We start from the raw sequence: 118,917 nt of genomic DNA, 5'->3' as shown, positions 1-118,917 counted from the left end.
TTGTGACGTTTTCATGGTACCTGAATATGTGACCTGACCTGAATCAGGTCAACTAGGATTGACTTTAATGGATGGATGCATCTTCCTCAAATGCCTTGTTTGCTTAAGAAATGCGTTGTAAACATATTTCCATGTTCAATTTGATAAGATTTTAACATTTAATGCAGTAAAACCGAATGCCTCCTACTGAAATTGCAATTAAATGCAGTTCAATACAAATCCACTTTTTAATTGTGACTGACGCCCAAACTGGCTGTGCGCGAACGTAATGCTCTTAACGAGGCCTTAAACAGTTTGGGGTTTAGGGGAGTTAAGAGGAGAGTCTCCCCTCCACACGTCGCCCGCTGCACTTTTCAATCCGTCACGAGCCGTCTGGAGCGCCTCCTTTGTCTCCTCGCGCTGTTAGACGCACGCCATCTGGTCTCTGTTATTATAGGCGGCTTTAAATTTAGAGCTGCTCCCTTTCGCCCACTGTTTAGTCTGTCCACTAACTGCCTATAATTACTCTCTGGGAAAAAAAGGGGGATACAAGTTGTTGTTTTGTTGTTGTTTTTTTTGCGTTAACTTTTAACCCAAACTTATTTTTTTTTTTACATAACGGTGTTCGGTTGTCCAGTGACGTCATCGTCCCAGTAAGAGTCCCGTCTTGGGAAAGAAATCAAACTGGAAGATGCTTTCCACTGTGGACCGCTTCAAACTGCGCTCGAACTTTCCGCCCGCAACACTTCACCTCATGTGAAAGTGTGTTTGCGGAACGATGCTGCGGAGAAGAGTCGAGTATGAAAACCATGAAAACGTGGATTCAGGAGCCGAAACAGCCGAGTGAGTTTTCAAGCTCCGTTAGCTCGGGTGCTAACGCGAGTTAGCCAACTTCGCTTTTCTCCCACAATGGAAGTTAATTTTGCTCCAGGGAGTCAGTAAATAGAAGGAGCTGGCATGTCAAGTCAAGAGCGTAGCTGTTGTTTAAACGAGTTGCCTGTTTAGTGTGTGTGTGTTGTTGTTATTTTACCCGCTCGTTTTGACCGTTTCTAGTGTTTTCTCGTTTAATTGGCATTTTAAGCTCGCGCTCGCTAACAACAGACAGTGTGTTGTCATGGCGACCGCAGGAGAAGAAGGGCAGCTTTCCAAACCAGCGACCGCAAGATGGAGACAGATTTTTGTCTTTCCTCCACGACAACAATCATCCATGTGCTTTGTACTTTGTGGCTTTTTTTTTTTTCCAGGTCCGATTGCAGCAGGATGTCCTCATCTGGCAGTGAGTATTCCTTCACGCTAATAAATGAGGCTCTGCAGTGTGGGAGCAACTATGGAAGTGATTCGCCTTGATGCAACACAAACAAACATGTTCTAGTACAGGGTCATTGGTTTACTTTCTTTTTTTTTTTAATGTAGGGCATAATCAATTCTACATTACAGTCAGGGTACAAATCATATCCACTTGTCCCCCTATTTTACATATATATGGTAGGGGGATCAAGAAAGCAAAAGGGAAGGGAAATACAAATTAACTCTACAAATTGGGAGATACAAAGTGCCAGAGTGGCTTTGGGGTTCCATGTTAAGTCATCAGTGAGGTTATATGGTTTCAACAAAATCTTGTCTTCATATATTTTACCTGTTTCGTCCACTTGTTGCTGAATTTATTGTTTTGAAGATGAAGTATAAAGGTTATACTTTCCATCCTACACATTAGTGTGGTCCAAAATATAGGCAAAAAAAAAAGTTACTAATATTTATTTTGCCTTTCTGATAATATGTGTGACATTTCAGCGTAATATCTTCAGATCACCACTCATGATGTTATATCTACTTTCACATAATTTGCCCACTTCGGGAGCACCATAAAAGGTTTCCAGTTGCTGACAGATGTGTTCTGTAATTAAATACGACCCAGAATTCATAGCAATTTGATTACTAAAGTATGGATTTCGATAGAGTAAGAAAATTAAATTCATAGACAATAAAGGAGTGTTGTACACGGAACTGAACAATCTGCAGTGTATTTCCCAAGTAAGCTGTTGCATAAGTAAAATCTATTAGAGAACAGTACCAAAATATGTGCCTGGAGTCAGCCTCCCAAGCTCCCGCACCATCTCCACCAGGGAGCAACACAAGATGTAAAATGCATTTTACAAGGGCTTTGTAGAACATGGTGAGGATATAGCCTTGTCTAATTTGCCTTGTTAGGCATCAATAATCATTGATATTATTGGGTCATTAATCTGTCATTCTTGTTTTGGCCAATGGAGTCAAACTCACATACAGCAACATTTGAATTTCAATGGGCTGGACCAGTAACATGATAACATAACTATCTATGATCAATTTTCTCCTAATTATAGTACAAAGGAGTACAATAATGATAGATTTTTAATACGCTTTTGACAATGCATTTTTACAACCGACATTTTCCATTGACTATGGTACCTGCCACAGTGTTTGTCTTCAGACTGACTGTTTCTGCAGCCTTCAGCAGGCATGTTTTCACTGACAGGCTAATGTATTTCATCCAGCTGCAATTGGCTGTTCAGTTCTGTGGTCATCGTCTTGTATTTACATCTGCTTATATTACTAAAACCGAGCTCCCAACAGTGGAAAGTTAGACATAGCAGTTGCTTAATTTGTACACAGGAATGTCAGCCTGGAGCCACTTTAACATGAAATATTACAATATGATGTTAATCATTGCTTTTGTACATCATCTCTTACGGAAGTCCTGCTAGACTTGATGGATTGAGGGGAAAACCCATAAGAGAGTCCAGCTGACTGGGATTTCCATGACAATTGCAGAACAACAGAAATTTGTGGAAAATAACTGCAAGAAGCAGCTGTAGGATGCAATATGTCATGCCTTGCTGTCTGGTCTGGAGTGCTCAAGACCATGCCACCCAATAATGATGAAATCTTAATATAAAAACATGAATTAGAACAATTTCATTATTCATTCAGGGTACTTTTTTCTGTTCATGAAGCACAATATTGTTTTCAACAAGTCTGCTTATTAAAGAAATATATATATATACAAATTCAACATAAGCATCCAAAATAATAAAGAGCTGAACAAAATACAACTCAGCTCAATCCATGTATCAGTCAGCGAGATGAATTCAACATGTGAGCGATCAAAGCTTATAGCAAGGTCATATTTATTTTTGATCATCGGTCGTCAAAAGCTTCACGTTAGAAGCTGCCAAACTGCAGCATATTATTTAGACTTTGGTGAGTGGAGCTCCAGACACAAGATGAGATTACGCAGCTTTATAAAGCTTGATGTTGTGGTGATTCCATATCAGCCGTCATCCAGAAGAAAATGCTTTTCTGAAGTTCTCATAAGTGCAACATTTTTTGTTGTGAAAACTTTTTGAAGTGAAACCCTAATCAGAGTCCACTCTTGAATTTTGTTTTTGATGTAATGCAAGAAAGCTGATTTTATTGTGTATATGTCTTATTAGGGTCTTTTGCACTTTCCTGTGTGAAATATCTCTCAACAACTTGTCTTGTTGCTGCAGTTGAGCTTGTGACGAGGCGGGTGAGGCAGCAGCAACCCCTGCTGATTAACTTGCATCTGCTTGCGAACCCTGGAGACTCGCTGCTGTTGCAACACACCCTGGATCGCCTGCTGCGCTGGCTTTGCCCCAGCCTCCGCATCTTCCACGTCTCGGAGCGCGCCTCCCCGCTCAGAAGTTACAAACGCGCCTGTCCTGTGGCAGGTAAATGAACAAGAGCCTATACTGGGTGTGCATTCACTTTATTTTGTCTTACGGTTACTAACATTGCCAGTATTTCTCTGTCAAGTGTTTATAATCTTATGTCCACACTGTGTTTTCTTGTATATGTGTATGAAATCAAGGCATGTTTACAGAAATCAAATACTTTACTTGAACTGCTGTAAACATGTCATCCCAGAGCGAGTTCCTGCTGGAGTTGTATCTGTTTTTATTCAGAGTTGATTGGGAATAAATCTGTGCCAAAACTTCCAGGCTACCCGTCTGTGGCCATCACTTTCTTTCTCCACGAGGCCTACGGAGAGGAGCGAATCCTCAAAGTGCTGGACTTCTTCCAGCACCCTCCGTGGCAGTACCACCACACCGAGAGCTGCGGCAGCAGGACCGGAGGGATCCACATCACCTCCGGCAGCTCGCCGTCGGGCGCCCTGCTCAGGCCCTACCTGCTGCCCAGCAGGGACTTCTACAGTCTGGGTGCAGGAATGCCCGTGTGGGGGGTGAGACCGGTGCACTGCGGGGGGGAGATCCTGCGCGTGACGCTGTACAGCGGGTACGACAACTACGAGGACAGCGTGCGGCTCTACGAGACCGTGCTGCAGCGGCAGGCGGAGGAACAGAAGGCGGGTTTCTGCTGGTTCACTCTACACTCGGGTGAGGCTTCACATCAGGGCTTCAATCTTGTATTCGCTCTTTTGAATTTCTGGATTTTTTTTAAGAAATCCGGAATCAAGTATATTTACTCGTCAGTATGACATTTTTTTTTAATTGCACTGAAGACAGAGTAGATTCTGGATGAACCAGCTGGAAATTAGCTTTGAAATCGAAGATATTACATGATGTACATTTTGAAAATCAATGATCTCATTATCTTCAGGCAGAAACATGAGAAAAGAGATAATGCCTGGACGTTCATCCAGTCATTCATTGGCATTTCTCCAAAATGTTCTTAAACATTCTCCTCCTCGGCCTGTTGCTGCTCTCCTTCCTCCCGGCTCAGAGCCTGGACTCTGCCTCCAGCTGGCGTTGAAGCAGCTGTCTCCAGGGGTTCGGGTGGAGCCGTGCAGCTCTGCCGTGCTGCAGTTCAGCGTGGAAGAAATCGGCCAGCTGGTCCCATTACTGCCGAACCCCTGTACCCCCATCAGCAATTCACGCTGGCAGACAGAAGACCTGGACGGAAACAAAGTTCTCTTCCAGGTAAGCGCAGCATTACGTCTCTTTGAATTTATCCTCTCACCAAAACACCTTTTTGTCAATCTCACCCTTGATTGATTTGTGCAACAGAAGATGAGAGAGGAGAAGCTTCTGTTTGATTTATGCAGGACTACATTTTAAAGTTTGTCATCTCTCAGCGGCGCTGTCACAGCAAACCTTCAATTACCTCACACAGTCACAGAGCCACAGCTTTGTTTTTCTTGCTATTGACAGGATTTGTCAAACAGAAAACGTTGTCACATCACCTGGCAGGAGTTCTGCGTCGAACAATCGCTTTGATTTGGTGGTAAAAACAACATCTATTTGACAGATAAAACACATTCCTGTTTTATGTGTTTAACAAAATGGCAATAACCTGGAATAAATCAGTGAATCGCAGTCGTCTGTTTATTCACAGGTTTGTCACTTGTTGTGGCGAGAAAAACAAAACTTGAGCTGATGAATTAAAAGTTAGAATGAATGTAACTTTACGCAACAGGAACATTTTGTTAAGAAAGTGGAAGTTAATTATATTGTTGTACTTTTTCTTCCTCTTAATTGAGAAATATCTGTTCATGAAGAACAATATCTTATAAGAGCAACTGAAAGAATTTTAATGACTGATTTCTACACTATTCTTCAGCAAACAGTGCTGACAACTCAGCTCGTGTCTCACAGCAACATAACTCCAGAATCTCAAAATCAAAGTATCTTAAGCTGTTAACATAACAGATCATTTAGAATTGATTATCTATGTGACGTGTTCCTCAAAAGTCTTGGAAGGAACCGGATTAGTACATTAAAGAGTGAACATGTTTTTTACGTGTCCTTGGACTTTCGTGATATTAAAGTCAAGCAGACATGTGGTTTCTGTTTGCTGCAGAATGAATTCAGAGCTGTCAGAACTGCCAGATGTCCCATGCGTGTATGTTAATGCTGTCCAAGTTGCTTAAGTAAAGCTCTGAACTCCTGTTTAAAATCATAATCCCGCCCCTCCTGTCCTTCTGCGGCGCAGGTGAAAACCCCGGCTCAGCCTCAGCGACCTCTGACCTGCGCTTTCCCCCTGACCTGCCCGAGCGTCTCCCCCCGAGGAGTCCAGCTCCGGATCCCGGGGCAGGGCCACAGCCTGTCGCCCTGCAGCTTCACCACCCCCCCACCGTGGCCGACACACAGGCAAGGTAAGAACGGAAAGCAACAAGGGAGGGACGCCGCCATCGGCTGAATTGAATGATTCATCAGTCAACCCAACTTATTTAGGAGTCATGACTCAACACGGCTCACAGTCTGGTCTTTTACGTGTGTTTGCCCCCAGGCCTCAGGCCGCGCAGCGACCCCGTCCTGGAGAAGCTCCATGTGGGAGTAGAGAGTCTGGGCTCAGGGAGCTGCTGCAGCACTCCGCCCGGCAGCTCCTGCTACTCATCCCAGCGCAGCAGCCCCGCCCCCCTCTCCACCTCCAACCACCCCGACTCTCCTCTGCGCCCCTCCGTCGCCCGCTCTCTCTCACGCCTCCTCCTGGAGGAGGCCGAGGAGGAGGCTGAGACCAACGTCGACACGGGAGCGGCCGTCCCGCCTCGCTCGGACGCGGCGGTCAAAACAATCACACGCTCCTCTTCAGTGGACCTTCTCATGAGCGTTCGCTCGGAGAGACCCGCAGCCGTCGGGGCTTCAGCCGTCGAGGAACTGGCCAAGGAGCTGAGTGAATGTCTGCCGCGGACTTACACACTCCTCCAGGGGTCTTCTGGGAAATGGGGAAATCCTGCTGGTGGCCCAGACGCAGCCAGGGAGAAGTGCAGCAGCAGGACTGTGGCAGCAGGACAGAGTCCCTCCAGCGCAGAGAGCAGGACTCCTGCTGTGCTGCCGTTAGCTCGGACCAACACCGAGGAGCTGGTCGACGAGTTCTTCATCTGATCCTCTAAGAATCAATCTGTGGTGACCATCACAGTGACCACGCTGACCCGTCTAACTCAAAGCTCTGAAAGAGGGCTGGAGTCCTGCAGGACGCGACTGTTGAGCATCGCTGTGGAATTCAAAGGAAACCAAAGTACTGCAGCAGGCGACACTTTCCACATACCGCTCCAAACCCCTCACATGGTTTCACATTCGTTTCCACAATGTCAGGAAACGGATGAACTGTCCACAAGCCGACCAGGAGGCCAGAGTGAAGTGAGAGCGTGCAGAGAACAGTGTTGAATGTGTGAATGACTTTTAATTTTATTTAGTTTCACCTAATGATTCGTGCAGCTGTTGTGTTAAAATGTAGCTCAGTGAAAAGAAAGTAACTTAAGAGTGTCCTGTTGTAGTGGTGCTCAGATCGCTCGGCCAGGTGAGTCCGTGTGTCTGGTACGGCTCTGAAAGCAGGATTTATTTTGTAAAAGTCTTGTGTTTTTAGTGATGTGCACATGGGCGGCCAAATTGCTGGACCGAAAACAACGGAACTTTTTCTTAAAGACAGCTACAGTATTTTTTGAGAGATTCACCACTAATATATCCTGAGACCTCAGAAAAACCGTGGCTGTCATGCGTCTGTAATCTGAGGGATTAGCGGACGACTAACTGAAGTGAAAACTTAACAAGCTCGTCATTAATCACTCCAACAGATGGTCGGAAACTTCTTTGCACGTTACTAATGACCGTCGTTGCTGCTTCAATGCATAAGTTAATACACTCTGCAAAGGAAATAATAATAATAATAATAATAATGATACCAAACAGCAGGAAACACTTAGTTTTGTTGTTTTTGTTTTTTTGTGGGCTCTGTGGTTGAGCAAGGCAGCTCTGAATCCAGTGTTTAACTGTTTACTGTAAATGGGATTTACTGGAATATGTTCAGTCAGGAAGCATCAAACATGACGTCCAGTGTGTGAAATGATCAGAGTATTGATGAATAAAGTCATAAAAGATCTTTGTTCTTAACACATTATGAACATGTGTGTTTCTTTAGAGTTAGTAGTACTGAAAAGAAAAGAATAACTTGATTACCTGCATACAGTATCTGAAGTAATACACATTCACAGACTATCAAAAAGAAAATAGTGCGTGTGCTTCACAATGTTTCTACTGAATCCTTTTACAACCTATCATCGCAACGTCAGTTTGTTCCGGGAATGTTTAGCACCCGTGTTGCTCGTCTCCTCCTGCAGATGTTCTCAACACACCAGCTTCACATAAACAACGATCCACTCGGCGGGCTCACAGCTCCCCCTGCTGGTCAGAGGATGCTGTTGCTCTGTCGAGCGCCGCTGCAGCCAGTCCAGCTCAGGTCTGTGGCCCACTGGCCCTCTCTGGTGACCCGAACCTTCACCGGGTCGAACCTCCAGAACCGCTGCTCTCTGAACAGGTAGAGGCGTCCGTCCGGACGGGTCAGCGCTCCGTTGGTGCCCTGCGGCACGCCGGTCCAGTCCGTCAGCTTGCGGGGGTAGTAGGGCACCTGGCGCAGGGTCTTGAGGTCCAGCACGGAGTAGCGCGAGCCCTTGAAGACGACCATGTGACCCAGCGGGGCGTAGTAGAAGGCACAGTCGGGGTGATGCGGCAGCCCCATCTCGCTGCTCTTCCTGGGGAAGCCGGCGTCCAACGAGTCACCTGCGTAGCGCCAAACCCTCTTCCCTGGATGACACGAGGAGAGACGGGTTCTTTTAACGCCTGCATTTCTAATCACCACAGATTTTAACAACTCAGAGTCATAGCTGTGGGGGATTAAAAAGCAAAATTAAGTCAAGGTTTTTTTAAGGAAAAGTGTCCTCCAAGCCGGAGGGGTTTCGAAAAAGTCGTAACCATCAGGTGTGGTTCTTTTAGTACCATCACAACTTCTGCCAGTGGGTCCACATGAAACCTGCTCCGTCCAGGCACATACTGGCAGTGGAACCGTGGCTAAAGAGATGAGGTGTGAGGTGGAGGCCTGGGGCTCAAGAGAAAAGAGGCCAAGGCCCCGTTTACACAATGAAAACGAGTGTAACCGCAAAATTCTTTTCACTTCTGTGGGGTCTGTTTACACCACAGCACTGCTCAGATCCACTGCAACCGCGGCTTTTTCATACCAACGTTCCACATTGGAACTTTTAGCCACGATGCCACCAGGGGAAGGGCCGGGGCGGGTTTTCATGCATCCCCACTGATAAAAGTTGGGGATGGTATTGAAGGAACCCTACCCAACAGTTCCATTTTTCATAACCCCTCTGTTGGAATACATCGGTAGGGTTCCATAGCTGCCCAGCCTCATGTGGGAAGTTTTGTTTAGGTGAGGAGACAATTTCAAATTGTGAGCAGAAATCCTGGCTGCAGCCTTACAACTCCGCCCAAAAAATGTGTAAAATTGAAGTAAAAATGGAAATGTTGAAAATGAATTGAAAATCTTGAATTTGATGCTTGGAACACGTTCTAAAAGTTGGGACAAGGCAATGGTCACCGTTCCACGTGTGTCGGCTGCTCCAATGCAAAGTCCCTTAGTCTCTTCTAACGTCTCATGGGTTTATGATATTTGCAAATTACTGCATTATGTTATATTTACATTTGGCCCACCGTCACAGCTTTTTGGAATCAGGGTTAAAAATGTAAAAAAAAAAAAAAAAGGCTTTAATAACAATCCCACTTCAATAATTACATTTAACCACATGGAGCTTTAAGGCACCGCTCAGCTCTGCTTCACGAGACATTTGCCGCTCGGAGATTGGAAAATATTTTCTCAGTTAATATGCAGCAAACTCTACTTATCTCAAAAGAAAGATGGCAGGCTCTTCACAAACCGCACTTGTAAGAGCAGGAAATCATTTATTCAGCGTCAGCGGGGAAACAGCATTTTATATGAAAGTGTTTTGCATTGGCTGATTTCAAGCGGCTCATCAGTCATTAAGACGGAGAGAAAAATTACAGCTGAAGCTTTAAATAGCTTCTTCCTCATTAAAACTCCAAAATAGGCTCCCGTGTGCTTTCTAACAGACACGTGAAGTTGGGGGGAGTGAGGGAATGTCTTTAAAAGGAAGTGTGATGAAGCTCGGTGGAGCAGGACCTTTGAAAAAATACCACTTGGAGTCGAGCGGCGAGAAGGCGGCAGCTTCGATGGCTGGGGGGAGGTCAGGCCAGCGCTGACGGAGGAGCAGCGGGCCGGTCACGCTGCCGGCAGCCGACACCGTCCAGTACACACTGCCCCGAAACACCAGCACCGTGGCATTGTGGTCTGGAAACACACACACACACACACACACACACACACACACACACACACACACACACGTTTTCTTTCTGCTCCCTTGTCCTTCATGGGTGCCATCTATGTTTGGAGCTCACCTATAGTGATGGCATCAAAGACGCCGCGGCAGTAGAGCGGCTGTCCCGGCATCTCGTCCATCTCGTCCCTGCTTTGAAGCTCAGTGAACTCCCACTCCTGGAGCGCGGCGTGTAAAACCTCACCCGGCAGCCTCACGGGACGCTCGCCTAACGGCTTCCCTGAACACAAGAACAGAGCAAGCGAAAGACGTGCAGAATGAGGGTGATAGATAGAGACATATACATAACTATATTGACATGATTTCTTATCCAAGCAGGAGTTCTTTTCTAAGTGAACAACATGGGGACAAGAAGCAGACAGAAACGGTGGCGAGCGCTTCTACAAATGTGCCTTCGGTGAATGTTAACTTTTAAATTGTCCCTGACAGGAAGTAGCTGGGCTGGCGTGTGCGGACGGACAGCACACAGGACATAAACACAAGGCTTTAGGTCACAATGAAACCCTTCCACCAAGTCTTTGTTATGTTGTTCACCACACAAACTAGAGTCCACTTATTGTCCCGCTCTGCTCGCACACGTCATCAAAAGCACCAGGAAGACGCGCCAACGAGTAAAGGACACCACCGATATGATTACAGCCATTTAGTTTGCAAGGAGCTGAACAAACATTTGTGCAGGAGGTGGATAAAATCAGCACACCCAAGAACAGGAGGAAGACTGCAGGATAAACACACACACACACATACACACACACACACACACACACAGAGAGCTCTGCGTAGGCAGCACTGTGAGATAAGTGTTGGTTGTCTGACTTCACTGAAACACGTTCAGAAAAAGTAGAAGAACACAGAAACATAGAAAAGCCACCGTGAAGAGATACAAAATAAGAGTTGTGAGGCATAAGTCAGAGAGTGGTTCGTATTGTAATCTTTGTTTTGGGTGATGTGAAGTATGTCCACGGTGACAAATCTTATCGATTGCAAATAAAGGAACATTTTGAAACACGTGATGAACGGTTCTCAATACAAAAAATGTTGGTACTTTCCCTCGTCCCATATAGTGCTGTGAGATGATGATGTTGCATCCAATAAAAACTTCACAGAATGAGGAAAATAACTTGTTTCGCACTGTAAATCTGCTTTTTTTTTTTTTTTTTAAACAATATTGAGTTCAATCTCCTGTAACACAAGTGTAGATTTATCATAACCCTGCAATATTTTCATTTTACAGTGAAGACAACCGAGGTTGGAGCTCTTGATAATTACTAACTAAAAGACAAACTGCTAAAACTTTGAGAGAAATAGAGCTGAATTTAGGACAAACGAGGCACTACACTAAAAGAAAATTGACATAGTGCACCTTTAAAGACTTGATCTTATAAAACACCTTGTAAGAAGGAAAGGCAAATCTATTTATGGAGCGCCATTCAAACAAACACGGGGCAATTCACATTGCTTTATAAAGACATTAAAGAAATACAGAAAGGCTTTACAAAGAAATACATTAAAGCAAGTAATGAAGAATCTTAACCTCCAGACCATCTACTCTGAGACCACGTCGGTCCTTCAATCCATTTTCAATTGAGAGAAGAAGTTGAAACTAAATATGTGAGTGTTTCCTGAACCAAGTTACACACTCCGCTCTGCAGAAACGTTTTTATGTCAGCGAGCGATCAGAGGTCAGGATCCGTGGAGGCTTACATATTCAACCTGCCTCGCATGAGCTTCCTATCAGGGCACAATGCAAACGCTGGGAACTGTTCACACACACACGCACGCACGCACGCACGCACGCACGCACGCACGCACGCACGCACGCACGCACGCACGCACGCACGCACGCACGCACGCACACACACACACACACACACACACACACACACACACACACACACACACACACACAGCTCCTGCCTGCAGCTTGTGTCTGTGAGCAGATGCAGTGCCTCAGCAGTCCTGTCAGTTGCTGTTCTTGTCTGCGTCCGTCTCTGGAGCGGCCTGACATTTACGTGGGAGCAGCTGCAGTCTGGCTAGAAGAAATTACAGCCAGCGGGTAGAAATCAGGCTGATAAGCAGGCGGCTGCTCAGTTAAACTCCACCTGGGAGCCGACTGAGGAATCCTGGTGAAGCAATAACAACACGCAGACCCGACTCCTCCTAAAGACGGAGAAGACGAGACTCCCGAGATCGTCCCTCAAGAGAAGCGAAGCAAATACAGCTCAAGACCGTTTAGAAACTAATCATCTGCTCTAATTGCTGCTCATTAGCAGCAGTTGATTCAATATATGGTAGAATTATAACTCAAAGTGGCATTAAATGCTGCAGGTACTGAGTTGAAATAAATGATAAGGGCTGTTTTGAGGCACAGGTTGTTTCACATCTAAAATCCAGTGAGTAAGGGAGGCTTGCAAATACAAAGAGGCTGAGAAAAAAAAATATATATATATATATTTCCAGAGGCAGAACAGGTGAGACTCCTCAGATTCAGGGCAGAAAAGGGAGGCGTCTGCACTAAACCTGCTCGTAACCTTCTGCTGAGCCGAGGTTCAAGTTCAGAGTGGAATCATGTAAATGAGTGTGAGGCTGTCCTGCAGCCATGCAAACATTCCTGCACAGCAGCAGCAGGTCACAGCAGAGGGACGGCTTCATGTGTTCACAATGGGGGGGGGTCACTGGGGGTCACAGTTGACGATATTAAAGTTTGCAAACGCCAGCGGTTATAAAATACTTAAATTTATTTCAATAAAGATATCTCTACAGCTCTGTGTAGTTGTAATTCAATTCATAACCGTCTTTAAGGGATTCACCTTCTTCATTGATTTGTTACGTTTAGCGTGTAATCTTGACTTGTTTTATCTCAACGTCACTACATTTTCCTTACAATACAGTTTCATGACAAGGTTTTGTTTTTTTGTGTGAAAAAAAAAGAAGAAAAAAGATTGTAATATCCACCTCAGTTCGAAGCTTCAGCTTTTATCATCGACGTTTTAGTACTTGCTGTCGCCATGAGAAAATTTCCATTTATTGTCCTAAATTGGTCCAATAAATATTTACTATTTGGATGCACAATTATTCTGCCACACTGAGTTAAAAAAAAAAAAAAAAAAAAAAGAAAGTTTTCCCTTTGTGGTATTTAAACTGTTTCTGATGTCTGTCCAAAAACAAAATGCTTGAAGAAGGAGGAGAAGAAGAATTTCCAACGGCAGATTTTGAAAAACCCTCCCAACCCTCCTTCAAAATAAAGTGCCTTTGAGCAAAATGAAGGCTCATGTCGAGAGATCATGTTCACATCTCCTGCAGCTGCTCTTTCCCCTCCCAGCAAGAAGCTGGTGAGATTGGACACAAACTGTGTGGTGAGTGGAGTGTGCACCATCTCCCTCCGTGTGTCTGTCATCAGAACCATAATCTACTGACTGACAGTCCATAAAACCAACAAAAAAAAAAAGTCTTCCTAACCACTTGATGAGATTTCATTTTTTCCTATTGCAGATTTCAAAAAGCACAAAATGACTGAGGAACACGCCGTTGTGCAACTTGAGTGGAATCAGTTCAGAAGGTGTGCGAAGCGCCACATGTGGAAACCTGCCTCACGCATGCCGGGAGTGACAACACGCTCCCGGTAAACAGAAGCTATTAACCCCGTCATACACACAGTCAGACGGGACGCTCCCACACCAGCAATCTGTCACAGCAGAGCTGGCAGCACTGTAAACACCGTCTGCAGCACCGACACCCTGAACAATAATAATAATAATAATAATAATAATCCTCAAAACAAGCCGGCGTGGTATTTTGGACGCCCGCGCCGCCTCGGCTGCCCCCAGTTTAAACTCCCTGCTCCCAGAGGCCGAGGCAGATAAACTCAAGCCAAACACAAAGAGAGGATGTTGTTTCAACTCCATGGGAGGACGATTACATGTTGCTCCTGTGTTTGGGAAGAATACAGAGAAACGGCTGCTTCAGTCAAGATGTGACTTTTAATTCACGCTCATGACTGTGAGCTGCATCACACCATCTCAACTTTTTTTAAACTCTCTGTATCCAAGAGATAGAATCTCATTGTAAAGATACGGTAGATATTTAAATGTACACATAGTTTTTCATTTTGATTAGGTTTTTCTGATAACTCCTGGGATCGTGTGGCTCCAGAATGCAGACCGCCGGCCTACAGCTCATGTACTTTAAGTAGTATTTTGAAATGTACGTAAAGTCGTAAAGTCTATGGATAATATGAACTTGACAAGCATCATTTCATCCATGATGTCATTTGTTTCTTGTTGCTATTAAAAAAGCTCCCGACTGGAAAATGCGGTGACTTTATGAGTTCTCAGCCGCTATCATCACCCCGGGCTTTGCTGCTCCTCATGTTCTGACTGTGCGCCTGCAGCTGGTGCCCTTCTGGCCCGTTTACAGCTCGCTGCCACGACACCCGATTCAACGGGCATGACGCTACGAGCCTCGATCTGTTTCCTCTACCAAAGAGCAAATTTAGAGCAATCAGCAGTTTCCTGCAGTTACTTTGGCTCTCCAGTCATGTTTCATTCCAATCTGCTGCTCCGTGTCCCATCTGTACCCAGGTCCCCCCCCCCCCCCCCGAGGACAGACACTGAGACGTCTGTCATCTGCTCCCCCAGAGCTTTAACTTTTCTTTTCGCAACCCGGGAAAAGTAGTAAAAACTATCTGAGTGCAGCGAAGGTGCTACAGTCAGCACGGCCTGCTTTTAGAGCTGCAAACAAGCTGCTTGACAAAGAAACCCTGTGCGCTCTGAGGCTGGGAAGGTTTGCAGGACATCCTCTTGACTAGAAGTCAAAGTCGAAAAAAGCTGCTCGCGGTAGACGTCACTTCTCACCGTACAGCTGCTGCACCGCCATGATGTCGTCCCAGCTCAGGACCAGACTGCGGCCCAGCTTCCTGTAGTACGGCGACATGAGGGCGTGACGCACCGGCGAGTGCTCCAGCCCCAGCGTGTGTCCCACCTCGTGGGCGGTCACCATGAACAGGTTGTGGCCCTTGTGTCCGTTCAGCGTCCACCGCTCCGCCATGTCGAAGTGCGCTTCGCCCCGGCGGGGCAGGAAGGCGTGAGCCAGAGTTCCTCCTGCAGGTCACAGAGGAAACGTTTGACTCAACATCAAGCACAACCTTGATAAGAAGAAACCTGAAACCATAATCAAGCTTCATGAAGCTGAGGGTTCACCTCTTTTTATAGCTTCCATGTTTGTTTTAGAGAGAGAAGTTAAAGTGTAGAATTCTATCCATCGTGGGACCGATTTACAATTTATTATTATTATTTGCTATCAGAATTAGTTTTCATTAGTTGTCCCAATCCTAATTTATACTGATTACCGGTACTATTTCTTAAAGATGTGGACCGCCCACAAAGTTTTTAAAGTATATCGGTTTGAATTTTTCCACTATTGCAGACTTGGCGTTGCCTTTAATTTTATTATGTCATATTCTGTTACTGTTTTCTTTCATACGAGTTCCATGTGGATGCTACAAATGCATATAGAATATTTTTACTGGTCTTTGCGTCCACTGATTCTATTTCTCCTTTTCCCCATAACTGAAGTTTAAAAGTGTTCTTCGATGTGCGGCTATGAGTGTGTAAGTTAAATGAATGTGTGTGTTACGTATGTGTCAGAAAAAAAATCAATGCTCAGAAATGTCTTATAGCTTTTCTGTAAGTGACGCCAGCAGTAAAGCAAATCTAAAACATAATCCAGTGGTGAGTGATATTAGCGTTAATCGATTGTGTGAATCGAAGCTTTTACAGAAATCAGACGCCCTGATTAAATCTGACCTGGTCCGTCGAAGGCGTTGCTGGCCCCGTCGTTGTGATCGCCCTCGTAGAAGGCCAGCCGGATGTCGGCGGGGCCCTCGGGGGCCTCCTGGAAGACCAGAGCCGACACATTGCTCCACAGCTGGAAGGCAGCGCGCACCGCCAGCCGCACCGGGCCGGCAGACAGGTGCTGAGGCCAGTTCACTATCTGGTAGGTCAGATGGCGTTTGTACCACTTCTCAGCTGGGGAGCGCAGACACAGAGACACCGGGACATGAGACACCGGAGGGGAAGATCGCAGCCTTCGTCTTCATCACAAACCTCCGGACAATGCAGCCACAGACTGAACTGACGAGTCACCAGATTCCTCACAGGGATTTCGTGAATATATTTTCAGCTTTTACTTTGTTGAATTTGACACGATTGTCAACTAGGAGGTTCTCCAGTCAACGCAGTTTGTCTCGACTTGCAGTAAAGACATTTAACGTCATGTATTAAATAGTCCGGCGAGTTTTTTCCTGAGACTTGACATTTAGAAAAATGGGAAAACTTCAGGTCGCCGCGGCCTTTTGTCGCAAAAATCGAATCAGCTTCTTCCTAGAGAGTTAACATGAGCTCCAACTCTGGGGGGGTAACGCTGTGTCGAGAAGGTTGAGGCAGACATTCGTACACCCAGAAAACAAAACACCTCCGGTCTCTTCTCCCCGGCGGCGCCATCGCCAGGCACAGGCAGAATGAAAACACTTTCACTTTGTCACACAGAAAGAGACACAGATGATAAGTAGCCCAGTATTGTGGCCCTCGTCTGGATGAAGTGAAGGTTAAATGCTGCATATTGAACCACGACAATTTTCTCAATTTGTACGCTCATTCAAATATTAGAGCAGCTCTTCTACACACTTCTAGTGTTGTTTATGTAAGTTTTCTTTGCTCCTGTCACTGTTCACTGGTGGCTGCTTAAAAAACAAACCAAAAAAACAGTCAGGTCTTAGAAGCAGAGGTGCTCAAACCGTCTCACATGAACCCCCCTCAGACAACAATTCCCCACGACCCCCACTCCATATTAAAAAACCGCCCTAAAGTGCATCGTTTTTCAAGACATAACTGACAATATTCATAAGTGTTTCTCATCGTGTAGTTCATGTTTTGTCCGAGTCACATCTCAGCAGCCAGAGTTTAGTTTAGTTTACATTTATAAAGAAGACATGATGAAAACGTTCAGGCTCTTTTAGAGACGCAATCATTTGGGTCTTGTGCTTTTAGTTCCTGTCAACAGTAACGTTCCAAGTCCATAATTTGGTTCCATAAGATGATGTTTTTTCCTTTCCGTTTTCTTTCACCTTTCATGGAAGTCATGACTTCATGTTCGGGGGTATATATCGACTTCAGTCTGGTGTTTACACACTCGAAGCTTCCTTCCAGCAGTTATTAATATCATCTATTTAGCTCCTGTGTTGTAAACCAGGGGATGGCAGACCTCCACGTTCAGACATCATCCTTTGGATTGAAGCCCCTTTGAATGAAGAGCCTGAGCTGAAATGATAGGATGTTTAACAATGTCAGCTTACAGCTGGGTAAACTAACAAGCGCTCGGAGTACACGCTCAACTAAACAATTTACTTCAACACGTGTCTGCGGTTTCCTTGCTTAGGTATAATTACACGTGTGGCAAACTTCAAACTCTCACATTTGCTCGGGGTCGACGGGGAACAAGGATTCAGATTCAGCCACGCTTTGATTTACAAGACTCTGATTTGTTGTCGTGGGGAGAAGATTACAGCGTGGCAGCGTGAGCAGACACACACAGGCTTTAGTTCAACCAGTCCACTACGAGCAGACAAAGAGTCTGAGGAAGCAATCATTAGATTATCTGAACCTTTAAGGTGAGACGGCTGCAGGGTCTGGACCATCACTTTAACTGTCCTGGTCCAGGGTGAACAGACGCCGATGGACGCTTTGAAGACTTGAACATGTGGAGTCCAATCGTCTGCACTTCCGGCAAAATCACAGCAACGACCAACTCCTTTCATTTAATAGTCGTATTAAAATGCTGAATCACAGACAATGTATATGGACTTCTTATAACTGAAATATGAACAACAAATACTTTATAATTGGTAGGTGGACTTCACCTCAATATTTCACTGCTTCAACAGTCTAAAAGCTCTTCATATCACATGATCTGTCACATTCACACATTCACACATCACACACGCAAACTGCTCGCTCACCACCAAGTCAACATGGGCTTCATGTTATTCCCACAGACGTCTCAACACACGACAAGGTGAGGTGGGGATCGAACCAACCAAGCTCTGGATCGTACCAACCGAGCCAACAAGTTTATTCTATTGATATGAAGAATACATTTCAAGTTGCATCAACTAATACCGACACACATTTACATTTTTCTTTTGAACATGGAAAAACAACAAGTAAAAAAAAATACTAAAAGTAGTTACAACTTATATAGCAGCACCACCAGGTTAATTTTACTGTCAGTATAAATCTTTGTAATGATCCAGTTTGTGTCCAGAAATGCTTTTGGTTGCTCTTGAATGAACGGGCAACCAGGGCAACTCAGGTAAAACCTTTTTTTTTTTTTTACATTTTAAACCTGTAATATCTGATTTATCAGCCATAACGTCACCCTGCAGATGAGCATCAACACAGCCTTTTTGGGTTTAAACATACTTCCAGAAATGATGCATCACTATAGAGTGGCAATATAAATCAAGCGCAGTTACATTGTCAAAATATTTTAACACGAGCCGAATGTGAGTGGGAGGTCTGTAGGCATGCCAGCATTACACATTATCGCTCAGTCATACAGCTTTGTTGTGACCGAGGCAGCCGGGCTTGAGAATTTAAACCTTTCGGCCACTTTGGGCTTAAAATGTGACTTATTCCATGTTATTTGGACTCCATTTAATAACTCGCGGAGACGATGGGAGCGATACGCAAGGCGTATGTACTACATACTGTGAATTGCTGCGAGACCTCAACAGCACCCTGGAGACGGGCAAATATCTGGATATCTGGAGTCATTAAGACATGGGTTTGGCAATGTGTGTGTGTGTCTGGGTGAGTAAACACACAAATAGAAGTTGTGCTTCGGCCGCAGCTCGAGTGTTATACAAACACTTTGTTCGGGGTTTTAGCTCCACAGGGAGAGTAGAAGCATGTTGAGGGTTTCTCAAGCAACACAACTATAAGGGAGAAACATACCTAAGTATTTAAAATCTTAGACATTAAGCTACAATAATGTATGTCTGGTATTGCTGTCCTCTAGAAGCCAGATGTTTACATGGTTTGGTATTTCATTAACTTCTCAGTATGACCAAAAAAACGACCTGCAAGACACATAAGCACTTTTCCCAATCCGGGCTCCATTTTTCATTCCCAGAAGTGCATTTATTCAACATAATAACACATAATACACATAGAGGTCTCGTTCGCAGCAGCGCTCCGGCGCCTTCTCCCCATCCCAGACCACCGCGGCGTAAGAGGTCCCCCGAGGACGGCCGAGAAGCCAGGAAGTTCGATACACAAGACATTCCAAGACTTCCCTTATGGAAGCAATTAACATGATGCCCCTCTATAGCGGCGGTGCAGCGGGGGCGGGTTATCGCCAACATTAGGAGGAGGCTCAGATCATCTGATAGCCAAGTTATTGTTTGCGGAGGTGCAGGGAGATTTTGTTTGTTGCTGGTGTTAAGAAAGGCTGTGTGACACACACACACACACACACACACACACACACACACACACACACACACACACACACACACACACACACACACACACACACACATACACATACACATACACACACACGCAACTGCATAAGAAAACTCCGTCTGTAAAGCTCACCAACACAGGGAAAAGAATTACTTGTTCACAACATTCAAGGTCAAAAGACAAGATTAGTTTTGTCTATTATTGTATAAAACTACCATAAATTGTCCCTTGTTGCCTATCTTGAATGAACATTTCAGCATTTTTGCTTTCCCAAAGAAAACCTGAGAGAAATTCAGCATTTATCCCTTTTTGGCTGGTTGACAGTGTTTGTGTGCGTCAAGCTTTTTGTGTGATATAAATGAATAACAAAACATGTCACATTACTTTTGTGGCTTGTCTTCTGCAGGTCATCATGCTTTTACTGCGGAAATGTCCAGAGCCTTCGTCCATTTTGAGGAGCGAAGGGATCGGGTCCAACACGACGCGACCATAATTAGAAAAGAGAAGAATCCATGATGGAGGGGTTTCTTCAAGCACCTTGCCAAGTACTTTCAAAGCATGGCGTCTATGCCGGGATCGGCTTCAACATTCAGGGCTATTTTGGGAGTAAAAGAGGACCTACATAATATCTGGTCATAATGTTATGGCTGATGAGTGTAACTGATGACAGGTTTCTGAATAAATCCTGGATCATGGAAAGAAGATGATCTGTCCCGGGGGGGAGTTTTGCGTGCCTGATGTTCCAGGTCTCCATGGATAAACAAAAAGAAGAGCGTCAGCAGTAGAATCAAATAGAAAACAGATGATTAATCCCATGACAAAATTCTTTAATAGCTCCCAGCTCAAGTTCTGACAAACTACCTCTTGAATGAATCTATTGGCAAACTGCTGTTATTGTGTAAAGCGACAATGGATCGTCTGTTGTTGCCTATCTTGAATGACGCCAGGCGAATGTCAGTCCGTGTCAGTAAACATCAGTGTGACCCACAATCGGATTCCACCACAAGTCAAGGTGCTGCCTTCATTTTCCAGGTAGCGGTGAGAGAAGAGGCACTAAACAAAATCACATCACACCACAAGCAGAGAGGGTGAATAAAGCCGGCAGCCCATCTGACTCATCTCAGTGTTACTGTGGCCGCGGGCGCCGTCAAGGACAAACAGCTTAAACATTAAGTTGAACTCATGGCTGGCCTGGGTAACAGGTTTGCCAGCTGGAGACAAAAAATGGTTAAGTATACTGGTGAAACCATTTTGTGTGTTTTCAAAATTATTATGAAGCGTTAAGGTGGGTATCCTGTAAACAAGGAGAGCTGTATATGGCCCAGACCCTGGACCACAGGTCAGGAACTGGCGACAAGAAGCCACTGTAAGCACTCTAGAATCCATTAAAAGCCCAATAAAACCCACTAAAGGCACTTGACAAAAGTAGGAAAACACAAGCAGACTCCCATCACTCATAGTCAAACATGCAGGCAATCATTGTGTCATTGCACTGATCCCTTATCAAGCTTTTTGTGAATCTGAAGTGATTTTCTGTGTTGAGTGTGGTGATGGCTGTTCGGTAGAAACTGCTCTTGAATCTGATTGTCAGAGTGGAAACCTGTCTGGTTGCTCTGACGTTGAGATAGTCAAACTTTTATTTAACATCTGGGCGTTACGACAAAGTTTGTTATATTCAATATCGGGTCAAGTCTTTCGGTCATCTCTGGTACCTGTATCCTTTACAATAAATAAACTTTTCTCTTGTACGAAGCTAAAAAAAAAAAGACCAACATTGGATTTTGGGCTCAAATATCTCCCACCAGTAGTGTCCACAATGTATTGATGTCCTTCTGCCGCACCATTCCTGTGTCTAGTGAATGTGTCATGATGTAGAAACCTTGATTACAAGTGATTCATTACAATCAATGAGACTTGCAGGATCAAGGCCCTCGAGGACGAGGACTGGACGTCACATTCTTACCCCCCCTAAAATGCCCTCTGATATCAACTTTCTGTACGTGTTTACCGTTTTTTTTTTTTTTTTTTTGCCCTTCATCGCCTCCGTAACAGCATCGGCATTTACAGTCAAGGAGCCACAGCTCCAGGCAAACAATGTATTTACAAAACTGCAGGTTTACACATCAAATACAGGCCCGGCACAGAGGAATCAGTCATCCTGCAAAATGCATGTTTTGTCCCGACTGAATCACACAGACTAGAAGTCTGAAAAAAAAAAGAAAAAGAAAACCCCTCCTAATAAGCATTCTTCAAGCCACAAGCGGAAACACATCTGCTGCTGCTGGAAAACAAAGCATAGCAATGTCTGTGTTGAAGACCGTGGTTACACAGCAGCACAATCCCAAGCCGATCACATTTAGGTTTACGTTTAGAAATGGCTTTATTATGCAGCCACATCTGGAAAGATGTCTGACCAGAGGGTGTCAAAATAATGATGACGCGAGTCTGACTCCTCCGTAACGAGGCCGAGTTGCTCTCTTGCACGTGAACGAGCGAAGGTCCACTGAAACACCGAGTCTCGCGGCTCAACCAGCAAGACATGCGGCCTCTGAGGTGGGAGGCGAGTTTGGCAAACGAGGTAATCCAGTCAGTCAGTTTCGGGATGTGTTTAGCCGAAGGAGCACGTCAGGTACCGACATGAAGAGGCAACGGCAAACATCGGGCCGCTGCCGCCGCCGCCGCCACCGCCGCATTCCCCGAACATGAACCAACCTCGTCAGTGACAGGCAGGAATGCAGAGGCTTCACACATCGTGAGGCTGCAGGCGGGAGAGAGAGAGGGAGAGAGAGAGAGAGAGAGAGAGAGAGAGAGAGAGAGAGAGAGAGAGAGAGACTATACCATGCTGCTGCTCCTCAGATATTAAGGAGATGGGAAGATGGCAGCACTGAGAGTTTTGAAAGGAACAGCTACAGTGGGACTGAAGTTTGAATGACCTTCCATTGCCGTGTTTCTCACTTAAAATGTATTTAAACCGTTTTCAGTTTCAACATTTTTCAGCTGAAAAGTTTCAAAAAATAAAAAATAAAAATAGGCAGAAGAGAGCCTGGACCTTCCCTTTCTTAAAAAAAAACGGATAGCTGCCCTCCACACCGATACATTCCATGTGGAACCCCTCAGATATTTCCGATGAGGATTTCGTCATCAGTTAGAGCCCCCCCTCCCCAACACTGACATGACATTTATGCCATTATTTAGAGCAAAATAAGGGTGTGAATGTGAACTCATCTGTTAATGAACCGAACAAAGCAGCAACGCACCAGAAATACCTGAGATCAAAACTCGGCTACCTGTGGCTCCTCAGCTCCTCCGTAGCGGCCCCGTGAAGCTTTCAGAAAATGTAACGTAAATGAACCTTTGTTTTCATTTCTTACTCTTTTAACACTCCACACTGAAACATTGTGAAAACGCCTCTTTTAGTCCTAAAGGTTGCAGACCCCCTGCCTTAGATAGAGGAGATAATCCATGTGACCTCCACTAAAATAAACACAAATACTCATTAACTTGCAGTCATGTAGTTTCATCAACCAAGAGTAAATCCTCAGGAAGAGGAATTCCTAATTGTTTCTGACATGTTTTCAATCCGGAGACCAATCGTCACCCTCCTCAGGAACTCTCGGAGACGTTTTGAAGTGCACCCAGAGCTGGGGAAACACTTTGTTGTGCTCGATTCAAGGAATTCTGCAGAAAACTTTCCAGCTGCACCTCTAACAACCCTTAAACACTTTAAATCGCTTTAGCCCCTTCAGACTGCAAAGCTCCATCGCTAATGAGTGCCTCTCTGCTCTGTGTATAACAACAGCAAACTGCAGCAAAAAAAAAAAAAAAAAAAAAAAAAGCCCCTTTGTTATTCGCCGAGAGTCTTTAGGTAATAGGCCGATGATAGCGCTGGTCTAAATGTGGGATTACACAGTATGTTTCTAAAGGAAACGGCTCAGAGAGAAACTGGCCGGGGGGATGCTGGTGCTCCTGTGCTCTTCAATCCTTCTATCAACTGAACAACTATCCAGAGGGTTGAAGGGTGTTTCTGAATGCAGACGCTGCGGACATCAAAAGGTTTGGAAGTTTCGACCCAGTCAGACGAATGGAAATGACACGTGTGCTTGTGTAATTGCGGTTCAAGCTCATTTATCCCGACGCGTGCTCCATCAGCTTTAATTACAGCCCTCGGCACTATTCGGTGCTTTGGTCTAGAAAGGTGGACCCTCCCAGGTAACAATTGGAAACAACACACCCCCAGCATGCAAGGCAGGGCGACACCAGCATCCCCGAGGAAGAAGTCAACGAAAGCAGACCTGCACACGTCACTGATAGTACCTGATGCAGCCGATCGCCTCCTGCGGTTGGCCAACCGACCGTTTCCGGTGAAGATGACGTGAACTCTCTGAGCCCAGATCTGCTGGCTGCCTTCATCCGACACCCCACAGCGCGGCTCCGCCATCTGTCGCAGGGTGGCGCCGTCCAGCTCGCCTGTGACGGGCAACCGGGACAGCCACTGGAATTCGCTGTGGACACAGGAAATGGATGCAAGTGCTCTTCCTGCACGGAGATATTGTGATTCCACCAACTCAGTGCGACACCAAGGACTCAAACACTTATAGAAAGGCGGACGAGTCATTATTCTACTGAACATAACAGGATTTGTCACGCGAAGTTGCACCGGTGGTGTCAGGTCTGGTTCGAGGACACGCAGTAGATGGCCCACAGGGTGCGGCGCTTCAAATTCCTGGATGGTTCAGAGAGGGTTCAGGAGAGGTTTCCCAGGGCAGAGGCATAGGTGTGTGTTTTACTGCCCCACACTGAGGTTCAGCCCTCAGGCTGGTCCCGCACTGAGCTCACCCTTCCCCCTGATGGACACACTCAATGCAACCGGCAAACTGGGCCGATCCCAGTGGAGTCTACCACATTTGAGACCTGGTGATAATGGGGCTGCGAGCATCGCCCAGTAAGTGCTGTCACAGGTGAAGGACATACCGTACGGCCTCCTGCACTTCAACTGCATTGTGGACGTGGTGATCCTGATGGAGATAGCCATATTTCTCCAGAAAGTCCTGCGACAGCAAACATGCTTATTAATACATTGTTTGAAAAACCAAAATCTTACATAATAAAAAAAAAAAAAGGGGGGGGGGGGGGGGGTTGTTTTTATGCATTTAGTTCGCCTCCCATACACAAATACATTTTGATGCATTCTTTAAAACTTTTGATTTTAGTTATATTTCTCATGAGAAAAGAATCTTGTAAATCCCCCAGAGGTGCAAACCTCGTAAAAGTGTAGAGAAATTTTCCCTTCACAATATAGCTATCTGTAGGTTCTCCTGTTGGCATGCAGACCACCCATAAGACAGTGAAACCCCCCTCAGGTGTTTGTAAATTTATAGTTGTATAGGAAGAATTTTATGTACACATGCAAGTTCAGCTCTGAGGATGCACATTTAAATTCTTTTTTTTTTTTTTTTTTTAAAGATCCAACAGGGTCCATAACAGATGTTTTACAACTCAAATTGACTGCAGCTTAATATTAAAATCTACCGCAATCACAGTACTTGGTCTGTAGCTCGGTGCGTGTTCAGACGACTGCGGGCACGGCGATGATTACAGATGTGATGAAGCTGGGACGGGAATTGAAATAGAAGGGATGACAGACAACACTTGTGAAAATAAGAATATAGAGAAGTTGTTCCATTGTCCCATTACAGACAGTGAAAATGCCAGGAGGCTCTGTTTTATGTGAGGAAACAGCCTGATGATATATGGCCTCCTGGCTTTGAGGAGGAGACTGTGGAGCCTGTGGGTGAGTGAGGAGACACAGCTGGCAGCCTGAACTGCTGCTGTCCAGACCACAGATGAGGAAATCCAGAAAACACCCAAAGACGCACGAAGCTTTTTAGGTTTTAAAGTAGACTTGAATGTCTCTTTTTGCAGCTGACATGTACATTTTACTGTGTTACACTGAGACCTTAATATACTGCATACTGAGAATATATACCATCAGCTTTTGCTCCAACTTTGAGGAAAGAAAGAAAACAAAATCTCCTTTAACTTGTCTAAATGTGTAGAATTTAACATATTTGGGCAAAAGAGCCACTTTAGAATGTGAATACATTTGCCACTTCTGTTTATCTAATGTAAATAAAAACATTTTTGTCAAAAAAAAAAACAGCAGACAGTATCCTGACAGCAGACACCAAGTAGATTAGCTTTAAGTGAGCAGTAGAACGAAGCATATGGAAGATGGTTTCTGTAATTATTTTATGTTTAGTTTTAAACGCACCAAATGTTTGGAAGAAGCTTTTTGAAAACTGGGAGAGGTCCTGGACTCGTTCTCAGTGAAGGTGGCATCGTATCGTTAATTATTCTTACGGTTTAGTTTCTCTCCAAACCTTCAGTTTGATGCATGCGGCTGAGGGTAGTGGGTAGAGGGAGGTCGTTGGTTCGATTCCCAAACTGCCCATATGTAAACGCGCTCTTGAGCAAGACCGAGGCACGCCGTGGATGTAAATAACGTAAAGCAGCTTTAAAGTTACCTCCAATATTTTAAACCGCTTCGCAAAAAACCCCTTCGGAAAGTTGCAAAAATCTGAATTTACGGCGCTAAGCAGTATTTATTGCTTCCACCTCCGCCCGCTGCCTTTAGAAGCTGCGGATTTAACCGCTTTGCAGCCGCTTCAAGAGCGTCAGGTCCTGCCACAATAACTTCTCCGGTACCTCGGGTTCCAGGACCGGCGGAGGTCGCGCGGCAGTCCGCGCGCACAGCAGCGCGCTCGCGGTGAGGAACCAGGAGGCTCTCATGTCGCCCACAAGCCGCTCCGCAGGTCGGCGGCTCCCGTCAGTCACCGTCCCCGTCAGCACGCAGCGGGTCGCACGGAGCGTCGCCGCTCCACGGCACCTGACTCGACTCTCATGCTGGACTCCCGTCGCTGCGGATCTCCTGACATCTCCATCCCGGTGGAGTGACGGAGGCTCCAGCAGCGGGAGAGAGGGGGAGGGAGGAGGAGGAGGAGGAGGAGGAGGAGGAAGGCCGGCACCGCCCCCTCAGTGTGACCGCCTGAGCAGGAGCAGGAGCATCACAGCTCCAGTTTTATATTGGTGTGTGACAGGAAGTGTAAAAACTCACAACACAAAGACCAGTTCATCTTTGAGGGGGAAAAAATAAATCAATCCAAGTAAAACATTTTATTTCGTTGATACAAAACAATGGTACGAAGTCTACCTCACAAAGCATTTTGCAGCTAGATTCTGAGAGGAAATTAAAAGATGTACAAGGAAATGAACAAAGAAAACAAAAACAATTTGACAACATGCCAACCAGTCCAGAGCTTCCTTCACGTTGGCCGCCCGACACTCGCAGTAATACTTCACGACGCATCGGCTGCAACAACAAGCAGACAAGCCTGAACTACCCCGAGCTCCCAAACTACTTCCTCCGTGGCCACCGAGAAGGCTGGAATGGCTTCCTGGTGCACAACGCTCAGTATGGTCGCTCTCTCCTGTCGTCTCTGCGGTCACCTCTGAGGAAGGAAAGACAAAGACGTCCGTTACACCGGGACAGCATTCACCACTGACATTGAACCAACCATCGTCGTCTGACAAATGGAGGCGAGACGTGACGTCCCGCTCGACTCCACACAGCCGTCTGCATGCTAAATCTCTAAATGGATCATATAACATGTTCCGTTAGTGGCCTCGCTTATTAATGTGAAAGTTTCACCTTCACCAAAACGCAATAAATAAGTTTACCATCAAGGTGAACTGAAGCTGCATGTGGATAGTGAAGCGGGAGGCTTTAGAGGATTTGCTTCACTGTGAAATTCAGCCAACTTGCAAAGCTTGTTTTGTTTCACTTCAGACAAAATGTAATTCAACAAGCAGCACAGATTTGATGTCCTACAGATAAAGTATTGGACCATATGAGACAGGATTTCTGCAGGGTTCAACTTGAATCCAGTGACCAACACCTAGAGGAGTGATACAAATCACAAGTGCTGCTCGATGTTCATTCTAAAATAACTAGTATTCAATTTAAATCTTTATTAAGAAGCTCTTGCTGAAATTTAACTCAATTCAACAACAATTAAAACCAAGAACAATCATGATTTTATGCTTTTTAAAAAAAAAAAAAACATGAATCAAACAATTATGATTGTTTTCCTCCACCCCTCATATATTGATTACTGTAATTATATTGCTGCTCTGTACACTTCAGGGCAGTTTTCAGAGCCAACATGCAATTGACATTTCAATCAGAATCCGCCCTCTTGTGGTCATGAGATGAAACAGAAAAATAGTGGAGCAAAAAATGAAAACGTCAACCAACCTTCCTCCCATTTTGTAGCCACCTCCAAAACCTCCGCGGTCTCCACCACCGCCTCCGTAGCCTCCGCGGTCTCCACCACGGAAACCTCCACGGCCCCTGAAGCCGCCGCCGCCGCCTCTGTCACCACCGCCGAAACCACCCCGGCCTCCGCGATCTGCTAAAGGCACCGTCACAACTACGTCGTCAGCATTTTAAGTACGACGACTCACCCTGAACAGGGACCATTTATTAATCACAATAAAAACAAAACCCCCTCCTGCACTCACCACCTCCAAATCCTGCATCTCCTGGTTTAGGGGCGCCGCACTTGTTACACTCCTGCCGCCGTGCAAAGTTCATGTTGCCGCATGAGCTGATGAGAGAAAGCAGATGGAGTTTTACACAAACAAATCAACCCATGATAAAAAACATTTTCAGTTGTGTATCAATACAAGTGAAAATGTGTGCGTGTGTCTCACCTGTTAGGACAAGGCCAGTCTCCTCCCTTGATGTCAAAGCTGGGTCCTCCACCACGACCCCTGAAACCTGCCAACAGCAGAGTCCGAAACAGAATGCAAACATCAGCGACGAGACCTCCACCTTCATAAAGTGGAGAATTCCAGCTCAGTAGTGAGACCCACCTCCTCGTCCCCCTCTTCCTCCTCCTCCTCCTCCTCCTCCTCCTCCTCCCCCCCCTCCTCCTCCTCTCTGTGTGAATTCAGCTCTGCGAGTAGCAAATGACACTTTGATGGGTTTTCCATTGAACTCCTTTCCTGCAATTGGAAACACGTCTGTGAATTATGTTCTACTATTAACGCCACAAGAAGCCTTCTTAAGTTTGTGCAAATGTGATTTATTTAAATGTTTCGAAAACAAAAACCCGGTCATGGGCGATGTTGGTACAGATCAATTAGAACGAAAGCTTCGTCGCTGCTCTTACCATCAAACCAATCAATAGCAGCTTTGGCTGAGGGCGGGTCGTCAAAGGACACTGTGGCTTCTCCTTTAGGTCGACCAGTGGCCTTGTCAGAATAGATGTTGATCATCGGCTGGCCGGTCTTTTTATTGACCTGCAGAGACCAAAACAAACACAAACTGTTCATCTGCCGGGGCAGAGAACCCTCAACTGCGTTCTACAAGCTTAATGACGACGGGCAGAATGAGCACCTTGATGATGCCAATCTGTTTGAAGTAATCTCCGACTTCCTGCACTGTGGCATCCTCTCCGAGCCCCTGCACAAATATGGTGTTGTTGTCAGAGTTGTCCTGTTCTCCAGCTGTGCAAGAGACAAAAGCAGGGACAATGTCAGGATTATCTCATGGCGTCCCTTGAGCTGCACAACCCCCCCCACATTTAATCACGGCAGTGTTCTCACCTGGTTCATCCCTTGAGTCGTAGTCTCGAGAGCCTAGAAAACAGATGAGAGGATGGAGGACAACATTTAAATAGGGGCCTTTAGAAACTGCCCGTAAAGTTTCACACAGAATCAATAACTTCGTCCCTACCAATACGTAATGATGAAAGGAAACTTTAACCCAAGTCCTTGTTTACAGCTCTTTGCTGGGTGTTTTTCGTACCGTTGCATCACATACCAACACCGTGCAACAAGAACAGAATTGTTCTGTTTTGGGTTGTTTTTTTTTTTGTTTTTTTTGGAGCTTACACCAGAAATGAGAACCACCAAAATTGCCTCCAGTTTTTTTAGAAAGTTTTCCTTCTTCGTCCTGGGAACACCTTTTACTTACAATCAGCCCTCATCTTCATGCAACAATACCAATATTTTACAGCTCAAGCTCCTTGTTCTTTACCATATATGAGTCATTTAAGAGCAATAACAATAGGCGGAGTCCCTTGGGTTCTGGACATGGAAAAGGTGGCATTTACTCAGATGCTTTTTTCTCTCTCTTTTTTTTAATCCCCATCTTTTCCTCTTGCTAACTCAAGTTGTTTTCTCCCCCACCGACACAGTTCTGATGCTCGTCACTTACCACCGTAATTTTTGTAGCCACCACGGTCACCACCTCTGCAGAGGAAAAATTGGAGATATGATGGCTTTTCCTTTGTCCCAACTGAGAGCTCAAAGCTCCCCTACATCCTCATCAGTTTGCACTCCTGCCAGGGTGTGTGACTATAGTGGAAATGTCTCACACGAGGAATGCATTAGTCTTTGACATTAGAGATCAATGAACAGACGACCAGGCAGCTCTGACTGATCAATCAGGCAGACGGGTGAAGACAATCACCGAGTCACTGGGTCACCGCGTGACAAAAAAAAAAAAAAATAGCACTTTTTGAGAAATACAGAGCCAGATTGGATACCAAGCGCTGGGGGGGGAAAAAAAAAAAAATGAAAAAAAGAAGCTAAATTTGTGCATTTGTTAAATAAAGAGGCCAAATTATGGGGCGCAGCAACCAATGATTTATCTTCCACTGAGTGCATCTATGAGATCCTTTAAACTGTAGTCCGAGTTTTAGTTCAATCACTCTGAACACCTGTAGTATAAAATGTAGATCCATGTTAACACAATACACACGTTGGCCATTGTTAAATAAACAACACTTGCATGAAACCTGTTGAATGTGAAACAGCTGAAGATGTGGCTCCGGGTTTAAAAGGCAGCGCCTCGTGAGTCTCCATGGTTCTACATCTATTGTGTGGTCTTCATAGCACAATAGTAAACCCAAGCTGAGTTTTGAGTGATAGAAAAAAAGTGCAGTTACCTCAAGAGTGGAAAATAAACCCAAACAAAACCTGGTCCTCTTTATTCAAAGCGGACATTGATGTGGACAGATCAGCTGGCGTCCCACTGCTACTTAGTTGACCGATATGGGAACTTTACGGTCCAATAAGTCAAATTAAATAGCACATTAGTGCAATTGGTGGGAGTACGGAGTCACTTTAATACCCAGTTCGCCTTGAGCTCAGCACTCGGCACTACTTGGCCTGCTGGTTATGTAACAATACAGACAGACACCAATGAACAACACGACTTAGTTCCTCAAGAAATTATTCATCTAAAGATTATATTGTTCCATCAAGAGCAGCTCTAAACCCCACCCCCCCCCCCCTCGGCCATTTTTTGAATCAACTTTGAACATGGTCTGAAAACAGGAACGATGGTCTTTATTATTATACAAGTGCTGCAGCAGGCAATATACGTACGCCTTTGAATTTGACCTCGTACAGTTTCCTACATCCATTTTTCAGAGGCTGCAGCATTGTTGCTCCAGTTGATGGTCAACTTTCATAGTGGACAAAACATGAACAGATGTCTGGAATCACATCGTCAAACAACCACGTCCATGGAGTCTTTAGAAATCTCTGCAGGTGTTTTCCCTTCAGTTCAATACAGAATTCATAGTGAATGGATCCTCATCAGCTCATTGGACTTTCCAAATGTTTATATAACCACCACTTCCAAGTGTAAGTATCTAAAGGCTAATTGACATTAAAAAGTTACGGATTAAAAAAGGAGGAAAAAAATAAAATAAAATAAAAAGTCAGTTTCAGGCACCAGGAGCACAACATAGAGGAGAGATGGGATATATTACCAGTTCGATCTGTGACATCTGATCCACAAAGTTTAGAAAAATGGTTACATAAAACCAGAGTTTGGATATCTGGAGCACAAAGCAGATGAAGTGAAAAAAAAATATCCTTCTACGTGGATGGTTTGTGGTTGATGATTGGCTACGTGTGTGATGACAAGTCATTTCTTACATTATTAGTGTGAAGCTGTACCTTGGGGGCAGTGGCACTGTGCAACTTACCCCATACCAGGAGGTCCGCCTCTCCCACCACGGTCGTATCCACCTCGGTCGTATCCGCCACGGTCGTATCCGCTGCTGCGGTCATAACCGCCGCGATCATAGCCGCCGCGACCTCGGAAGCCGCCTCCCTCTGGGCGGTCCCCTCCTTGCTCTCGGCCATACCTCCCACCCTGACCACCACTTTCACCTGAACCAACAAAGCAAAGCACCGTCTGAAACTCAACTGTTTGGGAAGATTACTTTAAACTTGATATATAATCATACCTTCACTCCATCTTCCGTAGCCGCCGCCGCCGCCACCAGCACCACTGCCAGCACCGCCACCAGCACCACCGCCACCACTGCCAGCGCTGCCGCCACCAGCACCAGCACCACCACCACTGTCCCCTCCTGTGCTCTGGCTACTATAACCACTGCTACCTCCTTGGCCTTGGCCACCATAGCCAGCACCCTGTCCTTGGCCACCATATGAACTTTGCTGCCCATAACTGTTTCCTCCTTGGCCACCATAGGAGCCTTGCTGTCCGTAGGAACTTTGCTGGCCATAAGACGACGACTTGTCACCATACCTGGATTTTAAAATAAATAATTGGAAGGTACAACAAGAAACAATCAGTTGTTTTCCCAGACAAATGAAGTGAAGCAGGACTGTGTCGAGACAATTACTGTCTTCATTTCAACATCTGATGACTTCAGTCAATTTTTTTTATTTATTTAAATCATTAAATATTTCAGAGTAGAGAAGGGTAACTGATCGAGTGGCTATGGGCTCTCATTAACACAATTGGTGGGCCAGGAGCCTAATTCCAAAAATTCAGTTGAACATGTAGTGGTAGTATGATGGTCATTTTAAATAGAACTGGGTATCAATTGTATTTACATTAAATTGGCCGTCTTAAGTTTACATAAAGGTCAAATATACCAAATGCATAGTGATTAAACTCTGAATGAAAAAATTTAATTGTATTTCTCTATTGGACACATTTCTCCTAAATCTATGGTAGAAGTAAGAACAAGTGGGGTTAGGTTATCCTTCGTAAAGGTTTCTAGAATCAGCACAACAGGATTTTACTGACTTATATGTGAAAATGCAAATATTCAACTCGGGAGGATTCTCTGATCATTTTCTACATAATGGGTTAATCATGAAACAGCAATTTCTATAATAAGTATGAAGGAAGAGCTGTAGTTTTGTTCTTAGCCATGATCACTGTGGGCCGCATGGCAGCACTGTGGTTAGTAACCTTGAGTTCTTGGGTTCAAACACTAGTTTGCATGTTCTCCCCGTTTGTGCACGGTACGCTCACGTATCAATCCAAACACATGCATGCGAGTTGAACCGGTGACCATAAACTGGCCACAGGGGTGATTGTGAATATGTGGAGTCATCTGGTGATTTGTGGAGTTGATCCTGCCATAGTTAGCTGGGAATGGCTACTCTACCCCAGAATATACGCAGCATAGAAGATGGATGTTAACCATGTGATTATTAGCTGAACACATAAATAAATACCAGCTGGAGTTGGTTCTCAAGTAAATGGCTGCAATGTATCCTGTGAAAAGCAGTGGGCAGACCAGGCCTTTACATCTGGACTCCCCCGATATGTCAGATGTGACCGACAGTGGAGGGGATTGCAATTGAATTGATATTTATTACGTTTTGTTTATAAGGGTTTTGAATGCATGTTTTTATCCCAGCTGATTTAAATATATATATATTTTTTCTTTTTCCCTTCCTACTTTGCATAAGCAAATTATGAAGAACTGATTTGGTATTCAAATTCCCAGTTCATTCTTAGTTTTTTTCGGTGCTTTTCTTCACTGAAATAACATCAGAACAACTAACCTTATGACAGAAATAGGTTTCACATTTGCTCAAGTTGCATTCAATTTTCAATATCTTAAAACAGAATAAGGATTTGGAAAAATTTAGGAAGAATATGTGAGCGTGATTTGTACCAATACTTGACGTATTTAAACTAAATTGTCATACAGATCTTGAGTAATTAAAATTGAAGTAAAAACTATGATAAACTTGCCCCACTCAGTCTCGATTTGGCTATTGAGTACAGAGTATGAAAAATGTCGCCGTACCTAGTTTACCTTACGGCATATGGAACACAAAATGTGCCGTAAGGTTAAATAATGAAAACTTTTTATAAACGTGACCCAGGAAACATAAACCGTTAGCATCAGCATAGCAGTGACTTACCCTGCTGTCGACTCTTGTCCATAGCTGCTATAAGTCTGTGGCTGAGATTGGCTGTAACCCTCTGTCAATGAGAAGAGAGATTATTATTTTGATATGGCCACTATAAATTATCTAAACAAGAACATATCCTCAGAGCTTCTCCTACAATTATTTAAAACTTAACCGCACCTTGTGAGGCAGCTGGCTGTCCATATCCGGGATAACTCTGTCCCCCATAGGTGCCACTGCCATTTCCTTGTCCATAGCCCTGCTGTACATAAAGACACATGTTAACATCACAGCAGCAAGTTTGTGTACAAATAACTTGGCCGCAGTTCAGAGAAGCACCTTACCTGACCACTTTGCTGGCCTCCATATGATCCATAGCTGTAGATAAACATAAGACATTTAGCTTCAAACGTTGGCTGCATTTCAAAAGGGTGATGTGACAATATTTTTTCTCCAGGAATAATGCATGCTTAAGAAAACCTACTGAGGCAGGGAGGAGGTCTGTGTGGTCCAACTACAGAAAAACTACTAAAACAATCTAATGATTTTACCTAAAAAATACAGAACCTAGACAACCACATGGAATTTTAATATCTTATCTGAGTAAAATAAACTCTGCCATTCGAGTGTCTAGTTTGGACACGAGAGGGCTTCAGCCCACTTCCAAACTTGAGAATGTACTGTTTGTTAGCACTTTTAGTACACGTTGGAAAAAAGAAAAACAGCAAAGCAAAGTTATTTAGAAGTTGAACCTGTTCCTCCAACTCTGGAGGCCAACAAAAGTAAACACCACTTTAACACATTTAATGCAAATAACGTACTCCTAGTAAAACCGCCTACAGTGGTTACAGTACTGCAGTAGTAAGAACTTTCTGCTGAAATTGTAGCACAAGTTTCAGATACGGAAGCTGAAAATAATTTTAAAATCAGGTTCAAGTTATCCTGCTTAATAAGACCTATAATTTGGGTTTCGATGTTGACCTTGATAAATACACTAAACCTGTCTCATTTCCTGCAGGATCTGTGCAGCTGGAGCTTTGTTTTCGTGCCTCCTGCTCACATCCAAGTGGATTAACTCGGATGTCAACTAGTTTCATTGTCATCAGGTTTTTTTCCTCTTACTATACCATACAGCAAAAAGCTAACTTTTCATTAAAGAGCTTTCCAATAATTAAGTTTTTCCTTAGTATTATGCCCTAAAATGACTATGACGAGATTGCCAAGTTTACAAATGAAACTAAACTGAAGCAGGGCAACGCAAAGAAATGCAGACTTGATTAATAACAAAGACAATTCACCTCCTGACAGTTTACAGATTAACCTGGCGCAGAGTAATGATTACTTTATATTGCTCCTCGCATATTTTATTTGACAGTATGTATACAATGCTGGTTCTTCTCTGGATTCTGATCCTTAAGCGGACCTGCAGCTCGAATTACAAAAAAACAAAAGAAATCAATGAGGTCGTGATGGTGTCGTCCTTCGTTCATCGTTACCTTTGTGAGCCACCGTAGCCTGAATCTGAAGAGAAAACAAAAGAAATAGTAAAAAGAGGTTAACCTTTACATAAGGTCGCAAGGGCAAACCAAAACACATTTGCTTTAGCATATAAGTGAGTGAGCAGCTATGGTAGCAGCAGAAGTAGGTTACTGAAGTAGGGCAGCTGCAGGCCGACAGGCCCGATCCAGGCCGAGCCTGAAAATGGCGCTCAATTTAGAGCTGGCTCCGACTACATGTTGGAAACAACCGTTCGTATGATAATAAATATTCAGCTTCTCAACCACCATGACCACAATCAAGTAATTAGGTATGACATTTTTTTAACATACAAGGTGAGATTGTGTTCCTAGTTTAACCGGTTGCCCTATAAGGGAGGAAACAATAGCTCCGGTATAAACAAAGACGCATTCGCAATAGCTTACGGCCGCCTCAAGTTGCATTGGCTCGCCGCTGGAGGCCTTTACAAATCGCCCTGCTTAAATTAGTTCAAGTGTGTGAGATTCTAATGTGAAAATGAACGGATAATAATCACAAATAAGTTCTAAACCTACCCACGAATGACTCCGCAAATGAAAGCTAAGCCATGCTCTAGTAAATAGACGGAGCCCGTGCTCACGCTAAAGTAGCCTTTAGCTCCGGTGCGATATCAATGTTTAGTTTTCGATATAACGGGGGAAAAAACGAATTAAAGATTTAAACACGGACTTACCGGTGGCCATTGTGTTTCGTTGGAGGCTCTTAACTTAAAAACTGTCTGTTGATTTAATCTGCTAAAAGACAGAACAAAATTGCATGTACGGGGCGAGCCGAAAGGAGCTGAGCGAGGCGTGCACGCTGCAGCAGCACTTCCCCAGAGTGGAGCGTCTTCTTCTGCCTTCTCAGCGCGCGCACATTCTGGGGGCAGTTATAATATCGCCACCTACTGGTCGACATTGCCACATTACAACAAGAGAGTCGTCAGGAAGCTGGATCAAAATCCTGTTAATTTGAGGAAAGATTTCCTGCTTATGTCCAAGGCTTCAAATATGACACACTTAGCTGTTCTTCATAATCCCAAATAACACAGTTTGTTTGCCAGTGGAAGCTCACGTAGCAGCAAGGTGGATTGTAACGTTCTTTTTCATGAAATCACAAGTGTTCTTTTTTAATCAATTTATTTTTAGGTTGAGAAAATTAAGTGTTGTTGACCCATTTCATAATGCCTAATGGCAGCAACTATAGACCCATGAGGTCCATGTCACTGCTCTTTATTTTTTAAGTCATATATTGTTTCAAGAAAATGTCCCGTCACGTAGTTTTATTGTAATATAGTTCTACATTACCTCACTCTGATACTATAGCATTGTTATCTCATTTTGTAAAGATAACCACTCAAACCAAACAAAAACTAAAGTAGATTATCTGAAGACACCCTGGATCATCTTCCTCATTAAACTATAGGTTATAGGTTTAGATTGCTGACAGACCTTCAACACTCTTTTCACTCTAAATACATTAGTCGCTAAAGCATGTAAACAAATGTGCTCTTTGTACAACATCATTTCTGACTGAGGCTGGAAGTCTGTCTTGTTAGTTTCCACCTCATCCATCAACTTGGATAACTTATCTGATTCCCATTTGCTTGTTTCCTGTTACTCCTTTACCACCATTTCCATCTGGAGGGTTTTTCTTTCTTTCATCACCTGTGCTGGTTCCTGCTGGATTCTTGATTTTAGAGAATTTTGTTGTTCTTGTGTGAAAAACCACGAGATGACAATATGGTAACCAACACTATTCACATGGAATATTTGGCCCTTCATTTCCTCCCCTTGCCCCGCAAAAAAAGACATTTGCTCAACATTCATTATTGTTTATTTCCATTGTATTTATTACAAAATGCATGCCTCCATAAAAATCAAATAATTACACTTTAAAGAGAAAAAAAAGTGACAGCGCCAGGTAAAGTGACTCAGATGATATCAGTTTCTATATTAGGTATGGAGGGGGAGGAGGAAAAAAAAAAGCTGAATAAAACAACAATGAGACATCAGACTGAATGTTAACATCAAAGATAAGGCAGTGTCAGATAGGCACGCGCTGCACTGACGAGCAGACCTCCTCAGGCTCTCTGACCAGAGGTACTGCAAAGAGCAGTGACAGACAGAAATGCTCGGAAAAAGAAAAAAAAAGGACTGATATGTCTGGTCATCTTCTCTTTGTAGTGGTGCATACGTGATCAGATAAAAAGAAAAGCACAGGATGAAATATCGAAGAAGAAAAAAAATGAGGTGGTTGCCATGAGAGATTTGCAAATTCATAACAAGTCACTTCGATGAGATGCACAGTCGTTTTGAGAGGGGTGAATATTTTGTCAAATATTACAGGATTTTAACAGGAATTAATTTCCATTATGTTAAAAGGCAGGACAAAGGTGGGAATAATCCCATGTTTATAGTAGTTTAAATAGCCCCTGCTGCATCGCTCTAAAAGGTTATTACTGATCAAACTTAATTGTAACTTATGCATAAAAAGGAACCCTCCTTTGTCAAAACACAAAGGTAAACACATTATTGTACCCATGCTGCCTGTTAATGACACCACGTATCTTTATCATAAAACTTTTACAAAGTTTTCAAAAATGTTTTATACATTCTCAGTAATTCAGAAGCACAATTAGATCCGTTCAAGTAGAAACTAAAGCCAGCACTGTTTCTTATCTGAGTCCTCTGAGTGCTGTTGCACCAACCGGAACACATCACCCACACAAACGATGCATTGTTATCCACTATGGTGGTACGAGTTAATATTTGCCTCAAAGCAAAATTGGCTAGAGTCTGCGTTTGCATCTGCCTCGTTCTATTTGAAGTCGGGCTTTTCGAGCCCGACAACTTCGAAGCACCAAAGCACCAGGAATTACAGACAAAACACCGACTCAACTCACTTTCTGGAGACTAAAGTGGGGAACTGACAGGTTTGAATAATAACCACATCTCGGTAGACTCACATGAGGCCCTCGGACTGCAGGTCCAGAAACATAAAGTAGGATACTCAAGAAGGAAATGCAGATTAAAACTGCTAGATGAGTTTTAATAAGCCTGCTGAGGTCTGGTTTGCTTTGTGATCTTCTGCTACCTGTAACTCACGTTAGGGTAAGTATGAAAAGTGTTAAATCCTTTAATATTCAGTCTTGAAAAAGACAAACAATAGAAAATACAACCATTAAAACTACCACTTGTGTAGAAAAGAGTGGAGCGAGAGCCGAGCCTCTTAACTCCACACATCCTGTGAGTAGCGTCCCTTCGTCATGAGTTTCTTGACATAATCTGTGGCCTGGGTGCGCGTCATGCCGCCCATCTCCTCTGCGATCTCGTGTAAGGCCGTCTGCACATCTTTCGCCATGTTCCTCGCATCCCTAAACAAGCACAGAGAAATCATTTCAGATCCGGGGTTGCACTTGTTTTGGTGTTCAAAATGAGACTTTTGTCTATTCTTAACATTGTGGTTTGTAATTCAGACTCATGATCAACTCTTTCAACCGTTAAACTGATCAAAGTAAACTTCACAGTAAACAAAATAGCCCCAGTGTGGTGGAGAAAACCACATGGAACAATCAATACTCACTGAAAACAGAAATATGAGACTTAAATGAAGAACTTGCACTGAAATGAATGAGATTATTTTCTCACCCGCAGATGTAGATATGAGCGTTCTCTGAGTGAACCAGCTTCCATATGTTCTCTTTATTGTTCTTCAGATGATTCTGCACGTACACCTGCGTTTGGAGAAACAAGAGTATTCCATCAGTTCACGAAACACCTGGCCAAAAACACAAACATACCTGTATGCAGACCAGTGCAGTGCAGGCTACTGAACATTAGTACTTTCCCACAGCTTGTAGACTCCTCTTTTAAAAGTAGCAGAGTTACTGAACAATTATTAAAAAATTAAACCAGTGGCTGACTCAGCCAAGTAAATTTTGAAACAAAACCGTAAGAGTGAAAACATGAACTCACTGACGAAAAGTCAAATCTGGGCTTGTCTGTATTTTAACCTCTTATTTTAACACAAACAGCTGAGTGGATTTCACACACCGCGGTGCTACATGATCTCCGCTACAGCTGGCCATTAGTTTGAGCTCCGGCAGTCAGGAAGGCGTACCTTGTCCTGCTGGTCTCGGGAGAACGCCACGTTGAGCTGCGTTAAGACTTTGTTCTTCTCCGCCTCCTCCAGCTCCTCCTGGTAGATGTAGTCCTCGTTCTTATGTCTGCAGCCAAAATACAGCACCGTCTCTCCAACATCCTTCCCTACGATGGCCAAAGAACACAACATCAGGTTTTGGTGGAACCGCCCAAACTTCATGTTTGTACTGCTGAATGTTTCATCCACTCGGCCGGAGATGGAGCCGACTGCTTGACCTGGCAGTGCGGAGTGCGCAGAGTCGTCCATTACACGACAAGTACTTATAACGTCTAACACTTATTTTAAATGACAATTAATATTAAAAAAACAAAACATTTCTTGAATAAAAATCAGCACCTCAGTCCAACAACATACATGCAAGCGCAACTAGTAATTGTCAAACTAACATTATGTACACATTCTTTATATAACCCAGTCATGAATGACCACTCCCATCATTAATCAGATTTTCCTTTCAATCACAGAAACTCTTGACTGGTTAAATTATACAATAAGCATAAGTCTCTAAAAGGTAAAGCACAGAGTGACGAGTTGCACAACGACCTAAATACATAATCTAAACAAACCGTGTACTCTCTGAATCATTGCCCACTTCAGTTGGTAAACACATCTGAAGGACTTTCCCCTCATTGTTTTGTCCCCGTTATGAAATAGGTTGGTTACCCAAAGGTCAGACAAACAAGGAGCCACAGACACGTGGCATACGGCGCCCGTCAATACCTTGCTCTTTGAGCCAGCCTCTCTCCTGAATGAAGCCCACGAACGGGGCGATTCCAGTGCCAGGGCCGATCATGATGACGGGGCTGGAGGCTTTGAAGGGCAGGCGGAACTGAGACTTGCGGATGTACATGGGGACGGTGGACTTGTGGCCGTTGTCGGTGACCAGTTTGTTCTTCAACCAGTTGGTTGCAACGCCCTTGTTGAGTCGGCCCGTCTTGGTTGTGTACTCCACCACTACGGCGCAGATATGGATGCTGTTGGGATGAACCTACACGAGAAGAGAAAGGTCATCAACACACACAGGCACACTTTGGATTTGACATTTTTTTAATAATCACCCATTATGAAAGCTATTCTCTTTAAAAATTAAGCTTTTATGACAGGCTGAGGATATTGCAGTTTTATGATGCTCCCTATTCTCTATCTAACCAAGAATATATATTTGTACACAGTGGTATCCATGCTGCAGGAAAAAAAAAATCAATTAGTTTAGATGACAAATGAAAAGTATTGTTTACTTTTTATGCAATTTCAGGAAATAATTACTTTAGAGGATGAGGCGATGGAATAATAGCGAGCCTGGAGACGAGGCAGCAGCTCACACAGGTGGTCGATGGGAGGCCTTAAAGACGGCATATCCTCCAGGATGGCCAGAATATTTCTACAGGTGTCCAACACCCAGTTCTGGTAGAGAGCCTGTTTATAATAATTAAAAAAAAAAAAAAAAAAAAAAAAAAAAAGCAGGAAGAACATACAGTAAATAATTAATATGCGGTTTCAAAGAAGTGGAAAATTGTTCAACGTCAAACTGCAGACACGGACAAACTGAACGTCTGTTAACAGGACTGAGAGAAGTCATGTGCACCACTGAATCTTTACCAGATGTTACCGACCTTGCCCTCGGGGGAGGAGGAGGCCATCTTGCGCAGGGTTTCCTGGTCTTTGGGGTCGGAGGCGTATTGTGCCAGCTCGTACAGGACGTTGGTGCGCGGGGGATGAGTGATGTCCAGGTAGTGGGTGAGGGCTGTGCGGTAGGTGGTCGGGCACGGGAACGGGTGCTTCTTGTTTGACTCCTCTGGAAAAACACAACAGCAAAGAAATATTTTTCCAACATCCAGACATCTAAATTTATAGATAGTGAAAATAAAATGTTAGTGTGAGTATAACAAATAGTGTATTAGTGCAAAGTCCACTGAACAGCAACCATGCATTAACAGATGATTGAGATTCATCATGTGGCTTTAAAATATTAATAAATCACACTTTTTCTTTTGAAAACGTCCTTTTTCTAATCAAACTGACTTGTGTTATGTTATATTCAGGCCACCTGGATGTATTTTGATTTTATGGCTTTAAATTCACAGAAAATGTACAACACGTGAGCACTAATGCTCCTTTCGCGTGACAACTTTCAATATCTGTGATAAACTGGCAAAACATTCTTCGACCGGACAATCACACTGCATAATTCCTGGAGGCCTACAGGAAGACCAAAGACTAAAACCATTTTAGAAGTCACAAATGGCTCAAAAGTTAACGTTATTACAAGTACAGGAAAAAAATACAAAAGATAAAAAATCACTTCTGATGTCATCATACTGGAATGAAAATCATGGCGTCATTGCTGATAGTCAATACTTTAGATTTCATAAAATGTATCTGAAAACATCTAAAGTACAGCGGTATATCTGATAGGCCGACATTAACAGCTGATAGTGAAGGTGAAGATATGGGGGCGGAGGAGATTTCGTGAGAGTCCTGCAAGGACGGGCCTGTAAAGTCAAGGCGTGTTGGCCTGTCAATGCCATACCATCAAGGTTGTTGAGAGAGATAACAACATCAAGGTCCACTCCAAGGACTTGTCCCAACTTGTTCACCAGCGCAGATTCATTTATTGGGAAAACGGCAACATGGTCTCCGGACTCGTATCTGTAGCCACAAGATGTAATCAAATCAGACTTTGACTCGCATGTGTAAAGAACACCGTACAACCATTTGTCAAAACACAAGACTATGAATAATATATTCTATTCAACTACGTATGTATAAGCAAACAAACAAAAACATGGCCCCACCTGATCTTGGAGCCTGTTATGTCCAGTTCAAGGTGCATGAGATGTCTATCACCAGCTTTGTTGAGCTTGCGGTTGACAGTGACCGGGGCCAGGAAAGGATTTTTCGAATCAAAGGGCCTGCAAAGCAAAAACCAAGATTTCAGTGTGGATGTGCAATAATTAGAGGTAATATATTATAAACGAGTCACTTTGAATGAAGAGAAATCTGATATTTGTCACTGGAGAAAAAGAAACTGTAGATATGCATGTCCCACGTCCACTAGGGGGCACACAAGTTAATTTCTGCATATGACCTGTAGTAAACTTTAGAGTTGGTGATATATGAAGGCGAAGGCAGAAAAACCACTGAGCACACAGGACTGTAATGACATAAGGAAGACTTTCTACTGCACTTACGGCTTCTGCACCTCAAAACTCTTCAGGCGGCCAATCTCTCCAGAGAACACTTTGTTCATGTTGAGGTCTGCGTGCTCCTGCAGCTCGTACTGCCGAATGCTGCGGGGGAGAAGCAAAGTAAAAGTTTACACACAATCAGGGCAAAACCAATTAAAACACAGGAAAAGAAAGAATGTTGTCCTTTGAAAAGGTTTATTTTCATGGTAATGTGACACAATTTGAAAGGCATGAGGGAATGAGGAGGTAATTTAAGCGAGAACCATTGGAAAACTTCTTGTTTTTCTCATTTGCGGGTTAACCATGAAAGCACCTTGATTCATCTCCTGAAGCTTCAACGCCGAAGTGCTCACAGACGGCCGGCCAGAACTGCTCCCGCCACGAGATGAAGTCCTCTTCCAGACTGAGACAAAACGTTTTTAATTCACACCAATTCAATAGAGCTGAAACAATAATGTAAACCTTGTTTTTATTGCGATCACAGTGGCATTTTTATTATCAGACAAAACCAAGAAGCCACTGGGATACATTAATGTACGATAAGTTAGTGGCTAGTTTTTGTCTTTCAGAGTCATTTTGTATCAGTAAAGTTAAAACGTTGCTCGAGTCACCTCCATCATTTAATGTAAACAACACCAGGGAAAACCAAGGTCACAATTGTTTGACGCTCAGCGGTTTAATCGGTCACTTACTTGGCGTCATCGTCTCCCAGACCAAGATCAAAGATGCGAGTGGCTCCCAGATCTGCTAGCCTTTTGTCCACATATTTTCCCATGGCGTTGTAGTGCTCGTACGTCTTATTGCCCAAAGCAAACACCTGAGGGCAGACGGGACACAACGAATGCATGAATAACTCTGTCCAGGAATTAAACCAGATTTCACCCCCCCTCCCCATCATCATCGTGTTCTTTGCTCAAATAAGGCCACGGATGCTGCACCTCAACAATAGCATGCGTAGATCAGACATGGCAACACAACGAAGCTCTTTCTTTGTCAAGCCTCACGGAGCTCAGCGGCGCTCACGCTACTGAGCCCTGCCGCTCTGTGCGAGACATGCAAACTTAATGAGTAACTACTACAAAAGTTTCTAACAATCGAACCTTTTGCTCCTCCAATATCGCAGTGTGGATTACTACCATATAATTTAGGAGCCGTTTAAATACTGAATCACGTCATTATTCTGAAGGGAGGGAGCAGGAAAAAAACAATGATAGCAAGACTGTCTACATGTCATTGCATGGCACTCGCTCAACATTGTTAGAAAATACTTCACAACACTAACAAAGCAACAACAAATATATTGTGAATTGTATTAAAAATGCAACACTGAGGTAAATGATTAAATGATCCAGTGGAATAGTACAAAATACAAAACAAGTTAGCTCACATGAGGTAATCTCTGGTCTCTGGGTAACTTTCATGTCAGTACCTCTCAGTGGTATCTGTGACGCTTCAAATGGCATTTTTTTAAAAGTTGTTCTAATCGTTTTCTTTTTTGTCAAATTACAACTGTTGACAATCTTGCAATTAATTAATTAATTAATTAATCAATATTTGCGATAGTCATCTCTGTAACTGAACTCAACTGGGATGCATAATAAGATGTGGCCATTGACATTTTCCTTTTGCTGTTGTGATCATAATAACGACAAACCCTGTGGTGCACTCTGGGTAAGATCCCATTCCAACGCGCTCATTTGTGGCTTTACACATTTTTTTTAGAGCGCCAATACTCACGGTGTAGTTTAATTTGGAGAGGTCCTCATCGTCGTTCTCCTGCAGCCAGTCGTAGAAGTCCTGCGCATTATCCGTCGGATCTCCTTCACCATAGGTGGCCATGCAGAATATGGCCAGGGAGTTGTTGATCTCAGACAGACGGGCGAGTTCCCCCTGTGGAACCACGTGGTATAATTCAGAAACGCCAACCACTGAGGCGCTAATAAAACGATCATTACATCTCACGTATCAGACAAGTTGTTTCAAGGTTTTAGACAGTCAGCGAACCCGTCTGAGTGATTAAAGTTCTTAATGTCGCTTTATAGCATTTCATTTATTCTTTTGACATGTCCTGAGGTCATAACATTATGTACTGGGTATCATCAAGAGTCAAATACCTCACCACCTCGGATTTGAGGTGATGATGTACGGAAACCTTTATAGAAACGCGTGCTTGAACCCATTACTTTTTTTAACGCAGCAAAATGATAGTTACAAGACCAGACGTGTCCTGAGCGCTTCTGAAAATAAAACATGGCATGCTACGTGTACGGGATTGAAGCTAAAATAAATAAACTTATTTAGAAAGGAGGCGCAAAATTCAATAAAGAAGCATTTAAAGAGTGATCAGATTTAACGGATGTGATTTGAAGACGGTTTGCCAAATTACCATATCATACTCCTCTGGATCCGCAGCCATTCCTTTCATGCCGTAGCGCTGAGCGTCTTTGGACAATCTGTTGGCAAACTCCTCTGCTGTGCCCGTCTGGGAGCCGTAGAACACGATGATGTTCTTTCCCTGTGCACAAGACGACATGAAACCATTTACAGACCAGTGTAAAGGCTTATTTCTTCAATGACTATGTTAAAGAACCGATTGCACAAAACCGATGTATAATTCATAACAAATGATGAAATGCTATATTTCCCTGCTGCACTCCTACAAGTGAGGAGGAATTTTAAACAGCCTTGACTGAATAACGGGAAGATAAGAAATGGTTTCTGCTCCACATGGTTGCTTGCTTACATTCTGAACTGGTAAAGCGACAGAAGACAGCCGAGCAGCAGCGGGGGCCAGCAGCTCTGCTTCCACTGAGCTATCTCAAATGTTTGCAGCTAAACTACATGACTTTTGGTTGTTTCTCAACTCTGGCTAGAAAAGAAGAGAACCGCAATAGACTAAACAGTTTGTCTGCCACTCAAACTTCCAAGAGGTCACGATAGCTGCGAGGCAGTTTCAACAGCGAGACGTATACTGAGCAGAAGAGCGAAAAAGAAGCATTAAGAAAAAACACAACAAATATATAGAAAGGTTTTCAACTCGGACATAAAAGCCAAACATGCAGTTTGAATTTGATGTAAAATGTCATGTCGACATAAACAGCATGTGTTTATTAAAGGGAAACCTAATATGTGGGGGAAATGTATTAGTCAGCAGTCATGGGTTTTACTTTTTTTTTTCCCCCTCAATATTTCTTCACTGCAAAATAATTGTGAGTCAGGCTTTAGATCAGGGTTAATAACTTGGATCACCATGATGGCCATAAAAATGTAATTCCTCCTTGGTGAAGTTCACACTGATATATCAACAATAACAAAATGAACAGAAAGTCTGTGAAATGAGTCATTTCAATAAAGACCAAAAACAGACGTATACTTTTGATATATTTTACTTTTTATAGATTGGATATGGGCAACAAATCACAAATCAGGGATTTAAAGAAAAAAACAACAACCCTGTATTTGCAGGTTACTCCCTCTTGCATACAAGAAATATCTGTTAAAGGTTAAGTGGTGACTTGAAATCGTAGGTGTGAACGTATGTGACCGTCTCTTGGTGTTAATGAGGCTGTGATGGACGGCACGCATTGGACGAAGCTTCGCCAATCAAAGAATATGTTGGTTCCATTCAGGCAGGCACAGTCCTCAAACGACTGTAGCTATTTAGGGTTGGCCTGCTCCAGGACTGGATGGACGGACAGAGTAATTAGACTGCATATCTGGAAATCAGCAACAGAAAGGCTCCGTTGCCCAGGTCAGTGCATGTTCTCCTTCAAACGCATGCCAAGAAACCAAAGCAACAAGAGCTCAGTCTCAGACAGCATGCCTTCATCAGAGCAACATCACTCACCGTTTTCTTCATTTTCTCGATGAAGCTGGTCTCTCGTGTGGCAGGTTCTCTGAAGAAACAAAACAGATTTGGTTCAATAATAACGCATATACACAAAAGTGCATGATGTCACTGTACTGTGATTAATATTCACCAAGCCGTGACCACATTTCACCAATAATCAACAATGAGTTTTATAACACAAATAAACCAAAGTGAAATCGCTTTTCTTTTTCACAGAATCCAAAATGATTCTACTTTTTGTGCAGTAATGACGATCATGCTGGAGACGTGAACGGACTCCTTATCAACCTTGAATAGTTCAAAACAACGTCACTTTTCACATCAACTTGGGCTAAAATAGAGCGAGCGAAACTTTGTAATCAAGTACAACTACTGTTACGCTGCTTAAACTGCACTTGATTACAAGTGGAACGATTGATTTGACGAATAGTAAAAAAAAAAACCCACAGCATTAATGTTGTTTTTTCTTAAACATTCAAAAAGATTTGTCAATTTAACCAGAAAATATCTAAACAAAAAGTTAGCAGCTTAGTGTTTGTAATGCTACACTTCAAAATCAAAATAAATATATATTACTGTTAATGCAGATTTAAGTTCTATGGTTCAGTTGTGTCGCATAGCATGACTAGACATTTTAAATCCACCGCATCAGCAAGACTTGAGCAACAGCTACAAATTGTCCAGTCATGTTTACGATCATTCATCCAATGAGGAGCATGAGTCATTCAAAGCTTTCAGAAATACTTAAAACGCAGACAGGCTTTGGAGGAAGTGGTTTCCATCTCATCATTTACACATCTTGCCAAGTAAAAAAAAAAGAAGAAAAAAAGAAAGAAGATTCAGATTTACTCAGGAAGTAATCAAACAATGAAAACAGGTCAAAACGTGCAAACACAATGTGAGTAAAAAGGGAAACACACCAAGATGGATGAGAGCCAACGCCGTCTCATTCACCATCAAAGCTTAGATTATACAGCTGAAAGCCAGATGAATACACTTCTACAATTCTAGTATTTAGCAGCGCAAAACCATTGCATAGTAATTCAAGCTGAGCCGCAGTACACTGACCAGCTCGATTTGAAGTAAACAGAAAAGCAAAATGCATCAAGAGTCCATTTTGTGTCCACAATACTTTTGAGACAAAAACAAACCACAGGAAAGCATAAAAAAAGCGGCACACAGTGGGAAGGCATGTAAAACAGGCAAAGGTCATCACTCATCCCTACAGGAAATGGGGATCTTGTGACTGCAATTACATAAATTTCACAATAATCAGTTGTGGGAGTGGTCATTTCTCACAATTCCTGCAACGTCTCATTTTTCAGGGAGTCCTCCTTCATGCAGACCTCATTACATCAAACCTGGTTGTAATAAAGGCTGAAGAAACAGTCATCCATTAACAAAAAAAAAAACAACGAATGTTCAAAATGTTTACAAATGTTAATTTTTTTACTTTTTACAAATGTTCAACAAAGGAAGTTGAAACAATGTGCTGTGACACAGCAAAAGTTCTCCTTGGACAGACACTTGTCCGCTAAAAGCAGCTGAAAATGGTACGATTGAGCAACTTTAGTAGGAACCAAGAAGAGTCACTAAAACTGCCGTCAAAAACTCAAGTGATTGTTCACAAGAATTTTTTTTTACTGCTATAGTAAAAATCTTATTCTTATAGCTTTGTAGTGTACTCGACTTAATAGTGTGCGTTAAGGAAAGCTCAGCATTTTAAAGCTGATATCAAAGAAGAATGAAAGGACTTGAGCATTTACAGCAAATATTTACATCTCTACAATTAGTGCTGGGAAATGTTTCCTGGATTGGAATATTTGCTAATATTTATTGCAAATAAAGACATAAAAATGCAAATTGAGCTGTTTTTTGTTTTTTTTAAATAATTGGCCACAACTGTTTTATTAACACAGCAATGATCGAAATTGCTGTAAGATCCCCAACTTGCTGAAACACTGGCTGCTGTGATTCATTCCAACTGTTCTTTGAAGCTTAAAGTGAATTCCTGCTCAGAACATGAACCCATCCTTTGCCCCTAAGCGGAAGCATTCCTGACAGCTTCGGCAGGGTCGCTCTTAAATGTTATCAGCTGAGACACTCTGCCTCAGCAGTCTCACTGTCAGACCCTCAAGGGGGAGGATTTCCATGTTTATTCAAATTACAACTACCAGATAACCATCAGAACTCTGCCGAGCTACCCTGATCATGTTTAAAACTAGAGGTGAAGTATTACAGACTGTGTATTAAACACGTGTACTGGTGGCTATACATATGAAAACGCTGAGTAAAGATGTAATTATAACAGAAGCCAATGAAGGCAGTGGTTTATCTGCCAATTTGTAGGATCAAAAGTTTGCTTTACAGCCTCCGTTGTTTATGTATTCTTGGTGAAGACACTGAACACAAAGACACGTTTGTATGAAAGTAAAGTCTATTCAAGTTAAATTAAACACGGTTGAGCAAATTCTTCATCACTGTTCCACATGTAGGAAAAATTACTTCATTTTTCGCATGAAGCAAAAAACTGGACTCATGCATGCGCTCAATCGTTTGTGCATTTTATTCTAAAAACTACACCATGTGTTTAAGAGTCCCACCTATTCATTCATCCAGCCAGCCCTTTTAATACAACCACAGTGACTCAGTTTCGTCATTCAGCTCTTTCACACACGAGAGAGATTCTCTGCTGGTACAATCAATCTCGTGTGTTTCACAGGAGACCTGAATGTTCATTCAAAGGCGACAAGCCTGTTTCTTGGAGAGCAGCCTGCTCATTTATCAACTGCATCTTAGAGGGGAAAAAAGAGACGGGGGGGAGAGAGAGAGCGAGACAGAAAAAAAAGGCTGTACACCAATCATGAAATTGCATTTGTACACAGATTGTATCTCCACATCTTACATAACCTCCCAGGAACATTGTATGGTTTTGATACCATTATCTGTCCATGTTCAGGAGAGAAAAAAACGCATTACACTACAAGCCGAGCCAACACTACAAAATAACCACTGTTTCAACACGTACGTGCAAAAATACTTTATTGCTGTTCAACAACTTCCCGTGTGTGTATCTACAATAGTCAACTAAACAAAAAGAAGTAGAAAAAGACAGTAGCTGACAGTTCAAGACGTCTCCCTACACTCGATAAAAAGTGCCCTTTTGAACACCTAAGTAGTAAATGCAACACTTTACTGACCTTTCAGCAGCATCTATCCTGTCTTCTGGCAGAGAGAAGACACAGCCCATGGCATGCAGCCCTGTAGCTCACCACTGCCACTAGCACCAATGGCTAGGCCACGCCGGGAGCCGCCACACTCAAAATCAAAAGCAGGACGTCAACACAGAGCCGCCTCGGGATGGAAAAGTAATACCCGTCCAGGAGAAGGCGGACCAACACAGCAATTGTCACAAGCCGTCTGCTTTCACCTCAGAGGCTCCAGCACAATGTGAACTCTGCCTCTTCTTGTGCCGCTTCTCTGAAACCAGCAGCGTCTGATCGCCACACAGAGAGCCCCGCCACACACACACACACATGCATACACACACACACACACACACACACACGCACGCACAGCAGCCTGCAAGCCGTGTCAGTGTCGGGCAGCCACTGAGAACACAATGGTGGGAAACTGACTTTCCCATAAAATGTAGCTGGGCTGCAGACCCACACTTTTGACTCATGCAAACACACATTGAAATGATCTTGGGCTAAAAACGCCTTCCTCCTCATCCCCGCCCCTTTTCCTCTCCGGTCTGAAAGGTGTTAGGAGCGAAAATGTCTACAGGATCTATTCTGAGAATTTGGCTGGATATCAGAGCAAGTCCTGCAGACCAGTGAGGGGTGGGGGGGCTGTGAATGGTAGTTTTTTTTTTTTTTTTTTCCTAAAGTATCCCCTGCCCCCACCTCATTGGAGGAGAGAAGGGAATGTCATTGCTATGGCAACCTCATTTATCATAAAAGGATTCCATTTGTGACAGGGCTCTACTCCAATGGCAGCACCGCTCAGCGCCTATACCCACACACAGGCACTAAAAAGAAAAACAGGGGAGTGGGGAAAGAAGAATGAAAAAAAAAAAAAAATGCAACTCAGAGCAAAGAAAGGGTTGCTTGTCTTTTGCCTCAACTTTCCACCTCTGCAGAAGGCTCACAAAAGGAACTTGGCTCGCACTCCTCGTTTGCTCTCCAGGGAACTTTCAAAATGGGTTCAGGGCCAAAAACAAAAGCACAGGAAAGACATGGAAAGACGACAACCCCCCCCCCCCCCCCCCCCCCCAAACTCCACTCCTCCCCATAACCGTTAGGTAATCGCTGCCCCTTTAAGGGGAGGGGAGACCAGCTTGATGCTTGTGTTGCTCCCTGTGTTCTCTTCCTGTGTCCCCGCCCTCCACAGATACATACTCTTCCCAAAGCAAAACACTGTTCTCCAGGGGTCTTTCCCCCTCTAACCAGCCTGTTTTCACACCAACTCTCAGGGTCTGCCTTGTTTAAACAAATCTCCATTTTCATGGACGTCTAACCACTGCTGGCCCTGTGGCTGGATGGATCACTAAAGAAATATAGTACTTCCTAAGTGAGTAAAATCATTGAAGCAAAACACGATAATGAATTCCAGCCAAGCCTCCATTCAAAGTGAACAGAGAGAGAGATAGGCAGAGTTAATGAGACAGAGCAGACAGAAGCAAAGGTCAGCACTAGTGAAACATTTACAAGCATCTTTGGCTGTGCACTCTCACACACTTGCTTCGGCATGGAGAATGTTCGCTCTGACAGTGCTACTCCAGGATAACACTTGTGATTTGGTTATCAGGGGGTCCCTGACAACCACATTCATAATGTTGTTTTTCTTGAGCTTCGACATTTAAAAGTGATTCAAGCCCAGAGAGGAAGAAAAGAAAAAAAAGCTAGCAAATGGTTGCTACGGCAGTGGTCACTCCAACTTATCTATTGATTTCTTCTGTTTTATTGTAAGGCAGATAATCTGAGGTTCTAAAAGATAACAAACCGATTCATGCTGATTAAAGCTGACTGAGCAAACCTCTAGTAACCCTTATGCCATACCTCCCATCATTTTTGCCCATACTGCCAAACGTGTTGACAGATTATGTCCACGAAGGATAATTCACTTTTAAAATATGTCAAACCGGAAGCAGCTTGGCTTGTGACCGTTACAGGTCTGAGACCGCCACTGGTACAGAAGCCCACTTTTTGGCTCACAATTTATCTGTGCTGGAGTAACGGCGGTCTCTCTTTGGGAGCGTCGTTCAGCTTAACTCTCCACTCTCTAAAATTCTTCCCAGATAGACGAGAAGAGCGACAGCGCTGCAAACCGAGAGGATTAGAGGGAATTTACACCTCTCTGGTGATATGGGGTGGGATTCACATGTATTACAAGTGTGATTCCTCAAAGTAAACATTGATCTATGTTATTACATACTGTAAGCGTGTGTCAAGATTACAATACAGCAGCTGCAAGAGACCATTTAAAGGTAAATCTAAGCTTTAGAGAAATCAACTACAGTTTAAAAAAAAAAAAAAAAAAAAAGAGTAACAACAGCATGAATGTGAATGTTTTTTACTATCCAAGGTTTTAATCACAGAAATTAAATTGTGTTCCAATTAGCACACGACAAGACTTATTGTAAGCTCTGTTAAAGCACCAATGGATACTCACGGTGTGTCAAGCTTCTTGAACTCAGGGAGGGGCTCGGGCTGCTTGCGGGGCATGAAATAATAAATGATGATGCCAACAATTAATGAGAAGAGAAAGAGGTCCAAGTTGGTGAAATAAGGCTCCGCCTCCTCCGCAGTGGACTCTGTGTGAGTGATGGCGTCTGCGTCCATGTCTGCCACGTTGAGACTTTACCTGCAGAAGCAGAGAACACGGGAGTTTAAAGATTTGAGATGTTGGATGTATAGGAGAGACATTTGATGTAGTGGATGACGAATGAACACTTCAATTGCAACACATAGTTATAGACTAAAGTTTATGGTGAAATGTCTGGGATATTATTTGACCCAACTCCTTTAAGATACTCACTAGTTCACCAAAACTTCGACAAGCAGTTTATCTCCTCAGAACAGAATTTCTATAATGCTGGCCCATTGCTTTTGGTAATTTTCCCATTCTTTCTCAGAAGAAATTAGATATTCTTCCACCTTATAATATTTTCTTAAAAAATGTAGAAAATATCCCATGTTTAAAGATTCACGGCTTTTAACAGAGTAAATTTATCTTTTCCCCAAGAGAATAAGCAAGTTAATTATTACCTTTTGTTCAGATTGACCAGTATAACCTAAAAGAATTGTTGGAAGATCCAGTTAATGTTTTAAAATCACTGTTTTTAACATCTGCTGTACCTGAGTCCAAAAAATAGAAACCACCTGGCAATACCAAAATAAATGAGCAACAGATTCTGGCTCTGAAAAACAAAAGTGACAATTGTCTGATGACTCGAGGTTACTGTCGGTAAGAAATTCTAAATGATTTTTATTTGAAAAAAAAATAGATTTTGGACATCTATTAGGTCTTCCCATTTTCTAAAGATTTTATATGGAATAGATAAACGAGTTATGTTTTAGATAAAATGTTGTAATGTGTTTATTCATTTTAACACCCTTCAACCATTTGTTATACCAGCAACTTTTTCCCTCCACAAAATTTTTTTTTGTTTCCACTTATGCCCCACAGCAGCAATTAGTTGGTTGTAACAGTGGATGGAAAAAATATTTCCATATATCTCAGGAAGCTGCCTGTACTCCAATATTCTACCGTCTTCCCCCACAATATCATTTATAAACACAATTCCCCTTTTTCGAGCTTGCTCCCAAAGAAAAGGTTTCCCATCAATCAAAATATTTGAATTTAACCATATAATTTGTTGTAATATGTCCTCTCTTTTTTCAGGGGGTTTAAGTTGAAAACTCAGCCAACATTCCAAAGCTTCTTTTAAAAACTGTTAATCTGCTTCTTCTCTAGTTGCGGGTACATGAACAACCCAGTTGAAAACATAAAATGGCTTTGACTTAGTAAAATATTTGTATACCAGTTAGGGTTTTCATGTATTTTTTTGAACAAGAGAAGCTTTTAGAGAGAAACTTATAGCCTCTAAATGTAGTCATTTAAAGCCCCCCATTTCGTAATCATTATATATAATTTCCCTTTAAATTTTTTCCGGTTTATTGTTCCAAAAAAATGAAAATATTTGTTGTTCATAATTGTTAAAGAAGCTTTTTTGTGGAGCAGGGAGTGACATAAAAAGGTAAACAAACTGTGATACTGCGAGTGAATTTAAAAGTGATATTCTTCCATATATAGTTAAGTGTGTCTTTTTCCATGGTTGGAATGTCTTTGCTATTTTTTTCCCGGTTTCTTTCTTTCTTTTTTTGCAAAAACCGCGTGCTCCGACCCGAGATCTGCAACTGAATAAGTGCTTCATACACGACCTTATTTACCAACAACGTTCCTGGACAGAACTTCAAAATAAAAGTCAAAACAACGTATTTTCAAAACAATCTTCCCCCATAGCGAGCTTGTACTTTGAAAAGAATACCGCATGCGCAAATGACATGGCGTTTGCGTCCATGTGAGAGTGCGCATGCGTAACTGACTCAAATGACCCGTGGAAACCCCGTAAAAAGAAATCGAGTACATCACTAACAGAGCAGCAAAGAGCAAGAGTCTGGCGAAGAAGAGGGATAAAAGAGAGAGAGAGACAGAAAGGAAACAATGGCTGCTGCTACATCCACAAGGCTGCAACTGTGTTCTCTTTTTATTTGCAAAAGTATCTAAAGTATCGAAATACATGGTAGTATCGGTATCGATACGAAGATGTTGGTACCGTGACAACACTAATATATAGTATATAGTAGGGATGTCCCGATCAGATCGGTAGATATCGGATTGGGGCCGATATTGGTGATTTGTGAGTGATCGGGAATCGGCAAATGCAGCCGATCACCCCACCGATCTTAAAAAAAAAAAAAAAAAAAAAAAAAAACCCGGTCCGCAACGTCACCTAATAACCACAACAATCACGGACTACAAGCTCCGGTCGAGCTGCAGAAGCTAGAAGCAGGCGGAGCGGGGCCATAGACCTATAAAACTAGAGTTATATATAGTGGGGTTTTTTTTATGTGCAGAAGTCTACTTCTAAATTTCTATGTGTTCTGTCTTCTTCTGCGTTTTTGTTGTGTTTCGTGAGTCGCAGTGCCCCTAAAGGCCTGGCATGTGTACTACATGCCCTGAAGCCTCGTGTTGAGCCGTGTTCATAGTGAGGTGTGGACGGGAGTTTTTTGGGAGCAGGCCAGGGAGAACAAAAGATTGTTTTTTCGTCGTGTGGATATACCCTCAGTTTACAACAACAACTAAAGAAAAAGCTGCACTGAAAAAAGCAAACTCAGTGCAACTTTAAAATAAAGGATTTTAAAATAAAGAATCAGTACCCACAGGGAAGCGATATGGCAAAAAAAATAACCCAGAAGGTCACACTAGTTTGAAGGGAGACTGGGATATTATGAATAAGTTTTTGAGGGAACTATGTTCAGACTACTTTTGTCAAACAGGTTTTACCACTTTGAAGTGGAATTAAGTGTTTATAATTCAGATTGAAATGTAAATGTTTTGTGACAATTCAGGTCAAACCTCTCATACTGCTTTAAGTGAAACTGAAATTCAATACACAAAGAAGTTACATTGTAGCCTAAGAGCATTTATGTTTAAGTCATTCTGAGAAGAATTTTGATTCAATAAGTGAGTTTTACAGTCATTTCTAGCTAAACAAAGCTTCTGCCGATAGTACTTTTAGCTTCGGACATCTTAGTTGCTCCAAAAATAGACTATTGACTATCTTTGCAATAGCAATGTAAGTATCGGATCGGGAAAGTATCGGTATCGGCCGATACTCAATTCTGAAAAATCGGATCGGTATCGGGGGGCCAAAAAGTGTGATCGGGACTATATCCCTAGTATATAGTATAGCGGCATAGCTCGGTTGGTAGAGCGGTCATCTCCCAATCAGAAGGTTGGGGACACATATTTAATTGCTAACACACTAATGAGTGACGTGGACAACCGGCAAATTTTAAGCAGGGCGGACACTGAAACTGCCAAAATACTTGGGCTGGACGCGATTATTGGAATATTCAGGTCGTGGGTGCTACACGATCGCATCTACGAAACTCCTGATTCACTTCCGTGTACGTTCTATAACGCAACGTAACGATCCCGAAACTATCTTCACTTCTGCTGCCTGCCGTTCTCCTCAAGTAGTTTAAGTTTCACTTCAGGAGTTCTGAGCCATTTGGCTCTTTATTTGCTTTTAAATTGTGATTATTCGGACCCAAGCGCCCAGTAGGCACAAAGGTAAACTTTCATGTGTAAATTTAAAGATTAATATAGCAATATTTTACCAGTCTGGTCCACTCAAGATGAAACTGGACTACATGTGGTCCCTGATGTGAATTAAATCTTATTTAATAATTACCTTGCAAACATCTTATATACATATGTATATATGTAAACATATTTGTATTGGTTCAGTTATGTGCTTTTAAATAACCAAAACATATTTGGTGTTTGGTTTGTTCAATATTAACTGGTCCTACAATTTGTCTTCGTGACCTGTCTCTCTGAAGAGAGGACACCTGTCTTCAGGGGACACTTGCCCTTGGATTTTAGGGGGTCCCTACATCAGAGGTTTTACTGTATATACACACACACGACGCAGCAACCGACAACACCAAAACTATTTCCCTTTGTGGTCACTTTAGGAAAGTCAAGTGGTGTTCGGCGCTCCCAGGACACATTTACCCAAACACCCAGGAGATGATTAACAGACATGATGTCAGCTCAGTGAAGTACATGATACCAACACAAGATGAGTAAATGCCCCGCTAATATTGCACAGCACACTTTATGCATTCAGACTGCTTTCGAGATGTACTACATGTTGCACAACATACATTTTCTACTGGCCTAACCAGTCATAGTCAACGACCACATTTATGGTGGCTAATACTATGTCTTGTCTAACCCAACACAACAGTAACAAAGAGGCGAAAGAACAAACATCAATCAATACACAATATTGTGCAAATGTCTGGATGTGAATGAGCAAATAGGTAAATGTTATTCCATGGTGCCAAATCTAATGGTTATTGAATAAGCTAGTGTATTTAATAATTTGTCAGTAAATTGAGTAAATCTTATTTGGCAGCAGAGCATCCCAGAACCTGGAGCTCTTGTGCAGTGTCTTTCAAATGAGATCAGAGGGAGGGAATGACATGAACCCATGAGAGGGTCACGGGCATCCTGGGCTCAATGGGCTGATCCAACAGACAAGGGACTGTAGTAAAACCAGCCGCAGAGCTCAATGCTAGTTCTGATAGCCGCGTCAGTACAACACGTACTATATCAGTTTGTATGGAAAACATTAAAACAATGCTAATCTTTTCAGAATGCAGACTATGCCACGATCAACACAGTCATACATCCATAAAACAACCCAAAACACAAATAATAGATACTGAAAAACACCCAAAGTGCTGCTGGGATTACTCGCCTTCGGTTACTATTATTGATCTCCTTGGGTAGATAATTCCTCAGCGTTTCACCCATCCTACTCATAGGTGACCTCCACTGCACGTGCTCGGAGCCGAGGGCTGCCACAGTGCAGCGCCCAGGGACAAGTCTTGCACAAGGGTCCAGAGGTGGTGGTGGTGGTGAGGACAAGCAACGATTTACACTTTTTCCACCTAAATCTAACATGACATTATCATGTACTTCACTGAGCTGACATCATGCCTGTTAATGATCTCTGACTGGTGACTTCAAATAGTCGTCTCTGAATCGTGACACTGTCTCTCTAACCTGGGAGGTAGATCAAAAGCACACCTAAAAGAACACTGTTGTCGTGGTTTAAAGTTAAAAAAATTTTGGCGAGTCGCTGCAGCCTCACTTTCAAGTTATGAGACATTGTTAGATTGAGGGTCCCTGGCCAATCTTGAATTTTCCCAGTCATACAGGGGATTCTTTAAAGCTGCACTGTTTTCTTGGCTGTGTACATTATTCTTTCACAACTTAAAAGAACAATTTCTAAAAAATAAAAAGAGGCCATGCAAATAGTTTAGAAAGTAATCACGGGCTATAGTATCACCGATTTTTCTCTGTCCCTTGAATGGCTATGTTGACAATATGTTAGCAGTACAAAGATATCTGCATTTTAAAATGTGCTTCTGTTTTAGAGTACAAGCTCAAGGACTGGCTAGGCAGCTGCACAGAAAACACACGTCATTCAGGAACCGATTGTAGATTTGGCCTAACGTTCAACAACTGCTCAATCAGCGCAACCCACCAATATAGATGCGGATGGAATTTCTTGTCATGCTTAAACAACATTGGATCCTTTCACAGCGAGCCTGGGGGAACTTGGTGTTCTGAGCACTCAGGTTTCAATTTGGTTCAAGGACTGAACACAATGAGATCAAGTTTTTCTCTGATCCTGGGAGCGGGCTCGTCCCCAATGAGAGGACAATGGGACACAGCCATGCAAACTCTCGTTTTACAAAGCTCAGCTCGCCATTAGGATCAGTGACTTGCTGATGTAATCAACAAACCACTAGAGAGGCAGGTATGTGCCAATCCCTGCATGTACAAAAGTCACGGTAACTCATGGTTACTCAATACTGTCAGTTGAAAATGCAGTAAAGTTCAAACCACCGTTTAGTCCTTTCCGGGCAGAACGTTTAATATTGTGTACATAAGTTAGCACGACACTTGTACCATTCTCTCTATCGGGATGTTCTCAGGACTCAAATCAAACAAACCTCAAATTTAACAAAATGTTGATACTAAAAAAAGAAAAAAGACTTTACCAATAGCTTTAAATATGACGAAAGATGAATATAAAATCAATTGTTAACTATTGGATAAATGATTAGTTGTATACTCATTGATAAGTCGTTTCTTAAAGAGTTATTTCCACAAACATGTTGTACATTTTGCAAAATGACAAGGATTATATGTCTTTTTTAAAAGACTTTATCATATGGTTGTGTTCAATTAATTACAATAACATTGTTGTCATTTTCACAATTAAAAAAAATCAACTAATCAATAAAGGCATATGCAATATTTGAATAAAAGAGACCTTAAATAACCTCAAATCACAGCATGACATTAAAATTTAAAAAATCATTGAACTTGGTACTATTTCAACTCAAACAGGGAATGCTACAGTGATACCTTTTAAAGTTTAATTCGTCATCAAGCTAAACTACGTCCTGTTCTGCCATTTGTGTCAAAGTTTTTTAGGGATAACTTAAAGCCCTGAAGCAAGTGGTCATAAACAAACAAAAAAAAACAAAAAACTGTTGCCTTATACATACAATCCCCCTCACTTCGAGGTAACGAAAGCAGCTGCATGCAGATCATTCAGGACTAAACTATGGTTAGGTTATGACACACACACACATAACCTTTACAGTGTCTCCTGCTGTATGTTACAGAACAATCTCCATGCCAACTACTTTAACTTAGTGATCTCCCAGCAGGATCAATTAGCAGCTTAAGCTGAGAACATAATCGACCATAACAATGGCAATTTAATTAAAATAACAAACTCATAACGGCACATGGTGCAATATAAACGTGTAACAGTACTGCTTTCTACTGCTTCAACATAAACAGCAGACAAGACAGGAGAGGGGTATAACCAACGACACACTACACATTAATAAAGCAGATTCACCTGAAGTCCTGCCCGATGTCTCCTGCAGACCAGTCGCACAGTTGTCAGTGACTTCACCCCCGTTAAATACCTACAGAAGATAAAACTCTCTTCAACTCGTTACGCAACTTACGTCTGTCAAGAGTTGTGTACGCCTACTGCCGGCCAACACGTGGTAAATTCAAATATCATGTGAGACTTGGCGTGGCACCCAATATAAAAAAAAAAATGAATAGGAGCCTTATCAGCTGTGATTCCACGTGGCTATAAGCAATAAATGAATGAGAAACACTGGAAGTTTTCACTCATCCACACAGTCCAGCTCCATCTGCTTTAAAACAAATAGTTACGCAACAGTTTAGGGTTGCGGTATCTTGTTCTTCCTGCATGTATGAACCCCCTACAAAACTTTCACGAGTTACGAACTCGTCCACTTTCACTTCCCCCAAACATACAAACTTGAGCTCGGATGTAGAGGAAAAACGCCCGCTGTGAGGAGAGTGGGGCCCATTTATCGACTGGACTGTGACAACAATGACCAAAACAGGACATGCTGCAAACTACCCCTCAATTTATCAAGGTAACAGCCTCGCAAGAAGCGTTGAGATGAATAAAGAGTAAAGAAAGCCACGTAGAATTAAAGGTCGCGCGACAAGGAGCCGACACAAGTTTGCATAACGCCGGACTTTCCAGGAGCTAGCGTCGATCTCTTAAAAAATAAAAAATAAAAGATAACCTGAATATCTGTCCCGTGAGTGAACTTTTTGATTGTTGTTGTGTAATTGTGGACGAGCTGGTATCCTCGCAGCCTGCCACAGATAGTAGCTCGATGTAAAGTGTGTTAAAAAGAGTTTGGAGTGCAGCTTACCTCCGGCCTCTCCTCTTTGTGTCAGGCTCACACTGTTCTCAATGCGGAAGGAAGCTGTACGCCATGTAGGGCCGTACCAACTCCGGTTTGGGGGCGGGGGAGGAGTCCGACACTCTCTGAGCTAATTAGATATGATACAGTCGCAATCTTGTTTGTAGATAGTTGCTATTAGTTAGTTTTGAAACATATAGTGTAACAAAAAAAACCTCGAGATACGCATACATGCAATTTGTCTATATCTTTAATTGGTATGGTCTGCAGCGTCACAACGCACATGTAATCCAGTGTAAATTACACTGTGTAATAAATGCAGTTGAAGTGCAGAGGGTGAAGGGTCATGGTTGTGTAAGGAAACCTGCAGACCCAATGAATCTTTGACAAGGTGAATATCCATCAAACTTGAAACGTGTCCTCTACAGCCCAACCAGTGTTTATGTTCACATTGCAAAGGACACGAACACCAGCGAAAGCACTGTACTTTGAATTCACAGGGACTGAAAACTCAATGTTACTCCATCGCAAGTAAAAGTTAAGCGTTAAACCTGGTAGTAGAATCTCAGAAACCCCCCAAGTGAGTTTATTTAGCTCATTCACTCGCTTGTACATACTTTGGTACATGTTCGAAGCGTCCAAGATAATGATCCAACAATCACATACTGAAGAACCTTTTATTATTATCAACATTTCAATCATCAATCCCCTGATAACAAATAGCAACAATTATTTACAGTCCTAACATTTGCATTTCATCAGTTTCTCCCATTGACTTTAAAACATTTCCAATGAGAAATGTTTGAATACAACTAATAACCCATCTGTTGACATACCAAATACTGTAATAAGCAATACGCTAAAACCCTAAAGCTGTTCATGGGCAAGATTAGGCTTAGCAACTACAGCTTCAAAATTTCAGAGAATATTCATCTTTTGACCAGTTGTTCTTTCCCAGAGACCTCTTTCTCCCAAGCCATTCAAATCATACCGCATAGCTCACGTTCAAAATCTTCCCGGTTGCTATTAGTGGTAATGCTTCAGTAAACTTCACATGGAATCAATCCAATGCACATTATTCAAACATGGCATTTTAACATGTCTCTTCTTAAAAAACAGAATTCAACAAGAGGGAGTGGACATCTTTCCAAAGGCCCCATGTCCCGGTGGCCTCACCACTGAGTTCCAGCTCAGCTCCACTTTTCATGAAAACAGTAATTGAAATATGATAAACAAAAAAAGAGTTCCAATACACAACATGTATTGTATATGCAATATAGGCGTATATATATATTGTATATGTAGATAAATTCAAATTAGTATAAATACATTTTTCTTTTCATGTATATCTGTATCCTGTATTTCTATATCTTTGTGCTGACATGTCTGAAATGATTTAAGAATAAATCAGGGTTGTTATTGGTTTGATTACTTCTAACCTCCCATCTGAGTCCTAATGTCCTGATATTACATTGTTTTGTCTGGTTGTTTATTTTGTTTGTTATTTTTCGGGTAATGTTTTTTTTTTTTTTGATTTCTCGTGTACACCGTTTGTCTTAGACAAAATGACAGCACATTTTACTTTCATCCATATTCATCTGGGATCAGCTACCACTCTCACACTTAGTTTGATAAAGCAGTATTGAATAATAACGGTAATACTATGAAACTTCAAAAGTATACAGAAACACAACAAATGACTCACTCACACTGATGTATTATCACCTTAGACAATATCTTGATCACAAACACTTTTATTATTAGATACACACAGAGAAAACAAAATAACATGGCAAATAAGCAGCAATTTATAAACCCAAACTGAAACTTTCCATTCCCATCTTTAACACAATCACAAGACACCAGTAAAGTACTTGAATATACAGATATACACGAAAACAAGCCAAAATAAAGACGATGATATTAAAGATATTATTGTAGGTCCTTGCACATATTTTCAAATGTTTTTGTCACATTTGCCCACACGATTGAGGACATATGATGGATGCTTGTTGAACTGAAATATAATTTTGAAAAAACGAAAAGGAAGCAAGTTGAAAGGGAATGACTCACCTGTGAAGGTTTGTTTTTAATGGATCACCAAGTCTTTTATTACATTGAATTTGAGCCTATTTACTCCATATGGACTTACATTTTTTATCTGCCACAACAGAAAAATACAGTAAGATTTTTTTATTAAGAGATTAATATGTGTTGACATTTTTCCAGGATATTTGTACACATTTTTGTTTTTAGAGCTTTCACTGTCCCTTTGTTTTCTGATTTCTGCTTTTCTGCTTCTGACGAACTACTGCCAGAGTGGTGAAGAAGTTTCCCATGAACAGAATGAGGAAACAGAGACCACTCGTCGAGACCTGGCAACAAAAGCATTAGTAAGCAAATCAGAAAGCATGGCTGTAACTGGTTTATAACTAATGTATATGACTGATAAACAAATGCTCAGTAGAATATGAAAAAAATATCAAAATGTTGAGGGTGAAACAGGGAATATCTGTGGAAGCACTGACCTGCCATTCTTTGCAGTCTGGGAGCTGTGTCATTCTGAATAGACACAGACCATTGAAGAGTTGCCAGAACTGCAAGACAAAACATGAAAACTGAAGGGCTTGCTTTTTATTTTCAAGTGAAAAGATGTAGTGTACAAATAGGCAGGCAGACAAACACACTAAATCTCAGCAAAAGTTACTCATGCCCAAATGCAATCAAAAATGCTTAGTCCAGAATGAGGTCAGCATTTATTATGGGTATTTACCAGTCAAAACCATGACAGAGCATCTGGCAAAATAAGCCACTTGACGAAACTGTTCAGTGTCGCAAAGTGTACTCACATGACCAAAAAACAGGAAGGGCAAGAGAAATGTCAGCCCTTTCCACATCCACGATTGAAATCCCTCTAAAAGCAGAAAAAAAATTGCATCGTTTCATTTTTCAACATGTTAATTTAAGAAATGACAAACAGGGGCTCCAGACAGTCATTTGAGCTTTGCTGCCTGTTTGCCTCTCTTCTGTTTGCCCATTCAAATCCTGTGCTCTTGATGTTTTAGCAGCATTACCCACCCACAGTCAGATCCATGTTGTGTCTCTCTCCCAGGGCCCGCAGTCTGTACAGACATCCACTTTGATAATAGCACTGCAGACACTGAACAAAACCTGTCGGTGCCACGAGAAATCAACACAAATCCCTCTTTGTTCATAAGAAAATGCAGAGATCAGGAATGAAGACGTTTGGTCTTACTTTGATACAAGGAGTAGGCTATAAACTGGTTCCTGAATATCTTGTACATGTTCCCCTCTGGCCTGCAGAGTGCACAAACATGTACATGTGGGCAAACAGTGTGTTTGTTAAATGAACTATGTAAAGTTTCTGTCTTTGTGAACTTACCACGTCAGCATGACACCCGTCAAAAACGCTGATATGTAGTGGTGAAGGACCCACCATCCTTTGATTCTGTAACACGGTACACACATTTTTAGACACACGTTTGTCAGGAAAATGATGGAAAAGTAACATAATCATACAATCTTCCTTTGCCTAATTACCAGTCTGTCCTCCAATACTGTGCCCATGAACCTCCTCACTGTGGTTCTTTCTCTCATACATTCATGACTATAAACCATCTTAACTTCATACCTCTCACATGAGCTGGTCTTTACTGTTCCTTTACTTATTTAATGAAAAAAAAAAAAAAAAAAATCTGAATGTGTTTTTTTTTTTTATTGATGTGCTGACCTGGATCCATTGGTGATGAGGATACTTTCCCTGATAGTTAGTGTACAGTAGTACCACAACAGCAGGAAATTAAGGATAGCGTCCACAAATCTAAAGACAGGAGAACAAGTCATGTTATATTCAGGAGTTACCGTCACAATGCATATGAATACTACGTGACACAGTTGTTGCAGATGTATACGGCTAGATTCCGTGTGTCCACTTGTACTTTACCTGTAGTTCACAAAGAAATAGCAGATGAAGGAGAGCAACAGCAGAATGATGGTGAGGCACAGCTTGAACTTCTCATATTCGTCTTTGTAGGCAAATCTGGTGGGGATTGGACATTTTCAAAGCTTTATATATCAAGAGAAATGCATGCGATAAGGAAACAGACAGCCGGTCCTCTTTTAAACAAACTCCTCATTGGTGCACTGAAGCCTGAGTAACCACATCACCTCACGAAGACAAAACTGGAAAAAGGCGCACGTGACAAAATGTGGACTTTATTTTCAGAGCGTATTGGCCTTGACCGTCATTGCTTACTTTGCCTGCTTGCTGAGAAGAGTGACATTGACATTTCCCAGAACCATCCTGAGGTATACCCTGCAGTGAGAAACAATCATATTATGTTCGTGTTTATCCTCATTTAAAGGGTCAAACGATGTTGTTGTGATTAGTAGTTTCAGCAATAGCAACCGCGGTTTGAGTCTGAGAATGTGGACCGCTTCTGTGTGGTTTGTGTTTTTTCCGGACATGCTGGTTTCTTCCCACAGAATAAAAACACTTGAGGCTAAGTGGTGACCCTCAGGTGTGAATGTGAGCGTGTCTTTGTCTCTCTGTGTGTTTGCTTTCTGACCTATCCAAGATGTTTTCTGCATTTGCCCAACGTCAACTCAGATGGATGGATCATTATTCAATCCTTTACATATTTTCACACATTTATTTGTTTAACACCACAATTTTGTTACATTTTTTTAAGAAAATGTAATTATATAAAAGTCATCACCCATTTGTCTTGGGAAGGAAAGCGTTCATTTCGAAGAAAGTAGTCTGCCTTGTCTTGATTTTGTCTTTTATTTCTTCCAGCATCTCAGCGTCTTCTTTCGATGGTCCTGTGCTGCATCTGATTGAAACACACAAGCAGAAGATGAGCTTGAATCATTGGTGCACGAAAATGGTTTGTCTTATTGGAGCTGAAGAGGAATCTTTCAGTCAGTGTCACTTAGGTTTTCTTCGTCCTGGTACATGTACTGTGACCTGGTGTACTCTTTTAATTTGCACACAATCTGGATTCGTTATCCATGCAAACTCTGTGATTGTTTGCAGGTTCTCACCTTTTCACGTGGTATGACATATCATCCAGTTGTTTCTGCTGCCGAGAGATTGAGGAAGAGCCGCCTTGTTGTAGTTTGGAGATTTCATCCAGTTTTTGTAAGTAGATTCTGTGCGTCTCCTGGACGTCGATAGAAATCGATAGTTAGGTTCTATCCATTATTAGAAAAAGTATAAGGATATACCTCCCAAAGACCTGGAGCAGGTAGCTATGCTGTGTGAATTTACGATAAAAAGACTAATATTACATGAGCTTTACATGGAGTTTATTCGCTGGATGCAAAAAAAATGCTCCATTCGTGTACGTCAGGGTTTCACTTCTAGTTGAACTCAACGTGAAAATGTTGATAGAACTTGTTACTTCTAGCTGATTGCGGTTTGCGTCTTACCTGAAGTTGTTGATACTCGTCCTCCAGGTATTTCCACTCCTCCAGAATGTCTGCTACTATTTTAGGCATCTCGTCAAAAGTTTCGCTGGCAAGTCCACTTAAGTAAAACAGTTATTACTTTAAACAGTTTAATCACAACGACATGCTTTGAAATGCCTGAAGAATTTCCCAGGGTGTGTGTGGCACCTTCACAGATGTTTATTGCTTGAAGTGAACTTTGACTGGTACAAATGTTCAAGATTTTGAATTGGACGTTGTTCCGTGGAAAATGTCTGGTTAAGATATTCTTCATTTATCACAAACAGATTTGAATGATTATGGTCATAGGCAACTCTCAGAATGTGAAAAACAACAAGACTGTATTAGTATCTCTGGCAGGGTTCCCTCAACAATGTTGTGGTTCTATTTTGACAGAATCACAGCAGCACATTTGCAGCATCTAGTGGACAAACAGACTTATTTTGAGAGAAAGAAAATATTAAGGAACGTTATATATTTATATACTGTCTGTGAAATTACTTCGTAAAATCCATACTGTGGGAGTGATTTGGAGAAACACTGGGACATATTTCAGATTGCACTTCTTTGTGTTAAGCATTGATCAAACTGTTAATTCGTGTATTTAATTATGTCCAAGGGGAATATGAAATGTGAACATTTTCAGAATGTACTCACACTTGTTTGTGGCAATGCTCCACGAACGTCAAACACCTTTGATGGCCTTTGAAGTGAAATGAGTTTGACACGCTTGATCTAAATGGTTTGTAATTAACAATAACAACAATTAAAAACAACAATTAATTCAATTCAATTCAATTCAATTCAATTTTATTTGTAAAGCGCTAAATCACATCAACAAACATCTCAAAGCGCTCTTACAATGATAGAGTACAACAGAACCCAACTAAACCCTTCCAAAGCAAGCAGGTGTAACAAGCAACAGTGGCCAGGAAAAACTCCCTCGCATGGAGAGAAGTTCATAAGAACTCCCTCTTCAGGAAGAAACCGTGGGGCGGACCCTAGACTCTGGAAGGGCGGCCGTCTGTCTTGACCGGTTTGGGGGAGAAGTACATGGGATAGGACAGGGAGAGAGAGGAAAAGAAGAGGGAGAGAGAGAGTGGCAGACAGGCCAGATAAGTACAAATACTAAGAAAAGTCTATGATGAGCGTTGGTCTGATGATGAACCAATCTCAGTCTGGAGTTTAAGGGCCGTGCCGTTGCGGTGGGGTCCCGGTGCTGTGGTGGGGTCGGGTAGTAGGACCGTCGTAACTCCACTCTGTGAGTCTTGGGTGTGATCCCCTGGATCCTGCTCTCCTCCTGTCAGGGAGAAAAAAAGACGGCGGCAGTATCTGGTGGCTACAGTAATGTTGTTACACAGAGAGAAAGAAAGAAAGACAAGAAACAGAACCTCCAAATGTAGAGTTCCTCCCTTTAACGGGAGAGAAAAAATCCCCTCAGCAGTCTAGGCCTATAGCAGCTCAACTTAGTGGTCCTATTTTATTCCTATTTTATTCCTAATGAGAAGCTTTATCAAAGAGAAAGGTTTTTAGTCTACTCTTAAATAAACTAATGGTGTCGGCCTTTCGGACCGAGGCTGGTAGTTGATTCCAGAGTAAAGGAGCCATATGGCTGAAACTCCTGCCTCCTGTTTTACTTTTATGGACTTTAGGGATTACCAACAGTCCTGCATCCTCAGAGCGAAGGGCTCGTGGAGGGTGATAAACTTCTAGAAGTTTCTCGATATAGGACGGAGCCTTCTGATGAAGAGTTTTATATGTGATCAGAAGGATCTTGAATTCTATTCTAGATTTAATTGGAAGCCAGTGTAAAGATGCTAAGCCTGGTTAGTAAACGTGCAGCAGCGTTCTGCACTAGCTGTAAGATCCTAACAGAGGAGTTTGGACATCCTGACATTAGGGAGTTAAAATAATCTAATCTTGAAGTCACAAAGGCATGAATAATTTTTTCTGCATCTTTGAAGGACAAGAAGTTTCTAATTTTTGCAATATTCCTTAGATGGAAGAAGGCTGTCCTGGAGACATGTTTAACATGGGAAATAAAGGACAGATCCTGATTAACAATGTTGACATAAAACAATCAGGAAACAAACTAAAATAGGAATACAATGCATTGATGTGTAAATCATAAAGTCAAAAATATAATTTATTATCAGGTGTTGAACTGACATGCAATTCTTTTAGAAAGACTAGTCCATTTTTGGACAGGATGGATGGAAGGAAGGATGGATGGATGGATGGATGGATGGAAAATAAAGGTCATAAGATGAAAACTTTCTAAAAAAGTGGGGACAGGTGGAATGCTTCCTACGTGGAAGATAATTGCTATAAAATAAATTGAAAGCCAGAAAGTCTTTCTGAAACTTGCACACGTTTCCCCATCTTTACACAAAAATAATTAGTCACCCAAAGTTTGAAATAAAACAAGACAACAAACTCCTCCAGGCCTGTTATTTTGGCTGCAACCATATCAGCTTAAAAAGAACATGCACACTCATTTTCCACAAAAAAAAGCTATTAATATTTTATTGAATAGAAAATTGAACCAAATCAACAATGTAGTATTGTAGTTGTGCATAGTTTCAAACATATGTATATATAATGCAAGCATGGGCATGTTTGCATTGTACTTCAATATCAGTACTAAATGATTTGCATACTTTAGATTTTCTTTTGTTTTATTCACTTTTACTTTTATCGAGGACCTTTAACAAATTCTGATTACACTACTGTTGTTATAGTTGTCTGCTGCCTTGAGATTTTCCACCACCAAACAATGGTGAAGTATGGTGCCTATCTGATAACTACAGTGATGATCATCAGTGATGGCAGATATTGTCCTCAACACCATTACATTTTTAACTTTTCAAAAACAATTAAGAAAATCAGTTCCAGATGGGAACTTTTTTGATACATCTACTTGTGCTTTAGTCACTTATTTAAGTTCATTTCAGACTTGATTTCAGTGTCTTTTAGGTCCATGTGACACATAATAGTCGGTTCTCTTGTGAACATTGTGTTCACTGCTTTTCTCTTGAATCATTGTGACGCCAACGTTTTGATGATTACACAATGTTCAGATGCTTTATCAAAGTTCAGTTTCAGTGTGTGTGCTTGTTGAGTCTCAACCTACATGGCATAACCATAAAACTGCTGATTGCAAGTAGGACTGGCCTGGCTGGGTCCAAAGGTGTGGCCTTGCAAAAAGGTGGCAACGCATCAAGCTGGGGTTCCAATTCTCTCACATCTGAGCATTTTTTGGTGTTCGACGTCGTCTCTGAGGTGGCTGAAGTCTGATTTCCGTATCATTGTCATGTATGTTGTCATCATTGGCACAAAGACCTGGCATGATTCTGTTTCTATTCTATTTTGGTTTTCAGGCACGCTCTCGCCGTTTTTCTCATTTAGATAAAATTTTTAACATTTCAGACATAAAACATGAGACACAGGACAGTAATGGCAAAACCACAGCGCTTTAATGAAATTACTGTAACTTTGGAACCATAAAATATAACAACCCATAAAAATTTTAGATGCTGAAACTTCCTATCATACCGACACTATATCCTGTGTATTGAATTTATTTAAAAAGGTATAACTTGGGATTATTTATTACTATGTATTACCTATATGAGAAACACCAGATATGTTTCTAAACACTTCACAAATGTTGATCTCCTCGCGTTTATTGTTTTGTCTTGACTATCACCATTACAATGTGAAAAATGCAGCTACTCTGAGTCTTTACAACCCATCTGGCTCTTGACAGCTGATAATTCATAAAAAATGAGTCATAAACTCAGGTTAAAGGTGTGATGTGCAATTAGGATTCGCAACTCTCATCCTTTGTTGTCGTATTAACTGCCGTCCAGCACAAACAATGATAAAGGAACAACGTGATACTTTACAAATAAACTAATTTATTGACTTATTGACAATCAAAGGAGGAAGGAAAAATTCAGTGGATCTTCTCGTGCTTTTTTCTTCAACACCTCAAGGACTTGGGCAGACATCCCAGGTCTGGAGGTTATATTTCCCAGCCAACTGCAAAGTCAAAGAACTCATTAGCATCTCATAGTTAAATTACAGGCAATTCTAATAAGTCTATCATTTATTGTCATTTCATATTAACTGGCGATGTCACCGTGATCAACTCCATCCAATCATTGGTCAGTTGGGGCAAAATCTTTAGGATTGCTCGTTTTTTCTGATGGTTGAATTTAGTGAACACTTTCGTAGCTTAAACACCAATGATTTAGGATTATACCCCTGACGTTTTAATGATTACAGATGTATGAGAATGATTGTAAATTTCTGACTCTGAATTAACTTTCTTTACAACTTTATTGGTCTATTGTGAATAGTGCAGTGAACAAGTTTTCAAAATGCTTTAATTGCTGGTATCTTTCAATCCATTTACAGTTCTGACAATCAAATCCACGCTCATCGATAATTAATTTAGAAAATTTTGTTCACAAAATAACTGAGAAATATGACAGAAACCGTTAAAAAGATAAATTGGGTTAGTAATAACAACAGCATAAATATCTGGAAAGCATATTGTGACAAATGTAAGTAGCAGAAACATGCAAACAAGCAAATTAAAAGCTTTTATTTATTTATGGTTTGACTTACCGGCGGAGTGTTAATGGATGTGGCAAGTTAAATTTCTCCCTCAAGAACTCATACGCTTTGGGTCCATAAAAATAGAGTGTTGTAGCAAACTGCTTTTGATCTTCTGTGTATTGATCAGCTGGCGTCACAGATAAATCAAGTGGCAGATCTGGTCAAGAAAAAGAAAAAAAGAAAAAAGAAAAAGTACACTTAACATAAGACAATCCATCAAATTTGTCTAAACTAGAAAACAATACCCATCACGTGTTGGTGTCCTGGTGATTGGTTAGTTTCATGGCGGAAATCTGCAATTACCTTTGTATGATTCCAACAAGTTGCTTGTCTTTTCTGTCAGGGTCCGCATGTCTTTCACTTCCTCCAGGAGAGCACTAACCATTACTTTAGCTCTTTTTTCTCTTTTCTTAGCTTTCAAAAGTTCCTTCTTGGCACTTTCAAACTGGTTGCGGGTCTCTTCATACTTTCTTTTTATTGTTGATATGTCCGCAGCATAACAATGTTCTATGCTGATAAGATCTACAGTTGATGAACAAGGTTCTGGTTGTGATTCCAGTTCGGCAGCAGGTTTTTTTTGACTCGTTTGTAATGTCCTGGTAGTCTGCGAAATGAACATACACATGCATAAGCATACAATCACTGATGAAATCATTATTAAAGATTATGTCACATGCCTGTCCAATACCTTTGTTGATTTCAATTATTACAACGACTATGTATATATATATCTTTCAAACATTTGTGTGTATAAGTACAGCTTATGCATATTCTCCATCTGCTATTTGAAACGTATATTCTCATACAAACGTGCCATAATTACTTGACCATACAGGCCATAATCTTACAAATTCTTTCAATACTGATTAAACATTTTTCATTTCTGTTCAATTGTCAGAAAGCAGAATACCTTCCTACCTTTCCTTTACTCTTCCATGACATAACAGAAGGAACCACATCTTTCTTCAACCTTTTGTGCTGAGCATGCCGTGAAATAATGAAGTCAGATGGCACAAAGTGTGCGGAGCACACATAGTCATAAGGTGTTGGATGCCAAGGCTTTTTACTTGTAGGATCAAGTCTATTAATTGCTCTCGTCCAATTTTCCAGCAGAGTGGGTTTCTTTGGAAACCTGCCATGAAGAAAAAAAAAATATATATATATATACTTCATTGTATATCTGGTGAAATATCTCTGCTCAAATACAACCGAAATTCAAAATACAACATACTACAATAAACGTCATTTTGTTCCATAATATTCTTATTCAGTGTCCAGTCCACAATCACAAATATTGCAAGAAACTTAATCGATTTCATGAAAGATTGCGAAAGAACCATTGGGTCTAGAAATGTGAAACCACCGCCAAATAATTATTCTTGTGATTCTTGTGACGCATGCATACAAGTGGCAGAGGAGTGGTGAGGTTGGAACAACATGAGCGTCGTCGAGTTCTAAATAAAACCCTAAACTGAACAAATATTATCCTTGGAACATACAGGAAACTTTTACAGATTACTTTTCATGTACTTACGCGTGGAATGTAATGGATGAACCCTTAGAAAAGCGATTTTTACAGCCAACAGCACAGCATGACTTCACCATAGTGTCACGCTCCTTGATATTGTTTTGCCACTACCGGAAGTCGGGTTCTGAAATCTTCAAGCGGAAGCGGAATTGCAGTTCATTGAACTAATGTCTGCGCATGCGCGTGCGGCTGACAGGAGTCGGTCAGTACAGTCTGTGTCTGAAGCGGCTTCAGTCTGTCCTTTCTGGTCGGATAACAATAACACAGACACTCAAGAGAAAGAAGATCGACTCAAACAATTTGATGACAGAGGTGAGAGTTCATCCTGTGATTTGATTTAGCCCACATCAGCCTCGTTATGAAGCTGCTGTCAGTCGGTGTAAACAGTCTGTACTCACAGTTAAGACAAGGTTGGTCGGTCAATTTATCTGACGAAATAGTCTCAATTTATTTCTATAAGGTTAAAAAAAGCCAAGGTGAGTCCGACCTGTTTTTCAGTGACACCACCTGAATCAAGCTTAAAATACTAAATATTTCCTGTTTATGTAGCTGATGTGTAGTTTAGTTTTATTAAGTCATATTTAATTACCCTTGTTGGTATGGACATCGTAGTATAGTCATTTTATTGAATGACTAAAACTAATTTCACCTGGTCCAGGTGAAATTAGTTTTTCCAAGATATCTTTGCAATGGCCTTTTAATCACTTGGTACTGCGACTGTTACCAAAATTATTAAAGCTCTCCTGTCAATTTATATTCAAATGTCACTGTTATCCCCTTGTATGTTTCCACGTGAGTCATGTAGTGTATATTTAACCCTCTTTCATAGATTTGAATTAATTTACAATTAATGGCTAGTCATGATCTCTCTCTCTCTCTCTCTCTCTGTCTCTCTCTCTCTCTCTCTCTAATTTTCTATTTTAACATACCTCTTGTGAGCACACCTTAGAATAACTTTTTATTCTGTTTATCATAATAATTAGTTTAATTAGTACTGTATTCTGTCAAGACACACTGAAAGAACAATATTTATTTGCAGTCAATAGACCCGCTATTGAGCATTACTTGCTTATTCTATTCCTGCAAAGATATTTTGATCCATTAGAACTGTAGAACACCTTTGCATCTACTATTTTACAATAGTATTTTTTTTGTGTTTCTCCTCTTTATTTTGTCCATTGCTGAAGTTCACAATACATGTTATTAGTCTCAGGTCCTTAAAGTAGCAGCATCATCTAGCTCATCTTCCTGTTAAGTCCGAAGAGGGGTAGGGCTGCAAATCACCCTGGATTAAAGACTCAAGACTTTCTAATTGTCTGTGTAATCCTAGAAATATGACTGTAAGCTTGTTTCACTTATGACAGACAGGAGATGTGTGCTGCCGTGTACGTCCTGTCAACGGTAACCGGCTACGTGCTCACCTCTGCCCTGCTGCTGAAATGTCCAACTCTGTTGCACCGGAAGAAGCGAGAAACTTTCTTCAGCAAGCACATTTCCCACCGCGGAGGTAAAGACCATCGAGGCAATGCAGCGTGCTATCGGTATTTATCCAGCAAAAGATTCCGTGGAAAGTTAGTTTAAGTGATCTCAGTCAAATAAAATAATGAAAATGAAACTTTTAATTGATTCAAACTTTTGAATCAATCTTGAACAGGGTGATAATAAGACAGAACACGTGAAGACAAAAAAAATAAAACTTTAAAAAGAACAATATGGTGACAGAGGGAATCATATAAGTATATTCAGAATGAAGACTACAGTTAAGTTGATAAAATCTCAAATGACGAAAGGAAAAGAACGAGATGCTCCGATAAAACAAGACACGTTAAAACTGAGTTTAAAAAGAAAATTGCCATCTTCTTCAAGTTCTGATCAGAGTTTCTTTGAGGGTGTATTTACATGGTTTTGTTTGCAGTTGATTCTATTGAAGAGCTTGAGTTTGTCTTGTCGGCAGCAGAATCCACAGAAACTTGATAAACCAAAGTTACACAAACTATAAACTTGTTCTGAAACTCATCCGTCCTCCAATAGGAAGGTCAATACAGACAGAAACACAAAGTCACAGGAAGAATTTTACCTCTTGAAGGGCAATTTTATTGTCGTTGTGGTAGTGAGAGTTACGAGGTTGAGAAAAAAAACAACCCCACCATAATAATAATAAGTGTTTGCACTTCACATTGCAGGTGCAGGCGAAAACCTGGAAAACACCATGGCAGCTTTCAAACAGTGAGTCATGATGACAAAGCTCTTTCTAGGTCCGACAGTACGGTCGTGGTGTGTGTGTTCTTATGATGTAATTGATTTCGTGGGATTCAATTTAATCAGTTTTTTTTTTTTAAGAATTAGATGTATATTTTTCTTTTTATGCTTCATTTTGATCTGGTAATAAAGCCAGGTGCGAGCAGGTTTTTGTTATTTTTTTGTCTAATTGATTCATAGTTCATTAGAATCTATTAAAAGTCAACACACTGCTGTTTCGGGTTGAAACAATGTGACCCACAAAGCTGATCTGAAGTGAGCAAAAGTCCGCAGAGCCTCTCAAGCCGTCGTCACGCGTTAAGCTCATGTGTTGTGTGTCGGTCTGCGCAGCGCGGTGGACCTCGGCACAGACATGCTGGAGCTGGACTGCCACCTGACCAAAGATGAGCAAGTTGTGGTTTCACATGACGCCAACTTGCAGAGAGCCTGTGGCATCAGCGCCGACATCTGTAACGTAGCCTACGCTGTGAGTTCCTGCGCCTGTTTTGTGTGGAGCTTGCATGTTCTACCTGTGTGTGTGTGTGTGGGGGGGGGTCAAACTGAGAGCAAGTGAGATGTTCTAGAAGGTAGTTTGACAGGGTGCAACAACAAGCTGTGTTTAAAGATATGTGCCAGTGGTAAGTATTGATAAGTTCAGTTTTAGTTCCTCCCTTCTAATATTATGTAGATTGGTTCCTCCCTGGCAGTACTTTCAGTTAAAAGGCAGAACCTGTGAAAATTAAACGACTTCATCTTTTGATTAGCTCACAAAGATTTTTTCCAAAGACATCGCCCGCTGGGTTTGGCTCCGGCTCCCAGCGACCCTATGTTGTGGGAATTCATTATATGAACTCTCTATCAAGCAAGTGGGGAAAGTTCTAAATGTAAAGTGAAGCTAGTTTCCACACTCGTCTTCTTCTCCCCTCAGTCCGATGTGATGAAACCGGTTTCTGACCTAAATTCTGGCAAGTACTGAGACGCTTCGCTTGAGATTCTCACCGAGGTGGTAAATGAACTATTTGCTTATTTTTGTGGTCTTAGGGTCCAGTTGTGTCGGGCTGGGCAGCATTAGACTGTGTGTTGTGTTCAATGTGCCTCTTCAACCTACAGTAAGGTTGTAGACTACCGCCTGTTAGTTTACATTAGTAAAGAGTCTGTTGTTAAGGGGTCATTTCATAAAAAAATGATGTGGGATTATTTGCATATTGTTTGAGAGTTGAAGCAACAGTCACGTGTGGGTTTTGTTGTCATGAGGAGGATAATGTGACCTGATCAAGTGAGGTTCAGACCAAGCCACCTGATTATGTCACATGATGGTCAAAACACTCATTGAGGATTTCCCTTTGCTTTGCTTCTCCTGAGGGTCGCAGCTTAAATCTGAATGTTTTATTGTGAAAGCGGAGGTGATGAAGCTCATTGCCGCTGTTACAGTCTCTCTCCCTGGTCTGTTAGCCGCTGAATTCTATTTCTGTCTCTTTGCAGGAACTCCCTCCGTACCTCTGCAAGCTTGGTGTGACCTTTCAGAGGGGTGAGCGTCACGCAGCCATGAACCAGATTTCATTTCAAGTCTTACATTTTCTCACATCATTGTACAGAAGATCCTAGAGGTGTGATTGGAACTTGCAATAAATAAGGCTGCACATTTTCTTTGGAAATTGCGACGCCGCAAAAAAGCTCCCCTGTGGTCAACATCCTCGCTGGTTTCGTTAACTGTTGCACAACTTCTCTGCTTCTGCTGTACGATGGTCCGAAGCCCCGGAAGTTCATTTTCATGTCACGTGTCATCAAGTGTTTGAATTCCGAGCACATGCTGACCCAAATTTGGCCGGAGATGAATCTTTAGGGAATTATGCTTCAATAACAACACCGGGCTGATTTTAGTATTGCACATTGTTGTTTTTGTTCACTTTGTGTGGAAACTAACGCTCAAATAAATATTGGCCAATTTAGCTGCTGCAACGCATCCATTCATCTGGAACAAATGACCGTAATCTAGTAAATGTATTTAACGGACAATATGTTACAATAATACACATCTTTATTTCTAAGCTGTTTAGCGTTGAAGGACCCGTTTGGTGTGTTTACGTTGACCTGAAGCTGGCTGTGTTTCCCCACTCGTCTCTGTGCAGAGTGCGTCTGCGAGGGAGGGCAGGACAAACGCATCCCTCTCCTCACGGAGGTTTTTGATGCATTTCCAAACACCCCGGTTAACATTGACATCAAGGTCAACAACGACACGCTTATCAAGAAGGTCAGTGTGTGTGTGTGTGTGTCTCCTTTTTTTTCTACTTGAATCTTCCTTTGATTTTCAAGACTTTCAGCTCAAATTCTCTAACTGAGGTCGTGTGAAGTCCTCCATTGTGGGTAGGGCTGCACAATATATCACAAATTTATCGTTATCGCAAAGATCCACTGACTGATGAGTGTTTTAATGTAAAGATTGTTTAAAAGGCCTGAAAATGACTAAAAACAATTAACGTGTTCTACTTAAGGGTTTGTATTTATAGCAAATCGTATTATCACAATCTACACACATCTCCCCCTAAAAACATCTGAATGTGCCCTCTTCATACAATAAAAAAAAAAAAATCAACAAGAAGAACTCAAATTGCAGTTCATTGTTTTATGATTAATTAAAGAAATTTGCTTGTCCCGCCTTATCAAACCGATCTGATCCTGATCTGAAATCCTGCAGCTCCAGTGGTCTCAATTCTGAAACTCTGGAACGGACTGCTTCTGCATGTCAGACTGACTAATATAGTCACTTCAGTTTGCGTTTAACTCATTTATTTATTCATATTTTGCTCTATATGAATCTTGCCTTTGTCTTTTTAAGCCATGCAACACTTTGGTCAACGACTCTATGAATACACTTGATCAGATCGTCATGTACACGATGTAAAAACTGTGATATTTTCATAGAAGTCAGTGGAGCATCTGTACGTCAATTTCAGGTGCAAATTAAAACTGTCTAGATTTAATGTTTTAAAGATGTTTTTTTTTGTTTGTTTTCTTTGCTGCAGGTGTCTGAGCTGGTCGTGAAGTATGACCGAGAGCATCTGACAGTTTGGGGTAACGCAAGCAACAAGATCGTCAAAAAGTGTTATAAAGAGGTAATGTTATAGAACGTGTGACTGTTTTACACTGATTTCAGTCACTTTTATGTTTTTGTCACTTCTGACCGAGGCATTTGAGTAGTCGCTGCGTTATATGCAGGTTTAAGATAAGGGACGCCTTTATTTATCTCACGGTGCAGAAATTCCCGGTATGTAAATTGCCTTTACGTATAAAAACTGTGCACACATAAGTATAAAAATAGACACATAATAAGATTAGTGCAAGCACAGAATATACAAAATGTACATTGAAATACAGTGCAAATCCAGATGTAAAAATAATAATTCATGCAGATGCAAAATAAATGCAAACACACTGTAACTTCACCCATAAACATGCCTTTACAAATACGTTATGTTTGCCTTGTAATTTAAATATTATGTGCGACATAAATAAATAATTAAATCCTTCGACCAGTAGTGGATATTGATATTGTTGGTATTATAGTGGGATGAATGGGAAACGGAACTAAATATTTCAGCAATAGAAAATTATGTGTGTAAATAGTAGGATTTCAAAAAAACAAAACAAAAACGTGCAGATTAGGGAGTTTGTGTCTTTATACACCATGGTATTGCCTTGGTATTCCAAGAGTCGTTTTAAAACTAGAGAATTTTTCTTTTGGCATTTGGTATCACTGGAATTGAACCAAAGTCATGCTTGTCTGTTTGTTTTCTCAGAACCCTCACATCCCGGTGTTGTTCAGCTTTCCCAGAGTGCTGCAGCTGCTGGGTCTCTTCTACACTGGCCTTCTGCCCTTTGTTCCCCTCAAGGAGCAGTTTCTGGAGATCCCCATGCCTTCCATTATCACCAAGTGAGTAAACACATCATATGAACTGTTTTCTGCTGGTTGCTGTGCAGCCCTGGTAAATACAGAAGTCCTCTTGCAGCTCGTGTTTATTTGAAAGATTAAACTTTTATCACTTGTCCCTAAAACAATCTCAACTCGAAATTCTTTAGTTACATTTAGGTTCGAGGTTATGGTTTTTTTTTTTTTTTCTAATTTTTTCCAGTTTAATAACTCCAGTCCTAAAATGGGGCTGCAGCCCGTTATAAGTGAATAACCTCTGCATGACAGTGTAACAGGCTTTAGTGGGTCACCGGAGGATTAACTTTGCCCCAAACTCTGAAGGTAGCATTCATACCAAATTAGGCAACATGTCACCTTCTCACAGGGTTGTAACTGGAGTGTGAGTCGGTCCCTTTGGCTCTTCGTCCTCCAGAAGATGATTCTCCAACATTTAATCGGGAAGGCATAAAACCAAAGAACGATTTCATCCTTCAAAAGAGATGCAGGAGTGTTGTGACGGCCACAAATGACACAAAAGCCTCAGGTGGGGTTGTAACAGAAGATTGTCCTGATTCATTTTTGTCCCCAGTCTCTGCAGACTCCCTTAAAATTTACTTACATTCACACATGAGGCCAATTGAGCGGCATCAATTGGCTCCAAATGCATGTTTCTGGACTGTAGAAGGGAACCGGAGTGCGGTAAAAAAAGCCACCTGGAAGAACGTGCAAGCCCCACACTGAAAGGTCCCCAAGCCCAACTGGGGCAGATTAAGTAGATCTTTAGATTATTAATTTGATCGTTTAATGTTGGCAGCTCTTTTAGCTTCTCCCCAACACTGAGCCGGGACCGAGCTGTTTTAACTATTTGATGTTCGCTCAATGACGGTTCATAATTATATTTTTTGCACAATTAAAACAAAAGAAAATGACCTAATGAATGAAAAGGTTATTGAGAGGAAACTAACCAGAGGGCTTTGAATTGCAGAGTTTCCACTAAGTGTGTTTATCTGGTTGTGTTTGTCCTGTGATGGACTGATGGTGTCTCCAGGGTGGAGCCTACCTTCACCCACAGTCTGCAGAAATCAGCTCCACCCGCCAGATGGAGGAATTTTTGTGTCTCTTTCCATCTAAACCAGAGTTGTCTAACTTGGAACTGTTTACTCTTCACTAACATGGTGCCGTTGTCACATTGTCAAACACTGGAGACAAACTTTGAACCAGGACACAAAGTTTTACAAATGAACAAATCCGATTTGTGTGAAAATGTGTCCGTCGCTCTCAGCTCGGTAGTGTCACGATGAGCTCAGCGTCCTCTCTTGTCTCCGAGACCTCGACCGGACCGTAATCCGGTTTGAAGGATGCTGTTTGAAAGACGAACCGTCCCACTGATTAGATCTCTAGAGGAAACATTCACAGCCCCTCGCCTGGAAGCTGGTTTGTTAGTGGATCGTAAGGATCAAGGTCAAACCAGCGGATTTCACATGCCGAACATTCAGCAGGGATCAACTCATTTCTCCTGTTTCACTCTTATTCCACTAAAACCTGTTTCTAAATGCACCCGCTCCCAACAAACCACACTTAAATCTGTGTGACTGATCGACGTATGGCTCGTATAGTTTGTCACTTCTTTCATTCCTGAGACTGAAATGTCAGCAGTCTCCACAAAATGTGGTAAATTTGTTCCATGTAGTAGTTTAGACAAGAGTAAAATCAGCTTGATTGTGTCATATTTGATCTTCAGGAGCCTCAAACGTAGAGGTAAAGTAATATACTCCGCCCCAATTCTTTACACTTCATTTTACCGCTCTGTGTGATTTTGCAGACTGAGGGATCCTGACAGACTGACCAGGAGTCAGCGGATCATCACCTGGCTCGTAGACGCGTAAGTCATTAATTGATGCAGATATATAAGATCCCTCCACATCAGTAATTGCAAACTGCATGTGTACTTCATAACCATAACTCTTAGACCAGGGGTGTTAAAGCATAATGCCTGGGGTCCAAAATAGACCTGCCAGAAGTCTTAAAATGACCAAAAATATAGTAACTGGAATTATCACCATTTGTAATTTGATTGCTGTTTTATTCAGAATGACATTCATAACGCAACGTGGAGACGACGAAGTAGCTGCAGTGAAACCTTGTTGTTCATGAAGTATCACCAGAGTCTAAGCCATACCGTGACGCTGAGAACCTGCAACATCCTGCAAACGCAGGATTAAGCTTGACCAGGACCAGGACCAGGATTATTAAGAATGACATCATGTCGAAATGTTTTGGAAAACTTGTTTAGATTTTTGTAAAATATTTTAGATTAAATGTCACCTTTTTTGTATTACTTTCATATATCTTTGCACTAAATCAAAGGGGAAATGACCAAAAACATTATTATAACATATATTGCAACGTTTTTTTCTGCTCCGGCCCTTGGAGATAGAATGGGGCGTTATATGGCTCCTAAGCTAAAATGAGTTTGAAAGCCCTCTCCTGGACTGTGTATCTATATTCCAACATTTAAGAACTACCAAAAAGAACAAACCTGGAGCTTTAGATGCATTTGCTGGCAGTAAAATTAAAGAACTGTGCGATGTCGAAAGTGGAAGTTCTTTTTGAATAAAGGGGGCAGAAGCACTCAGTCTTTGAACATTATTTTATAACAATTCCACAGCTTTAAAACCCAAATAAATCCAGGCAATAGTCATAAGAGGGTTAATCCCAGTTTTAAATGTGTAAACCTTGACTGTTGGTCTTTTTGTCTATTCTTCTCTGGGACTTTGAAACAGCGATTTATGCCGAGCTTTTACAATTGCACAACCATGCTGCTCTACTTTCTCCCCGCTAATAAGCATTTATTTCTCTCTTGCAGTTTGCTGATGAGGAAAGTTCTTTTTGAGCATTTAACTGCCAGAGGGATTCAGGTAACACGGCCGTTACTACATCATACCACTCACAATGAGGAAATATATTCTGCACTATCAGTGATTGAATGTGTACTGGATGCAAGTACTGGAATATGACGCTGTGCTCGTGCAGCTGGGAACCGGTATGATTACCACTTGGGAAAGTCCCCATTTCCCAGTTTATACAAAACTTATTTGACCTTAGATCAGAACTGCTGCTGATGTCAGACCAGTGCGAAGCGCCCAGTTTCCGGTGCATTTTTCCCACTTGGGAAACCGGAGCTTTCCCAGTTACTAATGAGTGCACTATTAATAGAAAGCAGCCGCCTCCCGTTTAGATTGCTTCATAATTACATTTTTATCTTTATTACACACCCGTGACGCCCCAAACTGATTTGTTTACATTGTGAGAGGATTATGTTTATTGCCATGGATGTTGTAAATACCTGATATAATTATACTCACTCAGAACTGTGTGATAGGGAGCTTCACTCCCGACAAAATGCATATGGATACCAGCCGGAGTGGCCACAAAGGAAGGCAGCTGGTGACTCCTGCCGTCTGGTTTCAGGTGTACATCTGGGTGCTGAATGACGAGGAGGACTTCCAGAGGGCATTCGACTTGGGAGCCACGGGAGTTATGACAGATTTTCCCACCAGGCTTAAAGATTTCATGGACAGGAATGGCATTTCTAAGCCCCAGTGACCTGCCAAAATCTACCTCACCCCGCCTCGCCAGTGATTATCCTTCAAGCTGACTGACCTGCCAAACCAGCCCCCTCCACCACACACACACACACACACACACACACACACACACACACACACACACACACACACACACACACACACACACACACACACACACACACACACACACACACACACACACACACACACAGCCAATTTATACTGCATGCATTCCAGCAGAGCTCCTCTCACACCCTGTTTCGTAGCGAGTCGGGATCCCCGGTGTGATTCTACCAGGAGTTGTGTTGTTGAGACAAACTGTACGGTGTGTCACCTCGAGGAATCACGTGATACATGTGCCGTATATCAATATCAACATGTTTGAGTTGTCTTCCCTGCTGTGCATTTACACCTTTGCACACATGTATGTATTAGTATCATCCATTTAAACATTATCCTTGGTAGTATTACCATTGACTTTCACAAGAGACTCCTGATTTTTAACTTATAAATATATTTTTCAAAAGATTTACTCATAAAGAAACCCATATAAGCCTATTTAATGCTTTAAAGCAATTAGTGTGTTGCTAAAGTATTGTGAGGAGAAACACCAGCAGACGCAGCTTGATGTGTTAACGTCATCTTATTTTGACAATAGTTTCACACTTACTGTTTCCTACAGTCGCAGAGGCCGAAGTGCCAGATTCAGCCACAAATGCACTTACTGGTGTTAACGCAAAGCACGCAAAGGTCGACACACTGCTTCAGTATAAATGTAAACTTTTCATAACTACAGGAAGTTTACATTTAGTTCTGCACTGAACTGCATTGAAACCTCTATGTGTTTGTGCGCGTGTGTGATTTAGTCATTTCTAGATTTGTCATCAAATCAAAAGTATTGATCGAAGACTTGTGTCCGTTCATCTGAAAGTGATTTTAAAATTTTTTTTTATTTTGCACAAAATAAGAAATGGAACTGATTCATGTTGATTTATTGTTCAAATTGGAAATCTACTCAAGACCGGCGATGTCGAGACGTTCTTCACCTTGAGTGTTAAATTAACCAACATTCATAGTATAATCATACCCATGACATGGCCACACAGTGAACGGTCCGTAATGAATGTAGATGTTGAATGTACTGTATATTGTTGGAGGTTTTTGCAACCCGATGGTATTCCTATAATTTATGTGTTTGTTGTGTGGTGTTGTTGTATCAGTGCCGTCACTGAGTTTATGCCTGCAATCTTATCCCTTCATTTTCAGCACTCTTCTTTCAAAGATATATAAAGACTTGATCCACCAATCATAGTTATAGTTTTGTGAATATATTTGATTACTTTGCGTTGTGTTGCATGCAGTGTTTTTATTTTGGCACGCTAAAGTGAAGCTGTCGTGTTTGAGTATGTCGTGGCAGAACCAGTTTGTGGGACTTGACTTAATGGAAGTACATTTTCTCCACACTGAGTTTCTCGTCTGATTTACTAAAACATTTATGAAAATAAAAGATATGTTATTATATGTGTGTTTTGTGATTGTTTTGGTTATTTGTTCACGAGCCATGCTGCAGACATGACAGGAGGTGGCGCTGCAGACTTGAGAGCTTTCTGTAGGTTTCTTGAACCAGCTTCAACAGATGCTGGACATGTTTCATAACTTGAAGAAGATCTGACTGGAACGATTTCTTCATGTTGACAGTAAATCATTCCACGCTCTCTTTCTTGGAAGATTTTCTGCAATAAGACTTGATACAGTTAAACTTTGTATCGTTTCTAAAAGAGTTCCGTGAAAAAAAGCGTTAATCTGCTGGCTGCACGTTTTCACTGTGGACCAATCAGCGTAGTGTTGCTATGCCTGATCAGTCTGCTGATTGGCTGATGGGCCTGTCAATCAAGAGGAATATAGATGACAAAGAGTGTGAAATCAAGATAAACTCTCTGCTTGAAACGGATGCGCACGAGATATTTGTACAATGTTCGTATTGAACCTATAAACTATATAAACATTCAGATGGTTTCAGATTATCTATGCTATATGCAAACATGTGAAACTGCGGTTTCATAGCCAGCTTTTCATATTTATTGTTTTGCCATGTATGCAAGGTATGCTAAAACTAATATAGTGACAATTCCTTTTAATATATTACATTAATGCACATTATTATTATGATTATTATTATTATTAATACTTTTATTATTATTAAAAAGAACAGGAAAAGCTTCTTAAAATACCAAGTTATTGTGCCATATTAACAGTAGTTTACATTTTTATGCATTTCTTTTTTTCCCTCATCATGAAGATATGTGGACATTTTTTTCCACATTATAATAAGCCCATAAACCCTAACCACTTAAAATATGTTAATACATTATAAGATAATACATTATTCTTCCTGGCAAATTATAGTAGACCCAGGTTTTTATGTTTAGTTTCTTTCTGTCTCTCTTCTTAATTATATCGACATTTACTGCCTCGGAGTAATTAACTTTAGCACTGTATTTCTTTTTAATCTATATGTAAATGCACGTATGTTGGAATCATTATTGGTGTAATTATCTTTATTGTGTTTATATAATGTTAATAAAACCCCGCTGGTCTCTGAGACAGAATCAAAAAGTCTTTTGTGGAGAAAGCGACTGAGCTCCGGTCCTCAGATGAAGCTGCTTCGAGTGAGCAGCCGTTCTGTGAGCGAGGTGGGGGGGGGGTGAATGCTCTCGCTCCGGCTGGTCGTGTCAACACTCTCTGCAGCCTTTTCTAAACTCTGCTGGGCATCGTTGCGCGTCAAAACATTGCGTCTCTGCAGGACTTGCCAGGGCCGGAGAGCGGAGGAAATTTGCTCGGGAAAGGAATGCGAAAGACGGTTTAAGGACTGACGCTGCCACGAGGAAAACGAGGAGGTGCGACATTTTTCTAGTCTACGTGGAGACTCGTTTTTTTCTTCTTGTCAAAGGTAAAAAAAAAAAAAAGATTTTCCTCTGTCTGTTATATTTTCCTCTCTCCTCTCTGGTGCATTTATTACGCACTCTTTCCAAAATCGCACTCACTTGAATGCTTGAATGTACAGACTGTCCAATACTTTTCAACTTCAAGTCACACTGCAGGTAAGCACGCTGCTTTCATACAATAATAAACACAAGTTCTGGATTGATCGAAAACACACATGGAGGAGCTGGGGCATTTTTTACTGAGCTGGTGTGTGCGTGTGTGTGTGTGTGTGTGTGTGTGTGTGTGTGTGTGTGTGTGTGTGTGTGTCAGATGCACAGGTCATTTCTGTTGAGGATTGATTATTATTATTATGAGGACGCATGCTGTTTCTGGTGGCAGCCGCGTGCACGTCTGCGCCATCATCATCATCATCATCATCATCATCATCATAATCATCATCATCATCATCATCATCCCCCCGTGTGCGCGCCCGGCCGTCACTGCGCGCGTCACATCAGATCAATGCGGGTTATCGTGTAATAAGCTCACGTGATCGCACGGTGACGACAATCAACCTGTCAAAGTCGCCGTGTGTGTGTGTGTGTGTGTGTGTGTGTGTGTGTGTGTGTGTGTGTGTGTGTGTGTGTGTGTTCTTAGCCCAGGCATCCCCGCCATCTGTGCTCCGTGTGGTGGCTCAAGTTCTGCCCCAGATAAAGTGCGCCACTGCCTGTGACCTGATTCATACCAATAATCACACACACACACACACACACACACACACACACACACACACACACACACACACACACACACACACACACACACACACACACACACACACACACACACACGCACACACACACACACACACACACACACACAGAGTTTTTATTGATGTGCCACAAGTTGGGAAAAAACAGTTAACACAAAATAAATTCCTGAGGTTGTTGTTTATTTAAAGAATACCCCCCCCCCCAAAAAAAAAACAACCAATCTACCAATGTGTTCAATATGGAAATGTGAAATAACACATGCATAAACATGAATGCAGTTTTCCCCAATTGTTCTATTTACGTTATTATCGTATTTCCATTTCTAAAGTATCAGGTGTCCTCCAGCCATGTGTCCTATGTCCTGTGCTTCCTTTATGAATGACTGGGAAGTGGGAATGTTTGCTCTTCTCAGTGGGGAAATACATCTTTGGAACTGGGACATTCCTCTTGCGGAAGTGGAATGTTTTGCAGAGCTCCCCAATAAAACTGCTTTTGTGCATGTACGCGAGAAACATTTCTTAATGATGTACTTTATGATAAACAGCGAAAACATTTTGTTGCCTTACCCTCCGCGGTGAACTAGCTGACCATAACTGCAGTATTTTTATGTGCGACTCATCAGCCACTTGGACGATTTTACAAGCAGTATTTCATCAACGTGATTTATTATATGGGCGATGACGCTGTTTATCACTTATATGCTGATTCTCTTGGGGAAACCTTGCTGGCTTTACTGAGCAGCAGGACTGTTCAAATGGTAACTTGAATGTTCCGTTAAATACACTTTTTTTTTTGCATATTTCATACTATTGTTCACAGATGATACCCTTACCTTTTTTTTTTTTTTTTAAAGTACACACATATTTTCATTGACTTCTCACAACTTTTATTCATGACGTTTTTTGTTATTGTACTTTTTGCTCTAAACTGCCCAAAGGAATATAAACGCCTCTGCAAATATTCATAATTTTGATTGTGCACGGTCAGGCCTCCCTAGTACAGGCACACTTTAACAAACGGGACTCCCAACATGTGGTAACTAACAGAGTTGAACCAGCGCAGTGTGGTTACAGAGATAGATGCTGTGCTTTAAGGCAGCTTTCATGAATCAGCTTAAAGAGGTCAGTCCACAGGCGCTCTGCTGAGGTCGGGTGTGCGTTGAGGTAATTGGCAGCCATTGTGGCAACCCACTGTGGCATATAGACGAAGGCTTGGACATATGAGCTTTTCAAACAGTGTTTTGATTCTATAATTAGAAAATATCTCATCTTTTTATAGACGTTACCACCAGGGGGTAAAAAGCGCCAGAGCCTTTTAGTCTGAAATCGAAAACTCAGCGTTTTACCTCCCGAATCCACTAAATAAAGCCCACGTGAGTTCATGGCAGCTGAAGAGCAGAGACTTTTATCAAGTCACAAGCTTTTCCACTCTGTGAAATCTATTGTCATCGCAGGGCGTGCAGGCGGATTGTTATTGATCGCGGGTCTGGTCGATGCACAGGGATCGAAGCTGAGGGTCAGAGAGTTGAGGCCCTTGAAGGGTGATTTTATTTTTTTACAGACCTGACTGACGTACATGAACTAAACATGACGTACATGAACTAAACATGTATCCGTCGTGTCGTGTCAGACTGAAGGTGTGAACATGATCCGCCAGGCTGGGACGGCTCTATGATCAGGTGAAGTGTGTATTGTCTCAGGTCCAGTTGTAAAATGTGGATGCTTTCTGGCTGTCAGCATTCATAGGCAATGAACAGAATCCTCAGTGTTGTGCTCGTTAGAGACTTTTACTTTGAAAGTGGAGGTCAGGGTCTTTATATAGAGGCCTGCAACTGACACATACGGTTGTTCAAATTCAAAATAGTCTATTTTCTACTTTTATTTAGTTTTCAGCACTTATATATTCTGATCTAGAAAGGTGTTGTTTGATAAGCTTGATACTACTTTTAATGTAAATTAACAGGACTTAAGACCTGCTGTCATCTGATCGTTGCATGCTATTCATATAATAACTATAATAATAATTATAATAATTCGTATAAAAACTATTCCTAATTGATCCGATAAATATTCAACCAGTCGCCACACACATTTGCAGTTTTTCTTGGTGTCTGTTCTTCTAACAGCGGATATATATTGTGGAACCTGCTGAAAGTAATCCTCATTCTCTTCAGAGTTTCTTCTCTCCTCCAAGAGAATGAACGAGGAGGAAGCAGGAAGCCAGTAACCAGAGACACAAACCCGAGAAGCATCACTTCATCAGTGCGATCTGATAGGAGGAGGGAGTTTAGCTTCATTTATTTATTTATTTTATCCCTGGAGTTGTTGTGGTGATGTCATGCTGTTGAACGCCTCGGTGCGATAGTGACTGGAGCGCAGGATGAAAGTACATGAAGTACTGCAGCACGTCTCCTCCTCTCTGCCTCTTCGTCTGTTCGTTTAACTTAACACCCCCCCCCCCCCCCCCCCCCCCATGACTCTCATTTTCACCTCTCTTGCCCTCCCCTCCTCTTCTGTCTTCTTCCTGCCCTCCATCATTGTCAGGAGCGGCATCAGCAGCGGCAGCATCGCTGTGTTACATAACAAAGGATTTTTTTTCTTTTTTTTTTGTCGGCACACAAGGGCCCTTTCGGCTGGCGAGACTCGTGGCACGTAGCCTTTTGTGAGGATGACACCCAGAAATGACCAGAATGGGCGGCGCGGTGACCTCGAACGACCCTCCGCCGCACCGATGAATAGACATGTGTGACTGCGGGGAAAATAAATACACAAACAGGACGGAGGGGAGCAGACTGAGATAAATACTGTATGAGGAGAATAAAAGTGGACGCAGGTTACACAGTCGGTCTCGGTGCCGAGTCGTTGGGCTTTGATGAGGTTTGCCTCTGCTGAGGCTTGTTTTGTATTCCAGCGATCGGCTTCTGCAGTCATCTGATGCTTTTATGCAATTTGTTTATCGACGAGGTTGTTGTTGTTGTTGCTTTTTCTTTCATTTCGTTTCATTTTTTTCCTTCAGCTCCTTATGCCCCGCCTTCAAACAAACAAGTCTGATTCACAAAATGTGTTTCGAGCATGTCCGCCACCCTCAAAGAAGAGTTTGAAAATGTCGAACGTGTCCTGGCGATTTGCATCTGCTCAAAGTGGCCCGGGCCTGATATTACTTGACATTACAGTTACTTTCCAAGTAATTGAGTGAACAGAAAACATTAGAAACTTGTACACGTGTTGTTTAGTGGCCTTTTTGTTTTCTACTATCAGCAATAGTACTCACGTTAACTACTCAAGTACAAGTAGGAATACCGATTTAATGCGCCTTGACCTCGAGTTTTGGAAAAGTGGTAAAAGAGGAGTAAATCTATCTGTTAACATTAATAAAACATTGTTGTTGTTGTTTTAGAACTGAGAGGGTTAAGTAGGACGTCATAGAATAAATGTAATGAGGACATCTCAAACATTGTAAAGACTTTAATGTCAAACTGTCAGTGTGACAAGAATGACAATTTTAAACAATAAACAAATACACAATTCAGTAGTTTCCTATGTCATGATAAAGATGCCTTCAGTGCCTCGAAACACCCAATTTTAATTACTTTTTTTTTTTTTTTTTTTGGTGCAATTTTGAATGTTCTCTCACTGGAAACTCCCGACTCAGAAAGTGCAAAGTTTTGCAGAACTGCGTCACATAAGAGATAATAAACGAAGTACTCCGGAGAAAAACAAATCATTGCAGTTTTAAGTGGAAACAGAATTGGTTAGCCTGGTCTACATACTGCTGCTACTTCACTACTCTAGATTAATCTACAAATAACGCCCACATTACAAGCACGGTTTCACCCAGATTGGTTTTATACGGTGCCACGACGGAGATGTTTGTTGTTTCTCTGCAGATTTACGTCATTCGATTGGCTGCGATGGCTGCTGATCACGTGAACTCTCCTTACTTCGACTCTCAGCGGGTAACTTTGAGTTCCCAGCTTCTTTTTAATCCCAGACTGTTCTCTCAATTCAGGTCGACACCTGTTATCAAGTCATCGTCAACTGTTAATGAGACTTTTTTTTGTTCGATAAAGCCAAAAACTCAGCCACTCGCAGGCGTGCGACTTCACAGAGTGTGTACCAGAATGTGTTTTGAATCAGGTGACCACGACGCGTCGCTTTTCATCCAAAGCCACAGATATGAATCGACTCAGTGTTTCAGCTGATGTGAAGGGACTCCTCCTCGCGGAGTATTTACAGCTAATACAGAGAGCCGCACATGGATTATGTATGACCCCACGGGAAGATGCGTGACACGTGCGATACTATAATCCCGCTGTTGAATATCGCTGCACAAGTATCGTGATTCTCTTTACATCAACATGCTGACAATTAACCCCAGCAGGTTCACACCGAGCTCGGTTTTTGTTTTTGTTTTTCCCTTCCAGCTGGCGGTTTGTTGCATCCGGCCACAGCTTCTCACCCGTACAGCTACATTTACATTTTTAGGCATTTCTCTGGTCCTTTTAGGCTGAGTGAGTCGTTGTAAAAAAAAAGGTTGCTGCAGAGGCTTAGAAAGAAGAAGCTTAAATTGAATGGAATTAATTTGCGGCCTACAGTGGAGGCTTACTTCCCTAGATTGTACACAGTCTAATTGCTTTGCTGTGAGTGGGCAGCTCTGTCCTGATGATCTCGATTAGTTGATCAAGAGTTTGGACTGAGACGTGTTGGGGAAATAGTAGAAAATGTCCATATTACAGACAGAAGTTTGTCCCTGACGGGACCGCAACAACTCTTGACTTGTTCAACATACCAAAATGTGACAATCTTTTCTTGGAAACGGATTAACGGTAATAGATTACATGTTACACATTCAGACCAATCCAGATAACACCTCTATTATCTCTTAACACAGCCATTCTCAACCTCTTGGTGGTCGCGAGGTGATTTCAGGCGGTCGAGCAATGACGGTGTAAAACATTTAAGTTTACATTAGAAATAATAACTGACATGACTCTATTGAGCGAGTAGTTTTTCTTGTTTTTTCTCCCGGGGGTCACAACTCCTAAAGTTAAGAATGGACACATGAATGTAAAAAAATTTTGACCACATAAAATAGAATTCCACTTTTTTAGTGGATGAAAACATGAACAACTGCAATATTTTTCCGATATATTGGAAATCTGGGAGTAAATTCTCTACAGAATTTCACAGCTTCTCCTTCATACACCCAGTCTTTACAAACAGCCGCCATTCACTGAAGTTAAAAGGTGAGGACACATATTAAAACGGATATACAGACAATAAAGACTTCGTTTATAATCATAAGCATTTGCTTGATTTTATATCACCAACAGTGTAAGTTACCATCAATATAAACTTTGTGGGGCGGCTGTGGGGGTGTTTGGAGAGCGAGTCAATTCCAAGGGTTGGTGGTTTCATTCCTCGTCCCATTTGAGCAAAACTGTGAACGCAAATTCTTCCCGAAGGAGGTCGAGCGGTCGTTAAAGACTGCCAGAGTGCTGAAAATGTATTTTATAGATAAAGTCTATAACTTTTGTTTCTGTGTAAATGCGAGATGTCAGAACTCACACACACACACACACACACACACACACACACACACACACACACACACACACACACACACACACACACACACACACACACACACACACACACACACACACACACATACACACATTTCTTAAAGGACTGGATGCTGCTTAAATTCTGTCCTGAAATGACTGAGTGGACAAAACCCATCTTTGGGTTAAACGTCGGTCTGTGTGGGAGCGAGTGTGTCCGGGGTCAGATCTGACGACTGCACTGAGCGTGTCTTTGTGCCCCGATCCTACGCCGCTGGCACCGAGTCAGAGGAGAGGGAAAACAAGGGCACGTCTCACCGCCATAGTCCCGTGTATCCTGCTTTCTCCCCCATCAGTTCTGCAGCCTTCATCAGCCTCCGGCCGACACTAAAAACAATCATATTGCAGAGCAGTAAAGCAACCCTCCCCCCCCCCCCCCCCCCCCCCCCCCACCCCTCCTCTTTTGTTTGTCCTATTCAGAGCGGCCTCCTGCTCCCAATCAGCAGTTTATTAGCTTTTTTCCAGATGGTTCCGTAAAGACAGACAGGAAGCAGAGGAGACAGAGCGGGACACCATATTGCAAAGGTGAAGAACTCATAAAAATCTAGTTAACCACGTTATGAGAAAACCCTACTGAATCACAGACCTTTAAATTGTATAAATTTGCCTTTTTATCAAGTCAAGAGGGGGTTGTACGTTTGAGTTTTCCTGTCAAGACACTTATTAAAAAGAGACAAAAAGTTGTTTATTTTAATGTTAGGAGACAATGGAAAGTGTTTTGTTGAAAATGTTTGGAAAAGTAGACCAGATGAATAAAATATTAGCACTGAATTCTGCATGATTTGTGGGAGTTCTTGCTGATTAACTCAAACGAAGCTCAGTAAGGTTTGTGCACGATTTGAACTCGGTGATAAAATGCACAAATAACTTTCCCAATGATACTTCTCCTTGTAATCAAGCACAACTTTTTTAGCAACTTCACCAGTACTGCTAAAACCACAAATAAAGTTGCATTTGGTGATAAAAGCACGCGGATTATTCCTCAGCATACAGCAGCGAGCACCGGCCTCCCAACAGTACAGTCAATATATGAACCTGTCCTTGTGTTGTCTGGCACCCGGCCCTTCAGGATGCGCTAACCCCAGGCCGGCTCACTAATCTTCTCAGTCACCAGGCCACACCAGCAGAAGTATTTTTAGGGCTCAATCCATTTGGATATCATGGAGCAGGCATGGCATGATCCTCGCAGTTGTGCTAGGCTAAGCAGATTATCCCTGCAGCCTCATAGACTTAAACACACAGCGAGCTGGTGCTGCTCAATGTGCGTCCTGGAAAAGCATGGAACCGGCACCACCAGCAGGCCGGACAGGAACGACAGCATGTAATCGCTGACTCGATTGCACGTACCTGCATGAGGTATTGATAAGCCAGTATCAGCTGTTTTAAAAGGTTGGCAAACAAGTGGCTGAACATATGACAGCGATATAAAGGCAGAAAGCACGTCCACGTGTTTGAAACAGGTTTAAACGACACTGTGAGCTTCTCTGTGCCGGCTTTGTGGACCTGTGTTGACATGTTGATGAATAGATCCACTGTAATTAAAGTAGTTGTCGTAATGATGTCGACAACACAGACAGATCAACCAGGTAAAGTTGTATAAGTTCATGAGCCGACACAAGAACTGTGCAATACTTTTCACCTTGGCAAACCTAATTTAGTTTACTTTGAGAGTATTAAGGTAATATACATCACAATTCATCTCCCTTTTTTTTTTTTTAATTGAGGTCGTTTACAGTGTAAATAATCTGAATGACAATCAGATGTGTTTCTATTAGTTTCGCCTCTCACTTAATGAAAATGATAAGGACGGAACATCTTTCAAGACACACCATATGCCTCAGTAATAAACCAAGAGTATTTATGAACTGTTTGGTTGTTGTGTAATGGATTGCATCAATGTGTTTGGATGGTGAATAATCCAGCGAGTGTAAATCTTTTAGCATGAGCACGTTAATGTGGCACTGAACCTGACGCACATTTGAGGCTGAGGCTCATGTCTACACATGCAGTATATTCCTTGGAACTTAATCACTCTCACAGTAAAGTCAACAAGGTAAATGCCTCTTCAATAGGTCAAGTTTATTTATATATTTTAGTCATATTGAGTGTCTATGTCCCTCCTTCGATTAACTCCTGGATGTTGGTTCTCTTTGTTTAGTAATCAATAAATAATCAAACATATGTTGCTTTTATTTTTTATTTATTTATTTATTTTGAATCAAACTTCCCTCTCATGCACGCTAAAGCAACAATCATCCAACTTTGGCATTGGAGTTCATGCAGGACCAAAATGGCAGAAGCGTCTACAAGAGTAGCGGATGAAGATGAATGAGTGTTGCACTGAATTTGTTTAGTTAAAGAGAAGGAATGTGGCAGTGAAGTGCAAACCGTGCAGACAACTTAGTATTTCTGCCACATCTTTCTGTTTTTTTTTTTTTTACTCTTTTTGCTCGGGGTTTTCCCGTGTGTGCCGTCAGCTTTCCAGCAGCTTATGACATGAAAGCTCATCAAAGCATTTTGTCAATGTCATTTTCCTCTTCGAGACCAATAGTCTGCAACTGCATTTTTTTAGTTTGCGCATCCGATTCCTTCATACAAAAAGACTCTTATCTCCTAACTAAAAAGAGATAATAGATAGCAGCGAGCCCACTAGAAACACATTGAAAAGGTCAAATCGGCTCAAATTGATGGAAACTGCAAGTTTTAAAAATTATAATGCCGAAATGACTAAAGCAGCTGAAACAACTAAATTGGCCGATATTGCTCACAAGAAAAAGCAAAAGTTGGTTAAAATTGCTAAACATGTCTTTGATAAATGCAATTTGAGATAGTGTTTGTATGCATGGCAGCTGTGTTCTCTACACTCTACAGAAGCATATTTTGTGGCTCCAGATGAATTATATTTGGTATAAAGGGTGAGAAACGGCTGTCTTGGCTCTGAAACATGCAGACCTCTGTTCTATACTTTTATCATCCAAATTATCATTGTTGGAGCTTAAACCTCCAAACACTGGGCAAAAGGCCTCCAGGACAGCCTGAGATAGACAATCACACACATCCACATCTGGAGGGAATTTAGAGCCACAGGTAACTGAACAAGCAGGTATTTATGTTAAGATGACAAAGTCAGATTACCCAGGTAACAGTCTGCAACAGGCGGAACATGCAAACTCCAAACAAACAAATGTACCTTCCCATACAGCTTCTCACTGGGGAAATTGGCTATAAGACCTCTTTTTAAAAAATTCTAAATTGTTTGTTCATACAGCAAGTCGGAAAATGGCCTTTTCTAGGAAAGATCTTCTCAGAATGCAACATTTAGAAACTGTCAACACAGAAAAAATTAAACTTTTGCAAAATGCATAATAGTTAAGCATGAATATTGCAGTCGCATGTATTGTCTTTGTGCACACCCACTAGTCGACAACAAGAACAATGGAGGGCTGTTTGTGTTGCATACTGCAGACACCATAGCTTGAGGTCTTGTTTCCAGACTGTTGGTGATGGCTTGCCTTAAGTTGCTGTATTTAGTCTTTGTTCTTGAGTCTTGCATTGTACCATTTGCCCAGGCTTTTGACACGTTGCTCAGACATGGTTGGTATTGAGTAGTCACCAATGCATAACTTCACGTCTCTCAGCTCGCCCTTAACTATTGAGATACTTCGTGACTTTTCAGCTTGATTGTCATCCGGGCCCACTTGATGTTCTCCTGCAGTTTTGCAAGGAGTCGCCTGGTGAATGCTGCAGGAGTGGTCAGAGTGGTCATGTCATCCATGTATGCTTGGATAGGTGGAAGGCGGATCTTATTCTTAGTTCACCCCCCCCCACCATCCCCCATTTTGAGGCCCTGATGATGATCTCCATGGCCATTGTGAAGGCCAATGGTGAAATTGTACAGCCTGCCACGATGCCTATTTCTAAATGGTGCCATGATATTTTAAAGTCTGCTGTTGTAAAACAGAGTTACAGGTCTTTCAAGTAGGCTTTTGCTAGTGAGGTGATGGATAGTAGGACGTGGAAGAACTTGAAGGATTCTCAGAGGAGGCTAAAGGGAACTTGTCCAAAGGTATTGGACAGGTTGTAGAAGATGACATGGAGGTCTCTTTTATCCTTCTTTGCTGCTTGGATTTTTTTGTAAGATCATGCTGGTATGCTCTAAGCAACCAGAGAATCCAGGAATGCCGGCCTTCTGTACAGATGTGTCAACGTATTGTTCTTCTCCAGGTAGGTGGACAACCTCTGTGCTCCCATGCTGAAAAAGACTTTTTGCTCAACATTGAGAAGGCAGATTGGCTGGAATTGGCTGATGTCTGTCGCATCCTTCCCCTTGGGAATTAGCACACCTCCAGCCCTTTGCCACGCTTTGGGTATTACTCCTTTCTGCTATACTATTCTCATGAGCCTCCACAAACAGTGTTGAACGTCTGGGGCATTCTTGTAGAGCTTATACAGTACTCCATTTGGCCCAGGGGCTGATGCTGATCTTGCACGCCATACCGTATTCTCTACTATTTTGGATGGTCAGTCTCCATGTTGAATTCAGGAGACTGAATAGGTGTGATGTCACGTCGGATAACAAGGTGCTCGTGCCTTTTTATGTCATGGTGGACCTTTTTCAGACTCTCCACCAGCTCCTGCTTTGGAATTTTCAGGGTTCCACTTTTTTGAATTGATATCACCCATCCTTTACAACTTTTTCTCTGCTGTCCACAATTGTTACTCCAGTATCTTTGACAGGTCGTCGTCGTCCTTCTTCTTCTTCTTCTTCTTCTTCTTCTTCTTCTTCTTCTATATACATTGTTTCCCACTGCTCTTGTCGTCCCTGATGACTGTTTCCCTATCTCTCTTATCAGCAGCTTTTTCGACAATTATGACTGTTTCCCTTCTTATTTGTCTTCACTTGGCATCCTTATGGTTTACCATTTGAGAGTGGCGTGGGAGCTGTGTTTCAAATATGGGAAGTTGAAAATCTGTCTATACAGGAAAAAATCTACTTTTCTAAAATTCTTAATGCATGCACATGGACATTGTGGTTGCAGTCAGTAGTTTTTTTTTTTGTGAACACGCATTTGAATTTAACAGTGCTTCTCCAACAAAGCGTACATTTCCTATCGATTATTACACCATCATCTGGATCAATACAGTTACAAGACACTAGTCGAACTACACGATGAAGTGCAGCTAAAATGTTTATATTGTACTCTGTGCTTGTTCTCTTGTTGTTGCATTATAAAAAAAAATATAACAGCAATCAGTCGTCTAACAAACTTCAACGCTTTCGTGATCGTGATCGAAACAATGTCGTCTTTATATGTAACACTTCCGAATCAATACAGTTTCCAACAGTTCGTTCTCATGTAAGAAGCCCGAGAAGAAGGTCTGAAGTTACTCAACATGACTGTGGTTTTGTTAAAAAGTTAAGAAAAGTTCCTGCTCCGTACAAGTTATTATAATTAATTTCTTAACTGCGTGTACTTAAAGGCATAAATCACCACACTCCCTCTCAACACCTGAGATGTATAACTCTCTTTCGCTACAGGTACAATGATTGCTGGATATGTTAAAGAGTAGAAAACAAACTAACTGCTGCACATCAAATTCACATAAATGTTGTGTGAAGACAAATTATACCTCCTGAGCTTCATTTCATCTCCCTCTCGGTCTGTGAGTGGGCAGATGAGCTTTTGTCTTTTTACTGACTAACGGCAGCCATAAAGCAGCACTGCTGGAGGCGGCCATGTTGCTCGTTTGTTATTGTTATGTGAAAGCTTTAAACTGGGAATTGGGGACTTCTGAACTGGTAATTATGATTGTTCCCATCTGCATGAATGCAGCATTGCCCCACCAGTTCACATTAGTAAAACAACAAGGTCAACTGGAAATACCAATCTTCATCTGAGGAGATGGTGATGCAGTATTAGCATATGGAACACATAGTGTAAACAATTTCCTCAAGTTATGAGCTGACATATCTGAAATATCTCTTTTTTTTTTAATGACGTCTGACACTGAATTGTAATCACACCATATTTTTGTGAGGTTTTGTCTGGAGAGTTTCTCCCTTCTGCCTCATACACCTGTGGCTCTGTTAGCAAGCAGCTGCCACGCGGCATCGTAGCCATCAGCTGCTCATGTGTCCTCCCCCTGTGTGCAGGTGTTCGCCTCCCAACCCACCGCCCACCACGGCCCTCACCTGTGTGTTGCGGTGCTTCCCTTGTGAGCCGACCTGGGCTGGCAGTCCCTTCTTGCACCGCCCGCCAACTCCGCCCATGGTCAGAATGACGCGCTCCAAGACTTTTCAGGCGTACCTGCCGAGCTGCCATCGAACGTACAGCTGCATCCACTGCCGAGCTCACCTGGCCAACCACGACGAGCTCATCTCCAAGGTAGCCGGAGGGAACAGTGGCTTTACTTATTTTTGAGCCAATGAAAAACGTCATTTACGAAGCTTACAGCAATTAAAGAGGTGATCGGTGAAGATTAAAAGGGGGTAGAAGAGGAATTACAAACACATACAGCAGGCTGGACACCTGTGTGCCTGTCAGTCGCTCCCACAGTGTGAATGGATTATGTTATAAGCTGGATATTGGATTATGAATACACTTTCACTTTTTCCACTTGTGATCATGAAAACATACTCACCTGTGTACAGAGACCTTATGTCAGCTGCAGCACCGGCACAAGAAACCTGTTAAAGAAACATATTTCTTCAGGCAGCTTGACTCAAGCAGACTCTTATGTTGACAAATGTGATACTATAATAATAATGGCTGAATAAATTCAGTAAAATATGTCACATCATAGTATGTTACCTGATCAATGCTTTTCTCTGCACGTGATAAACGTTGGCACGTCGAGCATAACTATTACACGATACATCTGCCTCCAATGTTCCAAGCCAATATCACAAAATCTCTTGGGAGGAAAATGGAAGTTTATCACTTTTTTAATGCCAACAACACTCCTTCACCTGCATGTTTGATAAGGTGGCTAAAAAAAAAAAATGAAACAGCTGCATAAGCCCTAAAATGTGAAACATTGCGGCAGGAACAGCTCAAATGGCTAGCAGTAATGGCAGCCTATATTTAAAACAGATAGACTGTGATAAAATGTCTACAGTGTTTTAATTGAAAATTTCATAAATGCGACATGGACCAAATATAGCAAAATGCTAAAAACAAACATGAATACGTTGCATAAAAGTTACAGGGGTACATTTTAATTGAAAAAGATGATTATGTATCAGCCAATTAGGTTCATCAGTCAAAGTAGACATGTAAATAGATTCTATTTCAAGACTTTAAGACTTTTCTCATCTCAACATGTAGCTTTTACATAGAAACCAAAATCATGCAAGCTTTTCAATGATGTGTTATAATAGTGCAGTGACTGGATTTTATGCAGAGTTGTTACTCTGTATATGCAGATACATAAATGCCTTCTTTTTCTTGTTTGTTTTCAGTCGTTTCAGGGCAGCCAGGGCAGAGCCTACCTGTTCAACTCAGTGTGAGTATCCGTCTCAAAGAGCCAAAACTCTTCCTGTCCTTTCAACTGTCTTTTTTTTTTTTTTTATGTCTGAGATGTTTTGTTTTTTGAAGCCCCAGTGTTACAGAGCCTGTCTCTCGCTCATAGCGCTGTCATTACTTATTCATCGATCCATCTTTTATCATCTTGATCTAACTGAGGATCTCAGGCGGGCTGGAAGTGATTTTAGTTTATTTTCAGTGTAAGGCAGTGTACATCAGGTCATCAGTCCATTACAGGGAAAACACAGAGGGAAAGAGGCAGAATCTCTGTCTTTAGATTGTACCTGGATAAATGTCATAACACACACACACACACACACACACACACACACACACACACACACACACACACACACACACACACACACACACACACACACACACACACACACACACACACACACACACACACACACACACACACACACACACACACACACACACACACACACCGGAAGAACGTGCACCAGTTGAAACGTGAATGAGGTTGTATGACTCTCCTGTCAGCGTACCCTGTGTGAGTGGGAGTGAGGCAGCGATCCTCTCAGCGCACATCATTCAGCAGTTTTTGTTTTTTAACTTTTCCCTCTGTGCTTCCCTTCGACTCAGGGTGAACGTTGGGTGCGGCCCTGCAGAGGAGAGAGTTCTGCTGACGGGCCTGCACGCCGTAGCAGATATCTACTGCGAGAACTGCAAGACGACCCTGGGCTGGAAATACGTAAGCATCTTTGCCTCGCCTCTGCTGGGGTGGATAGCATCACCAAGTGCATCCAAATTTAGAGGACTAGAAACTGAGAGGCTGTTATTACAACATACCCTAATTTTATTTGTATCCTAATTACATTTGGACTCCTCTTCAGTCAGAGTCACTGCAGCAGAACAGCTGTAGGCTCATGTAATTATGAGATCAGCTTGTCAGAGCAAATGGAGACATGAAGGAGAAGTCTTTATTTATATTGAGTGACTTGATGAGCTTTTCTTGTTTTGAGGGATCACCGGGTTCAGCTGCAGGGGTTTGGGGTTTTTTTGTCTTTCAAACTTTCCTTATACAATATATGTAAGCTTTTATGTTTTAACTAGAGCTGTGACTTTACCACATTCGTTTGTTTTCATTTAATAGAGGAAAATTTAACACATTTAATTATATTTTCTTACATTTCAACGCAGAACATTCCTCAGTGCACCTGAAAAAGTTGCATTTAGCCACAAACTGGTCATTATAAGTACACAGTTTGGTCACTGCTGGGGTGCTTTCAGTATGGCCGCCATCTTGGATGAGGACCTGCTTCGCTGCCTCCAGTCTATTATTCACTTGTATTGAGAAAAGAGATCCTTATACAAACAAAATAATCAGAACTCATCAAAATTTCAACTGCTTTACTCACGTTTGGGTTTCTTTCAAACAGCAGACACTTAACTGGGACTGAGGTTTAGAAATGTTGATTTCAAAGAGCTGTGTTGTGACTTATCTAACTAACATAATAGTTATAACAGTATCATAGTGTGAAGCCACATTTTCAATGTACAAAAGCATCCTGGATCATACACAGCTCCCATTTGTAACAAAGCAAACCTAATGAAAAGGTGTCAGAGATCCACTGAGTTATGACTAATTTAATTATGCGGCGGTGAAACGGGTCCTCATCCAAGATGGTGGCTTTGTCACAGTGCCAATCAATGAGGAGTCTACTTTCACTATATACTGTTGCATGTAAGAGCACGTTGCTGTGGGATGAAAGCATAGCTAACAGCATGGCTTTGTCCAAAATATGCAACAATGAAATTTACATATCACCCAAGCAGTTTGCATCTTTGGTATCGTCGATGCTAAACTTATAGCGACAAGGATTAACACCTAAGTCAATGTTAAGGTTATTATTAGTGTTATACTTAAATGGGGAATGAACTTCACTTATTCGCATTTTGGCTGCTTCAGCAGTATCAAAGTACTGCTGACACACACACACCAAATTAAAATGTGATAAATTGTGATAAATGAATTATAAAGCCCCTAATTAATTACATTAATATTTTAAGCTGCGGCCCATGGCTAGTTTTAACAGTAGGGACTTTAAATTTTTAACGCATTTGTTGTAGTTAGGGTGTAACTGTGCAGCTCTATAGACAGAGCGGCCTTGCAGGTGAACAGGTCTTGAGATGAATTGGTATTGATTGCAAGACTACGGACATTTCAGGGTACACGTGGAGTGTGCATTTAGCGCAAGTAGTATTTTAGGTCCGGACTGAGGTTGAACTAAACAGGACCCTCACATGTTAGCGGTCTTCATAAATCAACAGAGCCGAGCATGTGCAGCTGTCACGGGTGAACTCTGTCGGCAGGAAAGGGAGAGTTTACATTGTGGGCACGTGACTGTATCCTTGAAGGGGTTAACACGCAGACACACACACACACACCACACAACAGTATCCTTGTTGTTTGCCTCCTCAGAAGGCTCTATTGACCAGGAGAACCTTCCTTTCCCTCTCACTGTATTCACAGCTGCTTAAAACCGTATTCTTTAACCTCTCTGCCCAAAAATAGCTGTTTGGCTCACGGCGCCCGGTAAACACCTGGTGAACCAGCTTCAGAAGTAGCTTCTATTCCCATCCAGACCCCACAAGGCAGAGAAAGCAGAGGTCACACGCACGCACATGCACACAGGCACTGAATAGGGCCTAATGGAGGGCTGCCATTAATATCAGTTGCAGCAGTGTAGGTTTTCTGCACTCATCAAAGTTCTATTGAGGGGCTTGACCCACTGCACTTCTGCACCGAGAAATCTGATAGCATGCTTCTGCAGCCCTGAACCAAAATAGACAAAGACAAAACTAGGTACAGGCACTCCACAGTGAAAGAACGTTTGTATTGGCCGACTCTGTGGCTGCTTTGAAAGTCTCGCAGTGAGCCGGGGGGCTCCGGGCTGGAGCACAAAGCTGCTAATGGACCTGGATGGTTGGCGGAGGCCGTCGTGGCGTGCCATTTGTCATGAAACTAGCTAATGTTGCTTGTTCATTTTGTTCAAAAGCATAACATGGGAGAACACATGTTTTCAAACTGAATGTTGAATCAAAATTACTACAGGTATTATGAAGTATTCACATTTATTAAAGCAATCATGCTAACAAAAGGCCACCGGAAACTGCACTTAATGTGTGTATTCAACATAGTCTGGAAATATGTAACAGCGTTGTCACTTCTGTCTTTATCTTTGTCCTCAGCAATAAAGTAGAGAAGAAAACACAGTTGTAGAGTCAGAAAAAAACTCATAGCGGGCCAGCATCTCTCCAAAAAGAGTTCACCAGCCAGATAAAAGAATTATCTTTATATAAATATCTGTTGTGGACACCAGACTTCTTGTTTTCTGTAGAGCTCCTTCAGAAAGGACCATTGAGAATTGATTGGTAGTTTCCAAAGTTTTGTAAAGAAAAGAAAGTGTTTTCATTCATTAAAAAAACATCCTCATAGATGTCAAGAAAAATTCTGAAAAAATTTTAAGCATGGTACCTTGCACATCCAACATTACCTTCTTAATATAGCAAGTTAACAACAGTCAGCGGCCTGCATTAAACATCATTACATTTCCAAAAACAGAACACTCGTCTCGGCCTTGAGATACTTAAATGATACTCAATGTTTGCTCAAAAGATGATGTTTGAATATTTATTTTGCTAGCATTGGTATCATCCCAGCATGAACTAATGGAACAAAGTCCAGAGGACAAAATGCTTGATATATAAAAAAGAATACTGTTGGTATGAGCTACCATTTGACATAAAATGCCTTTAACTCTTTTCTCTCACCTTTTTTTATTTGGTATCGGATCAGAAAGGAGATCAGTGGTATCGCACATCACTTTACAGAGAGCTGTAATGGGGTTCAAACATCAGCTCTGGTGCTTGTTTTTTTAAAAATCCCATTCATTTTTTTCTTAGAAGAATTTGTATTACGCACCTCAGTGGAAATTCACGTTACTGCTTGCAGAATCAGAGCTCCGTTGGCTGTTATGAGGCTCAAGAACGTAGCCTTTGGGGTTTTGGCATACCTTTAGTCATTAGAGACGCATTTTCTGCCAAAGTACGATATGACGATCCAACGTGGCTGGAGAGTTTTGGTTGTGCTCCTCTCCAGTGTTTAGTGAATGATGGTTATATAACCGGCTTCCACAGAGCCAGGAGCAGAAACAGGCCAGGACTGAGTGAAGGATTTTTAATACCCAGCTGAAAACACTGTCCTATGTGGTGGTTTTATTTTTGTTTTGTTTTTTATTCTGCTTCTATGTTTTCCAACTTGTTGTCGTTTTGGCACTAAAGCATATCCTCTCCTTGTCCTCTTGCTTCTCCCTCCAGGAACACGCCTTTGAAAGCAGTCAGAAATACAAAGAGGGCAAGTTCATCATCGAGCTGGCCCACATGATCAAGGACAACGGCTGGGACTGAGAGGCAAACAGTCCGGTGACAAACTGCAGCGGAGGAGAGGAGGGGAGGGCACGGGCTGGCGGGGTGGAGGGGAGGGCACGGGAGGGGAGGGGAGGGAAGGGAGGGAGCGGTGGGCGAGTCGTGATTGGTGGGCGGGTGTGTGACTTTGGTTTGGCTGATTTACCATTAACCTCTGTAACTTGCTGCCCATCCCTCCCTACGACACCTCTCGGTGTAAACACACCCACAATCTCTCGATCTCTCTCTCTCACACACACACACGCACGCACACACACACACGCACACGCACACGCGCACGCACACACACCAAGGTCTCAGACATCCCAGTTCGATAGAGAGAAGGATCAGGCAGGCTTGTATGCAGCTAGCAGGACTAGGTGACTGGCCAGCAACAGTAGAGCAGATGATATGTCTCATTGTTGTGTGTGTTTTCTTTTTTTTTTCTGTTAATTGAAGTATTATTTGATGTAATTAAAAAAAAAAAAAAGCTGGTAACACTCCCTCTATACACACTAAGAAACTCCCTCATTGTGCCGGTAAAATCTGTTGTTAACTGGTCCAGTTGGTCCATCCTGGTGGGGTCCAGTGGCCCCGGTTGGGGAGCTGACTGGTATTCACCCTGTACCCAGCGTGAATGAGATGACCTAAGATGATTATAGCAAATCCAGCTGATCGCTGCCATGCCAGCTGGGCCAGTGATGAGGCCTGGTGCTGAGGCTTGGCACGGAGGCCCGAGCACATGGTTGTGGTGGAGGATGGGGGGGTGGGGGGGTGGTGAGTGCAGGGATTGTCATCCACCAGGCAGCTCACTCAACATGGTGGGGAGGGGAGGATCCTGATCCAGTTATGTAGTAGCTTTGATGGCTTCTGGCTAGGATCCACGCCGTGTCTTGCCAGTGATGCAGCTCAGGATGGGCAGGGTGGGCCGGCAGTGAAAGAGATACAGACGGGCAGACACCAGCTTTCCTAAAACCTCACAGGAATTTGCCCTCACAGCAGCAAAGAAGGACCCCCGCCAGGTCTTTTTACATCGTTCGACACCCCGGGTGGCGTAAGACGATCTGCTGATCCTGCTCGACTTTGTCTGGTGTCGGTTGATGCATCGCTGCGTCCACCTTTGGTAAATTGCCCGGTAGAATTACAAAACACAAACAAATGTCTCAGGTCATCCACTTTGGCTGGGATTCCCAAAGATTCGCGAGCACTGTGTGCATCTTTCTGCTGTTGTAGGTCTGACGGAGCAAATTTAATGAGACATTTAACACGACAACCTGCTCATGCAACAAAACGATTTCATCTGCAGAAGCTTACAGAAACGTATGCATGACAAGTATCACGATGCAGGGGGCGGAAATACTCTCAGAAGTGTTGCTTTTAATGAAGTTGTACACTTCCTCAGATTTTTGGTTGTAGATTTTGTTGTTTTTGGTTGGCTGTACATGTGATTAATCTGTCTGATTTTCACTCCTGCAGAATTGAGTCATTTCTTTTGGATCTTTCGTGCATGAGGGTCCTCGTCTGTGTATGACACCTGGGTAATACTTGCGATACCATCAGTGGGACACATTGCTCATGTGGCTCAATGCCAGCTTTTCTTTGCCAAGGTCAGGATCTTGACTGACGTACTGGACATGGCATTCTTCAATGGAAAAATCACGTTTTCAATGAGAGAATCTGCTTCCATTCCTTGCAAATGCGGCATTAATGCATGCTTGATATAAACCCAGTTTTCCGACTAGTTCTGTAATAGGTCATCATCGCGCTTTTGTGGAAAGAACTATTCGCGTGGATTAGAGTGGCAATGAAAACCTTGTGCTGTAACATCTGACCAGTTTCACCTTAGTCCGGTTGGAGCAGTGAGCTCCTCTTTCAGCGGCACAGAACACCCACAAGATTAAATGTGATCCCGGTTTAGAAAAGTAAAATTAGTGTCTCTCTCTCTCTCTCTCTCTCTCTGTCTCACGGTATTCTGCAAACTTTGCACCAGAAAGTTTCCCTCTCTTTGGCGAGCCCTTTCCAGTTAAAGCTAAACAGATATCCGTCTGCAGCTGACCACTCAGCAACTTTAAAACCCAGCACAACCAAAGAACCCACCCATCAACAATAAATTGACCAAACAAAAGATTTCTTTTTGCTTGGGCAACGTGTTGCAAAACAAGGGGTGTGTGTGTGTGTATAGCTGAAAGCCAAGGTTGTGGATAGCCTTTCTCTGTGATATATATATGATGCATTATGATTTTGTAAACAAAAGATATTAATATATGAATATATTCTATTTACTGTACTCATCAGGAGGATCACCGTTTCATGTCAACCTCTGTGTTACAGACTGTAAATAATGTTAATGTATTGTGTTTTATCTATGATCCATACGATGATGAATGAATATGATTTAGGTCATGTCATGCTTTCTCTCTGGTACCCCACATTGGCTGTACGATAATACTTTTTTACTGAAAAATGTTTCAATTTTATTGTCTTTTGTAAAAGGAGGATGCTGATGTTGACTATATATCATTGGATCTTCATCTAATAAAATGCACCTTGATATCTGGAGCTGTTAAAGGGTTTGATTCATACAACTCTAAAAACATAATCAATGGGTCCTCTGGGAAACGTTCAACACTGGACTCGTACGTGACTCAGACGTTGGCTGACACAGTTTACAGCCTGCAGCCACTTTGTTCCGTACGTACACCTGTTCGCCTACACACTATTGCGAATCAGCGAATCACATGGGAGCAGTTCAGTGTGTTCAGGTATGTAGACATGGTTCAAACTGAGAGAATGAGGAAGAAAAGTGATTGAAGAGACTTTAACCTTGACATGGTTGGTATCCTCGCTGAGTATTTCAGAGATTGTTGCTCTATGGCTCGAAAAACAGAAGAGCGACAGTGATGTGGGCCAAAATGTTTGTTGACGGTAGAGAGCAGAGGAAAATGGCCAGACTAGCAGGAAACAGTTCACACAGGCTCAACAAAAGATGGACAAAAGCAGATCTTTTTACTAATTATTTTTGCTGACCATGCACTTTACTTCATGACCACATCGCTATCCTCCTTCCAGCAGGGAAACACACCAAATCACTTCAAACTGGTTTCTTGAACAAGACAATCACTTTTAATGGTGGCACTATTTGTGTTAGTGGAAAACCAGTTTTCGTTTCTGTTGTTGTGAACCAATAAATACCAATAGTGGGATTAAATTTTGGAAGTGGATTTAGTAACACAGCACAAGTTACTGTCATCACTGAAAAACTTCAATGTATTGTTGGGGGTATTTCATATTTAAAAGAAAGAATACTGCTGTACTGTTGGATTCCAGCTGTGCACCAGTTGGTTGAATAGAACAACGGCACCATTGAGTTTTATTGCTGCAATCAGACAGAAACAAGACAAACAGACTCATCATCTCAAATATCAACCAAGATGGAAGTGAGCAGAAGCTCTGGAGGCACAATGTGTTTTGCTGTTAGCGGATCCAACATTAGATAACCATTACCATGAAGCTTTCTATTCATAAACAGCATATTCACTGAAGTGGCGACAGGAATCCTCACAAATCATCTTTATGAGTACAAGTACAAGGAAGTTTAAGATAAAAATAAGATTTCCTTGCAATTAATCAATTTATTGATTTCATTAAACTCACCTTGATATGGTGACGCCATGGGTCAGTTGGTATTGCAGGTTGCCTCCCAGTCGGAATGTTGCAGGTTTGATTCTCCATCTGTCCAGATTTTGAAGTGTCTTTGAGCAAGACACTGCTCCCAATGGATGGGCTGAGCGCCTTCAATGGTAGCCGCCTCCACTGGTGTGTAACTGTGTTAATTATTATAATGAGCTGTTTAATCAGTGTAAAAGTGTTATATATATATATAAATATATATATATATATGCTATATAAATGAACTCCAATTACCATGTTGACTTCTTTGAGAAAACACTCCAAGCAGATTTGTTTATGATTCATGGCTATTTTAAATACAATTTACAAGTAAACACACTAAATTAAATCCACTTTGATAAGTCACTTCAAATTTCTTTCCTTCCACTGAGAGAAACAGAGCAGATAGTGTCTCTTTTAGTAGCTTTCTTTATGGCTGTTTATCAAGTGTCTTTAGTTTTAAGCATGAGACATTAATTTGATTACATTTCTTGGACCGTATAAATAAAATGGACAAAATCTTATGGAAAAGATCATTATTGTTTGAGTTGGAGTTTTTGGACAATAACATTGTATTTAGCATAGTAACAGTGCTGGAAGTGATAGATGAGAAGGACGATGATGAGCTGTGTGACTATGTGACTCCAGAAGGCGTCATCGGAGGACGATGTCAACAGTCTGCAGCTGAGACCGAGCGCTGATAACTGGAGGTGACATTTTTCTTGTCCCCATGGTAACTCGTGCATCATCTGTTACTATCTGCCTGATAGTGACTGATGAAAAACAACAACAACAACAGCTTGATTTCACGTCCACCAGTGTTTATCACTTTGATCCAGGAAATATTGCGAGGGTGATGCTTGTGATGTTTGTTCTGTGGGGCTGAAGACGTGCTTCGGTGAGCGAGTCGGAGGCGTATGAGTGGGTGGCATGAGAGTCACACCTGTTAGTCATACATAAATCAAGCTCCTCGTCATGCCTACTTTCCTCCTCTTCGCTTGCCTCTCTCCAGTGCTCAGTGCTGTTTTCCTCACGAGATCGCTCTTCCTTAATATTTTGGTTCTCCCTGTCTCCCCCCCCCTGTCCTCCTCTGTTTCTCCCTGTAGTGTTTTCAATGAGCCTCCAGGGCTTCTGCTGCCCCCACCCCCCCCACACCACCCCCCCCTGGCTAACCCACTCCAAATCTCACTGCAGCAGATGGTGCTGTGTTTGCATTGGACCAGGTCTCCTAGCAACCTCGTCTCTCTCTGTCTCTCTCTCCTAAAGCAGAGTGGTGGAGGTGTTGGTGTCATGCACTGTCTGGGCGTCCTGTGCCCACCCCTCCTCTGTCTCTGCCCACTGACCCGACCGCCTCGCAGTGTTGATGTCTATGTTTACGTCTGTCTCCATCTCTCTCTTTAACTGTGCCCCTTTCTTTTTTCCCCTCGCATGCAAAAGTAGGGCATTAATGGACCGTCTGGATTACTACGATACGTGTGTAATGATCGCGTTTCATGTGCAAACGGGACAAATCGGGACACAGCAATCAATGTGCCCAGTGCTCTCCCTCACAGACAAAATGGGATTTGTAACCGTGGGCGACCTAGATTATACAGATGTTCACGTATGTTGTGACGGCAGGGAAAGATCACATCTGGGTCACACTGGGTTAAAGACGTTTCTAATCACATTTGTCATGTTTCAAGGTCCTGAAGCAAAAGCTTTTGTCCCTGTGTTAGAATTTTTCTTTGATATCCTATGATCTAAGTTGGTGAAACGTCTATTACTACAATGTAATAAAAGTGACACAACTGGTCTGTATTAGGAGCTCTACACACACACACACACACACACACACACACACACACACACACACACACACACACACACACACTGGACTTTACAAAGATAGAAGGGCAAATAAGGGCTCGTATCCTAATATGGCCTTGGTGCTTTGTGCTGCCTGCTTGCTGCTGCCTGCAGCCTGCAGCCTGCGCGTACACACACACACACACACACACACACACACACACACACACACACACACACACACACACACACACACACACACACACACACAAACAAACAAACAAACACACGCACACACGCGCGCGCACACACACACACACACACACACACACTTCACTAGTTAATCTCAGTTCCTTACTTTGTTCACGATATGGTATTAAAAAGGCCATACAAACAAAACTAAATGCCTCCAAGAGAAACCCAATTTTCAAGGCCAGAGAATTTTATGAATGCCCATATAAATAAATCTGTTATCCAGGCCAGTATGGCCTCCTCCAATCCCAGTGTTTGATCTCCCTCTCTCAATGTCCTCGGGCAAAAACTTTAAACCTCAAGTTTCTCCTGGTGGTGAGCGAACAGCATGCATGGCTGCCATTGGAAATTGTGAGAATGTATAAAACGCTCCAACATATGTGCTACTTTTAATTGTCTCCCTTATCGACAAGCGTTTCACTGACCACACTCCCACAAGGGGGATACAATGTTACGCCGTCACACAGAACTTGGCATAACACCTGCTCTGAAAGGAAACAGGTAAATGAGGGAAAGTCAAGAAGTAGAAGCAGCAGAGAGAGAGAGAGAGAAGAGAGAGAGAGAGAGAGAGAGAGAGAGAGAGAGAGAGAGAGAGAGAGAGAGAGAGAGAGAGAGAGAGAGAGAGAGAGCGCAGCTCCACACCTGGTTTCAACTATCATGAAGTATCAAGCTGATGGAAACTTTATTCATGTTAGTCGCAAGTGGAACAACAGTAACTTTTATTGTTTAAAATGTACAATATACATAAAGTCTTTTAGCAGATTACATTTTCATATATTTAGTTTGTTGTTGTTTGTTAACTGAACCTTAATTAGAATTTGGAGTTAATCGCAGTTGTAGTTTTAGGAAACATGAGTTCTTAATTTACTCTGTGTATCACCTTTGGATTTGACACGTTTCGAAGAAGTATCCTTTTTTCACTGTTTGCTCTCCTGACATGAGGGGAGCTCTGATTCTATAATCTATCTCTCACTAAGATCCTCTCCCCACACTTTTTCTTCAAGATACTTTTCCTGTTTTTTAAATTTGTCGTGGTAACATTTAGTCCTCATAGATACAGAAGTTTATTACAACTCTCACACTCAAGCCTATAAAGTCCCAAAGTAGTCATCCATCATGCACGGACCTGCGACATGCTCACAAACACATGTACGTTTGAGCGCCATCAGGGGAAAACACACAATATAATTCATCCTATGACGCGGCCGTCTCTGATGAATTGCTTTCATTTGTTTCTCCAGCTGCATCCCGCAGACAACACAAATGCTCAGTCTTTCTCCCCATGAATAATGACCCACAGCCTTTGAATAACTTTTGTGTACTGTCACTGAATTAAAAAAAAAAGAAAGAAAAGAAAACATCATGTTGGCTCCAGCCTAAAAGGTGCAGTCGCATGCATAAGCAGCAGATATCGATAATCAATTAGGTGTCATGAACCGATCGCAGGGGAGATCGTCTGCACAAGCGTCTAAAAGCTGCTTCTGTGGCTCTTCCCGCTTTTTCAGGGGAATGATTGAGCCCCAGAGGGAAGCAAAGTGCTGCCTGCTTATTTGTTTACTTAGGTAGAGGAGCCCACAGGCCTCCGCCAAGAGGGAAAAGGCTTTTTTTTTCTGCCTCCTTCGACTTCAAATCTGCATCAGACCATCAAAAAAAGGGTAAGAATCTGGTGGCGAGGTCAAAACGACGTGTTCTAATACCTTGAGCAAAGCTGACCTCAGTGATGTCACTCTTGCAGATGAAGCTTCCCCGTAAACAGCAAGAATATTCAAACAGAGCGGTTTCTTTCAGGTATCTTTTACAACCTGCATCCATCTGTTTTTCATCTCTGTGGAGGATCTGCAGTTTGTTTTTATGAGCCCAGTGGATAGCTTATTGTTTTTTTTTTATTATTTTATTTTGTCAAATCAGCTCGAGAAAGTTTAGGCTCAAAAGAAGTCGCAGACTGATGACTCAGCCTCTTGTAAATATAATGCAGTATTCACACCAAACCAGCTGCCAGCCTTCTTAATTTATGAGCGACTTCCCAGGGGTCACAGCGGCTAAATCAACCACGGGTCGGTCAAAGGTCGACCTAAAGTTATACAGTCTTATTTAACACACACAGACACTCTGAAAGACTAAATCTGAGAATACATGCAACACAACACCGGGAGCCTGTCAACAGCCACATGTGGTGGAGTGATTTACTCAAAAACACATCCTGGAAAATCATTTCACTGTTAAGAAAAAAAACCATGTTAAAGTTGATTTTCACTAATTACAGCAGCTTCCTGTTGCTGTTAGTACAGTTTCCCCTTAAGAAAATAACTGGCCCCGGGGCCTTTCTGCAATCGACAATTCATCTCCTCCGTGTGACTTTATGAGTTTTCTCCAGGTACTGAAGGCTTCTTTCACATCTTGCTTCATGTTGTCAGGTTAGTTGGTGACGTCAAATCTGTAATCTGACCAATGTGGGGACGGAAATTGGATTGGAACAATGAAACATGTGGTGCACAGATTAGATCTATTCAAACATCAAGTTCAGGAACAAACAGCAGCGTTTCATTAGACAAGGGAGTAATTTCATTTTAAATGATAGATGTGTTTCCATTTCTGCTCCTTCACTGAAGTCAGAAACAACATTAGTAAGATAATAATGACTGGCTCCAAACTGATATCCACACAAAAAAGGCCCACTTTGGAACTAATCGTGTCTGTGTGATTCTAATGTTATTGCTGGAGCGCAGCACCTGAAATGTTTTCAGGCTGTCTCCGTGACAACGTCATCATCTTTTATCATGCAAACCACACAAAACAGGGAGCTGTTAATGATATATTACAAAAAAACAAAAGCTGTGACTCAGCAAAAATCCTGTTTGGCTGAAATGTTCTGCAGGATGTATAAATCAGTGTTTTGGTAAGGATCGGAGTTGGCTTGTGCACTGTTTGAGAAGGTGCAGAGAGTAAAGTGTATGCCTGAAATCATGCCCGGTGCATCATCGCACACCTAATCTCACGTAAAGTACAATATTATGTTTTAAAGAGGTGCATCCCTTTCATTTTTCAATGAAAATACAATGACATACAAGGTTTCAGGGTCTTGATCTCAGCAAGAAAAAAAAACACAAGAGATTGAGAGAAAACAAGGCCGCTCGGGGGTTATGTGATTGTGGCGTTTGTTGTGTTGTGACGGGTTTGGAGGGGTCACCATGACTGCTGTGAAGAACTGGGCCAGCTGACAAATGCAACATTGCCTCTCTTCCACACAAATAAATCTCGTGACATATTTGTTTGGGGAATTTGATGATAAGCCATGGCTGTTTTTATACCAACAAAGAACATGCTATTTAAAAATGTCTCTCCTCGTGTGTTTGATACAGTTTACCATAAAAGAAATAAAGAGATTTGGGAGGCTGTGGCCCAGATGCTAAAGCAGGTGGTTGGTTCAATCTCCCCAGTGGAGCAGACGATCAGGCACGACCCTGAGAGTTGATCCCATTCACCTCCCCGAGATCTACCAGAAGGTATTTCACCCAGAGTGCATTTAGAGACAATACTGATGATCCATTTATACATTAACACCTGCTGCAAGTTAATTGTAAACAGAAAATATTAAAGCTGTTTGTGCAAGACATTTCATTCCATTTGACAGACATTGCTAACTCCAGTCACTGTACATATATTGTATGTCCCCTAACCAGAAATGATCTGTACGAGGTTCCTATGGCCAGATATGCAAATATAATTGTTAAATAGTCGGTGTAAATAAACATGGGCTTGGCACAATCCCTCCATTTTCCCTCTAGTTTGGGGACAGCTGCCACCCAGCCCCTCTGAAACTGAAAGTGTTGAAGTTTCTTTTCCATTGATTGAATATCTGCCATTTCTGCTTCAGTTCATTGACTCACTTGTGAACCATTCAGGAGCACTACATTCTAATTTCACTCAAATATCGAATCCCATTGATTTCAGCATTAGAAATACCTTCTTCGCTCACTCAGTGCGATTCTGGATGTCCACATCCCTTCCACCATCAGACACCTTCATCATCTAATCCACTGAGACCAGAAACGGTCAGGCTGACAGCAGGAAGCCTGGTTTGACCTCAGTTCTCATGCTTAACAGCTTTGTCTTTTGTCCATGAGAAAAAGCCTGAGCAGAAAAACCCTCAGAAAATTCCATTTAATCTCCCTCTCCTCACTTATCTTCATCATTCTGAATATCTCACATTTCTGTAAGTAATTGATAAAAAAAAAAAAAAAGAAATCCTTTCCTTGGAAGCGAGTTGAAAACAAACTTGTATTTGATACTTGCTGACTTTCTGTCTTAAGAAAGAGGAAGATTTTTGCGGTGAAATCATTTTTGTGTCAGCAGCAAAAACCTCTGAAACAACATTTGGACGATTAAAGACAAACAAGTTAGCTCACATGTTGCGATTGTCCAGCCTCAAGGGGAGAGTCTCGGCTGCATGAGGCCTTCAAATGAGGAACATGTTGGTAAAATAAACATACAATGGCTCTTAGAGATGATTAAATAAGTGAAGAGAAGAAGAAAACTGGAGGGACTGTCTGTTTTGCATGAAGGGGCGGAGAAAAAAACATAAAAAAAACAGTCATATGTCTATCATCTAAATAAGAGAAGCATAAGCCTTGTTGAGTTCATTCGTCGACGGTTTTCTGGCTCTAGTTTGTGTTCAGGATCTCAACAGTTTGCTCATGTGTGTGTATCCTTGGTCACACGGGAGACCTCGCTGACCCCCCTGCTCTCGGTAAATATCTCCCCAGGTACCAGCTGATTTAAGTGAGATGTGTTTGTGCTGCTCCCTGTTGGGTCTGCAGACACAGAGACTTTACTGCTGCTGCCAGGAGACCTGCTGTAAGGCAGCCCAGCTCAGGACTGCAGAGACTATAAATAGCTCAGCCTGTGTTTCTCACAGGCACCACCCACCACATTAACCCATGTGAGGGAACAGCAGCAAGGAGCAAAACATCACAACGCTGCAGTCAACTCCACGTTTTAATGAGCTCAGAGGTAAACGACTCGCTGCAGATTGAGGTGAGAGAGAAGCACGACAACACATACCGAGGGAGGGATCCTCTAGGAACACTTACAGTTGCTAGATTTTCCCCAAAACCAGTTCATGTGAATGGCGTTTTTTGGGGGTTTTCGAGGTCATAGAGTCACACAGTTCAACACAGAAGTGAACAGCAGGAGATTTGAATATAGAATATTCCTCTTTTAAGCACAAACACGATTCTGATGATCTGTCATTAATTGGAACCGTCTCATTTTAGCCATCGTTCAATCCCAGCAGGGGGGCTGGGACCAGCTCCTGTACGCTGACGCACACAGATAGAACATGCAAACTCAGCAAGGAAAGACATCCTTGTCAAATGATCGCATGTTCAGAAATGTAAAAAAAAAACAAAAAACTTCAGGTAGCATCCATCGTTTGCATCATCAATTGTATCATTGACCCTCTTGAAGGAGAAAAGTAAACAATCAGAATAATCACATTGTCAACAGGTCATAGTTGGATGATCCTGGTCTAAAGGGCCCAGCCTCACATTTAAATCAGATATGTCTTAATCATCCATCTACTGAAAACTGAAACTGATGTCAGCTGTGCGAAAGCAGAGTGAACCCTGGACAGGTCGACCCTCTCTCACACAAACACACACAACCTGGATTAGATTGACCTTCTCTATGAGGTGGGAGGGATAAACACCACACCACTGTGTGGCCCACATTGTAACTTTGGATCCTCACATACATGCCGAGCAGGGATTCCTCTGCAGCTCGGTTTGGAGACAACTGAAGAACTCAAACTAAAACCGTTTCTAAAATCTTGTCCTCTCATGCTCTCAGTTTCCTGGATTGACTGGAGGGTGTTTTGCCGTCTCTGAGCTGGAGTCATTCATGTTTCCTGTCCTTTGCTGGCAGTAAGAAGAGACGCAGCACATCTGTTTGTACCTGGCAGTTTTGTTTTTTTCTTTCTGCAATGCACCTGCTCAGTTCATGAATGAATAAACTGTGTTGGAAGTGGATATGAAACATCTTTCAGTTTGTTTACAGTCTGCTGATCCCGGTTACATTTCAAAACAGTCAATTACTTTAAGTGGAATAGTGATCAAAAAAGAAAAAAGAAGTTGCAGGGCACATAAACATGACATCATCCTCTTCATCAGAGGATAAAAATAGCTCGCTGAAAGTGTTGCTTCTATTTTCTGTGTTACTGTCACAGTAGTGTCCTGCTGTATTGCAGTCACGAGGAAATAAGACTCATGTGAAGATTTTGTTGATACTGAAGCACACTTTAGCCCAGATTAAGGATTTCTGTAATCTCAGCACAGTGGTTTCAGATTACACTTTATTCATTTACTCAGGGTGTCTGTGTGTTTAGTTCACCAGTGCAAGAATTAGGTGAAAATGAGGAACCACAATTAGTACAAAGCTCATATTTAGCATATAGTCAAATGTGACAATATTTTTTTTCTATGATCAATGCCAACAAAGCACTTTAAATTGCACGAGTCAGCCCTTTTACTGGAAATGAATCTTGCACCCGCCCCAAAAAGAAAAATCAATTAGGTGCATTAGGATTTCAGCTCTGCTATTATGTGAGGCTATTGCTGCTGTAAAAGACAGTTATTGAACACACACACACACCTTCTTTCATTTACACCAACATCTAGTGTGTGACACACACCATCTAGCATATGAAACAATCTTTTCTTGGAAATCCTCGAGGTTTGACACCGAGCACCAAGGATTAATGCAGCAATCATCGGAGCAATTTATCACTTACACAACATTGACTTCTTCTAAGAATAACGCTTTGAGAGGGGGAAAATAGAACGAGGGATTGAAGGGGCAGACATGACAACTCTCTCTAGTGGTCAAATGATCTGAAAATAACTCGCTTCCTCATCGTTGCCTCCCACTTCACCCACCACGTCTCACAATGCGTTACAGTAGAAAGAGTACAGGACACGATTTGTTGGTGCGTGTTCATGTTTGTGCAGACTTGTGTGATTAGATTGTGAAATATCTTTGGCATACCGGATCTAAGCATCCTTATAAGAATCTGTAAACGTCTCCACCTTCATCGCTGGTGTGTGCTGCAATTTAAATTTGTCCAGAACGCGTCTTTTTATTTGCCCTCAGTACAGTTTTGTCACTCAGGCTGAGCTTTTGCTGTTGGGACTGTCCTGTAGTGATATCCAGTACCTGGGAATCTCGAGCTGAAAAAGTCCATTTCTTCTTGAAGGTCCCATATCAAACAGTTTTTCACCAATTTCACTATGTTGTCAAAGGTCCAACAAGATTGTATTGAAAGTGTATTGCCCCAAATCCAGCCTTGGTCCGGAAGTTCAGCCAGTCTTAATGTCCCTCTAGCGGGCTCTACAGAGAACAGGGTGGTTCCGTGTCTGTACCTTTAAATGCTAATGAGCTACGTTTGTCCACACCTCCTCCATGTCTTTTTTCTGGTAGCATTTTGCTAAGAACAATAGTGCCCTCTTGAAACTTTAGAGAGCAGAGCTAATCTACCTGTGGAAGGGTCAAAGGGTGTATCTACTACCAGAGGGAGTGGTTACTTCCCCATGTGACATCATGAAGGGAAAATATCTGAATCACCTGTATGAGCACATATTGACTAAAAAGTGAAGCAAGCAAGTGAGCGAGATGACAGACTTTCTTGGCTTCTGGGGCCTTATACACAGACGACAGGGGACAGAATATTGTTAGAAATCCATTATAAAGTCAATTTTTATTAATATGGGACCTATTAAACTCAATGGATTTTTAAATTCCTGACATTTTATCTTCGACTTTCAATTTGTTTGTTTCAAATTATATGTTTTTTTTTTTTTTTTTTTTTTTTTAAATGGTGAAGCATTTTGATAGCAGGTCTTATTATAGATGGGCAGTTTTGTAAAACTGTCTCAGTTCCGAGACAGTGATGTTTGGAATCACCAAGCAATACTACAGCACTACTTCATGCAGGCTGTAAAGCTAAGGAGACGCAGAGCAGACTAACAAGCATGCAGTGTGAAAAGAGTAAACCCGACCCAGACGTCCACATTAAGAGCAAATAAAACAGCATTTACAGGAAAAAATAAAATAAAAAAATCTGTCGAGGCAGAAGAGCAGCTAAATCCACTCGTGAAAAACCAAGAGGCCCATCTGAGGTGAAGGTGAAGACGAGTCTGTATGAACACGCACAAACCTCACATACAAAACACATCACACAAGCACAACTTGTACAGCTCAAATCTCATTACACGCACACACAATGGAAACACTGCACACTCGATCCACATTGGCTCAGCAACAGGCTGCTTGATGTGGCGGCTTCCCGCGACGCCACAGAAAGAAATGAGAAACCACAGTCAGGCTTTATTCTGTAATTAATGAGTTCAAATATTTATTTTTAGAAACTGGAAAAATAAAAACAAACCCACCAACATAGTTTTAGTATATCATACAGAGACGTATTTCAATGTTGCTATGTGAGTATTTGTTTCTCTTTGACTACAGTGTGAGGCAGTTTGAAAGGCTGGCTGAGCTGGTAGGACTACAGACACAAACCCGAGAGAGAGAGAGAGAGAGAGAGAGAGAGAGAGAGAGAGAGAGAGAGAGAGAGAGAGAGAGAGAGAGAGAGAGAGAGAGAGAGGGAGAGAGAGGTTAATCAAGAGTAACCCGGCAGAAGTCAAGCCAAACATCACTCAAGGTGTGTTCATCTCGTCTCTCAAGACACTTGAAATTTTATTTTCTTCCTATTTTCTAATGAAACCAGTTTGCCCACATGTGGAAGAAGTGATAGACCACAGCTAAAATCATTAAACACAAAGACATCCAGTCAGATAATACTTGCTTTAACTTAGCCGAAGCAGCAGATAGGCAGTGGAGGGGGGGGGGGGGAAAGAAAAGAAAAAGTGTATTCCTCCGTCTTTTGTTCAAAGAAATAGCTCCCTGGTTTGAATCCGTTTTCCTCCGACTTGTCGGCAAGTACTATTTGACCAGCGTCTGATACAAACTACCCAGTGTCACAACTTTTTAGAGATACACAGCTGAAGCAGAGCATCAAAACTAAGTATGTTAAGACACAGAGAAAGAGAGAGAGCGAGAGAGAGAGAGACCATCATCAAATACAAAGAAGGTAAGAAGGTTTTCTTTTTAAAACGAGTGCCTGCTTGTCTCACCGTTTCCACAAAGGCATTATTGAGTCTTCTCACCGAGTCCACCGGCAACAGGCCGAAAGTGGAACGTCATCTGTTAAATAACATCCGCTTACAAAACGACTTATATTAGTTATGTGCACCATTTCGTAATCTCAATTCAATTAAACTGAATCTGTACTTGTAGAGATGCTAAATGAGAAGCTTCTGAGATTAAAAAGGAAAAGCAACAAGAATATTTCCATTGATAAAAAGGCTTGTAGTTTATATACACAGCGACTTGGTCTTGAAGGACGCCAATGAGAAACACTGTGTACACGGTCCAGCACGGTGCCGCCAGTGAGTGACGGGTTCAGGAACGCAGTCGGTCCCAAGATGGCGGGCGGTGAAAGCTTCGTGCAGCAGAACCGCCACCGCGGATCTCATAAACCCAAAAACACTCACGGCTGCATCTCCATAAATATGAATATCATCGAAAAGTTCTTTTCCCCCCCGGATTATTCAAATTGGGAAACTTCCACGTATCTTTGATTTAACTGAAATTTTAAAAGCAAAATCTCTGAATATTCTCTAGAGGCCGAAATTCTTACAATTTAAAATGAAAAAAAAAAAAAAAAAAAAAAAAAAGAAGACTTTTTTGATGATATTCAAATTTGTTGCCACGCCTCTGCAAACATGTCTTCATCTGCACGTCTATCGGAGAGATAAATCCGTGGTGGTGGTGAAAACGTCGTTTCCTTTTCAGTTTTCCAGCTAACCAAGTCATTCACGTGTCCATGATCGCACAGACGCTCGCTCTCCGGAGGACGCCACTGTTAACAGGTTAAAAAAAAGAAAAGAAAAAAAAAAAAAAAAGCCACCTGCAGTCGACTCACGAATCCAAACTAATACAACAACGAAGGCTCTTTGAACTTCATTTAACAGCTTTTGTCAGACCGGAAATCAAAAAGTCCGATTTGTATTAATGATCATAAAAAGTAGCACAATGTGTTGTAGCTTATCTCTAAATATTTAAAAACAAAAAAAAAACAAACAAACTGAGTGTTGCATCTTGCTTCCCTCATTTCTGAATGGGTTTAAAAAAAAAAAAAAAGAAAAAAAAAAAGAGGAAATCTTAAAAATGAATCCCTTCTTATTTGTGGGTTCAAAAACAAAACCCTGCTCGTTGAGCTTTC

General features: G+C 42.0%; 7 protein-coding genes and 1 long non-coding RNA gene across 15 annotated transcripts; 3 read left to right on the top strand and 5 right to left on the bottom strand.

Moving 5' to 3' along the window:
* The first annotated feature begins 638 nt into the window (after positions 1–638).
* fam124b (family with sequence similarity 124B) lies at positions 639–7,832 on the top strand. Its single transcript, XM_080460609.1, has 7 exons — positions 639–822; positions 1,224–1,255; positions 3,510–3,710; positions 3,981–4,376; positions 4,723–4,919; positions 5,932–6,094; positions 6,229–7,832. Exons 1-7 carry the CDS (start codon positions 758–760, stop codon positions 6,822–6,824), a joined length of 1,650 nt encoding a protein of 549 aa, XP_080316735.1. The 5' UTR covers positions 639–757; the 3' UTR covers positions 6,825–7,832.
* Positions 7,393–26,617, bottom strand: mmp28 (matrix metallopeptidase 28). The gene is made up of 8 exons (XM_080460612.1): positions 26,365–26,617; positions 24,631–24,707; positions 23,974–24,161; positions 15,940–16,161; positions 14,989–15,234; positions 10,197–10,355; positions 9,919–10,086; positions 7,393–8,519 (listed from the first exon to the last, which is right to left on the bottom strand). Exons 1-8 carry the CDS (start codon positions 26,446–26,448, stop codon positions 8,125–8,127), a joined length of 1,539 nt encoding a protein of 512 aa, XP_080316738.1. The 5' UTR covers positions 26,449–26,617; the 3' UTR covers positions 7,393–8,124.
* Positions 26,618–26,819: 202 nt separating this feature from the next.
* On the bottom strand, positions 26,820–36,302 carry taf15 (TAF15 RNA polymerase II, TATA box binding protein (TBP)-associated factor). 4 transcript variants are annotated; one of them, XM_080459119.1, is made up of 16 exons: positions 36,134–36,302; positions 35,421–35,445; positions 34,269–34,302; positions 34,105–34,186; positions 33,937–33,997; positions 31,989–32,293; positions 31,725–31,911; positions 29,942–29,976; positions 29,329–29,361; positions 29,120–29,229; positions 28,893–29,022; positions 28,594–28,725; positions 28,432–28,498; positions 28,240–28,325; positions 27,974–28,130; positions 26,820–27,167 (listed from the first exon to the last, which is right to left on the bottom strand). In XM_080459119.1, exons 1-16 carry the CDS (start codon positions 36,141–36,143, stop codon positions 27,128–27,130), a joined length of 1,494 nt encoding a protein of 497 aa, XP_080315245.1. In that variant the 5' UTR covers positions 36,144–36,302; the 3' UTR covers positions 26,820–27,127. The 4 variants fall into 4 exon arrangements, with proteins under 4 accessions (XP_080315245.1, XP_080315247.1, XP_080315248.1 ...); XM_080459121.1 differs by having other exon boundaries at positions 27,974–28,127; positions 36,134–36,281; XM_080459122.1 differs by having other exon boundaries at positions 32,214–32,293; positions 36,134–36,281.
* Positions 36,303–37,258: 956 nt separating this feature from the next.
* porb (P450 (cytochrome) oxidoreductase b) lies at positions 37,259–60,292 on the bottom strand. Of its 3 annotated transcripts, XM_080459312.1 has the most exons (17): positions 60,240–60,275; positions 59,393–59,462; positions 52,318–52,509; positions 46,639–46,687; positions 45,178–45,306; positions 44,529–44,681; positions 43,484–43,608; positions 43,105–43,194; positions 42,795–42,893; positions 42,399–42,515; positions 42,134–42,252; positions 41,217–41,398; positions 40,870–41,019; positions 40,324–40,591; positions 39,562–39,707; positions 39,090–39,175; positions 37,259–38,815 (listed from the first exon to the last, which is right to left on the bottom strand). In XM_080459312.1, exons 3-17 carry the CDS (start codon positions 52,485–52,487, stop codon positions 38,671–38,673), a joined length of 2,028 nt encoding a protein of 675 aa, XP_080315438.1. In that variant the 5' UTR covers positions 52,488–52,509; positions 59,393–59,462; positions 60,240–60,275; the 3' UTR covers positions 37,259–38,670. The 3 variants fall into 3 exon arrangements, with proteins under 3 accessions (XP_080315438.1, XP_080315437.1, XP_080315439.1); XM_080459311.1 differs by lacking the exon at positions 59,393–59,462 and having other exon boundaries at positions 60,240–60,292; XM_080459313.1 differs by lacking the exons at positions 52,318–52,509; positions 59,393–59,462; positions 60,240–60,275 and adding an exon at positions 49,842–50,285.
* A 1,658-nt stretch (positions 60,293–61,950) lies between these two features.
* On the bottom strand, positions 61,951–65,891 carry tmem120ab (transmembrane protein 120Ab). Of its 2 annotated transcripts, XM_080458982.1 has the most exons (12): positions 65,685–65,880; positions 65,298–65,416; positions 64,970–65,086; positions 64,507–64,566; positions 64,195–64,290; positions 63,982–64,071; positions 63,634–63,699; positions 63,487–63,548; positions 63,309–63,401; positions 63,080–63,144; positions 62,759–62,827; positions 61,951–62,605 (listed from the first exon to the last, which is right to left on the bottom strand). In XM_080458982.1, the coding sequence occupies exons 1-12, from the start codon at positions 65,751–65,753 to the stop codon at positions 62,492–62,494; spliced, it is 1,020 nt and encodes a 339-aa protein (XP_080315108.1). In that variant the 5' UTR covers positions 65,754–65,880; the 3' UTR covers positions 61,951–62,491. The 2 variants fall into 2 exon arrangements, with proteins under 2 accessions (XP_080315108.1, XP_080315109.1); XM_080458983.1 differs by lacking the exon at positions 64,195–64,290 and having other exon boundaries at positions 61,952–62,605; positions 65,685–65,891.
* A 3,260-nt stretch (positions 65,892–69,151) lies between these two features.
* LOC308106933 lies at positions 69,152–71,989 on the bottom strand. Its single transcript, XR_013935176.1, has 5 exons — positions 71,863–71,989; positions 71,247–71,460; positions 70,632–70,932; positions 70,338–70,485; positions 69,152–69,746 (listed from the first exon to the last, which is right to left on the bottom strand). It is a non-coding gene; the product is annotated as an uncharacterized lncRNA (long non-coding RNA).
* A 36-nt stretch (positions 71,990–72,025) lies between these two features.
* gdpd1 (glycerophosphodiester phosphodiesterase domain containing 1) lies at positions 72,026–83,108 on the top strand. 2 transcript variants are annotated; one of them, XM_080460478.1, is made up of 11 exons: positions 72,026–72,168; positions 73,221–73,363; positions 74,040–74,082; positions 74,446–74,581; positions 75,577–75,622; positions 76,224–76,345; positions 77,118–77,207; positions 77,892–78,025; positions 79,824–79,883; positions 80,868–80,919; positions 81,473–83,108. In XM_080460478.1, exons 2-11 carry the CDS (start codon positions 73,228–73,230, stop codon positions 81,605–81,607), a joined length of 954 nt encoding a protein of 317 aa, XP_080316604.1. In that variant the 5' UTR covers positions 72,026–72,168; positions 73,221–73,227; the 3' UTR covers positions 81,608–83,108. The 2 variants fall into 2 exon arrangements, with proteins under 2 accessions (XP_080316604.1, XP_080316605.1); XM_080460479.1 differs by lacking the exons at positions 80,868–80,919; positions 81,473–83,108 and adding an exon at positions 80,092–80,631.
* A 1,288-nt stretch (positions 83,109–84,396) lies between these two features.
* ypel2b (yippee-like 2b) lies at positions 84,397–102,909 on the top strand. The gene is made up of 5 exons (XM_080458984.1): positions 84,397–84,541; positions 97,067–97,298; positions 98,375–98,418; positions 99,048–99,156; positions 102,786–102,909. The coding sequence occupies exons 2-5, from the start codon at positions 97,182–97,184 to the stop codon at positions 102,873–102,875; spliced, it is 360 nt and encodes a 119-aa protein (XP_080315110.1). The 5' UTR covers positions 84,397–84,541; positions 97,067–97,181; the 3' UTR covers positions 102,876–102,909.
* The last annotated feature ends 16,008 nt before the right edge of the window (positions 102,910–118,917 follow it).

This window comes from Lipophrys pholis, assembly GCF_963383615.2.
Source record: "Lipophrys pholis genome assembly, chromosome: 3".
Taxonomy (NCBI): Eukaryota; Metazoa; Chordata; class Actinopteri; order Blenniiformes; family Blenniidae; genus Lipophrys; species Lipophrys pholis.
The sequence above is the reverse complement of the archived record's forward strand: the minus strand, read 5'-3'. Positions and strand labels throughout refer to the sequence as shown.

Excerpts from the sequence above, each read along its gene's own strand:
- gdpd1 (XM_080460478.1), top strand. The coding sequence starts at position 73,228 with ATGTGTGCTGCCGTGTACGTCCTGTCAACGGTAACCGGCTACGTGCTC. Across the intron at positions 79,884-80,867 it reads ATCACCTGGCTCGTAGACGC|TTTGCTGATGAGGAAAGTTC; the intron begins GTAAGTCATTAA and ends TCTCTCTTGCAG. Across the intron at positions 80,920-81,472 it reads TAACTGCCAGAGGGATTCAG|GTGTACATCTGGGTGCTGAA; the intron begins GTAACACGGCCG and ends GTCTGGTTTCAG.
- porb (XM_080459311.1), bottom strand. The coding sequence starts at position 52,487 with ATGGACGCAGACGCCATCACTCACACAGAGTCCACTGCGGAGGAGGCG. Across the intron at positions 45,307-46,638 it reads TCGAGAAAATGAAGAAAACG|GGAAAGAACATCATCGTGTT; the intron begins GTGAGTGATGTT and ends TCTTGTGCACAG. Across the intron at positions 43,195-43,483 it reads CTGGGAGACGATGACGCCAA|TCTGGAAGAGGACTTCATCT; the intron begins GTAAGTGACCGA and ends GTTTTGTCTCAG.
- ypel2b (XM_080458984.1), top strand. The coding sequence starts at position 97,182 with ATGGTCAGAATGACGCGCTCCAAGACTTTTCAGGCGTACCTGCCGAGC. Across the intron at positions 97,299-98,374 it reads ACGACGAGCTCATCTCCAAG|TCGTTTCAGGGCAGCCAGGG; the intron begins GTAGCCGGAGGG and ends GTTTGTTTTCAG. Across the intron at positions 99,157-102,785 it reads CGACCCTGGGCTGGAAATAC|GAACACGCCTTTGAAAGCAG; the intron begins GTAAGCATCTTT and ends TTCTCCCTCCAG.
- tmem120ab (XM_080458982.1), bottom strand. The coding sequence starts at position 65,753 with ATGCCTAAAATAGTAGCAGACATTCTGGAGGAGTGGAAATACCTGGAG. Across the intron at positions 65,087-65,297 it reads ATGTCATACCACGTGAAAAG|ATGCAGCACAGGACCATCGA; the intron begins GTGAGAACCTGC and ends TGTTTCAATCAG. Across the intron at positions 64,072-64,194 it reads TATTTCTTTGTGAACTACAG|ATTTGTGGACGCTATCCTTA; the intron begins GTAAAGTACAAG and ends TCCTGTCTTTAG.
- mmp28 (XM_080460612.1), bottom strand. The coding sequence starts at position 26,448 with ATGAGAGCCTCCTGGTTCCTCACCGCGAGCGCGCTGCTGTGCGCGCGG. Across the intron at positions 24,708-26,364 it reads CGCCGGTCCTGGAACCCGAG|GACTTTCTGGAGAAATATGG; the intron begins GTACCGGAGAAG and ends TTGCTGTCGCAG. Across the intron at positions 16,162-23,973 it reads GAGGCGATCGGCTGCATCAG|CTGAGAAGTGGTACAAACGC; the intron begins GTACTATCAGTG and ends TGCGCTCCCCAG.
- taf15 (XM_080459119.1), bottom strand. Across the intron at positions 28,326-28,431 it reads GACTGGCCTTGTCCTAACAG|CTCATGCGGCAACATGAACT; the intron begins GTGAGACACACG and ends TTCTCTCATCAG. Across the intron at positions 28,131-28,239 it reads AGATGCAGGATTTGGAGGTG|CAGATCGCGGAGGCCGGGGT; the intron begins GTGAGTGCAGGA and ends CGGTGCCTTTAG.
- fam124b (XM_080460609.1), top strand. The coding sequence starts at position 758 with ATGCTGCGGAGAAGAGTCGAGTATGAAAACCATGAAAACGTGGATTCA. Across the intron at positions 1,256-3,509 it reads CAGGATGTCCTCATCTGGCA|TTGAGCTTGTGACGAGGCGG; the intron begins GTGAGTATTCCT and ends TTGTTGCTGCAG. Across the intron at positions 3,711-3,980 it reads ACGCGCCTGTCCTGTGGCAG|GCTACCCGTCTGTGGCCATC; the intron begins GTAAATGAACAA and ends CAAAACTTCCAG.